The sequence below is a fragment of the Platalea leucorodia genome, assembly GCF_965183815.1.
Source record: "Platalea leucorodia genome assembly, chromosome: 22".
In the NCBI taxonomy this organism is placed as follows: domain Eukaryota; kingdom Metazoa; phylum Chordata; class Aves; order Pelecaniformes; family Threskiornithidae; genus Platalea; species Platalea leucorodia.
The window spans coordinates 4206071-4341075 of NC_138844.1; the positions used below are offsets into that span (position 1 = coordinate 4206071).

The 135005-nt window shown below is 49.0% G+C and overlaps 4 protein-coding genes and 1 long non-coding RNA gene across 26 annotated transcripts in view; 4 read left to right on the top strand and 1 right to left on the bottom strand.

The window, feature by feature from the left end:
- Nucleotides 1–59422: 59422 nt before the first annotated feature.
- Nucleotides 59423–72897, bottom strand: KAT7 (lysine acetyltransferase 7; the record flags this gene model as incomplete). 4 transcript variants are annotated; one of them, XR_014230356.1, is made up of 15 exons in its annotated part: nucleotides 59423–59689; nucleotides 61228–61602; nucleotides 62271–62377; nucleotides 63193–63339; nucleotides 63527–63620; nucleotides 64804–64944; nucleotides 65877–65966; nucleotides 66168–66359; nucleotides 67243–67353; nucleotides 67519–67617; nucleotides 68220–68309; nucleotides 68556–68638; nucleotides 69191–69430; nucleotides 69611–69787; nucleotides 71083–71254. XR_014230356.1 is itself a non-coding variant. In XM_082331683.1 (15 exons), 15 exons carry the CDS (start codon nucleotides 72778–72780, stop codon nucleotides 61501–61503), a joined length of 1836 nt encoding a protein of 611 aa, XP_082187809.1. In that variant the 3' UTR covers nucleotides 59777–61500. The 4 variants fall into 4 exon arrangements, 2 of the variants coding, with proteins under 2 accessions (XP_082187808.1, XP_082187809.1); XR_014230357.1 differs by lacking the exon at nucleotides 59423–59689 and adding an exon at nucleotides 59776–61134; XM_082331683.1 differs by lacking the exon at nucleotides 59423–59689 and adding an exon at nucleotides 72766–72897 and having other exon boundaries at nucleotides 59777–61602; nucleotides 71083–71230.
- A 316-nt stretch (nucleotides 72898–73213) lies between these two features.
- FAM117A (family with sequence similarity 117 member A) lies at nucleotides 73214–106286 on the top strand. 10 transcript variants are annotated; one of them, XM_082331692.1, is made up of 12 exons: nucleotides 73214–73333; nucleotides 74032–74139; nucleotides 76700–76825; nucleotides 80261–80357; nucleotides 90092–90208; nucleotides 98219–98385; nucleotides 101836–101952; nucleotides 102492–102605; nucleotides 102928–103062; nucleotides 103584–103806; nucleotides 104179–104299; nucleotides 104793–106284. In XM_082331692.1, the coding sequence occupies exons 6-12, from the start codon at nucleotides 98365–98367 to the stop codon at nucleotides 105130–105132; spliced, it is 1071 nt and encodes a 356-aa protein (XP_082187818.1). In that variant the 5' UTR covers nucleotides 73214–73333; nucleotides 74032–74139; nucleotides 76700–76825; nucleotides 80261–80357; nucleotides 90092–90208; nucleotides 98219–98364; the 3' UTR covers nucleotides 105133–106284. The 10 variants fall into 10 exon arrangements, with proteins under 10 accessions (XP_082187818.1, XP_082187817.1, XP_082187816.1 ...); XM_082331691.1 differs by lacking the exon at nucleotides 90092–90208; XM_082331693.1 differs by lacking the exons at nucleotides 73214–73333; nucleotides 74032–74139; nucleotides 76700–76825; nucleotides 80261–80357; nucleotides 90092–90208 and adding exons at nucleotides 92123–94276; nucleotides 95273–95401.
- Nucleotides 106287–107202: 916 nt separating this feature from the next.
- Nucleotides 107203–116128, top strand: SLC35B1 (solute carrier family 35 member B1). Of its 3 annotated transcripts, XM_082331600.1 has the most exons (12): nucleotides 107203–107392; nucleotides 107542–107645; nucleotides 108656–108786; nucleotides 109341–109371; nucleotides 109579–109736; nucleotides 110087–110213; nucleotides 111122–111228; nucleotides 111508–111661; nucleotides 112026–114937; nucleotides 115534–115625; nucleotides 115725–115829; nucleotides 116103–116128. In XM_082331600.1, exons 1-9 carry the CDS (start codon nucleotides 107283–107285, stop codon nucleotides 112076–112078), a joined length of 975 nt encoding a protein of 324 aa, XP_082187726.1. In that variant the 5' UTR covers nucleotides 107203–107282; the 3' UTR covers nucleotides 112079–114937; nucleotides 115534–115625; nucleotides 115725–115829; nucleotides 116103–116128. The 3 variants fall into 3 exon arrangements, with proteins under 3 accessions (XP_082187726.1, XP_082187724.1, XP_082187725.1); XM_082331598.1 differs by lacking the exon at nucleotides 116103–116128 and having other exon boundaries at nucleotides 115722–116015; XM_082331599.1 differs by lacking the exon at nucleotides 116103–116128 and having other exon boundaries at nucleotides 115725–116015.
- Nucleotides 116129–116329: 201 nt separating this feature from the next.
- LOC309599791 lies at nucleotides 116330–120215 on the top strand. Its single transcript, XR_014230350.1, has 3 exons — nucleotides 116330–116462; nucleotides 117134–117255; nucleotides 120114–120215. It is a non-coding gene; the product is annotated as an uncharacterized lncRNA (long non-coding RNA).
- Nucleotides 120216–125643: 5428 nt separating this feature from the next.
- SPOP (speckle type BTB/POZ protein) overlaps nucleotides 125644–135005 on the top strand; it is a 35291-nt gene continuing 25929 nt past the window's right edge. For 2 of the 8 annotated variants that reach the window (XR_014230346.1, XM_082331597.1), the window contains exons 1-2: nucleotides 126305–126580; nucleotides 129099–129170. The gene's annotated coding sequence lies outside the window, so the exon portion shown is untranslated. The other 6 variants (XR_014230343.1, XR_014230345.1, XR_014230348.1 and 3 more) reach the window with 6 other exon arrangements.

Below are 135005 nucleotides of genomic sequence, written 5' to 3' on the forward strand. Positions count from 1 at the left end.
TTCTGCACCTGGAGAAAGTCCTGAGCAGATTCAGCAGGGCTGGAGGAGTTGCTGCCAGACGGGAGGCCTGCCAGCCAGCGGCCGCTTCCACCGAGAGATGCGAGCACCGGTCACCGTTAGTCATTGCTCTTGCTCATTCAGGCACCAAAAAGGGCCAAGAAAAGATTGGGCTGAAACGTGACCGGGACAAGAGCAGCCAGCCAGGTTAGGTCGCAAGGGCTGTGAACGGTCCCGGCTCTGCTCAAACGGGAAAGGGTTTGCAGAGCTTCTGCTCGCGGGCTGGTGTCACCAAGCTGGCACCGCTCCTGCCAGGTACCTTCCCAGTCTCCATCATGTTAGATCCTCCACCAGAAGTGCATGGTGCTGGAGTTTCACAGCTCTTGAAGGAGGTCAGAGAAACCCTACGGCAGCTCCTGCTGCTTGTGCGGAGCTTTTCACGTCAAAAATTATTGCAGCCAGCTATGGGCAAGGCTGTATCAAAGGGAAAAGCTCAGAGCAGCAGTGGTCAAGGCAGTCCTGATGGTCTTCCAGGAGCAGACAGGCTGATCAGATCAGCATGGTCCTCCAGCTCACCAAGCTGCGCTGGTGCCCCAGACCAACCCTCCACGGAGGTTGCCACGGGCCATTTCCATACTGTACAGTGCAATTCCTGATAAGACCTTTTTTCCTGCTTACATGCGGACCCTGGCAAAGCAACGAAGCTTAAAGCTGGAGCCGTCACAGGACTGACTCAAGCATCGCGGCTGCAGCAGAGCCGGCAGTGTGGATGAGGAACAGGATCGGTGGTGGGGTGGGTGAAGGGAGGAGTCAGCGAACGTGTTTTACAAGAGAGTTACACAACCCCGCACCTGGTGCAGAGGCTTCTGGCTCCCCGATGGGTCCCCCAAGATTTTAATAGGGAAGGGGAAACGTGCACATTGGTGCCATTGTGAATTTTGCCTTTCCTGGCTAAAATGATCTGTAAATTAGATCCAAGGGGAAAATGTTAAGATAGAGGTGGAGGTAGGTGTCCCATGAGAAGAAGAGCAAACCTGCAGGGTAGGAGGGGAAACCAGCTGCCCGCCAGGCACGTGAGAAGGGACCTCTGGGCCACCACGTGCAGTGTGTAGGTACAGCAGGCACCCTGCTGTGTAATCCTTTTCCCAAGTGCCGTCAGGGGCTTTCGCCCCCTCCTCTGCTGACGTGGATGCTGCTCTAGACCTCAGTGCTTGCAGGGTCAGGAACCTCACCGCCAGCCACCACTGCCCAGCTCATCTCCCTGCCTTTGGGGAAGCTCGGGAAAGGGGAAATGAAGGAGAGCGCCCAATTCACACCCGTGTCCAGGGCACTGCAAGCACATCGGCCCCTCTGTAAGGAAAACCTCCCGGTGCCACACCGGTGTGGAGGGACGGCTCTACTGGCTGCGGCAAGCCAGGCAGTGCCTGGGCAGCTCAAGAAGTCACACCAGCGCCGGTACAACCAGTTTTCCTCACAGCTGAACCTTTCCTGTGCACCTCGTTCTTCTGGTAACTTCAGCATTTTCTGCCAGGCAGTTTTGGTCATATGACCACTCTGCTGCTGTTTTTGTGTTCCCAAAAAATGCGAATCAGCCCCTCGGAGCCTGCTGCCATCTGCCCCCGGCAAGCCCCCGGTGTGTCCGGGAGGCAGGGACCATGCTGCCTGCAAAGGGAGGGCTCAGGGCTTTGATGTCGGTCACCCAGTAGCTGGTGACGAATGTCTTGAGGAGGTGCGGGTCCGTGCCGCACCGAAGGGGCCGGAGCTGGAGCGTAACGTGGCTGCAGTCGGTGCTGCGCGGGTTCCTGCAGGCAGCGCGGGTGCTGCCACGTTACCCCAGGCTCCCCTGGCTGCCTGTCGTCACCCGCTGCCTGTCGTCTTCTGCTTTGATTGGGTGCTCTTCAGGATATCTGCGTCAGATTTGCACGGCGCGGAGAGCAACGTGAGCCCACTCCGTGACTGAGGCTTCTTGGTGCTGCCACAACACAAACAATAAATAATAATTATGCTGGGCTCAGAGCAGCTGACATAGGAGTGGCTTGGCTGGAATCACCGCGCTATCCAGCCCGGCATGGGCCTCACTTATCCCCGTGAACTAGGACGAGAGGGAGGAGGACAGAAGAGGAAATCCACTGCAAACATTCGCCTTCTTCCTCCTGTGTAGGAGGGAGCATACAGAGTGAGAGTCAGCGAACCAGCTAATTTTTCTTCTGATACAACGCCAATTGCTGCACTGGAGCTGCTCCTGGGATGAATTTGGCCCAGTGTTTACATGAATTATTATTATTCATTAAGATTATCTTGTGGTTAAAACACAGGAGCGGGAAGTGAGCGATATGTTCCTGGCTCTGCCACTGACTCTGAGCATGGCCCTGGGCAACTCACTTTCCCCCATTACTTTCCGGAAATATATTTTCAAGTGAACAAACACTTGCATTGAAATGAGGGAAAATGACACAGATTATGAACATCTGCATAAATACCTGATCGACATCCAAATCCTACTGAGAAACAACAAAACAATGATCTCAAAGTTTAGCAAGAGCTGCTTTTGTTTCTTTTATTTGCTAATATATTTGTGAATAGGGCTTGGTTTAAATGTTACAGCGATTGCTGGGGGCCTAAATTTTCACCTCATTCATATTTTGTCAGGGAGAGTGTGGAAAAGGAACGGGCATGGATACTCACAAGCTAGAAATTTTCCCATCCAAAAAGTCAGAGAAATAGGGCTAAAAATACTAAACGGGCGAAGAAGAAAAAGCATTGCAATGAAAAGAGAAGATGCAATGAAAAGAGAAGATGCAATGAAAAGAGAAGATGCAATGAAAAGATCAGATTCCTCGTTGTGGTCTGGCTATTTCACACCGCTCATGTGGCCCAGTCAGCTCTGGCTGGAGAATCCCACATTTTTGGGGTAACCTCTCGCAGCCCCCGGCCCCGTGCACCCCATCCTGCCAGCGCCCTGCTCCGGCCCCTCTGGGCTGGGGTGACGAACGGGAGCGGCGCCGCGCTCCAGCCCGGGCAGGACACAGGGGGTCACAGCTGGCTGCTGGCTGGGGTTCCCTGTGCAAAGCAGAGCTCAGACCCGGCGAGGCTGGGCCGCTCTCTCAGTGGGGGATGAAAGGAGCTTGTTTCTGCCGCTCCAAATCTGACAACTTTTACATCAAATAAAGGGCACGGGTTGCCTTTCAAAGAAGGGGAAAAAAAAAAAAATCAAACCCAACTATTTTAATTGACTCTCCCTTAAGGGAGGGAGGAGAAATGATGCAATTATATGAGGGAGGTGGGGAGAGGGGTAGGATCATGAACTGGATCCAGTTTTGTGAACCAAATGGTTGAGAATGTCCTCAGACCTCCTACTCCATGGGCTTAACGCAGCTCTAGGAGAAGGGTGCACCCTTTGCAACTTTCCCCACCGTGATTTATGGTGATCCCTCCAAAAGCCCTCTACTGCTTTCAGCATATTTTCTTGCTCAGCCAGGGCATCCTTTAATTATCCTGTTTGTAAATTTGCAATTAATTAATTAGCCTGTGTCTGAAAGGGCTTAGAAAATGTAAGTGTGGCTGAGTATTGTTACTGTCAAGTTCAATTATTATCATTAAATATTTATCTAGCGTTGTAACTAGTGGCTGGCATTTTAGAGAGATTAAGGAAGATACTGTTCCTGCCTGGAAGGCCTTGTCATCCAAATTAGACAAAGAGAGAACACGGAGATTGACAAAAGAAAAGGACCGAGATGGAAAGGATTGAGACACCATAAATAAAGATAGTTGTGAGTCATATTGTAAACAAATACCTCTAAGCAGAAGGATAAAGAGAAGCAGGAGTAGAGCAGGGACACCAGTTAGATTAGACCTGTCAAGATGCCGCTTTTCAGTAAATAAGGCAGTGGTGCGAGGACCTGCCCGTGGAAGCTCTGATACCTGACACTGCCTCTTTGCAGGACATTTTTAAATACGGGGCCACACTCAAGGCAGCCCTTAACTCCCTGCAGGTAAATGCAGCACCACAAATCCTCTCCTGCTCCTTTGCTCAGACCCGGCTGGGCGCAGGGCAGCAGCGATGCCCCAGCTCCCTCTGGCCCGTGGGTCATGGAGCAAGGGGGACATCGAGGCTCTGCAGTGGAAGTGCGTGAGATGCAGAAGGGCACAAGGATTTTTGCTGAACGCTGCCCGGCTAGCAGAGACACTGTTTGGCGCTTTCAGGGAAGGGCATGTTTGTCCCTGTAGAGCTAGATTAAAATGCCAGCCCTTCCCTCTCCTCCGCACAACTCACCACTGCCTTCCCTCGGTCCTGGCCTGGCTCCCATCACAGCTGGGATCTCTGGGCAGGAGGAAGGTGGCTCTTCAACCCCAATCAGGCTGGCCAGGCCCTGCAAGCTTGGGGAGGTTTGTCAACGGGAATGCCCACCGAGGGCGGGGTGCATCCCTTCCCCTGCCCACCTGGTTCTTCCACCGGGGAGGATGCTGCGTACCTGCCGTCCCGCCTGGCCCCGGCGAGCCAGGGCTGCTGCTGAGCGTGGGGAACACTCCCTGGGTGACACGCTGCCTCTGGGACGTCCTTGCACAATGATGCTGCGGTGAATGAAAAACAAACAAGAATCCCGTGCTCTTTATTGCATGTTATGAGGTGACATGGTTATAAAAATACAGGAGAGCAAATTTGCCAAGAAGGGAACGGGAGTGAGCAACAGAGGAGCTGGTTTCCTCCACGTGTTCACTCTTTAGCCTTATGCAAATCTCAGTAATATCCATTTCTCTTTCTTCAAAATCTGAAAATAACAGCGCTGCTCCTCTGGGCGCTGACTGCTGCTCTGTCTGGGTCTTGGTCTTGCTTCACTTCTCAGTGATACCGCAGAAATCACACGAGTCTATTCTGCGCTCTGTGTGCATGCACGCAGAGATTCTGTAATCAGCGCTTACGACCTGATCCAAACAGAGCCCTAGCGGCTTATTCCCAAGAGTAAGGGATTTTCCCAGCCTAAGTTTTCCTGTCTTGGGAGCTTCTATCCATTTGGGACAAAGAGACCTGGGTGGATAATCTTCGATTATCTTCTTCTTCGATTATCTTCTGGTCTTTGCTCCAGATGTCAGTATTAAACTACCTGGAGTGCTGAGAAATCATACTAAGTGATAAGCAACATTAAGGTAAATTGGGTTATAATCCTTAATGGTTATCTGGTGCTTTATAGTTCCAAAGAACTAATCAAACGCTAATTAATTCTTATAATGGCCATCTAAATATTATCTTCTCTCTGGAGATGGGGAAGCTGACAGGTGAGCCTTGCCCAAGGCTGCAGAGCCCAGCAGAAGCAGGGTCAGCGCTAGAGCCCACGGACTTCTGCCTTCAAAGCTGGCCTCTGCCCTCACCGCATCCCCGTTTCGGTGCCTGCCCGCGTCCACAATGCCATGACCTGGATTTCTGAGGCACCTCAGGCTGGAGGAACGGGCATGTCGAAATCCAGGGGAAGCACTGTTTACTGGAAGCCGGCCTCCACACGCATGCCACACGGTCACATGTGGCAGCCCGGTCAGACGTGACGCGTGGTCTACGAGGTCATTAAAACCCCAGCCTTTGACCAGCTCAGCCAGCCATCAGATGGAAGGAATGCAGGAGGCATCTGGGGCTGAGCAGTGACCGCCCGCATCCCCAAAGTGGGACAACCCCTCTGGATTTAGGGACAAAAGGGAAAAAACTCTCAAAATGGGCAAAACAGGCTCACAAAATCTGCTGCCAGCGAGTTCTTGCAGGGCTTCTCCTGCCCCACCACTGCCCACATGAGGATCAGAGGACGGCGTTTCCTTAAATACTTTCTGCGTTCTGGGGGAGATCCAAATCCCAGCAAACCAACAGCCTGGCGAGGCTCCGCGTGTCTGCATCTCACTGCACCAGAGCTGGCCCAGGACTCCAGCGGGCCAAAATATGGGCGAGCTGGCTCCTCGTCTCAAGCGAACTCCTTTCAAGCTCGTTCAGGTCTCTCTCTAGCATGCTACAGTCCCAGCAGCGACTTAAAATATAGACATTCCCGCAGATAGTAAACGTGATTACACAGAACCCGGCTGTGTCTCTGCGGTTTTCTCTCACTACCAGGCTTGTCGACATGGAGCCACTCCGGAAAATTAATTCAAATTAATTAAAAGTATGAATTTAAAGTTGATCAGTTAAAGCCCGTTAAACTCATGATTCAGATTTCAGAATTAAAATGGTTTTAATTTAATCTAGTTCAACACACTCTCAAAGTAAATTAAACTAAACCACATTAAAGCTATTTTAATTCTCAATAAGCATGTTTAATGTGGTTTAATTTATCCACTTTCAAAGTGAATGCAGATTAACCTTCCTGAATGTCCCCAGGTAGACAAACCCTGCTATAGGAAGCAAAGATGCAATTTAAGTCCACCAACAAAACCAATCAAGAGTTTTGATCTGGATAGAGACCAAGCCGTAATTTAACGCTCTCTCCCAGATACGGCCACACTGCAATTTCAGGTCCGACAGCAGCGCCATCCAGTAGCCCAGTAACTGTAATCCGGCCAGCGAGGCTAACGAAGGCTGCGGGCTTCGACGGGGATGCACAGGCTGCCGAGGACCCTCGGGCTGTTGGGCTGAGCGCAGCCCATGCTGCCATGTCCTCCCGGTGGGTTTTGTCCTTGGGGCAGTACAGGTATCTGCGGTACTGGTCCGGAGCTGCGGTGGTGGTGGAAGCATCCCTGCAAGGACAGCCGAGATGCTGTGATGCCATCTACAGGGGATAATTCAGCTCAGCACAAGGTCCACGGGGCCAGATGCTCCGGCTCAGCTCCCCAGCAGCCGGGGCCAAGCACTCCAAGGAGCCCAGCGCCCGGCGCTTCGACGCTGAGCTCGCGAGGGAGCTCAGGCCTTAGTGTAGCTGCTTCAGCAAGGAGCTCTTTGAAAATGCAAAGCCTGGGGGTGATGGATGCTGAGCTCTCCTAGAAATCCACACCTCAAACTGGTTCAAAGGTATCAGGCAGGCAGCCCTAAACACTTCCAAGAGCAGAAAAGTCTTCTCCTAGGACGTTTTTCCAGCATGCTCCATTCCTTCTAAAAAAACATCAGTCACTTTATCCCATACGATCCAGGGCCGCTCTGCTGAGCCGGGAGCCACGTGAGCGCCAGCTATATTTCTGATGTGAAACCTCTTCCGTGGTTTGCTCTGACATCTGACTCATAAGGAATCAGCTCCCGATCCCTACGAGGACGGTGAGGGACTGAGAGGGCACCGTTCCCTCCCCAGATCTCGGCTCAGTCAGAGCCACTGATCCCACGGGGTCCTGCAACTGGAAGCAGCGCGGCTGAGGGCTTGGAAAGCAAAGTCTGGGTTTAGTCCCTTTTTATATTCAGGCTGGGCTTAGTGCCAAGGTGCTTTCTATGCACACGAGATTCACAGTGATTTTGTGCCAGTGTATACTTAACCCCACGCATAAATAATAGCTCTGCATTCAGTAGGTAATGCCATTAATTGCCCTCACATTACCTTTCCCTTTCAGGCTGCACAGAAGGAATCCCAGAAGGGGAACGTCAGCCTCGTGTCAGTGCAGAATTGGAGCTGTCCCCTGAGCTGCACCATTTCTGACCCGAACAGGAGCTCTGGTAAAGTTACAACTTCACAGACGTTATCCAGCTACGGGCTCCTCGCCCTGAGCCCGTTTTCACAGCACATGGCTGCGTGCTGGCTTGAGCTTTGCCTCTGATCAGGTCCCATCCCATATAAACCCTCCTTGCAGGGGCACAGTGAGCTCACACAGATCATGTATTTCTTTGCATACGTATATAGTTTCTGCTACATGCATCCCCCTACCCCAGACACGCAGCTTGGGCTTTACATGACTTTAGGCACCCAGCCCTTCTCTCCCCAGCCTCTCCTTATCCCCATCCATCCCACAAGGGAGCAGGGAAATTTCCCTGCTGTGGTCTTTTCCCTTGGCTGCTCACAGATTGCAGCACCGCGTCCCACAGCCACCCTGTACCTACCATGTCTGCGAAATGGGTTACAGCCCCAAAAGCATGGACCTCTCGGCAGCTGCAAGTCTGCCCACCAGAGCAAGGACAAGAAGGATGGAGGACAGGGAGAAGAGGTAGCCCAGGGTATCTACTTCTCAGGGGCTTAACTGAGGCTGGATTTGTGGGCTGCTGAGTAATTAGGAGAGAAGATCTTTATCAGCTAGGATCTGGGGCTGGCTGGTGGTTCCCGCTGTTGATATTGTGGCAAAGCGGTTAAGGGTGGGTAGAGGAGAGAGAAAAACAAGTCTGATTCCTGGAGACACTGCCGCTGCTGAAGGGTCCTGTCACCTTCTTGCCAGTCCCCTCGGCTGACTACAAGCCCATGGGCTCCAGCAGCTGGGCAAGGCCCGCACCCTCCATGTTTTTGGCACCAGGGAAGTGTGTCCTTGCACCCTCCCAGGAACACACAGCCCTGGGTCCCCCTCCTCCAGACTGGGGAAGCAGCATAGCACCGGGATGTGTCACCGACCCGGAGAGATACGCCAACGCATAGGTGTCACGAGAGACATATGGATCAGGACACACACGCAGAGACACACGGCTCCGAGCAGCACCAAAAACGGCGTGCTACAAACCCAGCGAGAGCACGGCAAAGGGAAGAGAGGTGTACACGGCACAGAGAGCGAATCTAGCTTTTGCAGTCGAACGTGCTGTTTCCCCATGCGTTATGTTAAAAATAGTAGTTTGGCTCCCAGCTTCACTCCTTCCCTGCTCCTGTGAATCGCTCTCTCTAGTCCCCACGGGGATAAGAGCAGGGGCTACCAGTTCAGGTGATATCCAGGGTCTAATCCAGCACTTCCCAGGCCTCCTCTGCACTCAGGCTCCCCTGCCCAGACCCTGCAGGGGTGGTTTGTGTCTCCCTTTAGCTCACCTTCACTCCTGGCCTCCCCAGTCCTCCCTGTGCAACATCATCTGCTCCACTGCCCGCTGCCAAGCACAGACCTGCCCGTGTCAGCCTCCATTTGTGGTGCAGCACCTGCTTTGCTCTTAATGCCGCCTTACTCCCATCTTACCGCCGCTCCTCCCCTCCCCCAGACAGGGCCATACAGCCGCGGATGAGGATTTAGGAGAGCTGAGATCTCCCAGCTCCTGTTAGTAGGTGGATGACCATGATGGAAGCGCCATGCTGCTTTGTGTCTCCATTTCCCCATCTGCAGAATGGAAATCGTGCGTACAGGCTGGGCTGTGTTGTTATTCTTCACTCTGGCCCTTTACAGGATGGTGCCCAAACCCCAGCAGTCCTTCAGCCCTCCGCCACACAGGCTTTAATATCATTTGCTAAGCTTTGCCATAGTCATTCCCTGTCCCCTCCCAGCCTCAGCAATGCCACTGGCCACGTTGCTCCATGGACCCCAGCTACCTTCACCCCGCTCGGAGCCCGTCCAGCTGCCCTGCTGCCTGCCGCGAGCTGTGCAAGCACCTTGCGTCCACAAGCACCTCGTGTCCACCCTGGCCCGGGGGAGCTGACACGCTGCTCTTCATTCCAGCAGGATGAAGAGTCTTGCAAGTTTCCATGGCCTGACCTTGCATCACCATCAGGGAATTTCTCTCGGGCACTTTGCTGGGAGCAGTAAATCAATCCCTGGTGGTAACCTGATACACGTTATATTTCATACCTTTCTATCTACAAGGCCAGCCTGCCCGGCAAGGCGTGCTGCCGATGCGGTCACACAGAAACTACCTTTCTTTTGTGCACAAACCAGCCCTGAACGAGCGCAGGAGCAGCCTGGCACGAAAGGGACTGGTTTTGCACAGCGCTGCGCTCCCCCGGGCTCCAGCATGGGCTGGAAGTGCTCTGTCAGCACTTGTGAACCTGGGGCTTGCCGGGAGTTCCAGTAAACTCCACCTCTGAGCCTGGTCTCTCTGGAAATAACGAGGAGAGGATGGCCAGGCTCCCCCCAGACACCAGCTTGGGGCTCAGTGTCTCTTTCTCCTTCTGCACGCTCTCCCACCGCCCTGCCGGAGACGCGGTCTACCTGGGAGGGCTGCGGCAGGGGAGAGGGAGCCCTGGGCTCCCGGCTGGCTCCGCGGAGGAGCCTGCCCCAGCACTCGCAGGGAGGCGAGAGCCAGATCAGCTGCATTCCAGGGCACGCGATGCCCTGTGAAGTGGGAAGGCCCCGGGCCAGACCGCTCCTAAATCCTGAAGGTGCCAGAGTGGTGTGGGTTGGAAGAACAGGTCGGGGCTGCCGCCCGAACGGGAGCGTGGGGATGGCCTGTTTGTGCGAGGTTGCAGAGAACAGCTGGCTCTGCGGTTGAGAAAGAGGAGAGGGTGTGAGGGAGGAGGCCGGGGGAGCAGTGGGACCCTGGGGTACAGGAGCTCCTCCCTCGGATGTCACCTCCGCACCCGGACCGTCCCCGGCAATGCAGGGCTGGGATGAACCGCGGGGATGCGGGAGGGAGAAGGACGCGTGACGCAAAGGGTTTGCGTGTTTGGCAGAGGACACCCATGCTTTGAGCCACGCGGACGGTGGCTGGGAGGCACGCAGTGACGCTAGCACAGGGCTAAGCCCAGGCTAGCTGGCCTGGGTGTATTTATTCCGTCTTGGTACCACACTAACCCACTTATCTGGCTTTGGGATTGAAGTGACTTTGTGTTCGGCAGGCTCGGAGCCTCGGGGAAATGACCGTTTAGGCATGAAGTTGCAGAGAAATGGTTTCAGAAAGGCTTGAAGGGGGCAAGTTCAGTACCAGGACTGATCCCAGCCTTGATCCCATTCCCCAGCCCTAAGAGCTGGGCTGCCACGGGGTATTCTGCAATCACCTCGATCCTGGACAAGGAGAGCCCTTCGGCTGTCTCCGTGTAGGATGCACAGATGGACCAAGAGCTGGGGAGGATAAATGGTCCCTCCTCGAGCCTCGGAAGCAGGGTTTAGCTCTGGCAGCACCTTCCCTGCAGCAGGGTTAGCCTCACCCTCCCCACAGCCGCAGAGCCCCAGCGTGCCCCACCCCAGCACCCTGCACCCCGGCCCCACGCGCTCGCCCGACGTGATTGCGCCACCACACCGTCACACCGCTGCACCATCCCGAGCAGCCAGCACCTCACCACACCATCGCACACGCGCGCACGCAAATATTTATGGAGAAGGCTCACATTTCTTTACCAACAAACTTGAAAGCATTTAGGGGGAGGGAAAAAAAAAAAAAAGCCAATAAAATGATACCTTCCAGCCAACTCACAGTGTCTGGGAGTGATGCTGCTCTTGCTCCCTTCTGGCCTGAGCGGTTAGCCAATTTTTGGGGCCTTGCCAGGGTGTTTCCGTTAGAAGGGGAAACTGATTACATGAGTCAGGTGTTTCTTTGGTACAATTCTGGTTACTTACAGAGCTCCCAGAGAGGCAGCTGCCTCTTTCAGACACTCCTATCTACTTTTCCAGGTGTGCTATTGCCCTCAAAATACATCTTTCCCTTGCTCCTTCCCTTGCCCAAATGGACACAATCGTCTCTGTGTCTGCTGTACGTTCAAGCATAATGTGAGCAGCCGTGCCATGAGGCTTAAGCCCTGGGACATCCTATTATTTCAGCTGTTAGTGTCTGAAGAGGCAGTTAGTCATTTCTTCCATTATCTTTGAGTACAAGATGGCCAGGAGCCCCCTCCACTTTTCTACATACCAGTCCATGTACGAGATTCATCTGTTTGCTGGCTGAACAAAAAGGAAAAAAGTTCTCTGCTGGAGCATAACCTTCACCTGAAGTTATTTTATTGTCTTTTTCACCTTGAAAAAAACCCAGATTAATTTGAAATCAAAACACTGCTTTGAACCCCCAAAATTTAATTTCATTTCTGATCTTTTTGAAACAAAGCAAACATTTGAACTTCCTCCAGATTTTCCCTCCTGCCTTCTCCAAACTAAACTGCCAAATTCAATCCAAATTCATGAGTAGTCTTGGTCTCTCTTTTGATCATCATGCCCTGAAACATCATTCCTGGTGCATTTGCTTTCACCAAAAAGGCTTTGTTCACTTCTTGAAAAAACATCTCTGCCTGTTCCAGAGATCACGATGTTACCAACAGCATCCCCCAGCGTAACAGTACTCGGCACTGTGATCTGCTCTGACATACAGCCCACCGCAGAGAGCTGACGTGGACCATCATGCCCAGTGCTTGCAGCCTTCCCCTATAGCCAGATAACCACAGCACACTCGCCCTACAGGTATATCCAACCATTTTGGCTGGCAAACAACAGGGGTCTTATATCTATACCTTCAGCCCAAGCAGAACCCAGCAAAGCTAGCTGCTCCCACACCGAGTACCAAAATTGATAAAAGAGCCCACAGACTCAGAAAAGCAGCAGATTCCGCACAGCTCGCTAAGGATCCCATGACCCGGGCTGGATTGCCTCGGGAGTACTGAGATCCCAACGCTATCCAGAACACTGGAGTGGCTCTTACAAAGAAGACCATAGAATCATAGATTCATTTAGGTTGGAAAAGACCCTTAAGATCATCGAGTCCAACCGCAAACCTAACACTGCCAAGTCCACCACTAAACTCTGTCTTTTAAATCTCAAAACAGTGGCAGTGTGAATCTTTGAGTAGCTGCCACATCTTCTGGAAGTAGCGTGATGCCCCACGGGTGTAAAAGCTCTGCTCTAGGTATCACAGGGAAAGTCCCCAACTTTTTAAGTCCTCTCCTCAGCGGGATGCTGAAGTCAGTCTTCCAAGGAGCTTCTTTCTTCTTGGAGTATAAAGTCATTGCACTTGCACTGGACACTCTCTGCCCTGGCTCTGGATGTAGTTGCAGGCTAAATTGCAAGCTGAGTTGGGGTGATCTAAACCCATAAGGAAACACATGACACAGGGGGTTTTGGAGAAGCCTGATAACGCGTTTTGATCATGCCTAGCTCTAGACTGAGGTTTCTTCTCTGACAGATTCTCCCCACGCATCCACAGAAGAGACAGAGAAGCACTTAGAGGGAATTTAACAAAGATGGGGAGACAAGGCTTGGGTGATGTTCCCCAGGACAAACATTCAGGCTTTGGTGTGAAGTAGAGATCCTAAGTATTTTGTGAAGCTTAAGAAGCCCACTGCATTTTAAGATGAGTCAGAAATCAGGAAGATCATACTCAACCTCATCTTCTCTGGGGCTCCAGTGCCTCCTAATGAGCCCTGTGCATTGTTTTCATTCTGGTGTTAAACTTTATCTCTAGCCATGCTTCATTATTATTTATATTAGGATAGCGCCCGGGGGGCCTTCACCCAGCTCCAAGCCCCACTGTGCTGAGCACTGCACAGACATGCTCGCAGGGAGCCCAGCCCTGCAAGGCTTCCAGTCTCACTAGACAAAGGAAATATTATTATCCCCATCACCCCCACTTTGAGGGGCAGCCCAGAAAGACTCGGGGAAGTGCCCAGGGTTACAGAGGGTTTCCACCTCCAGCCTATGTTCTATTGCCTCGAGCTAAATTCCCAAGTGGCCAAATCTGCCATGTCTTCATTGAGTTGAATGGGTGCCACCAGCTAAAAGGAGGTCCTTTGCCTCCTGCTCCACAATGCGGGGCAGAAAAGAAGGGAACGGCAGGAGTCCTTTTTGTCCAAGCACCACATCCAAAGCCTGCTAAAGTCGCTCAAAGAGTCTTTCCATGAGCTCAGTTAACACTGGATCAGGTCTCTTTGATATACCCTGGGTAACCCTCATGCCCGTCACTAACCGCTTCGTGACTCAGTTTCCCCACCACCATGAAGCTGCTGGGCCCATGTGCGAAGCGCAAAGCATTGGTTTTGCTGGTGCCAGCACAGGCAGAGGCAGAGCAAGATGAGATCACCCAAGAATGTCCTGGGAAGAAGAGGACTCCTCCGGGATGTCTTCATCCCCAGGAGGAAGGAAGTGGAAGGGGTATAAATCACCACAGCTTCACCATATCAGAAATCAAAATCTCTGCAGCTGATCCAAGCCCAGACTGCCGTGGGCATCCCTATTGCTTTTCCTGTCAGTTCCCTTGTTGTTAGAAAGGCAAGTACAGAACAGCACATGCAAACAACACAATTAGGGTTGTATGTGCTAATAAGGGTTTCGGCACCGTGCGGCTTTAATATGCAGTGATCAGAGAATTTTCCCTGGCTCCTCTCCCCAAGGAGTTATTTGCTTAGGCTGCCTTGCTCAGTTGCCTGGGAGCTCTCAGCACCTCGCGCTCACTCCAGCAACATCCTCCACCCCAGCAAGGCCACCTATTGAGGTTCTCCCTACCACGGTATGCTCTACCAAGCAGGAACGAAAACATTGCTCCAGACGCAGTCTGAACTGCACCCTCTGCCTGGATCCCCTTATCTCGTCTCGGAGTCTGGGAGGTTCGTTTCCCGAAGGGGCTCCCTCCAACACGCCCCCGGCCGTGCCAGCAGCTGGCACTTCATGTCTGTTGGCACCATCTCCGGCAAGATCTGAACTGGCAGTGGCAAACTGGCATAGCAGGATCACGCGCCGGCCATGCTCTTTATAACAACAATCCTTAGCACACGTGGGTCTGTGCTTTTCATACACCTCACCTTCCTTTTCAGGCGGAGGCCAGAATGACTTCCAGGTGGGGAAACTGAGACCCAGAGCAGGGAACAAATATCATGACAGCTTTGCCCAGGGGTTATAGCACAGCACTCAGTGTAGGCTTCAGCTTTGCCACTGCCACTTGTGTTGTCCCTGAGTGTGTCACCTCGCCCTTTGCAATGCTTTGGATTCTCAGAGTCGCTTTGAAGCCTGTTGATGAGTGATGCTGTGTTAGAGCTGAGATGGATGCGAGGGACCTTGTCCTGGTCACATCCCATCCCCCTGCCTCAGCTGCGCTCCAGCCAAATTCCTTGACGTTCAGATCACAAACGGGCACATAATTAAGATGGACTTGGTCCCTCTGGTTGCTGGGAGCAGATCGGCAAAGTCAAAGTAATTCTCCCCATTTCCAGGCATCACTCATTCCCAGCAGTGAGATGGCTCCGGGCCATGGGTGGCAGAGGTGGAGGCTATGTTTTCTCAAGGCTTTTGTTAACATGATCTCTAAGGAAGCAGAAGAGAAGGAGGTGGAGGCCATTGGACTCCAGAATAGTGAACTTCATGGTAATTTCTGACCAGTTTGGGATTTGGAGCAATTGCCACCAGGGGATTGCTGCTACCACTAAGACAGAGTTAGAGACAGGCCACATGGCAACATGTGTGAGCCCCAGGGCTAGCCCCGGGACAGCCGCAAAGGGTCACAGCACCATCTTCTGTCCACCCCAGCAGGAGTGGCTGAGACCCGGTGGTGGTTGCTCTACTACAGCTCAGGGATCTCCGCACCTCGCCGCTCCGCTCAGGAATAAGCAGAAGGATGCTCCACAGAAACCCTTTGGATGCAAAAAGTTACATCAGGCTCCCCACTCACAACAGAGGTGGCACCCGCAGAATCGACCGCCTGCCTTCTGCCAAATAACGTAATGCTCTCCGTTTTCCCCAGGGACCTAATTAGCTGGGTCCAAGCTGGTCTGCAAAGCCCTTGCACCCCGTCAGCTGCGCGCCTCCTCCTTCTGCCACCCACCCACACGCGCAGATGAGGCAGGAGCCAGCTGAATGACACAGCCGCATGGCATCGTGCCCCATGTACTTTTAACCCAGCCAGTCCCTCTCCCTTGGGTGCTTCAAGGTCCGAGCGCACCAAGCAGCGCTGACAAACGGGGACATAACAAGCGCTGCCTTTAGGGCTGCGGAGCAAGGCCAGTTGGGTGCCCCTCCTGAAAGCAAAGTGGGTGACCAAAAACTTCCACCCTCCCAGCTTTTTTTTCCTTGTAATGTTCATGGGAGAGGCTTGTGTCCACGAACAGCCTTCGCTCTCCCCTACTCTGTTTCTTGCTGCTGGGACTGCATAACTGCAGCTGGTAGACTCCCAAGGTCTTCTGCAGCCATTGCACCACACCATCCCATGGGAGAGGACGGGGACTCGGGGACCTCGAAGCTCCTGCAGGATGAGTACCATGTTATTTCTCACTGAGGACCCTGCTGAGGAATCATTTTAGCCCAGGCAGGATCTCTTGAAGTTTCTCAGACGTGTGGGGAGATGCAAAGGCGCCAAGAGCTGTGTGATCCCCCAGCAAAGCCGCTTGCTCGAGGGCTTCAAGAAAGTCTTTCTGAAGGAAACCTCAAGCTCTGGGAGGCTCTGGCCGCGGTGCCAGCGGGATGCACAGCTCTCCGGAGGAGGGTGCGGCCCACCGAAGAGCTTAGCACGGCACATGAAAGGGGACGCCAGCAAGATCAAGTAAGAGATCTTTGGGAAGTTGCTGAGATTTTCTACCCTAATTCCCTCTAAGCCAAACAAGATCTCCCTCATCTGGCTGAAGTTCCCCCCACCCATCCCTCTGCAAAAATGTTGGGCTCTGCCTTGGCGCAGCTGAACAGAGACATCTTGCGGTGATGAGGAACCCAGCACTGGGGAGGGGAAGGAAAGTCATCCCTTGGGCCTGAGAAGTGCCAACAGACCTGTCGGATGGGGAAGACTCTTACCTCTGGTAGGAAAGGCTGCAGCGCTCCACAGGAGACGGCTGCCAGGGATACCCATGGGGTAAATAGTGAAAATCGGGATCAGCTTCTGTGATCTGGCGTTACGGTACCTACAGACCTGCACGCTTTGCCAGCACTAACTGGCTTGCCTGCGAGGCAAGGAAGAACCAGTATCCTAAATTCATAGACAGTGGGAAGGGGGACTGGGAGGTGTTAAGGCACTGAGCAGAGACGTCTCCTACCCAAGCCAGCCAGAACGCCTACAACCAAGCCCAAAGCTGCACTCGTGGTGGTCAGCACGCTCCCCGCAGCACTACCTTTTCCCTGCAGTGACTCATTCCCCAGCAAAATTCCCCTCCTGTGACCCTACACAAACAAACTCTTGCTGCTTTCACAGGCGATGTTCTGCAGCACAGAATTACTGGCTTGTCTGACACGGGTGCGCTGCTGTCCTTTGGGAGCCTGCCTTCACGCAGCTGCCCCGGGACTCGCACCTTTATCTTTGGTGTAATGGGTAATGGCTAATGAACAGGAGGTGAGGCTACGAAATAGGCTTAGCATCCACAATCTATTAGGCTAGCATGAAGGCACCAAGTGCTTCCCCTTTTCCACCCACAGACAAGCTCTCTCTCCCTCCTGCTGGTGTGCCAGCAAGACTCAGTAAAATGTTTGCAATTAATTGTAAGAAATACTGAGATGCTAGAACCTAAAAAAAATCATTCCCCAACAGCTGGCATTAGACCAGCTCTAATTTTTTTTTTGGTAGCACGCTGCTGAAACACTTGGCTTTCTTGGCATCTAGTCTCATTGGCATCTCAGTGGCCTGCACAGCAGCAAACGCAGCTTGCGGCTGGCAGCCTGATCGGGCAGAGCAAAGTGTCTTAGGAAAAGCCAGTTGCAATTTTCTAAACAAAAAACTGAAGATCTCCTAATATTCCAGACTTTGAAATTAATAACAAGAGAAGGCGTTCCAAATATTTTCCTACAGGCTCCCCTTTTTCTTCCCAATCATCTCACATTACTTATAAGTATTATTGCAATGACCAAAACCCCTTATCAGAATATATATCCCATTGTTCTAACTGCTGTGTAAACACAGACGAAAAGATAAATTATGCTCAGGGGCCTGAGGGCATCTTTAAAGCATCACAATTGTTATTATTATTTAAAAACATGGGAGCGGAACTTCAGCTGCTAATAACCAACAACAGTTGAATTCATCTCAGCGCAGTCATGTGCATTTCCATCTGCTGAGAAGATGAAGCAAAAAAACTCAAAATCTGATTTTCAGTTCAAAATGCAGCATTGGAAGTGGGAACATAAATTATGAAATAATACTGACAGATTTTAGTTAAAGCTTGTGTTGTTATGGAAGAACTATTTGCAAAAAGCAACCATTTGATACTTTATAATTAATCAGGAATTACTTCAAAGCCAGATCTACCTTATTTTCCGTGGTTTCCTTTTGCTAAGATCATCCATTATTAAGATTTCCCAAAGCACTTGAAGTGAATACACCTCTGACAGCTGGAACTACTACCCAATGGTAACACCTGCCTGTCGTAATCTCTTTTGTTGCATTTTTCTAGTCACTTTGAAGGTGGAAGTCACACACGCACATGCATGTGCACAGACACCCCCCCACGCCTCCCGCCTGTAACACGGCAATCGGAGCTCCCAGGGCGGCCAGGGAGAGGTGGCCCCCAGCCCCAGCCGGCCAGCCCGGCTCTTTGCCGGCCGCCGCCGTTCTCAGGGGTCGGATACTGCAGCACACGATACGCCACAGGCAGTCACGTAGGTTCGGTGATTTGTTCAATGCCTCGTTCAATACGGAGCTCGCCTTCCCCGCGTGCAGAAGACCCGGTCCCTCTCCTCTGACACCCGTTTTGCCGCTTTCCCTGCACTCCTGCTCAGAATCACACACCTCAACTCATGAGTTCGGCAGTGACCGTGGAAGAAGTTTTTTTTGCACTAGTGGAAGATGAAGGAAAGCTTGCACAGGCTCTGGATTTGTGGGCAAACTTTTAGTATTTTCATTTTGCCCAATATCTGGACATTTGGTGCCTGGGCCATGCATCAGCCTGTGCCCTGGATAAAGACCCCAAAGTCGAGGGAAGATTGTCACTGGAGTGGTAGAGGCAGCATATAATGTCACATTTTTGGTAAACAACCAGACTCATCAGCTGAGAGCATTGCACTGAGTCCCGTGCAGTAAAATCAAGAAATCAAAAGTTCACTTTTGCTTGCTATATAATTGCCTTCAGTCCTGGCTTTTCACAATGATCTCAAAGTGCTTTAGACACACGGGTGTGCGGGGCTGGCAGCTCGCCTGCCTCCAGAGCGTGAAGGAACTCCACGACTCCGTCGTGGTTTCACCCCAGGCGGCAGCTCAGCCCCACGCAGCCGCTCGCTCGCTCCCCCCCGGTGGGGTGGGGGAGACCATCAGGAGGGTAAAAGTGAGAAAACTCACGGGTTGAGATAAAGACAGTTTAATAAGCAAAAGCCGCACACACAAGTAAAGCTAAACAAGGAATTCATTCCCTACTTCTCATCAGCAGGCCATCTCCAGGAAAGCAGGGCTCCGTCACGTGTAACGGTTACTTGGGAAGACAAATGCCATCGCTCCGAACGTCCCCCACTTTCTTCTTCTTCCCCCAGTTTACATGCTGAGCGTGAGGCCATACGGTGCGGGATGTCCCTTCGGGCAGCTGTCCCAACCGTGTCCCCTCCCAGCTCCTTGTGCCCCCCAGCCTCCTCGCTGGTGGGGTGGGTGAGAAGCAGAAAAGGCCTTGACTCTATGTAAGCACTGCTCAGCAACGGCGAAAACATCCCTGTTTTATCAACACTGTTTCCAGCACAAATCCAAAACATAGCCCCGGACTAGCTACTATAAAGAAAATTAACTCTATCCCAGCCAAAAGCAGCGCAGACTCTCAATCTGAACTGACTTATGTGTTCTCCTGGGCTGTGAATCTCACGCAGAGACGCGCGCGTGGCTAGCTTCCAGTCCAAGCAGGAAATACCACGAGATCGGCTTTTCCCGTCAAGCTTCAGGCCTTTCCCTCTCAGCTCTGGCAGGAAGCTGAAAAGCCAGGACTTGGAAGTGCCGGGGAAGCTCACGGAAAGGCTTGTTTAGAAAGGCATGGCAGGCGAAGCAGGCATCCACCCTTACTTCTACTTAGGGGTTCTCCTTCACCACTCTTTCTTTTGAGATTCATTTTCTCCATTAAAAAAATTAGCTTTTTTCAGACCCGTCTTGCTGCATAGGAGTCAGGCTGATCCGTGAGCATCCTTGGGGCAGACTTAGCCAGTTCCTACGGTCCATCCTCTCTGTCCAGCTCCTGAGAGCCTGGGTCCCTGCTTTGAGACTGACAGCAGCTCCAAACGATAGCACGGCCCCTGCTTTCCTCTCTCCTGTGCTTGCTGTGCATCCAACGGAGAAACAGCAGGGATGCAGGCCAGGGGAAACACTGGTTTGGCGGAGAGGGGCACATCACAAGCACAGGAGGGGCTGGGAGGGAGCAAGTGCGAATAACTCTCACTGAGCAGTCAGCAAGCTCTGCTTTGGAGAAGACAGTACCTAATCCTTCTACTGTTCATAAGAAGCAGCCTTCTAACCAGAGAGGAAAGGATTTTTTTATAAACCTCAGACCAAATTACTGCTCCCCAGGCCTAATCAAACACAGTTCCCAAAAGTATTGGCTGGCTGGGGGCTAAGTTTAGGAAGGTGTTTCCTTCCCTGCCTCCACTTTCAAACTAACCAGGATGAGGAGGAGTTCAAAGACCTCAATTGTTTGTGGAACACTTTGAACACAGAAAGGGCCTTGGGCAGGGAGATGGATTGTGGCTAAAGCACAGGCCCAGCAGGCAAGAGACCTTGTCTGCATTCCCTGCTCAGCCACAGAATCAGCATATGACCCCGGAGTGCTGCTCTGTGCCTCAGTTTCCCCACTGAAGAAATCAGGCTGAGGATCTGCCATGTAGGGCTGGGTAGAGCATCTCGAAGGCTCAGCGAGTCCTTAGGATGAAGAATGCAAACCGTTCTAGTTCAAAGGCTTATTCCTGGCTTCAGACGCGGTGGTGCTGTGTGCAAGGGGCTCTGTACATGCCCAGAGCGAGACAGCTCTTCTCTAAAGAGCTCCCCAGCCTAAACAGACAAGAAGAAGAAAGGGGTCCAGGGGAAGAGATGACTTGCCTGATATACTGAAGGCTGTGCACCAGGGGAATGACTTGACTCCAGCAGTCCAAGAAAAACGCCCTAACGATATGCATAAACATTATAAACACATATGATTGCTTCATTGTACACAATTCTCCTCTGGCTGAGGTCTCTGTTAATCAGGGCGTGATAAGGCCAGAGAATTTACCTCCTTCCCATCTACTCATGCTGTTTCCTTTTCATTTATTCAATGAACAATCCCTTTGAGCAAAGTCTTTATCAGAGCAGCTCACAGCACTCCCTGCCAGGAACAGAGGCACAGAAAACCTGCCCGAGGCTCCAGGGTTTTAGGAATCCCATCTTTGCTACCTTACGGATGCCAGCAGTCCCTGCCCAGAATGGTGCTGGGGTTGGGAAAAACTGACGTGTAGAAACCGTGAGTCTGAATCTGCCTCAAAGGAGATATCAGTCGTACGCTAGACACATCTCCTCCAAGGCTCAGCGCTCTTCGCAGCACAAGATATCGGTTCGATGTAACCCTCAAGGTCAAAGTGGGTCATGAACTTTTTCAACAGGTGACTCAGAGTCTTCTGCTACTGTGGGAAACGCTGGAGCAATTTTTCAGCTCAAGTGACGGCAGTTTATGCTTCCAGTGAGTACGATCCCAGTGCAGTTGTCTGCTGATGAAGCCTGCACGCAGGTGCCACCCCGGCAAACCTGCCCATCACCAACCCATCGGCGAGCAGTTCCACAACGTCACGGCAGTCTTGAGGAACAGGGAGACAGGGCTGACGGGAGTTGTGTGATGGGCGAGCGTAAGGAAGGGAGAAAGAAAACGGTTCACAATTAAATAACAGAAGGAGGCCATGTATCACTCTAACTTGAAGCAGAAAAGAAAGACTTAAGCTCTGGAAAGGGTTAATTCCATCCAGGTACGTTCTTTCAAAGCTGAGTATTATGAGGCACATCCCATCTTAACCGCAGACATCTTCAAATCCTTGACGGAAAGCTCTCCGTGCAAAGTCAGACTTGTTGCAAAGGACCTGCCTGCTCAGAGCAGCTCTGTGTCACCTGTCAATCCCGGAGCCGCCTCCAGGGATGGGAGGCTCGAGTTACGGAGAGGAACACTCTGCTAGAGCTGGCGACAGCTCGCAGCGCAGGAGGCATTGTGCATTCCTCCCCGAGCTAAAAAAGGACGGTTGGGCTTTGATCTCCGGGCTCCGTCTGCACCACAGTGAGACGATGCAGAAGGCCCTTGGGGAGGAGGAGGGGGAGGTGGACTTGACAAGACATTCCCTAAACCAGTCTTCTCTTCAGGTCCTAGAATCAAAGGGGATGAGGGGGCGGGCATGGCACCGAGGATGAAAGCGGAGACGGAGCCTGGCAGAAGGGAAGATACCACAAAGAGCCGATTTGGGCCTCCTTCTAAGGCAGGGAAGGCTCCAGCAACATAGGACCAGATGGCTAAAGAGAATGGGAATAAGCCTGAAGATGTTTCTTCTCTTCCCTGGTTTGAATGCAAGCCAGGACGGTAGGAAATCAGTGCTGTCCCTTGCTTGGTAGCCATGTGCTTTATGCTTATGGGAGCTGTAAAAATATCCTCGCCGGCAGGCTCCATGGTTAGACCACGATGGGCATGGAGACTGAACTCAGCTCCTGGCAGCCTTGGGTGAAGCCAAGGAGGGGATGGCCACAGAAAGGAATGCCATTGCAGGGACGTTTTGGCATGCAAAAGTGGTAAACCTGGAGTCACGGCTCTGCCATGGGTGGCTAAGTGATGGAAAAGGTATCATCAAAGCACAGGAAAGCCAGGAGACATCATTTCTTGGGAATGCCTGCCTGTTAAGAAATCTACCTTTAGCATCCAGGGAAGACTCAAAGAGATTGGGACGAAACGGGGGGAGATGGGGATTATCAAAGCTTTTAAGATTTGCTGAAATAATGATTACCTCTATCCAGCTGTCAATGCCCTGTCTCTGCCTGTCCCTTTAATCTGCCTGTCTGGAGGAGGTGGCTGCTTTCCTCTTGGAGCACCTCTCTTTCCACCACCGGGCGCTGCTGAGAAGACCCCACTGAGCCCCAGCCCCGTGTCTCGCTGTACAGTGTGGCTGAACAAGTTAAACGTCACTAAAGCCTCTCTGCCTTCCAGACGTCTAAGACTAGGCTGAACCTCAGCTCCCTGCCTCCTTTGGTGCCCCAGAGTTACTGAAATACAGAATCTAGAACTGGCAGAAAAAAAAAAAATTTTTCTCCATGCAGAAAACTTGCAAAGCAGAACTTAACCAAAACAGAACAAATTTCAGAAAATTTCATTCTTCCCCCACCTCCACCAGAGTTTTCAGCTACAGACACTTTAATTAGGATGGCCACCTCGGAAGCCTGAAGCTTCCACAGTCCATTTCCTCAAGACTTTAACTTTTGTCTCACTATTGTATGGACATTTCCCAGTATATCTCACTACCTGCAGGGTGACAACAGTATCTAGATGAGTTACCTGATTGGAGCCCTACCAGGCGTAGCATTGAGGATACAAAGGAAGATGCAGTCCCTCCCTCCAAGGAATGGGCGATAGAAAGGGATGCAGTGCATAAACAGAAGTTTGGGAAACTGAGGCAGGGAAGAGCTCAACGACTTGTCTAAAGCCGCAGCGAGAACCGTAGAAGGAGAGCAGGTTTTCTGAAATCTAGGCCAACACTTTAACCACAGGGTCATCCCTCCTTCTCTAAAGCACTGAACCTTCATTCAACCTTCAGAACAGTTCCCATATATTTATATAAATATATATGTACACACCTGAGACATTATTGCTTGGGAATCTTCAGGCCCTGGGCCCTATCCCCACCCTTCGCACTCATTAATCCTCCTTTTTTCCTTCCTCACATTCATAAAGAATCTCCCCTCCAGCAGGGAGGATTGGCCTTGGCTCCCTCCACAGCCCAGCGCTGCTCCTTCCCTCTGCCCACGGGGCTGCCGAGAACAAAGCGCGGCGCTCCCCTTCGCCAGGGACACCGCTGCTCCCGCGCTCCCAGCCCTTGCCCCGTCCAAGGCAGAAGCACGGATCCCCTGGGAATTTCTATCCTTGCCACCATCCCCTCGGGCCACGGGTTCCTGCCCTCAGCCACCAGCAGAACAGAGTCTCTCGTGTTGTTGCATAAACAAGGACGGTGTAGGTGCAGGGAACGCCGCATATTTGAGAAGGGAACAGCTGGAGTGATGGAATGGGGCTCCGGGATGTGACTGTGCTTCCTGGCTCCGTCACTGGCTTCCTGCATAGCCTTCAGCAAATTCATTTGCCTTCTTTTTGCTTTGTTTGCTTATCAGTAACACAAGAGAACAGTGTTCCCACATCTCAGGTCCATTCTGGTTTCTCTGTCTAAACTTTCCAGGTTTGGGACCATCCCTCCTCCTCAGTCTCCAGCACTTTGCACAGGAGGGTCCAACTCTGATTTCTAATATCAGACATCTTGATTTTCAGAAAGTTCCTAATTTGGGCAGCAGTACGTAGTGCAGAATCCAATGTCAAAGCCACTACAGCCTTTGGGGATTGAGCTGTGGACTCTCCGTGCTAAAATCTGAGCTTCTCGGCTTGGAGGGGGTAAAGCCCAAGCAGCGCAATACACCATCCCCGGGGTTTATCGTCCCCCTGACTTGCAAAGAGGCCCTGGGCTACGAGGTATTCATTCCAAGACTGCGCTCGCTCTCTTTCTCCCTCTCTCCTGAGCCTGCACCTACCTGCAAATGCAACTCAGCTAAATTGTAATTGGCAAACGAAAGTGAGCCAACCCCCATATTTCTTTTAATGTTTCCACAGGAACCTGGGTGATGTCTTTCACATCATACATCGTGGGTGGCAGAGACCTAAATAACCCCCTTCAGCAGTAGAACATGTTCAAGAGGTGCCAGTGTTCCCTCGCTGACTCAAATTCATCTGCAGGATTTATAGCTTCAGACCTGTCAAGCTGCAACACTAGCAGCCGCTCCATAGGAATCCCTAACCTGGGAAGAGTCTCCCATTGCTTCCCTGTACAGATGCCTCACTGTTTTGCTGTACAGGGTTCATCGTCTCTTCCCTTGTTCGACAAATATCACTTTCTGGAGAGCGTCTTATGCCTCACAAGCAAATGCCTTTAGAGTCTCCAAGTAAATCCTTAAAGGCCTGGCATTCCCATCGTGTCTGCTGGTGCTGATGTGGGATGGGATGCTCAGATTCGAAGGAATCAGGTCCCTGATTATGTATCTAATTTTGGAGACGCGAATTTGAGAATTGGGGCCAGCAAATACAATTTTCTAATCAGGGTACCTAATATTAAACACTGAAATCCAGGACTCCACGGTACAGAAAAAAACCCAAACACATTGCCTCTAGTATGGTCAGGAATACGTAGCATCCTTAAAAAATTAGCCCTACAGTAATGTGTGTTTAGAGATCAGGTTGAGAACCTCAAACCATTTTCTCTCCAAAGAGCTGAGTATTGATTTCTTGGAGTAACGATGTCCTTCAGTGCTGGGCAGTCAGGGAACAGATCAGACCTTGCTCCAGATATGTTTTCTCACACAATTTAAATACATTCTTTCACATCTATCAAATTTCCCACGGAAATTTCCTTCACTTTCTGATGGAAAAACTTGTTGACTTCCAAAAGTTTCTGAATTAAAATTTGCGGATTAGAAAGGAAACAGTTCCACAATAAAAGCACACTTTAAAACAACTTTCCTACCGAAAGCTAATTCAGGTGGGAGTTTTCAGACAAATCTTGTTGTACATGCTGATCTGAAGGTGAAGGTCAGCAGGAGATGCCTGGAATACATTAGGTTGTCCAATTTATCAGCTGTTCCAGCCATTTCCTAGGGCATTTCTCCTCCTGTGCCAGTTCAGCTGTGCAATGACCCACTACCACCACCTCGGTCCACTCCCCAGCCCCGGGAAGGGCAGCTCCGTGCAGGACACCCCGCTGCAGGAAGGCAGCCCACGCTGGGCTCCCCTCTGTCCCAGGAGCAGCCCCGAGGACGCCGCAGTTAAGCCCCATTTTCCAGGACTGCACAGCGTGTCTCGGTGCTCCTGGGGACCTGGTCAGCAAACTCTATATTCACCTTGGGACTGAGCTCCCAGGAGGCTACAGAGACATCTGCAAAGATACTGAACTGAGCAAGTACGTCAGGGCACTAAAACCAGCCTGTATTGTACAGTGGGGAATGGCTGAAATGCCTTGCCATTTCAAATGCTTGGCACTACAACTGTTCAATGCATTTTCTTTCTCGATTTATTATGATCAAATGAGAAACAATGACTGCTAAGTAATTAACAATAACAGAACGCTTGGAGGCAGAGACCAGAGCGCTGGACGGGGACTCAGGACTCCTGTTTCCAGTTCTGTGCATGGGTGTCGATCCTCTTTTACTGATGCTTTGAGATCTACAGCTGAAACTGCCCTGAAAGAGCCGGGTTTTAGCAGTATCACCTTATTACGAGAGGTTGGAGCACGCACCTGGTAAGTAGGAACTCCGAGGAAGTTGGACTTCAAACCCCGCTGCCCCCACAGCCTCCTGTGGCCTGGGCTAAATCCAGGAAACCTCGATCCTACAAGGCTGAGCTCTGATCCAAAGAAAACCCCACTCATGTGTGCCTAGCTTTAAGTATTGATAGTCTTAATTATTGACTTAAATGGGAATTAAGCACCAGCTTAACTTTAAGTACTTGCTTACAACACTTTTAGCGTGTGCTTAAATACTTGGCCAAAAGGAGACCCTAAACACATTGCAAAATGATTGCAAACCCCTCTGCTCGCAAGGGGCTGTAAGAAGGAATTGGGTAGAATACACACGGAGTGCTACGCAGAGGGCATTCCCGTGTGGTGTTGCACACCAAAACGCCCTTATCTGATCCAGCGTTAACCCTCAGCTGCGTTTTGTATGGGAGCTGGCAAGGAATACTTTTGTGCAAGGAGGGACAGAAAGGGAGATGAAGGTTTCTTCAGGAAGCGGAGTGAGGAGTCAGGGAGACAGAATGCAACCACCTCTGGTGCAAAGCAGCCTAGACAGTGGGGCTGAGGTCTCCTATAGCTCCTATAGCTCCTATAGAATGGGCTATAGTGATACCAAGAACTGTCTCACATTTCAGCCAAAGCCAGAGTACACAGGCTGCTGCAATAGAGATACCTGATAACCGGCCTAACGCGGGCGGGCAAAATTGATCACCGTGAAAGTCTTGTTTTCATTTGCGTTACTCCCATTTGCATCCATGCAAGCAGGACCAGGAGATTCCATTTATGTGACCCCCATGTAGTGGCGATTTCAAGCCAAAGGTTTGCAGGATGACTTTGTAAAGAACTATGTTCAAATCCTGGCTGGAGGAATAATAAAACACTCAGAACAGGGAATTAAAATTCTTTATCTCTGAAGCCAAATTTACCAAATAACTTGAATTCATAGAGATTTCCTTCCTGAACTTAAGCAACCTGTGGGTAGCATGGCCAAAGTAGAGAAACTTGTGAAGAAACCCAGGCTGAACAGCATATGAGTTTTTCAAAAACTACCAGCTCTGGCCTCATTCTGCTCCCACTAAAGCCAGAAGCAAAATGAGAAAATTCCTACTGACTCCCATGGCAATAATTATGCCATTGTTCTTCAAACCTTCAGCCCAAAGCTCAGGCCAGGCTTACCTACCAGCCTCTGTAAGCACATTGAGTTCATTCAGGAGAGAATTTGGCCTTGAGCCATCCCCTACATCAAGGGCAAAACTCTCTCCATCCACATGGCATCTTTCCACTAGCTTCTGTGGGCGCACTGCTTGCCGAGCCCTGTTGCACTGGTACTGGCCATGCTGGAAGGACCGATATGCCCGTTGGTGCTACAGCTGAACTGAAGATGCAGGAATGGACCCAGGAGGCTGAATCACAAGTGATGGCTCAATTTTATCTAAAATAATATTTCTTTATTTATATTTTGCGCTAGGCAGAAGACGGGTTTGTTTTAGTGAATAGATCCGTACAAACTCAGACCACTGATCAGCACCTTTTTTGCCTCTAAAACATGAAGCCTCGCCTCTAAGTTCTGGACACACCGGGGTGTATGAATCACGTTTAGCAGGCATAGCAGTAAGTAAAGGCGCTCTTTCCTTTTAGTCAAAACCATTTGCATTTTGGAACCAAGATCAATAGCTGCAGACGCTGGAATAAATTGAAAACTGTCTCTGAGATGTCGGATATCCCGAGATGCTGATCATGCGGTAGGAGTGGAAGTGGGGAATTCTTTGGGAACTGACCTCCCTTAACACACGGGCTCTCGGAGACTCTTCTAATTAGAGTGAGAGACTGCAAGCAAGACCTTAGCCAAAAGAGGACTGTCCAACGCAGTTGTTAAGACATCGTGAGCTGTGCCCCCAAACCATAGATTAGCTTTAAGGGTTTATCAAAATATTACTTTTATTCTCTGTATTTGCTTTGTGGCTTTTGAGCTTGTTGGGTTAATGTTTTTTCAGGTTTACTCCACCGTAATGAGGGTTAGTAACATACTTTTCAGTTTCAAATGAAAGTTGAGCTCCCCAAGTCATCACACCACTCCAGAACGCGGCTCCAGAAGAAAATGGCAAATATCATCAGATGTGAGAGTTGGCAACACAATAAAGAACTAAATAACAGGACAGGATTCTAGACCCAGCAACGTCAAGGGGTGTTTTGTCATTAAATTTAATGGAGGTAGGATTTTGCTACGGGTTTCTTGGTCTCCAAAAATAAAGCAGCCTCCCATTGAACTCTGCAAGCCCCCCCCAGCTCTCCAGAGACACAAGAGTGCTGTGCACCAGCCACTCTGCCACGCTGCAGCACTTCAAAGATGAGTTCATGGAGCGTACGGAGATGAATCAGGCCCAAGCTGAGCACAGAGCATCAGCCACGAGTAACTCTGAGAGCTCTCTCCAGATTAAGTTCCACTTCTTTGGGTCATGCTTGGCTCAGCTCCTGACCAATCCCTGGTCCTACCAGATGCCTTCCCCTGAATCCTAGAAAGCTCCAGTCTCTCTGGGTTTACATATTCCCCAGCCACAGTAGCCTCCTCAGAGTAAGCAGGGTGCTTATTAACTGCAGGGGAATATCGCAACGGGAGGACTAAATTGTAGCCTGCAAGGAGACAGCAATCTATCATTTCGTTTCCCTCGGTCACCAGGGAGAGCACTGCTCAGTTCAGATGTGATTTCATGAACTGGATCAGCCCCCCCGTCAACGCCTTCTTGTGCTCCTGACCCGCCACAGTTCCTGCCTCCCCACCTACTGCCAAGGCTGCGTCTTAAAAGGATTAAAGGGCAAAAACCAGCTCTGCTCTGGGAGTGGGCAGCGCTAAGGAAATGACCAAAAAAACAACTTAAAGTGACTCGCAGACAACCATGATGTTCTCACTGGGACAAGGACTAAACGTGTTCTACAGGGAGTGGAGGAGGCGCTGGTGGCTGGAGCAGGGGCTGTTGGCCAGGGCTTCTCGGCTCCATTTCCAGCTGTGGGTGGGAGTGTGAGATGATAGGAAGGGAACTGGGAGTCGGGATGTCGGACTCTGCTCCTGGCTTGAGGGACTTACAGCAGAGGGACCGGTCACCTGGCCCTTGGATCTTGTTCTCAGCTATCACTGTGACTGTCACTTAGTGCTTAGAGAGGGGGATAAGGAGTGGAGGCTCCTGGGCTGCATTTCTGGCTATCCCACTGCCTCACAACATGACACGGAGCAAATAGCTTCAGCTTCCACTGAAAGGGAATAATAAAAATGATGCTGTTCTGACTCACAGCTGCAGGACCACAGTTTAAATCACCAGTTTTTGCAAAGTGTGTTTGTGCTCGCTGGCAGAAAGGCACTAGATAAACACAAGATGTTGAGTAAGGAAACTTTGGTCACCCAGATCCATCCCAAGTCCGAGCTATCCAAAGCTGAGAAGTGTGTGAAGCCAAGGAAGATGTCAGGGGAGTCATACACAACCACGAAAGACCAAAGAACCTTTTTTTTTTTCCTCATGTCTGGTTCTGTCTTAATCGTGATTTATACCAGAGAGCAGTGGGGTTTAAATGATTGGTCAGGTACCCACAGCAGGTATATATGCAATAAAACCGCATGGCAATTAGGAAACAAAGAGCTATAAAAGAATCGTGTTCTTTCACTACTTTCCAGCACACAAAAATGTTTTCCTGCTTCATCACTGATGGGTTCCCCTGCCTTCCCTGCTCACACCCTTCTTCCCCTTGAAGTATTTGCTTTATGATCTGGCTTCTGACAAATCTCAAAATCTGAATGTCCAGCCAAGACGAACTTTCTCATTTCTGCAAGTCTGTGTACAGAAACAGCAAATTAAATTTCAACTTGTGCAGTTCCTGCCCCCAGGCCCTGCATGAGAACAGCCCCAAACTGGGCCTGGCCCTGTTTGAAAGGCAAACCTGATGAATTCAGTCCTACCCTGAATGAAGACTCAAACTGGGTGGGTACTGGGTGTATCCTGATTCCTCTGCAGACACCGAGTCTGGCTGTCACACAGCCGAAGGATCAATATTGGACAGCGATCGGTGCTATGAGATCAGTCGCTTCCCCACCTCCTTTTTCCCCCAGCACCTCTAACCTTGCTTGCTGGTGGCCGTGCCACCTCCTCTCCCAAACTGCCGCTGCACTACTTGAGTGTCCGACTAAGCTGAACCTTCCCAATATGCACATCTGTTTGTAAAAACAGCAAAGAAGCACCCTGTATGAACACCCGACGAACGAGCCAGGAGGGGCTCCTGTCAGCCCACATGGAGCACGTGGAGCCCCTAAACTCAGCAGGCAGCCACCAGCGGAAAATGGATCGGGTTATTTTACAGTTTTCTTTCCCAGCCCAGTTTTCTCAGCAGGTGCAACCTACCGATTTCACACGAGCGAGGGAGGCAGGATTAGGCCCGCGCAATGGCACTCGTTGCTAATGCGGCTCGCCGAGCGGAGATCCTCCTCATAGCCAGAGGCCCTTTGACTGGTCAGGTGCGATGTTTATTCATTAGTACTACAAATAGAACAGTACAGCCTTGGATCTGCAGTCAGAGATGACAATCCCATGCTGCTGGCATTGCAAAAAAACAAAGTAAAGACAGTGCCCGCTCTAAATAGCTCTTAATGTCAGGAGACGAATGCAGGGCTTGCCCATCTCATGCCTACAGCAGTCAAGCCCTCCAAAGAAAAGATCCGAATCTGGTTCCCAGGAAGAAAAGGCTTTCTCTGCAGGTGGTAGAACTTCCCTTCTAGGTTAACATTAAACCACCAGTAAAGGTTCCACATTTCTGAATGGGTTGTGATCGCTAGCAATCCCTTAGAGGCAACGGAAGATCTTTCCACACTTAGCAGTCGTGAGCGCTCTCAGAAACTTCCTCCGTCCCCATCCTGCCTCCCAGAGCAGGGCGTGCAACACCTGCACAGCCCGCACAGCCCACAGCCTAGGCGCCAGCTGCTTTTGCCCAGACAAGAGGAAAAGGAAGCACCAGGAGCCTGCAAACAGGCAGGTCATCACAGAAAGAACCAGGAGCCATCCCTTCTCCTCTCTGCCAGCTGGCTCAGCAGCGTGGGTCCTGAAACCACGTTTAAGCCCTGCAACTCAGAGCTGACATCACGGTACGGCAGCTTGACGCTGCAGCGGGACTGAGTGACATCAAGCAAATCCAAGCGGTGGCCTTGTTACGAAGCAGCGGGTTCTCTGCCCCCGGTGCTTCCTGCACGCGATCTGAAAATCAGCCCCTGATCTCATGTGTGGGGTTTGCAGCCAAAGCAGCTCAGCAGGCCTGGGCTGGGTCAGTCCCTGGCGGGAGATGCACGGGGAAGAGCGAGGTGCTGCAGGAAGCGCGGAGGGTGATTCAGTAGGTGGGGTTCTCCCCTCTGGGCAGCGTGAAACTCCTGACTCGGTGCGGCTCCCAGGACCTGCTCGCTGATACGGCCCTGTTGGTCTCTGTAGGAAAAGCAGTACCTGATGCGGTGCGTGGGCCAGGTTCCAGCTCAGCAGATGGCATGTAGCAGAGATCTCTCCTCTATTTTCAGTTTTTGGATCAGGTGTTACTAAACTGTTAGGCAGTGCTACCGCGCAAGCCTTCACCCCAGAAGGGTCTGCATATCAGTGGTGCTGCAAGTATGTTTTGCAACAGAGGAAAAGGATGATTTTGTGGCTCAGTTTCTCAAGCAAGAATCAGAAAACCTGCATCACTTCTCAGCTGTGAGACCGATGGGAAACCCGTCCTTCCTGTGTGCTTCAAACCCCACGAGTGGGAACGATCACGCTTTCTTGTCTGTTCTAGGGTGTTCTCAGGTGGGCAACTGTTTCTTGCAGCCCGTGCAATTTTTATCAGAAGTAACCTCTGCTCTCAGCTTGAGCCCCTACGTGTGAGCATCACACAGGTAAGAGGAACAGAAATGCAAAAAGGGGTGAGCTAGTATTGCATCATGCAAATATTCATAACTGGAATTCTTGCCATAATTAACTTTTATGTTTTAAATCCATTTTGTATCTTATGCTAAGCCAAGAATAATATTTGGAGACGGATTTCTTATGAGGACAAGAAAGGGGACAACGATGCAGCCAAAGTGCAGTGCAAACTATAGACGGTGGGAAGCGGAGCAGCGGTATAGCCCGACACTTCCATTGCCCTGAAGTCCAGCCCTGGAGATACCCCGCCCTTCCAACCTCGCACGAGGGATTTTACAATTATTAAGACGGTTAAGAGAGTCCTCTCCTCTTTCTAGCCTTGCAAAAGCTGCTGGCAGGGACAGGGTTAATTATGGGGTGCCTGGGAGCCCTGGCTATCTGCTGCATGGTGAAGTCAAAGAACTTGCAAGGAGATGGAAGCAACCCCATGCAGCTCTGCATGCCTCTGCCGCTGCAGGGTTTGCTCTTGCTTGCCCTTTCTCACACACACGCATGTACACACACACACACACACACACACACACACACACACGGAAACCCGGAGCCCGTGCGGCACCGGCTGGGCCCGCGGAGGAGACGGGAACAGGGCGAGGCCCATCTCGCAGCAGATTCTCCTGCAGACCTGCAGGCACCTTTCAAAAACCACAAAACGGTAACCAAATAAACAAGCGGGGCGTCTCCGGCTCACCACACCCCCACGTACCCCTGCGGGCACTCGGCAGCCCACGGCTGCCAAGTCGCTGACGGAGCTGGTAAATCAGCGAGGAGCCGCGGAGTGCCAGCGCTGGGAGGGGTGGTGGGTAAGGTGCTTTTGACAGTCAGAGGTAGGAGGGTGGGCTGGGAGGAGGAGATGGCAGGCTGTTTGGTACGGCTCCCTGCTCTCCTAATAGGAGCTGAGCCATCTGTCCTCAGGCGTGTGCATCAAAGGCTGACACATCAGACAGGTGAGTGCTCCGGCTCCCCGCTTGCACAGTCTCCCACACACCGCCTCCGCCGTTCCCCCAAAAGGTCCCAGCCCTCTCGTGAGCTGCCACGGCCCCCGTGGCAGGGCAGGAGGAGATGCTGGTGGAAAAGCAGGCACAAGAGGGTATGTCAGTCCCCGCTAAATCTCAGAGTTGCGCTTCGTGATGCCTGCTAGAGAAAATAGCTCCTCTCACCCCAAAGAAAGTTGTGAGGAATAAGGGTCTGGTGTGACTGCGCTGTAGGCAGGCATTGCTTTGACGTAGAGGGTAATCCCTAGGTGTCACACTTGCTGTTTCACTCTGAGCACACATCCTCAGCACTTCCCACTCCTTACCAGGCTGCCACGCTCCTTCTACATCCAGTTTGGCTTCATCTTTTCTCCTAAGCCACCAAGAGCAACTGCAGAGCAGTTTGTCCGTGCAGGAACATCAGCCTGGAGTTTCATTCATTAGTTCAGTCTCTCTTTGTCTCTTGTGACCCTCCTGGAGTCCTCCTAACTTGTTAATGTTTTGATTTTCCTAATTAGGGCTTTACATTTTCCTAATTATTTGTAAAGGCTTATCTTTGCCCTTTATCAGCTTACAAAAGCATGCAAACAAGGGAAGCTAACCTGAGGCCCAGGTTAAAAGGAAAGATGGCAGTTTCCCCGTTGATTTCAGCGAGTTTGGGATTAGGGGTTAGTTCAGACAGGGGAAACGGCACATCTGCCTTTGCACAGAGGTACCGTGGAGCTGGGCACTGAGGGAAAGAACAGAAGAGAATAATTCTGTTTCAATTACAATGATTTGAAGGCTGGTTGTCATGATGTCAAACAAAAGACAGCTTTCTCCAGGGAGGGAGCATGATGCATCTTTCACCTGCTGCATCTAGCTTGCCTGCCACCATTGCGGCTTTCTCTGCCACCAGAGGACTCCTGAAAACTCAGAGCTGCAAAACGCAGACACCACCACTGGCAGTTGTTCTGCTGCCTAAGCTAGTCTCCACCCTCCAGGCTCTGATCACCTCCACCCCTCTGATGTCCCTGCCCTTGTTTTGTCTCCCAACCCCTCTTGCAATCTCTGTGCCCTGCCTTCTCTCCTCCCTTAGCGTTGCTGACTAGACATCACGGTACCTCCAATGCCCGGAACTAAAATCTTCTTTCCATAGCTGTGGAAATGCCCCTTGTTTTCCAGTGTGTCCCAACTCTTGAATAATCAAAACCACAGTTCTCACTTTAGTACTAGCTATTAGAACTAATGGCATGGCGCAATAATGCCTGGGAGACCCAAACACAGACATTGCAGAAGGGCAGGCCTGGAGAGCTTACGACCTCAGATGACACGCTTATCGATTTCACGCACCGATGGCATCCCGGGAGCAGCAACGGGAGCGGGAATCTCAGTCTAAGCTCATGAGGGGCTGCTGCGCCTTCTCTACAGCTCAGGAGTTTTCCTATGGATATCAAGGAGGCAAAAAGGGACTGTAACAGTGGCCATAAATTACAGTGAGCAATGTTATTCTTAAAACTGCCCTACGCTGTCTCTCTGGCCTTTGCAAAATCTTTCCCAGCCCAACTCCCGCCTGTTTTCTTGCTAGACATTAAAACAAAAATAAAAAAAGCCTCCATGCCAACAGAAGAGCTATTGGTGAGGGCTGCGCAGCAACCCGGCTCTGGGGGAAAGAGACGCTCAGCGATGGGAGCTGTAAAAGCGATCGTATCGGCCTGGCCCAAGGGCTCCCGGGGCGCTGGTTACGCTCTGTGTCGGGGATCGGCCCTTGGTGCCAGGAGGGGAGGAATACGGCTGTGCGGAGCAGCCCTTCCCCTGGTACCCCCTCTCAGCTGCTTCTTTATTTTTGTTGTTTTGAATATGTGCCTGATAATTGCGTTAGGTACCCTCTACTTCTTGTGGTTTTGAGACAAATAGGATTTTGTAGACCTTTAACATACCGTCTTTCAAATCCCTTCTCCAAGCAGGAGACTCTTATTTTGTCTCTTCCCATATGGAAGCCACTTCCCAGCTCCAGTCATACCGGTCGCCTTTTAGCCACAGCAACAGCAATTACCCAACTTGTGCCTGTCAGGACAGCGCGCACATGCTGTTTGTGTCCTCCGACTGTTAAGGAGCAAATACACTACCAGCAATTTAAAAAAGAGCTGCATTTCATAGCTGCAGCATCTCTTTTAAGGAAGCAAGCTCATTGCACAAGCAAATATAATACAACTAACATGAGATGGCCCCAAGCTATACAATCCACATCAGGGTATGTCCATGTTCAAGGGAATGAGGACTTTTTGTCTTGAGCCTATCTTTAACAGTAAATATACTGGGATTAAATGAGTAAGTGAATATCGGAGTGTCTTTGGTGGTCTCATGGACAGTGCAGATCAGGCTCACGGGAAGACATTAGTTAATCAATACGTCGATGTTTGGTTTTGCAAAACCAAATTCAAATCAGTTTCAGGCTCATCCAGACCTTCAAAATTCAAATGAGCCCAGAGATTCACCAGCCTTGCCTTGACGTTGGCGGAACAACCTCCAAAATACCGCTGTCCTTGATGGGGGAGGCAGGAAGTTTTGCTTTGGGTAGGGCCCGTCTTTTGCATGGCTGCATTCAGTCTTTCAAATGGAGGCCTACGACAGCCCTTCTCAAGGAAGCAATGCAGGGCTGGAAGATGACAATGAGCTTTCACCCTCAGTTTCAGGAAAATTGGAATATGATGACCTTCCAAACCCAAACCATCACTAGTTGCCCCCAAACCGAAACTATCACTAGTTGCCCCAGCAGTCCCAGGTTAATGGGAAAAGCTGGGATAAACCTAAATTGTTGGAATGCCAGCTGTTAACGAAGATCATTTCTGCATTATGCAGCGGTACTTGTGGTGTTGCTGGAGATGAAAAGCCAGAAGGCTGCAGTTCACACACATATGTCTTTGCTCCCTCCAGCTACCCCTCACCAGCCCTCAAAACAGCAGTGTGTCTGCCAGACAATTGCATGTTTGAGCATTGCTGATGGTAGACTTGGTGATTAAGGTGGTGGTGAGGGGGGAGGAGGGATGTGCAGTTGTCTAGGACTGTGTGGCTCCAGGAGGGTTTGCCAGGGCACAATCAAATTACTTCCAAGCCAAACGAAATTGGTCTGTGTCTGTAATCAGGGAGACACTTGGCTGCAGCCAAAGGAGAGGATAAACATCCAGGTTTGTGATCTCCACCAAACAAAGCAACGGAGGGAGGGAGCGGCCTTTGCAATCCTTGTTTGCCATCATGAGCTCCTGGTCAGGTAGAACATGGACATTCCCAAGCCCCAACAAGAGCCCATTTTGCTCAGCCTCCTGTCTCTAAGAGCAGCTGGCGCCAGGTGCTTCGGAGCAGTTGCTTCCAATCTTATCAGGTCCGTGGGTTACCGTCAGTGTTTTCTCATAGAAATTTCTCATAGATGAACATTTCTCGTAGAGGAACAGGTGCTACCAGTGCTCAACAGTCAGCCTGTCTAAAGGCGCTCACATTGAGCCAAGAGCAGGCGTGGGGCATCCTGGTCTCTCTTTCCTTTGCTCTTTGTATTTACACTGCAGCCTGCAGCTCAGCCTACAAAGAGAAGAGTGTAGTCCAGCACTTTTGCATTAATCTCAGGTTTGGATGGCCCCACTTCATAGCCTGCTGTGCTACAGTCATCTGTGCCGCTTTGGGGGAGTAGTTCTTACAGATGGAAAGGAGAGCCCAGACTGAGCTCAGAGAGGCAGACCGAGGATAACAACACTACCTAACCTCAGGCTCTGTGGTCACAAGGGACATACAAAGATGTAAGGGAGATGATAGTCTACAGGGAGGCTGTACAAATGGAAGTAGTGTTATAGCATGCTAACGACAAGATGGCCTGAGCAGGATCTCTTTCAGAGCATCACAGCCAGTGAAGTCGCCTTGCCCATACCCAGGACAGTTTCAGGGAGCAAGAGGAGCACTCAGGCTGCTGAGAGATGATAGGGAATGTGTCCATCCAAGGGCGGCAGGTGGTGCCAGGCCACTCCGGCCAGAGGATGGAGCTGGTCAGGGCCAGCCAGCATTAGGGAGAGGTCCCCTATTCCTTCCAGCTGATGAGGAACCTCTTTTTGACACAGTCTGGTTTTGCTCAAGGGTGGAAACAGCTGGTTGCACGTGCACAGGCTCCACCAGGGACGTGCTTGGGCACCTGAAGGGTTAATAAAATATTTGGTAGATGGTTTATGGACTTTCTTGGGTTTTTTTAAAGCCTTCATTCATCTTGTTTCCTTGTCGCCCGTCCACTCCCACCTTCCCATAGGGCCCCTAGGGCAGAGCTGCTAGGGAGACTGAACTCTATGGTATGTGTGTGTGCGTGTGGCTCCTGGCGACGAGGCTGGGTGGTAAAATCACTTCAAAGGGGCTGCAGTACCAGCGAGCTGCAAAAGGGTGTAATTACCGCCCTGGCTGAACCACCCTCCCAGGCTGTTTGAAGTAGCTCAGAGCAGAGCAGCATCAAAGGGGAGTGCCTTGCAGGAGCTGGAGAAGGAAGGCAGGAGCCACTGCAGGCACATCCCGTAGTGTCAAGAAGAACAAACCTACGGGCATTTTACACCTGTCACCCCAAGCGCTCGCTGAAGATCAGGACCTCTTGCCTCTGATCCTGGGAACAGCTTCCAGGCAACTCTGCCAGCACAGGAGGAGTGGGGCAGGTATCCTCACCATGCAGAGGCTAAGATCAAGAATTTAGGATTAAGGCACTGGGAGGAGTGCCCTGAAATGAAGATCCCGCTGCACCTAGGAAACGCAAATAGAGCTTGCATTTGGTGAAGCAGACCAAATTTCCATTGCGTGGGAAATGATGTCAAACCCTTCCTCTCCAAACTACATCCCAAACCAGAGAAAAACATGTTCTTGATCTTTGAAAAAATACAGATTTTGGATATCAAAATTACTTTCCTTGGAAGTTTCTCATGTCAAAACATCAGAATGTAATATGAGATGAGGCATTAGGCAATATACACAAATATAAAACATTGCTATAAATAAAATATCTTATTAAAATGGTATTTTTTATAAAAAAGAAAAATGAGGTCAGATAAAATAAAATGAAGATGAAGCATCTTGCAGTAAAAATAGAGTTGAAAACAGGAAAATGTTTCAGTACCAATGAAAATGCTCATCTTATAAATCCTTTAGCTGGATGCAACTAAATTCCACCCGGTTAAGTTGCTTAAAAAATATAAAGCATGTATGGTTATAGACCTCCCATCCACACCTAATCAGTCTAGCCAGGCAAAATGTCAGAGCAATCCTGAGTGTTTCTATAAAATTAATTACTAATAGACTCCTTTTTTCTTCCTCTTCAACTTACAGAATGCACACTAGCTGCTGTTTTGGAGAGTTTTTTCTGCTTTATGATGGCTAAAAACTTGTTTGCTTGATGTTGCTTTACAGAAGCTGCAGATTCAATAGGCTGATTTCCAAACCCAAGAGTTGTAAGACAAATATTAAAACCTGCAAGACTCCACTAACACTGCCAGAGCTGCTGGAAGTCACCCCCCCAAAATTCTCCAGTCCGGGCTCCAGGTACCTGGCTGAAGCCCAAAGCATGGTGTGAAACCTGAAACCAGGAAAGTTCAGCCCAGTTTCATGTTTTGTAACTGATGTTGCACAGCTCTGGCTAATGCTCAGCCACATGAGTTCTGTGCTTGGTGCCTCCTCCTCTCCCCTGCCCCGGAGCAGTGGCTGAGGCTCCCTCCGTGCATCCTTGAAGGCATCCATGAAGGCATCCATGCTTTCCAAACCTAATTCTTCAGCCCATGATGCAAGTGAAGAAGTATAGGAAGTGTTCGGCCCTAAGAAACTGAGCATTAAATGTCAGTATCACTTCATCTCTTCACTGTCATCATCCTATGGGTGAGTCATGCCAGTTGCTAAATAAAACGTGCATTGGCAAACTGAAATGGGAATATGAATGTGGCTGGTAGTGATGAGTCAGTGAAACTCAGCCCAGCAGTCACTGAGGCACTGGTGGGCTAGTCTCCATGTAGGAAGCACGCTTGAGGGTAACCCCAGGGGGATGTTAAAGGAAAAAAACCTCCTCACCGTTGCTGCTTGACTGTGTAAATTTATGGCACGGTAAGTGGATTTTATGAATAAATAACTACTGCAAATTGTTAACAAAGAAGGTAATTAAGTTAGTACATGTTACCAAAGGATGTGGCAAATTGGCCATCTCTTGGAGTCTTCTTTATGGCTGGAGTCAGCAGACGGCGCTGTCCCGTGTTGCCTTACGGGTTTGTTTCAGTGAGCCCTACTCAGGCGTGTAAATGCTACTCAGGCTTGGCAAAATGCTTGGCTGTTGTTTCGCGATGCTAATTCTTTCCAGGAGCTGTTGTAAATAGCAAAAGCTCTTGCTCTCTCTGTTAATCTTTCTTATCTAGAGTCGGTCTGGGGAGAAGTGCCCCCTGAGAAGCGAAGGCGTAGGAGGCTTTCTTTTGGTGCTCTTTCCACACAGCGCTGTCCCGGGATCGAAAGGTCCAAGGACAAGGAAAGGCCAAGAGAACACCCTTCCCAAATGTCACGCTGTGGACATTCCTCCCAGCTGGCAGTCACCTGCAAACATCTCCTACCATTCAGCAGAGGGAAGCGAGCGTCCATCAAGGTGAGACTGCCCCACGTAAAATCTACAGTCTGGTTGATAACCTTACAGTTTTAGGGGTTTAGCTCTTCAGTTCAAGCCACAGCACCCTACTGACAGCCCACTAACTCCATCAAGATGAAGATGAAGGCCTCATTTCTTGTTCTTTAGCAGATGTTTATCTCATTCTTTAGGCAGGCAGTCTTGGCCACAATTGGCAATCAATAAGCCACAATTGGCGGTCGTGAAGTTAATCCGATTTTCAAGCCAGTGCAGCCCTGCTGGTGTGAGACCAAAAAGGCCTTTGCAAGTAAGTGTTCAGTGTGAGCTTGTCTCTGCTGCCGCTGAAGGAGAGGCTACTGGAAAACCTCCCACCGACTTCAGTGAGAGTTAAATTAGGGTACTGCTGTGAACTACCGAAACCACTATCTTTTAGTGATTTTGCTTGTCTACAAGATGATTTTACAATAGCACTGGACTTGGAGAATGGGTATGGCTTAGGACAACCTCTGTATTCAGGTCAAATCCCTGCATTAAACGATACCTTATTCACATGCCAATTTAAAACTAGCTGAGACTGTCTGAGAATGCTAAAATATCAAGGATATTTTCATATCTGGGAGAGAGCATTTTAATCTAAAGGATTTAATGCAAATGAACTCTGTGTGTGTGTCACAAACCTTGTACTCGTACTTCTTGCACACAGGGAACCTCCCCAAGAGTGCAGGGGCAAACCATTGACAGGGTATTGAAAAAGAGACAAAGCAGACAGATTGCCCCACCAGCTGAGAGGAGTCCAGCAGGCAGTGAGAATTTTGTCCCAGTCTACCCTGTAAAGCCTGGTCTTTCAGACAGTCTGGAAATCCTCTGAGTGACAGGAGAGAAGCAATCTGAAGCCAGAGTCCATACCTGCGCCACGCTACTGAACTTGCCCGTAGGAAGGTGTGCACACGCACACGCGTACACACACAGACGCACGCATGCATCTCCTCGGCCTGGCAGCAACACGCTGTCTGGCACTCAGCCCAGCTTGTAAATCAGGGGCTGCAATAAAAGCAGAAGAACAGCATTTCTGACAAGCAGGGCAATATTTATGAGCATCTGCAGCCCTCCTTCACCTCCTAATTTGGACATTGCCCTTATTAAACATTCCTCCCTCCCCCCAGCTTCCAAGTGAATGGGGCAGCTCCCAGGGGACCTGAGCTGAACTCCAGTGAAGAGCAGTGCTTGCTACAACCAGAGCTACAACCAGAGCTACAACCAGGAGAAAAGAGTCAGCAAAGCATCTGAGCTTGCTTGTTGCGGAGCCGGACTCCAGAGGAACCCATCAGCACCGAGCACAGCCAGCCAGGCCTGCAGTTGGTTTCAAAGCTGCTGATTCGGACACGGATACACCGTCAAAAGCTCCTTTGCTAGCACCAGCCTTTCTCCCCTGTGCACCTCACGCAAGCTCTACTGTTTCAGTAGCACCTTTTCCAGCTTTTGGCCTTGCCACCCACCTTCCTCTCGCTAGCTCTTGAGTTTTCTCACCAGCTTTCTGGGTTTGACCCCCAGATTCAGGTTTCTTACACAGATAACTGCCCTCGGAGCCAGGTCTGGTCCTGGTTTGCCCGTGTGCACTATGCTACTGCCACTTACAGCTATTCTGAGGCTTTATGTGGTTTAACATCTTTCATACGGAGCTGAATTTAATTTCCGCTGCCAGAGCTGGAGACCAGCATTTACCAACTGACCTGTACCTGTGTTATTATTTACTGGGGTTATGGTTCTGCCCAGAGCTGCTTATTGAGGGGAAGAGGCCATTGCACAAGACACGGAGCGGGGAGAGTCCCCATCCAAAGAACTTGGGTCCAGACTCTTGGAAGGCACATTTTGACTTCATGGGGCAATGGGAAGTTGGAGCCTGAGCTCACTGGGCCTTAGAAAGGACAGTGAAAAAGCTGAATTATTACCCCATTTCACAGGTAGGAACTGGGCACGGCGATGACCTAAAGAGTCCACAGCAAAGCTGGACTTTGGATCCAGATTTCCTGAATTAGCACAATACCTTAACCACGAGAGACTTTCATGCTGCCCATCTTCACAGGATGAGCTAATGACTCTGCAGCTATCCAGGGCTGCAGCTTGGTGGCAGAAGCAAGAGACAACACCCCACCTCCCTCCTCAGCACATTGATCCGTTCTGCTCTGGGGGGACGGGGAGCGAACAAGCCCCCTGAGCATCTGCTCGGATACTTTCCGACATGAGCTTTTGTCCTGCCTCGTGCCTGCTGCGTTTCAAACTCTCTCCTCACCCACTGCGGAGGTGTCACAACACGCCTGTGTCTGAGCCTTTGGAGAGAGGGGTGGAAGAAGGGGAGACTGTGGTAAGCTAGCGCTTACAGCCGTCTGCCGCTGGCTCCAGCACTCGCACATCAGCGCAGCCCTTTCCTGGGGTGGTTAATCCACGCGCACACAGAGACCACATTAGCTTCGTCTCACAACGGAGATAACGGGTTCGAGGAGAGGAGGGGTGCACAGGGGGCTGGTTGGTGGTAGGGGGGATTGTTTCGTGCTCTCTCTCATCCATTTCCCTGCTCATCTCTAAAGGGCAGGCAGGAGCCTGTAATTTGTGGGGATGAAGAGGCTGGTTCCTTGGGTGGTTAGAGCCTCGGAGACTGGAAGTTCCTTCCCAGCAGCGTCTGCCACCACAGCTCTGGGCTTGGGTTACTTACTGGGAGGTCTTCAAAGCAGCAGAGTGGAGGTGGGGAGCAAAACAGAATTGTCAGCCCCTTCCTCTGCTGCACTGGCTGTCACAGCAAGCTGAGCCTAGAGAGAAGGGAGCCAAGGCAGCATGGCCTCCCCTGGAAAGCACGCACCACAGCCCTGTGTGGTCCTTGAGAGCTGGACCTGCTCACTGGCTGGGTCACTGGTCTTGGGCAAAATTGGACCCTGTTTCTGTGTTTCACAGCCCTTGTGAGAGCGTGAGTGCATTTGATCACCACAGTTCCCTTGGCTTTTCCGAGGACTGTGTATCACTGATGTTGTTTTAATTGCCACAGATGGATTTGGAACCCCAAACTGTCCTGCTTCATTCTAGCGGACACATTCTAGGTCACTAGTCTTGGGCAAAATTGTAGTATAATATTGGAATACTCAGTAACACTACTGTTCTTTGCATTGCAGAGGCACTTACGGGCCCTCAGCTAGGAGATTGCCCTAAGGCAAGACATGAAATGGGAAACCTGGAAAGCAAACCATCTGAGCAAAGCACAGAGAGAATGGGGTGCTATTTCTCCTGAGTCCTAGGCCGTTACCTCCCCCAGTAAGCTGCACCATCCCAGGAAGGCAGAGAACTATAATAGGGTACACGGCTGCAGAGCCTTCGTTTTTCTCCCCTGGAAGGGACTGGAGGCCAAACCTGATGAGCCACCCCCAAGGCTGACCCGGAGGCGATAAGACCACTCCTGAGTCAATGACGCCTCCTCTACAGCATCCACTTGGCTTGGCACTGGGTCCTGCCTGGAAACTGGAATTGAAACACTGCTTGATCCAGCGAGAGTTAAATCAACATATTCCTTCCTGTGCATCTCCCTGTTCCCTCCAGTGGGAAAGTCGTCCCTTTTCTTCTCCCCAAAGCACAGAGGCCTTGCAATCTGAAGGGCTCCAAGTGTGCGGAGCCCTCAGAATTCATGAATGAGTGCACTCTCTAGTCACAAGTGCAGATTTTCTGGCATGTTCACAACCTTGCCCTTTCGCCTTTTTCACCAGCCGGTGGGCTGTGTGGCCAGGCTATGCGTTTCCTATCTGCATTTGCTCCTCACAAAGCAAGGATGACAGTAGTTGTAGTCCGACCCTTGCACCTCTTCCCAGAAAAGAAGAAACTTTCTCACTGGGAAGAAAAATAAATGTTTCATTTTCTGTGTTTTTCTGGGAAAGCATCCAGACACAAGGAAGGAGGGAAAAAAAAAAAAACCAACCAAGTCCCAATATTCTGTGTTTCAGATCAACTGGAAAAATAAAGTTCATTCTTGGAAAGAGAGCAAAGGAAATGGTTTAATCTCAGACTGGTTCCAGTTCCAAACTGGTTTTGCTTGTGCACACACAGAGCCCCTCCCAAGTGCCCTGGTAGTTTCCCAGGGGAGGGAACCTCTTTAGAATCAGCAGTGTAATTCAAGATGGGTCCTGCTGCCCCAGAGCTGTAATTTACCCTATGTACTTCAGACATCAACATCCTCAGAGCCTAAAAAATCACCCTCTGCTACTGCTGGGGTAGAGCACCGTGCTGGTGGTGGTGGGAATTGCAGTCGCTAGAATGAAGCAGGACAGTTTGGGGTTCCAAATCCATCTGTGGCAATTAAAACAACATCAGTGATACACAGTCCTCGGAAAAGCCAAGGGAACTGTGGTGATCAAATGCACTCACGCTCTCACAAGGGCTGTGAAACACAGAAACAGGGTCCAACTCCCCTCTCAGCAATGCCAATATAAACCTGAAGTAAATCCACTAAAATTTATACTGGCGTGAGTAAAAGGAGCTTCCAGCCAAGTAACTTTTCCTGTCCTTGACAGCAGGTTTCTCCTTCACTGCATTTTTCTATCGTGGCTAAAGCATTAGCACTGTGAACTTCTTGCAGCAATGCCGCAGCAACGTCAGGAGGGCCCTGGCAGAGCAAGCCTTCCCAAGAGGAACGCCACGGCGTCTCATTTGACGATCCACAAGGCAATGATGTATCTGTGCTACCTGAAGATCCAGAAATGCAACAAAGCTGTCAAGAGGGCTGCGTTCAGAGCTAAATGCCTAGCGACGAACCCACAGCTAGGACTCCAGGGGCCTTTGCAGCAGAGCTACCTCACATTGCATTATAAAACTGCCCTTGCCATCAGCATCTTCCCTTTTGCTGCCACCTAAATTTGACGCTACAACCAGTAAGATGGCATAAGCCTCACAGCCCTGAGAAACAGCAAAACTACCGTCAGCTGCAGCGGGCACCTCAGAGGACTCCATCGCAGTGGTGCAACTGCTCGTCCCTCCAGTAGACCAGTAGATTTACACCCCAGTAGCTACTAGATTAATGACTAGATCAGCTCCAAGTGTTATTTGTTGGTTAAAACCAGATGAAAATTTCCAACTGCAATTTCCATTCCAGGCAGTAGAAACAAGAACTGTAGGATCAGGGCTACGAGGCAGCTTAAATGCCATGATGCCAAGACAGTACCCGAGCTGGTTATGTCCCTGCCTCTGCTTTGTATCCCTGCCAGCTCCCGTGACCAGCCTGCTCTAACGCTGGCGACCAGAGGCCTAGCCACAGTAAGCGCCTGTCTCTGGAGGGCCCTCCCAGGAGGAAATGTGGTTTCACAGCGGCTGCTTGTCCGTGGGATCTATTTGGAGACCCAACCCCGCCCTCCCAAGGGCTTGATGGATGACCAGCCAGGAGGATAAAAGGCTTTCCTCTTAAAGAAACCCAGCTAAATATAAACCCTTGCTGGCTTTAATGTGTCTTGAGCACTAACTAAAACCATCTGCAATGGTAAATCTGCTATCCCGAGCCCAACCATTGTCTCACATGCAGCTCCGGACCCCGGAAGCTCCAGGAGCCTGCAACAGGCCAGGCTGACAAAGATGGGAGCAGGACGGAGATGCAGCCCAGGTCGTGATGCAGCGGAGACTCTGGGCTGCTCCAGGCTCAGCAGTGTCCCGTGGGAGCCAGCTACAACACAGGGCACTCCCACGGCTGTTTAAATTCGTGGTGAGAGTAGGGGGCTGGTTTAGCCTGAACATTGCTTGGGGGAATGCAAAAGCAGCTCAACACCTCTTCCCTTTCTCCCCTTGTCTTTGCAGAGGCTGTTACCTCGGGAAGCAGAGTCGAGTCTACACTGGGACGGCCAGAGTTGAAGTCCCTTGGCAAAACAAAGTGGAGGGACTCCAGCATTGACTCCCCCCTGCAGCTCAGCTCAGCAGTAAGGGGTTTCCTACAAGTCAGGGCTGACACCGTGAGTCTGTTAGAGGAAATCCGTAGGGGAATCTGGGGCTAATAAGCATTTATTAGCCCTGAGGTGCAGTACGATGAGAAATTTGTTTAGCCAAAAGCAGCTAGGAGAAACTTGCCTCATTCTACCAACAGCTTGTGGCGATACTGTGGTGGAATGAGTATCCTTACTGCAGGGACATGGGAAAGACCTGAGGACGGACAGTTAGGTAAGAGCCCTCCCAGGGCTTGGATGTGACTGGTCTGCAGTGGAAGGAAGCTCTCGTGACCTCTTGCTGCTGTTCGGAAAATGTTCTGTCACTATCATAGTGTTATTCAATCCACGAAGTGTTAAGCAAGCCCAATACCAGGTCATATAAATACAAATGGAAAATGAAGGGACTTGCAAATTGCTTTAAAGAAAGAGAAGCTCCATTTTCAGTGCAGCTCTGTGGAACTACGACGACCACCAGCTTCACTGGTGCTCCAAAGACGGAACTGGGCCCACCCGTAAAGCCACAAGTCTCTGCACGTTTAGGCATCAAATTCGATTCTTTAGTGCAAACCACCTGAGGATTAGACCCAGCTGGGAAAGTAAGAGGTCCACAGCGCACACGTCCACCTGCTCCGCAATAAGACCGGACGGCACCGTTCTTCCACGCCAGCCGCAGCCCAGTCCACCCGCTCCCCCGGCCTCCCTCGCCCCGCTCTCCCCACCCTCAGCCGCCGAAGTGACTGGCACTCTCGCAGCCTCATGCAGGGAGAGCTGTGGTCTGCGCTGTGCCAGGGCTCCCTGCCAGCCTTCGCCAATGGCTCCTACGCCTCTGAGCCCAGTTTAGAAGCCTCGTTTTACTGCTTCCCAAACACAGCGGGTTCGGCTCAGTGCACCTTCTCCGGTTTACTCTGCGGAGGATGCAGGCTTGAAATAGAAAAAGGAAGGGACACCTAAAAATAAAACATAATTACAGAGGGAAAGGGTGTTTGGAGTTCAGAGCTCTTGGCCCTGCTGGTAAGCAGTAACTGAGGCTCCAGCCTCACTGTTCCTACATAGATGGGCAGACTTTAACCTCTCAGGAAAGATCCTAGACACCAGTAGCTGCCTTGAGCCCCAAAAGCCCAAATGTGCCTGCGGGGAAGCCCTGTGGCAGTCAGAGATACCAGCAACCCCTGCTAGAGCTCTGTGAGGTGTCTGTACCAGCCAAACACAGGCTGTCCTGTCCTGAGCGAGCAGAGAGCTCACTTCATCCCTTTGGGACACCTTCTGCAAGTCGTGCAGCGGGCTGCGCTCGGAGTGCCCCAAGGTCACACCCCGGAGCTGAGGTAGGGTGAAAGGATGGGCGACAGCCTTAGTGAGGTTTATCGATGCTGCCCTTGGGCTGGAGGTACCTGCCTCGCTCCCTCGGCTGACAGTATGCGGGCTATGAAGAGCTTCTGCCAGTTTCTGGGGAACACGAGAGTAAGCCATGGGCTGAATCTGAGGCAGCTGGAGTCCTCTGCTCAGTGCCTGTCCTGACCCGAGCCTGACAGAACCAACGGTGATGAAAGACATTTCTCTACTGGTGTGTGACCACAGCTGGTGAAGGAAAAGCTCAATGCCCAACTGGCTGCTCCATGCAGGGAAGGGGTTTGCTGAGCCCCTGACCCCTCCGATAACCTGCAGGATCGAGGAGTTCAGGCTTTTCAGGGCAGAGGGCTAGAGCAAGGAGGACAGCAGCAGCAACCTGTGCCTGCCACCACAACAACACACTACAGGGATTTCCCAGTGGAGGCCCAGATCCAGCCCTGCTGGTGTAAGCAAATGTGATTCCATTGAGCTGAAGAGGAACTGGGAATTTGCTGTCCTCTGTGAATGTTGCCTATAGAGCTCATGTACGGTTACACCAGGAACGTGTTTGGCCCTGAAACCTTGGATATGAAGGTGGAAAGGCAGCACAGAGGCTCCTGCTTCTAAGGATCACAGGCAGGTGCAGAGCAAGAAGAAATTTTCATCATTTAAGTGCTGTTTGCTACTACTCTGTTATAATTCAGATATTCTCCTGCTACCTAATTGTCCCTCCGAGGTGGTCCAACCACCAAAACTTAAGGAATGGCCTTCTCAGCATCTAGCCCCATCTCCTCTTTGCAGGTGATGAACTCCAGGAGGAAACAAGTGTCTTTTTCAGTGGATGGCCAAGAAAAAGTAGTCCTGAGGCCCTTTGTCTGCACTGAATACAAATTCACACTCTTTCCTTCTCCCACCAAAACAAATCCACCTTTGGGATGGAGCACAGGAGCCACGCAGCAATTCCTCTTATCAGTTTCAGATAAGTAGTATCCTAAGCTATCACAGCGCAATTAATGACCTAAGCCATCAGGTTTGAATCTGGTCTGGCTGAGAGCATCTCCACTAGCATCATCTCCCCCCTCCTAGCCCGCCTGGGAGTGACTCAGAGGGAACAGCATCACCTGCTGAATCATCAGCAAAACTTCCTGCACCAGCCAGCTCCGCGGGGAGAACTCCCATGCAGAAATCAACTGACCAAGCCAAACACCGCTTTGCTTGTGGGAGCTGCAGGGCTGCTGGCCAAGAAATGGTGGGGCCTGCCCTGGGTGTCTCTGCTCAGTAACACTCCTGATGGAGGGATTTCTTGTTCATCGGGCTTTCCTGACTTAATACGGGCCCGACTGTGATTAGCAAGCATGTAAAGACCCCAGGGTATTCAGGGAATTAGCTTCATGCTAGCTGTTGTACAAAGCTGCCACAGAGACAGCCCCTTCCCAACAGATGGAGGGAACCGAAGCACAGGGAGAAGTGACTTGCCTGAGGTCACACAGCCAGCTGCAGGCTGAGCTCGGAAGAGCACCCACCTCCCTACGTTGCCCGTCTCCAGGCCTGTGTTCAATCCCGCAGACATTACAGCCTCCAGCTGAATTCTGTCACGCTGGGCAGTCACGGTGCGCTCCTGCTCCCACTGCAACCCATTGGTGGTTTCACAGTAGGAACAAGATAGGACAGGCAGTGCTTCCCCCATGCCACATCCTTTCCCTTTGCCTGAGGAGGCTTGGTTATCTCGTCTCCTCAGCCTGATAGTCTCTGTCTGTCCGTCTGGGCAGGACAGAAGCTCTGCCTGTTGACTGCACATTGTCTGCGTCTGTCTGGCAGCCTTGGCTCTCCCTTGTTCCATTGACTGCTCCCAGCACTGTCTCTGTCTGCCTGTCTCCCCGCTCAGGAGAGCAAGCCTGGCTCCCTGTTGCCGTGCCTCTGGCGTTCTGGCAGCATCTCTCGGTGTGTGGGAGGAGGTGGTGGAATAAGGGAAGAGCTCAGAGTTTAACACGACACAAATCGGATGCTGCAGCACCCAGCCATGGGAGGTGGAGAACCTGCCTGGCCCAGAAGCAGGGGCAGGCACAACCCCTGGCTGGAGACCTGGGCACTCGTGTAGCTGTGACCACATCACGCGACGTGAATGCAGATCTGCAAAACCAGGCAGGGATAATATCTCCAGTGCCACCCTCCCTCTCCCTCAGACCGAGGTAAATCTGCACAGGCCAGAAGTGGGGCCAGTCAGAAATAGCAGCAATATGGATTGTGGGCCTGGATATAATGGTGCAAAGTGGGTGAAAGCTTATAACATCTGGCAAACTTGTTTTGCAGCGATATTACGGCTTTACGAGATGCAGGCAACACTAAAGGGGGCCCCTTGTCAGTAAGAAAGGTATGTGCCCCAATGATGACTTTCAGAATAAGATCTCCCCCTTTTATCCAGCCCTTTTCTCCAACAAGTGCTTTAGGGCAGGCATTTTCCACCAGGCTTTCCAATGTTGGGTTCCTGCTGGGAGCTGAGGTGGGATCGTGGGAAGAAGTCATTCCCAGGACAGGAAAAGTAGAAAAATAAAAACCATTGCGCTAGAAAAGAAGTCTGATTTGACGGTTACCGATGAAGGAGATCTCACACAGTCCTCACTACCATACAGAACACCTCCATAGGGAAACTGAAACAGAGAGAATGACATGGCCAAGGTGGGGTGCAGGTAACCTGTGGAGGGAGAAATGCAAGTCAATGAAATCTCAGCTCCTCCTGGAGCTGGCCAAAGTCATGGCTGAACTCTTCATGGCTCACCTCGCACCTTTCTCATGTGTAAACTGAAACTTGTGGACTGAAAACGCTGGGCTCACCCCTGATCTGCAGACCACGGTTGAGGAGTTATTGCTCTTAGGCTTCAACGGCTGCAGCCCATCTGCCTCAACCCCAGGGGTCTCGGCCACCGCAGGCAGAGCCCACTGACTCCAGCAGGTTGTTGCTGATGCAAGTGATGAGACCAAAGCCTGACTTCATGTAGTTCCCACTCTCACCAGTGCAGCCTCAACACTTGTTTTACAAAAGCAGCAGGTTTGCGTTGTTACTCTAAAGCAGACCTCACTCTGTCCCCCAGATGACAGAAATAACCACAGGAAAGGCGGTGAAAGAGAAGACTCTTGGAGTCCTCTCCAGCTCATCTCTCTAGGGTCAACAGAAGACAGTCTCCTCGGGTCTTTTGCTAGTGACCCTGGTGATGGGATTTCTCCCAGGGCTACAGGAACATACCAAAGGCTCACAGCGCTTGTGCTTTTTTGTGACAGGCATCCTATATTTCCCCTCTCTTTCATCCCTTTAGTTCCACTTATTTACCTCTCTATGTCCCCTAAAAAATCTTTCTCCCTCCTTGGGCATCTTCCAAGAATGTGTATCAGCCCCTCCCCACCATCTGATTCAGCCTTTTGTCACAAACCAGTCCCTCAAGCTCCGGACCAGTTTACTACTGTCCTCCGAGCTCTGTCAGTGGTCATCTTCCGGCCGGAAGGCTAAAATTTTCCACAGGGTTTACTGCCCACAGTCAGAACCAGATTTTCAACAACATGCAGCACATCAGCTTGGAGCTGGTCACAGCGAAAAAGCCATCTCTTCCTTCGGGGAGCAGATAAGACGTAGATCCTTTGGAAAAGACGTCAACTGTCTCCCACCTCCCGACACCAATGCACAGACGCTTTCACATCCCACAGCACGTTTCACTGCTTGTTCGTATAGCGGTACAATGAAGTCTGTATCTTAATTAGGGCACTGAGGTGCTAACATAATGGAAATAAAAAAAGAAAACCATGACTTCTTGAGCTCTAACAGATCTTACATTCAGACTGAGAGTCCTTCTCCAAAAGGGGAAAATCCTGAGCCTTGCTTTCATACACTTGCAGAGCTCTGGGGGCAGGTCTAGTCGATTTTAGTGAAAACTGCAAAAACAGGGGAGCTTGACTTGAACTGATCAACCTCCAAGTCCCTTTTGGGGTAGGAGACAGAGCCTCCTGTTGCTGGCTGCATATATTGCAGACAGCAGATTATTAAAGCGCTCGCTCATTAAACGCACGGCACAATATGAAAATAAATAAATAAAAAATTGCAGCCTACCGGTGACATCTTTAGCCACCCACTTCCACTGCCAAACGGTGACATGAGAACTGCGGGGCCGTAGGTGTTGCTGGCAGCCCAGGGGTTAAGCGGGGTTACTCGTGTCCGGGCAGGGCCGGGGCAGATGCGCTGCCCGGGGACACTGACGGTGGAAGGCCAGTGCCATCTACGGGCCGTGTCCTGCCTTGGCTGCTCTCCGTGCTGATCCGGGACAAGGGACAGGCTCCGGCTCCCGGGACGGCTTCTCTGAGCTGCCATCGTTCAGCTGAGAGGAGGGAAAAGTGTTGCATGCAAAGGAGGGTGCCCGGCCAGATGGGTTCACACCGTGCTGGCGGAGAAGCTGCCACTTGCGGTGATGGGAACAGAGAGGGGTCGCGTCCCCTTGCAGCAGAGGCACCCGCCTGGGTTCCCATCTGGCCGACTGGCTTCCAGTTGAAGCGTCTAGGGTGATATGGAAACCTCCTCGCTGGCGGAAAAATAGATGTCCCGTCCCTGAGAGCCATGGGGGCAGCAAGCACCCCCAAACTCACAGCAGAGGACAAGGAGAGCGGTATCCGTCGTGAAAACGGAGCAGCTAAGGCACACAGTGGGAAGCCATCTGCCACACTCAGCCATCAGCCTGTGCCAAACCTGGGAAGGAAACCCAAGGTTTCTCCCCGTCAATGCTCTAAGAGTGAGTTTGCACCTTGCCTAAAGCATGAGCTTTGGTGTCCTCTGAAGCCGGGGAGAGTTAAAAACACGCCCTGGACAGTGCAGAAGCGGTTACTCTCACCATGCCCTTCCTGCAAACCAAATAGCCCTGAACGTGAACCATTATTTTTGCCCAGAAAATATAGATAGATGGATGGATAAAAGAGAAGTAAAACGGAGCTCCCAGGAGAAGCGTAGATGGGCTTGCGTGCTGGTTTGGCAGTGCCTTTGCACAGCGACCTTCCCTGCCCTGGGAAGGCAGCACCCTCTGCTGCCCTCTCGGAGCAAACCAAAACCTCCTGGACTTCGCTGACATTTTGCTGGGGATTTCCAGGGAGTTTTGCGGCTGCTTGGATTCAGTCATGGATGCAATGCCTCCTCCACTAGCTAAGCATGATGAATTATCAAATATATCTGAGAAAAAAAAAACCAACAAACAACAGTAACTTTTAAAACCCTTCTAATCAACTGCTTGTGAGTCTACAAAACAAGGCAGTGCGTGGTGAGAGTGGAACTCAGACGGGCAATGTAATACTTCAATAAATCTCTCATCTGGTGGGTGGGAAACAGATTTTAGGATTCTTAAATGTGATCTGAATCAAACTCCTCTGGGAAATGGATTTCTCACAGCCTCACCAAGCAAGTGTCTGCTTTTTAATGGAAGACTTGAGAAGAATTAACTGTCATGGTGAGCTTAAACAGGGGATGTGAAATTGCAAAATTTCCACAAAACAGCAAAACCTTTCTGCTTCCACCTCTATAGACTTTCTTGGAATTCTAGAATTCCTTATCTATATGTAGTTGGAATAGCCACATTAACAAAATACAAAAAATGAAGAAAAGGAGAAAGAAGTATTTAGGACCTGTGCATACATCTTCTTAATGTTAGACAACAGCATTATCCGATCAAAGAAGAGCTTGCTAAAGGTTAACAAACATACACAAAGCAAACCCAGCTTCGCCTGCATCTTATTTTCTAACAGACACATCTGTTCTGATTTCCAGTGATTCGAATACGTGGTGTCTTCATGCAACAGGGCAGTGTGAATACCACGCTCCTCCTAAACAAGCGGGTAGCCTGCTCCCTCCCCCTGGCATTGGTGTAAGTGACTGGATGTGGTGCAGGACGATGTTGAAAGCGTCCTTGTGTGTCTAAGGTTGGTCCTTGGAAAGTGGACACAGGATCAGAGAAGGCAACCTCAACTTGGCCTTTTTCCTACACTAGAAAAGACACAAAAACTTGTTTGCAAAAGGACCACTGAAATCCTAACTGCAAGAAAGTAGTAAGCTAGATGATACAAATTTATTGCCTGCTGGCTACAAGCCATATCACTGTGTGCTTCGGCAAGCAAAGTATAGCAAAATATAGCAAAGCCATTCTCTAAAACAGCAACTCCCAAAATGTTAAAATCAGTCAGAAGAGGAGCAATCTTGGCCACTATTAAACTTAGTCACTGAATTTTGTTGTTGTTCCCCATCTGATTTCTGTTTTTCTCACACAAGGACTACTCTGTCAAAGAAAGATTGCTTATGGACTTCTGATTGCCGGTTTCCACTGCCAGCATTAAGTAATAAACGGAAGGTTCGAGGAGAAAGTGATTTATCTCACTGGAAGGAGAGCATTGGTCTGCACGGAAAACTCCCTAGTGGGATGTAAAGCAAACAGCTATCTCGATCCAGTGTATTGGCTCATCAGGAACACACTGAAGTTGCCAACAAACACGGTTTACTGACATCCTGTTTCTCTCCTGCGGCTCCAAGGGGTCAATCTGCATCTCCAGAAGTGGGAGAAACACAACTGAGGCTTCCTGTTTCCACTTCTCTGCCCAAGACACCGTCCTCGGGCCAGAGCGGTGAAAGGATGCACAGCCAGATGATGTCCCAGGTGTGCATTAACGGGGAAACCCTGGGAAGAGCAGACAGTACCTCTACGTCTTCTTTAGCCCTGGCTAGTGTGACGTGTACTACGCTGCACTACGTAGCTGCAGTTGCATGGCTGTGCAATTAAGCCCTGGTCAAAGCAAGGCTGTGATCGAAGTCGTTATCTCAAACGCCTCTGATGAGATACAGCCCTCCACAGATGCGTCCATATGACATTGATTCCTCTGCAGAAGACTCGACAGTTGCCAGAATTAGATAATCAATCAATGGCTGGGTCAGAAGAACCCAATTCGGGAGTGAAAGGGAAGTGGTTTGAATTTTTGGTTTTCCAGTGGAAAGCAGCTGGTGCCCCACTCTAAAAACCGTGCCAGGAGGAGGCGGGATTTGTAATTGCTAACCCGGAGCTCGCAGCAAGGGTGCTACAGCACACTGAGATGAGCGAGACACCCCGAGTGGCTCACATCAGAGCGCGTTGTTTCTCTGTTTTAACTTGAGATCTGGGGGGAGGTTCCCTTTCTTCTCTGAGTCATCACAAGACCAAATGACTAGTAATTAGTTTCTAAATGTTAGACTGACACAGCCCACTATACTGGGTAGCAAGGAGTTCCCAGTGCGGTATTAATCTCTAACCTGACGTTATGAGGACAACAGAAACAGGAGGGACACGCAGCTGAGGTTAATTCACTGAGAAGGGATCAAAGACTCAGCATTGACAAAATAGGAGAGCTCTGTAAACAAAATCAACGCCGGTGCTATTGATACAAAGAAAGAATCAGACCGTTCTTTTACTGCGGAGGAGAGTCGAGAAGTTACAGGAGGTTGGATTGTGCCAGCAATTTGCTCAGTAGCCTGCAGAAAACTATATTAAGTTAGAACTGTTTTGCCCATCTCATACAAAAATGGGATCTAAAGCCACCTTTGCCACTTGTTTTTCCCTGAGCTGCCGTTCTGGTACTCTTTGTCTCAGGAGAAGCAGTGAAGAGCTCCTCAGAGGGTTTTTTTCCTATGAGTAGAAATGGTCTCACAATCTCTCAACAGAATTTGCAGTGGTGAGTTTCTGTTATTTTAATTAAATAACGCCCAGCAGAGCAGAAACCCACTGATCTCTTTTTTTGTGCTAGATGTGCAAACCAAGGGCTGCGCAGGTCACGTCCTTTCAGACAACGCTTCGGCTGACATGTAAAACCGCTGAGCTTCTTGTTCAGAGCAGCTGATGGGTAAAAGCGGGTGACAGCGGCTGCCGAGCGTACAGATCCCTTGGCCTCCCACACGATCTCTTCCTACACTTGTCAGCGTACCTGTTACTATGCGAAAGATGATTGATCTCAGTTATAAGCCCGGACTCAGACTCCTCATTAATCTCCACCTAAAAACAACTAGCTATGGAAGAGCCTGATGTACGATCGCCTACCCAAGCACCAGGGGAACTGAATACAAAGAAAATGAAAGTCATCGTCATTTCCCTCTGTTCAGACAGCTCCCTTTTAACCACCCCCGCTGAACTGAGGAGCGCTACAGCATATTTGCTTCTGAAGATTGTCGGTTGTCTACTGCCTTATATAGCTCAGCGCGTTCATTTACCGAGTAATTTCTACAAATAACAGAATATGTAATCTAGCTTCAGAAGCCTATCTTTTTTTTACTCCCTACTACTAATACATGATGTAGGATTATTGTAATTTGTGGATTTTGTGGATATGTGTACAAAGTAGGCACAAATTAAGAAGCGTTTTACCAGTGTCAGCACATGGGTTACCTATGACACTGGAGAAGGCTGTCAAGTCCAGTTTAACAGCTCTCCTTGAATTCGAAATCTTTTACTGTAGAAAACTCGCAGGAGCCTTTGAGATCCATTTGCTTCCTGGGGATGTTTTCTTTTCCTTTTGTTTTCTCCCTTTTTGCTACACCTCTGCTGTCATCCCAGACTCTGGTCTGGGTGTTTTCTTGTGGTGTGTGGGCAGGAGCCCAGGGGAGGGGGGGAAAAGCAAACCTAATTACAGGGGATGCTCTCAAAAATAGAGTTGCTTTTCCCCTTGTCTGAGCTGGTGTGAGAGGTAGGTGTTCTAGTTCTTTCCATAGTTTTGGAACAACAGGAGGGCGGAGTTACTGGCAGATGGACTGTCTTACATGGGTTTAAACTAAGCTCAGAGTTACAAAGCCATCACAATAGAAACAACTGAAGTAATTTTACATATTTAGCTTCCTTTCCTTCCTGCTTCCCTGCTGTCTCTTTTCCTCTAGCGTTCTTTATAGGAATATCAACCACCTATTCCTTCCCTGCAGATCCTCGGTGTGGCCACAACACGACCACATCCTGCCCCAAACAATTACATCAAAAAGGAAAAGCCAGCAGAACTACCGGTGCTCAGCTGGGGGGAAAGGAACAGCAGCGATGGACCCATGCCTGGAGATGCACGCAGATCTTCTCAGTGAAGAAAAAGACGCACCAGTTTGCCTCATCGCGGTGAAAACTCTTACTGTACCAACACTGCAGGAGTCTGGGAAAGAAACTGGGAGAAGGAGGGGCCTTGTGGTCTGCCAAATGAAATGGTCCAGGGACAGAACGAGTGAAAGATGCAGAGGTTTGGATCACGTCAGAGATCTGGTTCAGCGCGGTCCCTATAAACACTGCGCTGGTACGGCTGAGGGCAGCACGATGAAGCGGGGGATTAAGACTAAGCAGCTGGCGGATCCCTGTGCCTGCTGCTTTCGTCTCAGTTTTCCACCCTGCAAAATGAAAGCGCATGCAACAGCAGGCCCCAAAGGACTCGGAGACCTCACCTGCTCGTTAACAAAAACCGGATCTCCAAAGCACAGAGGGCGCGATGAGCAAATGAGACCATTCCCCATAGAAGGCAGTAGTTCACGGTCTGTCATCTTCCCCAGTCTAAATTCTCATTTTGGGGATTTTAACTATAAAAACTTGCCTTGCCTTGGGCAGAAGTTCAATTTGGAAAGCTTCCATGCTGGAACAGCTTTACTTTCCTTGTCTTCTGAGGAAATTCAGAGGAAAAAATAATTTAGCTATGTCCGAGGTCAAAAGAGCGTTTTCCAGTGGCAGATTCTGAGAAAGCCCTGGCCTCGCTCGCGCTGGAGGAGCAGTTAATGTCTGTGGCTGCTCCTGAGAGAGCCCTTTGCAGGGCTTGTTCTTTGTCAGGCTCAGCACATCTGAGATCTTCATATCCACTGTGCTTCCAGAGTCTGGATTCAAGGACAAGGCTGGGGAGAGGCTGAAGTATCGTGTGTTTTAACTATTCTCCGTTTCCCGAGGCTGATGGAAGTTTCGGGATGACATACTGTTAAAGCAGCCCTGAGGCTGCTCTGATATACACTGGGATGGGCAGAGGATAAAGCAGGGCCCTGGATGGCTTCAGAATGCACTGGTAAACCATAATTGAACACTTGAGGAAGATACATAATTTATAGAGAGATATTTCTTTAAAGAGGTATGTAGATGTCATAATGAATGATGACATACATTGCTGAGGCAGTCATTAACTTTGAACATTAACCTCTGACTCGTCAGACACATTATTGGGTTCAACTGATCTTCGATTTGATCCAGACAAGCAGTTCCTACACCAGTTGGCACAAGAGCTAAGAATCCCTCTTGCTATGAAATCTTAAACTACATGGAGAAACCTGGAGTGGTTTGGGGGGATTCTTAAATACCCGGGTTGTGCACTAACTAGATCAATTAACTTCTCTTCAGTTCAGCTTCCTAAAGCTGAAACAGTTGTGAGTCCAGCTCAAGAGCAGAGGATATGTCCATGCTGTTTGTCTACGTCCAGCCTGAAATACAGTAACCGTGTGTAGTGAAGCTTGAACCCTGGAATAGCAGTGTGTGATCCAAAGCAGGGAAGTGCGGGTGAAATCCTCTGGAAACCACATGCCCGTGTTATGCTCGTCTGCAGTTTGTGCTATCACACCTGTACTTTAATACAGAGACTAAAATAGAAAGTGCAGTCGTTTTAACTATGGCATCTGGAAAGCTAGAAACAGCAGAATAAACTGGGAAAAAGTTGCAGACTAGAGGGACAGTCAGTAAAACGGCTACAGGGTAGCTGGAGTTTAGGCAAAGGGGCAGAAGTCATGGAAAGTTCTCTGGGAAACAAACTCAACAGGAAACAATACTGTTCCAGGAGTAGGGACGCTGGCTACCACCGCGCCCGTAAAGCTTTCAAAGGGCTACTTCTCATTTACTGACAGCAGAGAGGCATAAAGGTTTTTTAACCTTGGCTCTGCTGAATTACAGTCTTTTTGGAAAATACGTATGAGAAGTGCATTAGATGACATCCAAACCAAACGAACTTCCTTGTTGGCCCATGGAAAAAAAGGATGAGTTTGATGTTAAAGCATCAGGACCGAGCATCGGAAGACCTGGCGTTCTGTCGCGTTCTTTGGTACCTCTCTGGTTTTGGGCCCATGCCCTGAGGCCTTCAAAACCAGCAGATTCCTTATGAGGTTGTATCTGTTCCAGCTGTTCACCTTTACTGGCATTCAAAATCTGATTTGATTTATATGACTTCCAGTTCCCCAGTCAGTTCTTGCTTCTGGAACGCAGAGGTGAGGTGGTCTCATGCAGTCTGCACTGAATTTGTGTTTGTGCTAGGGTTTCTTCGGGTCTGTCACAGCGAAGAACTCTGTCAGGTTACCAGCGTGCTTAAAATTACATACAATATCTATTCTAATGTTAGGGCAAGGCTAAATGCAAGCGTTTGTTTTTTAAAAATGAGAAAAGAAGAGGGCAAGAAAGCATCAATCTAGGAAAATTTGCTGAAAGCACCGGCTGCTTTTTGGTAGCATCCTAATTTTCAGGTGGGCTTCAAACTGCCCATACGGAATGTAACATCTGCAAGTTTGCAGTTGCTATGAATAAACTGTGGGTGAAACTGAGCGTGTCTCATCCTTTGGTTACCCAGAGATGTTTATGGCTATCTGTATGACTCACTACTTAATTAGTGTTTGCATTACCAAAGCACCCAGAGGTCTCAGTCAAGCGTGGGACCCCATCGTGTTAAGAACTGTACGTATACAGAGACAGGCGCTGCCTCAGAGAAGTCGCAACATAAACAGACTTGACAGAATAAGGACTGGAGGGAAACAAAAGCTTCGAGAGGGGGTGGCTGTCACACAGCAGAGCAGTGTGGGGAATAAAACCCTTATCCTCTTGTCTCTCTGTTTAGTTATCTGCAAACTAAATCACACTGCATCTCTCTGTACTTGCAAGGAAAACAAAAAACAAACAAACAAAAAAAGAAGGCAAAAAAAGGCAACTGGTATTGTACAAAACTGCGCTCAAACAAGTAAAAGCAATGCTCCCAAATCAAACGCTTAAAAATTGTCTTATTAAGGGAAACAAGACAGAATTAGGAAGAGCCTTGATGTGACTTGAGTAAACAAACATCATTGTTCAGGGAAGCGTCCTTGATTTTGATCTTCATCAGAAGGCGGCTGCCAGGGTATTCCATCTCAATTAGCTTGCTCTCCTCCTTCGTAAGCTGAGCATTAAGTCCCAGGCCACGAACACTGACGTGACTTGATGATCTTAAAGGTCTTTTCCAACCTAAACGATTCTACGATTCTGCGTCAGCCTTACTTTTAACAGCACCCTTGCCTCTCCGCAGCTTAGAGCCCAGAGTCCAAAAACATTCCCTACTCTTTTTTATCTCCCAGTGAGTTATGTAGAAAAGCAGAATCTCTGGAGGGAGCTGGAGCAGATATGTGTAATTAACCATTTTATATCAGAGATTATATCAAAGACTCAAAACGTTTGAGAGATGTGCTGAACTTCCAACACTTTTTTGAAGATCAGAGACTTTACTGCCCCAAGTCCTCCCACAGTACAAGAAGCAAGAAGGTCTGGTCACGGAGGCACAGAAGGAAAGGCTAAAAATCTAGGGCCATCACTTTTAGGATAACTCCTTCCTTCTGCAATGAACTTCAGGTTGAGAGGTGCTATCCCGGTTTTACAGGACATACTTCAGTTGCCAGGATCTGGCAACATCCATGTATTCCTCGTGGCAGCCTCCTGTGCGCAATCAGCTCTAGCGTGAATACACAAGGCAGGCTGTTTCCGAAAGGTTCAACGTAAAGGCCGCTCTAGTCACAATCCTTAATACACCAGGCACAAAGACGGGTTCAAAATTAGTCCCCTGCAACAGAAAGCAGCAGCTTCACTGAACTGGAGATGCAGAATAGCATCTGACTGAAAAAAAAACAAAAAGAAGGCATAAACTTGAGCAGAGAACATGCTTTATTGAGAAGTAGGTACAAGAATAGCACATTCTACCACATCATGGGAACAGGGTTTAGCTTCTGCACGAGAATGGCCTTCTTCCCTACTCCACAAGAGATCTACTTTGTTGGATAGTTTCATGAGTATCGGTAGTTAGTTACAATACAGGAGCAAAGGGCATGAGACAGCAAAATTCAGTAATGCCCACAAGGTATACACCATGTACTGATGATTTTTTCTTTTTCTTTTTTTTTTAAGGAGGCAGAGAGAGGCAGACAACCATCAGAAGAGCAACAGAGAACTTCTCCACGGTAGGATGGGTCAGTGGTTAACAGGAAACGGCTCCTACCCACCGGTACATTGCAAGTGCTTCATTTCAGACACCATTCAATATGGAAGCATTGGAAGGTTTAAACGCAATCGGCACTATGTGATGCTGCCATCGCCTACCCCAAGATTGTCCCCCCTTTTAATCACACTGGAGCCATATAGGAAACTTGTGGCACAAGGACAGTGGTTATACTTGAAAGCCATTGTACGGTAGTTTCTTCCGGTGGTGCTGATGGGAGAGAGGAAGTAAAAGCTTTTTTGTTTTACAAAGACAAACAAGAATGCACTGTCAGAGAAGCAAACCATCCACACAGCTAACTGGAGCTGCCACTGATGCACAGGACGTACACTGTAGGCAATCCAACAACTGACGATATTTGCATTGTAGAGTTTCTGTGGCTGTTTGGACAAGGCGAGCAAAAAATCTGTCTGAAGTTTTAATTTCTTCAGTCTAGAGGAAAAAAAAAAAAATCCTCTCCGATACAAAGAGACCTACAATTCAAGGAAGACTGCTCTGGGAAAAATATCTCCAGTGAAATATACTGAACAGGCTGTTTCTGTGTAAAGGAACCCGCTAACTCCAAGAGATAAACAGGAAAAACCAGTAACTTATAATCAAAGAGGTCTCTCCAACAGACGTGGTACTGTAGTAGCTCCAGGAGCATATACCAAGAGCAACTCTATGAAACATCTCAGACCGTGATGTTCTCACACACTTAGCCTCGACTGCTCCAGGGTAACACGAACAATCACACCACTCGGTTACAGGATACGCAAGCTTCTGACTGTACAATATTAACTATGTGAAGACCTGCTACATTATATGGAAAACACTGCTGAGAGAGGTGGCATGTTATCTTACTAAAACTATTTGATACGTGGAATGAACAGTCCATCAGGCAGGACTAGTTAAAAATGCTGAAGTCAGTGTAACTGCAGCTTGTTGGAAAACCAGACTTTCCCCAAACAAGCGTTATTAGACCTTGTTCAAAAGCCACAGAAGTTATCTCCATTACTTAGAACGCAAGGAACCTGAAGGAAGAAACAACCAGATTATAGGACACAACACAACCTCATCGGAATAAGAACATGAGGGTAAGACCAGTGACTGGACAGGTACAGTACCAGATATCAGAACTCCTTGGGCCAGTGCTGCTAGGAGCTTCGTTTGGGTCCTATACAGATCCAATCCTTGCAACCTCATTGAGGCCGAAACATAAAGTTCCTCAGAACTAGCGTCTGCGGTGTGCACAAAAGATCTGGGCCAGAACAGTACCAAGGGGAGCTGATCTTTCGGGAGGGTACTGTACCAGCCAATCACAACAGCAACAGATACGACAGAGATCCCTAGGGTACTTCCTACTGCTGGGGTTCACTGGCTTCAGGAGTGAGAGACAGTTAAGTTCCCTTAGGAGGGGTCCATTTCAAACAGCTGGGATCCATTATCTTATTGCTGTTGGATCTTTTTGCCTCTTTGGCTATCCATTCATCAATCAGATCCTAAGGAAAAGAGCATGAAAGGGCAGGTTAAAACAAATGATCCACGATGGAGAATTATCCATGGTACACCACCACACATCCAAGTCCACAGATCTGAAGACTAGCCTACTAACTGCTTAGCGTGACAAAAATAACATTTCCTCCACAGTGCTTTCTAGAAGCCTTTCTAATCACACTGATAAGGCTAATTTTAGCTACAAAGCGAAGTCTCAGGGAAGGGAAAACAAAAGAGAGAAGCTGTCACATTTGGGGATTTATACACCACATATCTAATGAGGGTACAAACAGGACTCATTCAGGATTCCATTAATTCCATTCACTTCTATGTCATCCATTTGCCCAGTGAAGGGCAGGCATGATGAGGAGCATGATGGGAATGTCGATCCATTGCTCCCCTAAAAAGCCGCTTGCAATGAGCGACGTTATTCCACACATCAGGAAAGAAAGGTCAATATCGTGTATTTCTACACTACTGACGAATCAGGTTGGATGCCCACGCCGTATTTTATCGGTTACGGCATCTGAAAATTACAGTGCCCCCTCCTAGAACGAAAAGGCTGAAAACCACAGCACAACGCACAGGAAATACCGATTTGAGCAAGTTCATATGAATCTAACAGCTAAATAGAGGGAAACAAAAACGCAGAAATAGCCATCACAAATCTTACCTGTCTTTTCAGGACCAGGTGTTTTCCCTTCCAGTACTTGAGCATCTGAAGCGCCTGCAATGTGCTAACAATGTCGACAGGGTTTACTGCGGTCTCCTGGCTGATTTCTGCAAATCAGTATCAGTTTATGTTAGAACGGAAACAAGTTCCTCCGCAATAGCTTCTAATTGTTACTTTTCAACTACAACTTTTATGCAACTCCTTTTGAAGTGATACAAACAAAATGCCTTGCAGATATTAAAGAAGGCAGATGCAGTACTACTGTCGCTGCGTGACTTGCACCCTCTCCCCACCCTGGTTATCCGTAGCGCCACCGTACAACTTGCTTTTGCTCATTTCGCTCTTGAGGGCTGACTGATTGCAAAGAGCTTGAAGACCCCGCAGGCTATGATGCAAGCCATGCAGAGCTGTGCAGAAACAGCCCAGCTCATCCCCAAACCGAAAGCCAGCCTAGACATCACGATTTAGTGCTACTAATTTTAGGATCCAAGTTAATAAGGTGTAATCCTCTGAAAGAAGACGTAGGCGCTTCTTCAGAACTAGCTTGATATCTCTATGAAATGCTGCATGCTCCTAGGTGCCATAAACATAAAAATGCTATTAAAAGAAGTCCAAATAGTCTTAGTATTTTTCCAGAGCATTTGAAAGCCTGTCGGTGGAGCCATTTTTCTTTTCAAAATTAACATTCTAGTCTATAACTGGATAAAGTTCTTTGCTGAATCTTTTTAAAAAATGTCTTTTTTAAAAGCAGCAGCCAGTACATACTTTCAAAACTCTGCGAGCTGGCTTATCTTGATGTTGGCAGGACTGGAAAGGAGCCATACCCAACTACAGGAATATTCCACTAACTGTGCTGCTACACAAACACATGCGTATGTTCCTGAACCAATTCACTACAAGCTTATTTAGCTTGAAAACATACCTTTTATGGAGATCTCTTTTCCTTGGAAATTATGCAGGTAACGAAGGAGAACTTCCTTCCAGTAACTACGGTAGCTGATGAGACCTAAATCAGACAGAGGGCGTTCCGGAGAGCCAACTTTTTCTTCTACTTTAGAAAGCAAATAGCCTGTAAAGGAAAGAAAACTTACTTATCCTTCCTAAACTACTCTCTCCTGACTGCTACCCTCTTCAGCACATGCAGAAATCAGCTATAATGAAAACTGCTCAACCACCACCGCAGGTATGTTAGATTTCTTGGTGAAATTGTCACGTTGGACAGAATATGTGTCCAGAATTTCTCTCTCTGTACTTACTGAAGTCAATGAGCATTTTGCCGTAGCCTTGCCTCATATACTGAGGCATTGTCAGGATACAAGAAACATTGTAGTTGAGAAAAGAATTCTTCTCCTAAAAACAAGAACAGAGAGGGTAGAGTAACAGGTCTAGATCTGTACAAACAATGGGTATATCATAATCCCAACAGACTCAACAAGCCTGTGCAACTGATACTACACAAGGTGAAAGGAGCAACAGTAGAAAAACCTGCCTAACGACAAGTAACACGATCATCCTTCAGCTACCAACCTGGCTTAGTGTCTTACTTTATTTGCCATTCAGTTGGGTGTTTGGTGCACAGTTTTAAGCCTAGGATGGCTGGCCATGGAGTTGTACCTGAGAAGGAGCCAGTAACACTCTCACTACCACCTCTGTCATCTACCAGGTTTACGTGCAACCAACAAAGCGACATAACAGCAGCGTTATAAGCACACGGTGTATATTGAAATGTTCAGACAAAGAGACTCAGACACACTTATCCTCGGATCAATGCAGATTTTTCTTTAGAGCATTTTTTTTTAGATATTTATTCAGTTTTGTCTCGGGTGATTTAAGGAATACAGTTTCCTGCACTTTATTTGGGAGAATATTCTTCCTACCTATAGAATTTCACTGACTGAAATATCTAAACTGATAACTGCAGTGCCTGATATCACCACGGCTGGAAGGGTAATCACTTTTTCTGTATTGAAGTAAGAACAACCAGGAAATGTATTTCACTGATGTGCAGCAGAGAGAAAACAAACAGATTGGCTAATTTTTAGGTAGGCAACATGTCTGAGCAAACAGCTGAGAAAACTGGCTCCTACTCTAAGCTTGGCCAGCGACTTACTTGTGCGATCTGCTTCAGTTACTTATGTCTCAGCTGTTCCACCTCAGAATTTTTATTCCTTCAAGTACTTTATTAAAAAAAAAATCATGGTGACTAATACTTATTTTAATGTATTTTTCTCTACATTTCTTTACATTTTCTTTATCATTACTTTTGCCTACATTTAAGACACCACCGTGCTTCCTAGCAACAATAGTTCATTTGAGCTGATTTGGGTTTTGCTAGTAACGAGGAAAGATGCTACAGCAAAGCACCTGCAACCCCTGCAGCAAACAGCAGATCAGGTTTGAAACTTTATCTGTTCCTAAAAGCAACAAATCCTGGGACTGCAAAAACTCAGAGGGGAGATTCAGTACTGATAATTGGCGTCCTAAATCTCATTCTAGTGAGGCAGTAACGCGTACGTATGTATTTTCAACTAACCTTGGAGAAATATCCTATCAGGTGACAGCCAGTGTTGTCAGCTTCTGTCATGACATAGAAGAGGAAGGGTTCAACATCATAATACAGTGTTTTATGGTCCAAGAAAAGTTTTGCCAGCAGACACAGGTTTTGACAGTAGATCTAGAAGCAAAAGGAGAATAGGATACATCTGGTTTTTACAGTGGAACATCCCAAGAGTGGACAAAAGCAGGCATACATGGGAACCGACAAGAAAATTCTGAATCATCTGAGAAATGACGTACAGTCTTTCAAACAGAGCAGCTGGGCCAGGAAACAACTCCATTTGTGATGAAACTTGATAAGCCTAGCTTCCTAAGAGTGGGACTTGACGTTTGCGATATCCGTCTCTGAATGCCCAAAACACCACATCCTCAGCGAAAGGGAGCAGAAGGTTGGAGCTCTGCTTGCTTGCGCTGTATTGTATTAATCCCATGCTTCGAGGTTATCTCTGGTAACTAGAAAAGACTCCTCCCAACTTCCAGCAGCGCAAAATGTAGCTTTTGTATTTGTTTCTTTGTTCTTTCCTCTGAAGCCTTCAAGGCTGGACACAACCAGAGACAGGGTGCAGGCATGGTGCTACTACCTAGCACTGAGCCTGTGGTTGCAGGTTCATGTTCTACCCTTCAACTCAGGCTTAAGGAGGTCAGCCTCAATAAATTAGGCTGCTTCCCACTCTAACCCCAATTTGACTGAGTATTCACAGGGAAGGAGGGATGGGCAGCAGCAATCTGCCGAGGCCAAGCACAGAATCTCCCCACTAACTTTCAGAAAGGGATCTTGACACACATCTCCAAAAGCTACAGATCCAGCACAGTATGAGACAACAGATGGAACTGCTGGAGCACAACAGGGCTGAGGAATAACCATAGAAAATGCAGACAAAACTACTGCCAGAATTGCGAGAACAGACAGATCAGACTCTAGTAGCCTTTCTGCAATGAGAGGGAGAAAGGACCACTTGCATCTTGTTTCTCTACAGGAAAAGCAGTGCCCGGCACATCTGAAAGACAGACTCCACACTCAAGCCTGGCCTCATGATCGCAGTTAGTTACCTTGTTCTTTTTGCCATCCACTTCAAACACCGAAATGGAGCCTTTGCGGTAGATTTCATCACCGGGTGGGTGTTTCCAAACACATTTTGCCTACGACAGGAAAAAAAAGTTAGGGTGACACTACTGTTTTATGGGAGGAAAAGGTTACAACAGCTACTGGATATACCAGGAAACACACAGTCTTCTCACCTCCTAAAGCGAGCAACTGAGCTACCAACAGTAACGTTTTAAAATGTTTGCATGCTGACATCAGATTGAAAGCTCAGGAATCAGCTCTGCCCTAGCCCTTACCATGTGTCTGCGCAGTATTGTCTGGCTCTTCATATATTTGAGACAGAACTCGCACATGTAGAGACGTCCCAGGCGAGCATACTCCTCTGGGTAGGGCGAATGATACCAGGTATCCAGCTCATAGCGGCCGAAAGCGATTGTTTTAATCATATTGCTGCCTTCTGTGATCTGGCCCTGGAGTCGCAACTTTTCCTATGAATTAAAAAAATGGATGATTATTTAAAAAAAAAAAAAAAAGAAAAAGTAGGTAGAGAGGAAGGAGGCCCTACTTATTTCCCTCAAGGAAATTGTTTCCTTCAAGTCTTCTAAATTCATCTTTCAGTGTGACCATGTCTAATGACCCCTCCCACGGACCTCTCCTCAACCAAACTCAGTCTGAGCCCTGTCCGCAAGCAGGACAGTTACTGACTGTTCCTTTCATCAGGAAATGTCTTGTGAATCAGCACTCAGCAGCACGCTAACACTAGGATCCTACTCTTTCTGTTCTGGCGACCTCCTTGCCACTTCATGCTGCTTTCCTGATCTGCAGGGAGAGGATAGAGCCTAACGCTCTGCCTCAGATATCCCAGATGCAGTTGTCACTGGTAAGCATCGAAGTATCTTTTGGTTCATCTCTGGAGATGGAAAGTAGCTTTGGAAAACACCTAGAGAAGCCTCAGCAGTACAAGGTTTTGAACTCCATTCCACAGCCACCAGCTACTGTCAAGATGACTTTTGTCTTTTGCTATCACCATTAGCATAGCCATGCTTAGCCATTCTTTCAGCAGGTGAAGCTGTCCATTCTTTCCCTGAAAATAAGCACCTCTTAAATGGGACTGTTACTAATTATTCCTCTTGCAGGCACTGCAGCGTTCATGACTGCAAATGCTTAGCTCCATCTGTACTTTCAGCAAACCCTCCGAATGACTGGCACTTAAGCGTTATCCCTAGCCTAACGTTGCTGACTTGGCTGGGCTGTAGCTGCTCTTCCTGCAAACTCTGATTTTATCTGCACAAGTACAACAAAACCCAGAAAGCATTCACGTTTCTAACACAGACATTTGCTATGAGATATACTACGAGTCAGAAGTCTCACCAGGTCCTCAGATGCCCGTGCTTGCGCTCTTCGGAAAAGCTCAAGGTCATACTCGCTCGTCAGGTTTTCAAGTAGAGGTTCCCTAGTATTGCCATAGGTTTGTCTGTGCTCCTAGACCAATAAAACAATAGATTTTGCTGCCTTGCTGCTACTAAGCTGTTGGATCTTGCAGCTTTTTTAGCTGAGAATGTTGCAGGGTGACTGGGAAAGCCAAACTCCCGCTTAATGGTCTCATTCCAGATAGGAGGGAATAAAGAATAAAATTACTGCTTTTACCATATATTTTTCTTTTTGCTCCTTGCTTAGTCCTGAGTTCCGCTTCTTCCTGAGCTCAGCTACTTTCTCTTTGTATCGCAGCTGTCTCTCTGTTGGTGCCTGAAAGAAACCAGAGGTGGAAACCTTCACGAGGCTTCATCCACTTCAAACATTTTTCTTCGCCTTCCCACTCTAAAGGGCCTCTGTCCTGCCTTTCATTTTATGACGTTTGTTGCCTCTGAACCAAATCCTGTGCTAATAAGAGGGCACTGCAGGTACAACACAGGGATGTAAAATAGGAAATATTTCTTCCTACCGCAGCTTGCCTTTGCCAACGTACCTCAGTCCCACAAGACAGGGTGCACTCCTTAGGCACCGCTTAATCATGTGGACAAGCTCAGAGCCGACTCATTAAGTCATCTTGACTCAAGTCCAAGACTTGTGAACCGAAAAATGTAATTCCCCTGGTTTTATTCTTTCCTATTTAGTCAGAGTAAAATTGTAGTTTACAGTTCTGCAGGAATTCTCTTAAAGGATACAATGAATTGCCCTTGCTGGAACAAATGGGAGATGACAAATGGGGAGTGTTGGGACTCAGCACAACAGCTTATCCGAGAAGTGAAGAAGCGAGATCAAGTTAAAATCATTGTTGCTGGAAACCACAAGCTGAGGTTTTTCCACTTTGAACTGAGCAGCCACCCCATTATGCGCAGATTGCCTACCTGGTGTCTGGTGGCGTGCCTGTTATTGTCATCCTGCCGATGGGCCAGCATTCTCTCCTCAATCTGCTTATCCCGGCTCTGTGCTCGCACCTGGAAGCCAAAACTCATCTGTCAATGCTACAGGAAACTACTACCAAAGCCTTAATCTTTTCCATTTCTCAGTGAGGTGAATTTTCTGAACTGTAATTCACAGATGATTTGACACACAAATGCTGCTGTCTTGCAGCTAAAGACAACAGCTGAAACATGTTAACTCTATTTGCTGTTCACAAATGACAGGTCTTGGCATTTTGTTCCAAAAAAACATAAGGAAGATAAAACAGAAGACTCATTTACCTTGCACTCATCTGCTGAGAGATTATGATATAGTGGGCATCCTGATATGGAGAAGTGTCGCTCGTGTTTTCCAGTTAGGTGCCCTGCAAAGGATCAGAAAAAAAACCCCACTTTTAATGTATGATCATAAAGAGGTTTAAAAAGTATCCTAGATGGGCAGGTACCTCATACGAGCTTCTCAAGGAGCATGCTCGGTAGTGTGACAGAAGGAGCACGCTTCATGGCACAAGCTTTAAGAACACAGAAGGAAAATCTTTTTCACGCTAACTCAAAAGCTGCACTCCATGCAAGCAGCCAGGTATATTAGGGGTCTGCAATAATTTGTTGCTGAAAACCTGCTTCTGGCAGAGACCAGTCCCCTACCTGCAAGCTCTGCATTTTCCACCCGCGCCTGTGCTCACACTCGTAACTTGTTCTTTACCCTATCATCCCCCAAACACTCCTAGCCAGAAAACACCTCCAGGAAAAATATACCTGCCGATACGCTTCATATCCCTTCTCTATACCCACTTCTCAATAAGACTTCTGACCCTAATTAAGTGCATATTGTTAGGATGTATAACTCAACTGACTGGGACTTTGAATATCAAGCAGGAAGGCAAAACCCAACAGATTAATCCTGGAGCTGAAATTACCTAAAGAGTTACAACCAGGAGTGGGACATTTCATGTTGAAATTGTAGCTTTCATGGAAGCGGCGGCGCTTAGGGCGGTGAGACAGGTCACTTCCAGAATCCTTCATGGACATGTCCTTGGCAATGCTCTCATCATGGGATACATTTGGACTGGAGATATCAATATCAGACTCTGAGGAAGGGGCATTCCCGGTGGGGGTACGAGGTGGAGACTCATCGTGATCCGCTGCATTTTTAGTGTCTGAATAAGGATCAAGATGTTACAAATTTGCCTGAAAGAAAGCTTTCAAAAAAATATGTAAAGCAACTCCAGACAGCTGTCTCAAACCCTCTATCCTCAGGATATTATACTGTGCCCTCAGAGAATGGAGTCACGTACTCTTTCCAACAGCATGTTGCAAACTTTCAACACCTCACGTACCTCTATCAGAAAAGTCAACCACTTGCTCAGTCTCTGACCCAGATGAGCGAGTCTGCCGGAGCGGGTATTTCTTTGGAGTCACAGGAGTAGGCTGCTGTTGGCTGCGGGTTACCCTCCTCGTAGAATAGACAGGCTCTTCTGCTCCAAACGATGGCGGATTACGAACTGGGCTGGAATCTAATTCCATGGAAACACCATAATTACACCCACAATAACCACTCTAAGTCAGAGACTTGCCTGACACGTGCTCTGAAGGCTGTAATACCAACATCTGATAGCTGGGTATCGACAGAGTTCTGTCCTACCACTCACCGCTGCATGTCATCACAAAGATAGGCTCTGTTCTTCTAAGCTTAAATCTTTTGACACTTTTACCAACACTGAGGAATCTGGAATTAGATCAGCTTTCTCTGGACTTAATTCACTAACTAGCAATTACAAACCAGCTCTCATTTGGAAACCTAAAAACCCGTTAGTTTAGATAAGAACTATCAGTGTTTAGACAGCCCTTGGGAACAGCAAGACTGCTTCTGGTGTGGAGCTATATTTGGGACCCTGTGTGTGGTTTTGTGATCCTATATTGCCCATAAGAGTATAAAACAATTATTTTGCAAGAAAATAATGCTTTCATAACCTAGGATATCACAGGCATCCCATGCACATCCAAACCACCTTTCCTCTTGTTTTTAAGGCCTAATTACCAGATGATCTTGCATGTATATTTCGTACCTGCAATAAAATTTGTCACAGAACAGATTCTTTATCAAAGTGTATACATGGAGCAATGGAAAGAAGTTATTATCTACTGTCATTTCCTCCCCTTGATGCCAGATGGCAGCTTATTAACTAACAGCCAAGAAATGACTACACCAACACTAAAAACGAGGAGGTGGACACATTCAGTGTTTCCTCTTACAATCTGGATGCCAAAGCAGAAGCATACAAAATAACTGGCAATACGTCGATTACATTTATTGCAGAGTAGGGTCAGCCTCAGCAAGTCATGAAAATACATCTTCCCTTGCAGTACAGAAAACCCCAAACAAAGAAAACAAAAACAACTTTCACCTCTAAACACCCTCTCTCTACCTTGGCTCCAGTGCCAATATAACTGTCTAAATGGAAAGCAAATTTTTAGAGTTCCCAGAAAAATTAGAGAAAGCTGGCAGCAGAATCACGGTGTTTGATTCCTACTTCCTTTAACAAGTAGACAGCTTTACTTTTTGAGCAGAGGATACTCGAGTTTTCACATCCACCACCAGTGTACTCTTTAGATTATATTACCTCCTTTGTGCAATATGCAAGACTGCTTTTTGCTGTGGTACATTAATAGCGAATGAAAAAGTGAAATATTTTTATTTAGGTATAAACTCCACACCTTTAAGTTCTAAAGGTCAGGAATATGGAGTACATTGAGCCGCTTGTTGCTTAAGAGGCTACTTTTCTTTTCCTTAAGAAAATAAAGCATTTACCTTGAGAGCTTTGACTGAGTCTGGCTGAGGACCGGGTCACACGGGCGGATCGTCGTGATGTGCCATCGCTTTCAGAGCTGTCTGTATGCTCAGGATCAGTAGAGAAATCAGAGTCTTCTGTTCCATCTGAGCTACTGCCCGCATTCCTCTGCAACACCACAGACCCAGACATTAACACAGGAGCACTTAAATTTGCATATTGTATTTATACTATTGAAAAAAAAAAAAGATAAAATATTTGATGCTAGATAGATAAATTCAAGCTGACACAATGACATATGCAAACAAATAAATGTCAAGTGTATTACTCTGGAGAAAATAGTTTAATAAATACGCAGCGTCAGTGCCTTCAATAATAAGTTTCTGCAAACTGATCTGCTAAGAAAGATCACAGTAGCACCCAATTTTATTTAAACCAAAAGGTAAATGTAGTTTTAAGGCTGGACAGGATATGCTCTGAGCTGACCACTCGCGGTTCACCTTGCCAAGCCAACAGCACTCCTGCACCACCCGCCTGTTCAAAACAGCAGAGGCAGCCCAGCAGAGCACAAGGCACCACGGGAGCAGGTGGTGGAGAAAACAGATGGGCTCCAGCAACGGCCAAACTGACTCCTGACTGCTCAGCAATTCAGGGCAGCGTCAGGGCTCCCGGGTGGAAGCAAGGCAGAGAAAACGAAGGCACTCAGCAAAGAGGCTGGGCCAAAAGAGGCTGCGAATGCAGCAGCTGTATTCACCTCGTCTTGGACCACCAGAGCGGCCCCCTGCACCACGCAGCGGACCGGGCGGCTCTCTGAGGGAAACAGGCCTCAGGAGTTGGCGGGCAGCCGCCAAGCCTCCGAAGATCCCTCCCCTGCCCGGCAGCCCTGACTGGACACCAGGGTGTGGGGGCGTCCGTAGGTCTGGTCAGGGCGGCCGGACCCTCGGAGGGCGGGCGGAGGGAGCCCCGAGCGGCCGCCGGCCCTGAGGGGACGGAGACGGGGCCGGCGCCCGCCTGAGGAGAAGGGCGGGAGCGGCTGCCGAGGCCCCGCGCGCACCGTGGCGCGAGCGCGGCCCCCGCGCCGCTTTGTTTTGCGCCCAGCGGAGACTCGCCGGTCCCGGCCAATCACAACGCGCGTGGGAGTGGCCGAAAGAGGGAGCCCGCCAATGCCGGCTTGCGGAGCAAAAGGGGGTGGCCGCCGGGCATGACTGACGGCGGCCGCCAGCCTATCAGTGCAAGCCTCGCTCCCACAGAAACATCAACCCGGGGGGGCGGAGTGGGATGGGGGAAGGGAGAAACAAGGCACGCGCGGGGAGGTGACCGTTGGGGGCGTAGATGGGCAGCCGCGCAAGCCAATCAGCGGCCAGCCCGGCAAGGCAGCCCGACCAATACGTGGCCAGCTCTCCAACCGCCTGCCCAATCGGAAAAGCCAAGAGGCGGACCGCGCTGCAGGCGCGGGGGAGGGGGAATGGTAACCGTTGGGGGCGATGAGTGACGAGCAAGAGGGCCAATCAGCGCCCAGCGTGCCCGTGCGGGAGCCACTCAGGGAGCGAGCGGGGCGGGCGCTGGGGGCTGAAGGCCGCTATTTTTCCCTCGGTTTTGTGCCCGTGAGAGGTAGCGGAGGGGGTGGGGAAGGGGGGAAAGCCGTGGCCTGAGCTCGCCGGTTCCCCCGCCGGGCGCCTCCCCAGTTCCCCGGCCGCGCTCACCTTCCTGCGCGGCATCCTCGGCGGGGGCGGGGGCAGCGAGGTCGGCTGGTCCCCGGCGCCCCCGGCCCGCGAAGCGGCCGTCGCCGCCGTGTTAGCGCTGGCGGGCTCCGTGGTGACAGCCGTGTCTCCCGTCCTGCGGCACGTCTGCTCCGGCGGCGCCAGCCCGCTCCCGCCGCCGCCAGTCCCTGTTCCCTGCTCGGTCCCTCACGCTTCCGCCGGGACACGGTCCACACCCCCCCGTCACGTGACCCCCAGCCAGCCTCACGCCAGCGGGGGCTGCCATCTTGGATTCGGACAGGTATCCCGGCGGCGCCGCTGACAGTGAAGCCACCGGCGGCCATCTTGGGTTCGGGCTGAGGGCTCTTGGCGGAGGCTGGCGCGGTGGCGGCCATCTTGGGTCCGGGTGTGAAGTCAGCGGGCTCCCGGCGACGCCCGGGGACCGGAGCGGGGGGTTTTCCCCAGGGAGCCATGTTGGGTTCGGGCAGCCCGAGCCCTCCCGCTGGGGCCATCTTGGGGCCGGGCAGAGGCGCGCCGGCGGGTCCACGGAGTGATTGGGCGGAGGAAGGCGGTGAGTCCCCGTTGCTCTTGAGGCGGAGGCGGGGAGCGCCGCGCCTCCGGCTCCCGGCCCCCCTCCTGCTGCGGGGGGTGCCGCCGCCTGCCCTGCCTGCGGCCTGCTGGAGGGAGAGGCCTTCCCCGGGCCCTGGCTCCGCGCTGGGGCGGGCCGTCGCCGCGGCCTAGTGGGCCTCGCTGCTTTGGGCCCTCATTGGGAAAGGCTGCTCTTGTTAATTAATCTTTCTGCTCTCAAAATATCGTCTGGGGAGGGGATATTTTTTTTTTTTGTGAAGCCTCGCCTGTGTATTTTTTGCAGGGGAGTTGGCTGTGTTTCTGCCCCGAGCTGCTCAGGCACCTTACGGTGCCCCCCAGGCCAGCCAGAGGCCCGACCTCCCCCCGTGTGGTCCCAGCACAGGCCGAGCGCTCTGCGGGAGCTGCCTCCCTGCTTGTGACTAGGCTGGTAGCTCGTTAAATGTAATATATCAATAACGTTAGTGTGATAACACTGTCTACGAGCAACAGGATATTGCTTTATGTAAAGACCCGGGGAAAAATAAAGGTATTTAGTCAAACACATGATTTCTCTCCACCTATGGTTATCTTTAGGGATTATGAAATTCTCAGGGCCTAATCCTATAATCCTTGTGAGTGCATGTCATCCGTAGTCATGCAAGTAATACCATTTCTCTCATTCCAGGTTGTTATTGCTCCTAGGTGTATCCAATTTCCTGCGAAATGTTGAAAGGCAAACCCTCTGAAGAAGTGAAGATGAAATACCCCTGCTTTTGCCCAAGCAGAGAGGAATGGGAAGCAATACGTGTGGTATGTGAAGTGAGAGTGTACGTATTGGTTGCAAATAAGCATACGTTTGATCTGAAAATTGTACATGTTAAGGCCAGGAAAACTATGGGTACATGAACAACTCGTTAGTAAGTGTGGTTATTTCAGTGAACCGATCTGCAAACGTACTGAAAGGTGACTGCAGGAGAAGACACTGCTGCACAAATGCATGAATTCTTCCTACTTTATAAGAAAAAGAAAAGACTGCCTAGAATTTAATAGAATTTTAAATTGCAGTTGAGCCAAAATCTAGTGCGTAATGAATATTATGCCCTCAGGTTATTAGACTGACTTGAAATGTTTAATTTAAGATAAATTTGGGATGAATTAAAGCATCGCCTCCAAGGGCAAGAGGAATGGGAACAAAGAAAAGTAGTGCCCTATTCCTTAATTGAAGGAAAAGGGAGGAGTTAGTCTGGACACTTTGTAGTTGCTCGTCTCCTGTGTATTTTCTATGAGACAAAGCTCACGCCTCACAAGAGTGAATGTGTCTAATGTTGCAAACAGATGAAGGGCTCTAATGGAAATGCGGGGCAGTCAGGAGCAATAAAAAAGATTTCAAAGAGCTTGTAGATTGCAACTTCTTCATCTGTTATTTCTTCTTCCATTAAATGGCATCTGCCTGTGGTAGAAAAATGACAATTAGCTTAAAGACGGGTTCTAACATCACGCATTTGGACCTTGCAAATATCCAAATTCAATTGCAGATTTGCTTGAATGAAAAAGGCTAAAGAATACGATGACCCTGTGAAAAGTTGCACGTTGCCACATCCCATTCAGATAGTTGCCTGTTGATGAGAGCTAAAGGATTCCTCTTTCAGAAACTGCATTATATGAGAGCTGTAGTGCTTAAATGTATCAGATAAACAAAATATTAATCGGAGCTTCTAGGTGTTACTGAAATAAGTTGTTGATGTTAATGCATATTAGCAGGACTTATCACCACCAACAGGATGTTACTGGAAAAACAAAGCAAACAAAAGTGGGTGGTGTTTAATAACTTTCCTAGAGGTGGCAGTACTTGAATAAAAGCCAGGAATCCAGTTCCCCATGCCATCTTATCGTCTCCTGATAATTAAAATGGTAATGCAAAATGTAAGTCCTCCGTGCAGTGTGAAGACCGAATTGACACAACTCTGGAGTATCCGCTCTGTGTAGAGGAAGGGAGCAGTGAGAAGGGAAGGTGGCCTTACAGGTGCCGAGCTGTCTCACGCTCTCAGAAGAGCCACAATCAGATCATGTTATGACCACAGCAGAGCTTGCAAGAACTTTTCTGTATGTGTGTATCTACCAGACTGCAAGGATTTAACTTACTGCTACTACGCTTCAGTTCAAAATCCAGCCCAAACTTAGGAGACTTATGGCAGAAATACAAATTAATGAAAAAAAAAAATAAGATTTTTGCGTGAAGGATGTGTACAGCCCTTGGCCATGTGCCAGTGGTCCGTACTGAAGAAGCTCCAGCCCTGGCATTTGTTGGAGCTGAAACTGCAGGTCTGTGCTGGGGAAAGCCACAACGGGAGGTGAAACTTGAGAGGCTGCGTATGCTGACAGGTGCCTCCCGCGTTGGCATCGCCACTAGATGTCAGTGCCTGAAACCTCTTCTTCACCCTGAGTGGGCTAGCGAAACTGGGAATCGGCTTGGGAAGAGAGGGAGCTATTTCTTCAGGGTGCAAAACTGGTGTAGCTTCTGCTTACCAGAACTTCCACTGGGGTTAGGCTCCCTTTAACAAGGTCCTTAAGACAAACTTGCAGTCTCTTAACTCTGTGAGACTCTTCCAAGTAGGAAATTCAGAATTTCCTGACGCTACACCAGAAGAAAGTTTAGCAAGTGCTTGATGACTTGAGATTTCATTTTCAATCACACAAAAGTGATTTTCGGTTTTTAAATCCTCAGTTATTGAGTATATGTAGGTGCCACATTGCCACTGATGTCAGCAGAGTTAGCTACCTGAAATCTCTTGGCTGTGAGGATCTCACTGAATCTGTTGAAATCTCTCTAGGCCTTTAGCCTCACTAAAACTCTTTGGAACTTAGGCTTAGGTACATTCACTGTCGTATTTAAAAAAAAAAAAAAAAATCTCTTGCTGAATCTTAGAAAATATAGGCAATGAAGGGAATTTTCACCAAAACCAATCTCCATAAACAGGTACAGCCATCAACAGGTTGAAATTAGGTTTAGAACTCTGATCTCCTGCCTTCGTTCCCACTTGTTCTGGAGACATGGCATTGAGTGAGCTGCCTACGGGATTTTAACATAGCCATCGCTTATATTAGTGATAATATAAAGTAAGCTAGCTTATGGAGGAATTGTTATGAAGCAGAAGTAATGCTTGTAAAGTACTTCAGGTTTTTCAGTTGCTAAGTGCTTTATAAATGTTAAAGCGTTCGCTTTCATTGCTTTGTGTGTTGTTTGCTATGATGCATGCCTGCAGGGCTACTTAACTGTGTTTTAAGGCAAGTGAGAGAAATGCTATATAATGAAAATACACTATAAAAATATCTGAAGTGCTGTACTTGAATAAATCTTACTTGCTTTTAGGTATCATCTCAATCCAGCTCTGGGGCCTAGGGTTACAGAACGACTAGGATAATGATGAAGTGCTGCAAAAATCCGGAGCGCTGTTATCCAGGACGGCTGCTTCTTTTGCTTTTGTGTCTTCAGAAGGTGAGTAGAGGTGGCTTCCCTCTGGTTTGGGTTCCAGCTTAATGTTTTTAAATCGTTGGTTTTTAGGTGTGATAGGTCTGGGCAATAAGAGCAGCATCAGAGAACCTCTTGACCCAAGCTTGAAGAATTCCTGATTCAATTTGAGGTGTCTTACAGACCCATATGGGAGTGGGTCGCTGTCCCTCACAAGGGCACTTCTGCTATAGAGTAGCTGAGGGCTAGCTGCTGTTTGCTAGCTGTATTTTTGGACAGGGCCTGAGCAACCTGATCTACGTTGGCCTGGCTCTGAGCGGAGGTTGGAGCCTAAATTATTCTGACTGTCACCAGCTGAGAAGCTTGAACTTGGTTCTTGACAAAGTATAGTCAGCGGTGTGCAAACAGGTTAAATGCAGATATGTGTGTACAAATGGTAGAAAGTGCAAGGCACGGAATTTAATGTGGTAGAAGATCTGCTGTGGAACCTGGGCTAGCAATGAGCTTGGCCCTGTGTATTTTTGAGTCTTGACTTCTGTTTGCAGCTGAAGAGGGCAGCTCTCCAGTGGGCCTTGGTACACTTCAGAAGTAAACCCAACAGCAATAAACGTATTTAATTCAGACAATCGTAGTGCTGAAGCTAGTCTAGCCTGTGGGATTTATTTGCAGATTGGCATAGTAGTTTTTACTTTAACATTAAAAAAAAAAAAATCCATCAGCTGTTGCATGTCAGGAGGACTTCAGTTTTGAGAGGATGTGTTTGCAGACAGTTCAGCAAACAGCTGGGGGGGGGTGTTTATTTTTTTTTGTTTTTAAGTCTGAAGCTGGTTTAGATTTGAATGGATACTGACTTGTAGTTAAATAGTCACAGAAACCCCTGTATGGAGAATCGTGGCCGTGTACCATGCATTGAGCTGAAGATCTTGCAGAACACAACTAGCTGTAGATGGATAGGGGTGTTTCAGTAAGCTTGAACAGAATCCATGCACTCGCTCTTTCCCTGGGGCTCTGGCATGCAGACATCTGTGTTTTCTGGCATCAGGAGCAAGGTCAATCCAGTTTGGCCTATATCTTTTTTTTGTGTGTGTGTAATGGAAAAAAGATCCAGTCCGAGTTTTGCTGAAAGCAGAAGTTTTTTTAGTTACAGCTGAATATAGCCACGCTTCCTGGTTCCCTCCCTCCCCTGGGTCTCATAGTATAATCTAATTATTAAATAGTTGCAATAAAAGTATGTTTTGCCCTGGCGGGACTAAACTCTGTTGATAGGCCAGATATTTTTATGCCATCCTCCTCCTGTTCCTGCCAAAATGGGTTATTTTTTGGATTCTCTTGTCTGCTTTTGGATTTGCGATCTGCTCCTTTAATACATTCCTTCCAGTCTAGGCAGTGCTCTCCAGCTGCCTGGCACTGATGTTAATGCCTTGCTTCTAATCAATCAACTCCGCTGCATGCTTCCTTAAAGGAAAACTCTGCTCATGTTGTTCAGCCCAATGACACAAACTTTCACAGGTGTAAGAAACATTTGTCACCAAAAATGACACTGATGTGGGAAGTAAAGACGAAACTTTATCCTGTTTGGCATTTCTGAGCCCATCCCGTGGGCAGTTCTTTTTCATAAAACCGACTGTGGTACTGTGGGCAACTAGCCACAGACCTTGTAGCTCAGTTTCCTGCTGACATGAATATCTTGATTGTCGTAAGAGCTTTGGGGATATTAAGGACAGGTTATATATGAGTATAGTAGGGACAGAATTTGTCTTTGCTTGCTCCACTAATTAAGAGCGGTCCCTAATCACATATTCTGTGCCTCGGGTAGTGGAGGTAGAGGGATAATTTAGGATGTGCCTACTGTTTAGATCCAGAGGGAAAATAGGAGGCAGGTAACGGAGAAACCAAATGTCACCCCAAATTAAAGGGTGGAGTATACTTGGAGGCTCAGCCAAAGGTCAAAAAAATAAGCAACCTTAAGACAAGGAGTAAGAAAGGATTGTAGTAAGACAAGGTGGAAGTAAGAACCAGAGCTAGGCAAAATGATTTGAGAACAACAAACTCCTACCAGTTTGGTACATTGAGCAACACCATTGCTGGGATGGTCTGATTTACTCTGATATTAAATATGTGTCAATTTGGCTTCTCCTCTGTTTAGGCAGGTTTAACTTTCCCTTAGTTTCCTAGGAGATGGATTAGCTCTGTGCCTTAAAACTGAAGGAGCCAAAGAAACACCAAATTGAATGCAAATTGCCAATAGAGAATGGATGGATGTATCTGGAGGAAGCGTATCACAAGATGGGAGCAGTAGCTTTTACACCAGTTTGTATTATGCAATATGATCACTGTCCTTTAGACCTCTAATTGGAAAAAAACATATATTGTCTTACTTGGAGAAATTTGTCAGATAAGTAAAGATTGGGGTGAGCGATGTTATTGCTTTCTGGGGGCTTGCGTCCCATTAGAAGTGTGCTGCTGCAAAATGGCTGTTCCTAGGATAAGGTTTATGTGCCAGCTGGAACCGCTGATTTCCTTTGAAACTCCTGTTTTTGTAATTAATCATGGCAAAAAAAAAAAAAGTTTCTTCCCCTATGAACTTCTGGCTTGCTGAGCTCTGAGGTGAGCCAAGTAGGTTATTTTCTTCAGCGTCTGCATTTTTTCCTAATTACATTGTGCCAGTTGTTGCCACGCAGTTTTATGTACCTGCGCTTCCAAATTCTGAAGTTCCATGTTCTGGAAAAGTTCAGCAGCGCTTCTTGGGGAGCTTCTCTTGGGACTGCCTTGTGTCTATGAGGGAATAATATTCTTGTGCCAAATACAGCCCTTTATGTAAACTTTGTTTTTTCTATACCACGTTTCAAGCGCTTTCTAGTCTAATTTGGTTTCAGGAAATAAAGGGTAGTGCTGTGTGACTGAGCTGCCATGCTTTGCCAGACAGTAGCTGGTGGGTGAACTAGAGCTCTCTTTGCTGACACTCTTCTGTGCAAACTGAGAAACCATGGGTTTGCCTATCCTGAAAACATAAAGCTTCCTTTAACGCACACTCTCCTAAGCAAGCTGTCGCTCCTTAATGGTGAACGTTTTACATTTAATGCAGCCCATATTATTCTGGGAAGTCTTAGTAAGTCTCTGGTTGGCTAATTCCTGAATCCATGTGGTTGGGCATGGGAGGAGAAGCAAGATCCTCTCTTAGGATGAGATAAGTGGGATCTACCAGCATAGATCACAAGTCCTGGTGTCCCCTAGAAGTGCGGTGTCCCACTGCAGACAACCGTTGTGTCACTTTGAACTTCCAGACGCCAGCTCCTGCATAGATGCACGGCCTGGCACAAGGCAGGGGATTGCTCTGAATGCCATCAGCACTAATGGTGATATAAAAAAATTAGAAATCATGCACCCAAACTTCTGCAAGTGTATGATGAAAGGATCCCAAAGAATACAATAAACTTTGTCCCTGCTGTGTCTGTTTTCCAGCAGGAGAAGCTGCAGGGTCACCGCAGCGGGATGATCAGATGGCTCTCGTAGTGGGTGGAAGGAACCCAGGCAGCAGCGGAGGATGTTGCAGCAGCAGGTATGAGACGTGCTGTATTACGGCTGCAGTTTCGAGTCCCTCGCCTGTTTTGAATTGATTTGTCGGTACTTGACTGACTTGCTCTCCTTGGGCTCCTTGTATTCATTTACATGCTCTGTTAGGACGTTGGCAGTGCTGGATGTCGGTGATTACTTTCAAGTGCTCTCTTTCTTTCTGGTATATTGATGATTCATACTATTAGGAGAGGCTTCCTGCCTTTCCATGACTTAGTGAAAATGATCTATTTCATAATGTCTCCTTACTCTTAGCAGGGCTTGTGCTCTGTTCCCAAAACTCCCACTGTTTTCACTGCAAGCATGACCAGACTGTGAAATAGCTTGGCTGGTCTGGTGAATAATCTGTTGGTCTCTTTTAATAAACTGCAGTTTTATTTATCTTGCTGCTCTTTAGAGCTTTTCATCTCAAAACATTTGAGTGCAGAAACTGTCCAGTAGTGAAATGCAGCCATCTCTCTTGGGGATAGAGTGGGAGGCAGACAGGCAGGCATTTTACTCCACAGTTTAGAGTGAGAGGAATTTTGTTCAAGGACAATGAGGGAAAGCTTAGCTTGTGTGCTGAATGACCCTTTGATCTTCCACGTTCACGCTCAGCTGATCAGGACTTTAAATCTAAGCTCTGTCTCCCTCCTACCCATAGCAAACAGCCAGAAATACAATCTCATTTAGGACTTGAGCGCTGGACCAGAATGACAGGACTGCGGTGGCAACTGTTCAGCCTTACATGTTTCCTATTTGCCTGTCACTTCCTCAAGCGGCACTGACATAAAGCTAAAGAACGGAGGGTAGCAGTTCTGGGATGCGTAGTAGGGTGTGCTCAGAGGGGTCCGGGGGGGAGGGAAGGCCAGGCCTGTACACAAAAATATTCTCCTGCATGCCTGTAAATACCGAGGAGCTGGACGGTGCTGTAGTCTTAAAAGGCGACTTTCTGGAACACGCTGAATAGGTTGGTCCATAGCCACGAGATGCATCTGATAATTCTGAAGCTTTGTGGTGTTGCTAATTGTGATGAAGTGACTGGCTTCTGAGGCTCTGAAAACTGGGAATAGTTCACTGGTGGTGTGGTGGGTCAGCTCTCCTCCTGCGCAGGGAGACAAGGCTACAGAAACTGCTCTGGCAGAAGGAATGGAAACGAGCAGGCAGAGCACGATGAGAAGTTGGATCCTTGAGCTGCAGCCCTTGAGCAATTGTAAAAGATTGTGTTACTTCTGCTACTATGCGGCACGTCATTAGGAACCTTAATTACGGGGAGATGACTGCATTGCGTAGGCTAGAGTGCAGCCTGCAGGAATGTAGGAACTTTAATTTTATAACGTTTACTCTGTGCTGTGTGTCTTTGCTGGGGAAGGATAAAGAAAGGCCTCTTCTTGTTGCAAATGCAACAAACTTGGCTGGTGGATAATGTGCAACTCATCTGAGCTAGAATGGCTGTAGCCCATTTGACAGGTAACAGCTGGTGCTTTCTTGCCTCTTCCTACATAGTAAAGCAAAATGTGGGTTTTAAGCCTCGAGGGAAGCATTGGGTGAAAGCAAAACTTGGACTTGAGACGGAGTGGTGCTTGGCTTGGTTGTGCTGAACCACTTCATTTTTTGGGTGTTTTTTTTTTTTTCAGTATTCCTTGTTGTATTTATAGCATGAGATATGGTGAGAACAATCGGAGGCACAGCTGTGCGACCTCCTTTATGCTAAAACAAACAGCACAGAGGAGTGAATATTTTTAGTTTGTTCCAGCTGTGGGTATTGGGTTCAAATCGCAGTGCCTTAATAAGACGGTGTGGCAGAGAAACTGAAAGGTGAATTTGAATTTCTAGGTTGGAAGGACTGACTCTGAAGGGTTCCTAAGAAAAGCTGAGCTACCAGTCCGTCAGTGAAAGAAGAATATGGTCAAAACTCCTCTATTTGGCCTGTATAACTATTTTTCATTGCAGTTTTTTGTTCTTTTGAACACCTGTACTTCGGTAGTTTCCTCTCCATTTTTTTCTTACATTTAATTTCCTGTTTCTTTGCTAATAGCTACTATGGACCTTGGGAAGGAAATTTTTTAGGAAGAGTGTCTTTGACTTGAAGAAATGTCTGTTTACAGAGTAGCAGCAAGGTTTCAAAGATCAGCTGGGTATGGTTTTACCTTGTTTCTGCAGCAGGAGCTGGGACAGGAGGAACTGTTAGGAGAACAGACACTTGAGGACCTTTGTTTAGTTTAAAACTTAATTTTAGGTCGAAAGATGAAGTGAACAGACTTGCTGTCTTCTGGTGAGTGCTGTAAACTTGCAGAAATACCCCCTAACACTGCTGCTGTTCCGGAATGTTCCCCTACCCTCGGGACAGTCCTGAGCAGAGATCATTGTGCCTCCTTGTGTGACGGGCCGCCCTGGGTTTCCACCTTATCAGAGATCTCGCAGCACTCCTTGCTAGAAGAGATAGGGATGATTAGTTTGATGGGTGGCATTTTGTTTGTTTACCAAGATCTAATAACCAAAGCTGTGGCTTGTCTCATCTTTGCTTCCATCGGGAGGTATGTTCTGTCTTTTCCTTCAGTAACTGCGGTGTGGCAATATGTGCCACCTCTTCCCCCCCACTGCGGGGTTTTTCTAGAAGCGAGAAGATGGCACGGGCTAGTTGCCTGATTACCTGCAAATAGAAACAGCCGGCCTTGTGAGCAGAGAGATACGGGAAGACGATGGGGAGCGCTGCTCTGCTGCGATAGCCGCTGGGGAAGACCAACTGTCTGCTGCTGTCACAGCCTCTCCTCTCCAGAGAGGCTGGCACGAAGCCCGGGCTGCTTTGCCACCTCACGCCTTTCCCCCTCTCCTTATCTGGCCATGCCACAGCTTCCCGGGCTCCTGGGTTGGATAGATCAGCCCCACCCTCTTCGCTTGGGCAGATGCTTCCTCTCCCGAAACTCGCGTAACTGCGTCCGTCTGGAGGCAGAACGTAGCCCTGGACCCGCAGTGGGCAGAGTCTGCGTGTAGGTTTAGTAGAGCTATGGCGAGCGAACAGCGTGAAACATAATAACCTTTATTTGAGGACCGTTAGACTAAAAATATATTTTAGGGAGCTAGAAAAAGGAATAAAAGCCCGCATGTCGTGACGGCTTTTCAGGAAATCAAACAATGTGGTATAAGCACAAGGTTTAAGTGGAAGCCATGATCAGAAGTGACACTTGAGGAGCAGAAGGTCGGAGGATGGTGGATGAGCGGCTGCTGAGAGCCCTGGGCGGGTGGAAGGAGCTTTTCCTCTGCACCCGCTGGGTGTGAGACCACAGGGACAAACGGAGGTGAGGCACCTTGGAGGGGCCTAATCTTGAAAAAGGCTGTGGGGGCCCAAATGGTCAGCATGGGAAAAACTTTCTCTCTAGTACTTACGGCTTCAGCTTTGCCACCCCAAAATCCTTGGCACCCCAAATCCTGAGCATTCCATTTTCCTATGGCCCTATCCAGAGCTTTGACTTTGTCATTCCTGAGCCCAGCCTCCGTTCTGGGCCTGTGTTCTCAGGTCTTTATCCCTCTTACTGAAGTAGCAGTTGATTCCCGCAGGTGATGCGAGATGGCAGACGGTGGAAGGAACAGAAGTTGTCTGGAAAGAAGAGCTCGGCAGAGCCCACTTGAGTCAGGGGCACGCGGTGGTGGGAGAGGCAGGGAAGCGAAGGAGAAGGGTGCTGGTCCCGCTCCCGTGGCAGCTGGTGTTCCCCAGGGTCAGGCCCTGCGAGGGGGCTGGGGAGCGACTCGCGTCCTCGGTACAAAATAGAGAACGGGAGCAGCGCGGCAGCGCGCCCCGATCCTGCCCGGCCTCCGCGATCCTGCCAGCCCGTACCTGCGCCCGACAGAACTGCTCATGCTCTGACCGGCACAAAAAAACCCCCCAACTTCAACATTTTGATTTCTGTTCTCCTTTTTCCAGGTATATATATATTTTTTTTAAAGTCTTAATTCAGCCTGGGAGGGGTTGCGGTGAGGTGTCTTGAGCTTCGGGTGTCTGAGGGGTACACAAAATTGGAAGTTCGCTCAGCAGTAAAACTTGGATTAGACTTTCCCACAGGAGGTTTTTCTTGCTTAAAGGCAAAGGACGAGGGCGATGTTTGCTGCGCTTGGAGCAGGGCTCCGGTAAAGGGGGAAAAAACCCCGAAAAGCTTGTAAAAGCCTCAGCTTCCTTCAAACGGGGGGAGGGGGTGTGGGTCGGGGACCGGAGAGCGCGGGGCCTGCGGTTTAACCGTGACCGGTTCTGGGCTTTCGGCTGCTTTCTGCTGCTCTCTGCCTTTCCCCGTCGTCTCCGCGTCCAGCGCAGCCCCGGCTCGCCGGCTTGCGAGGGCCCGGGAGGGCTGGGCCTTGTGCTTCCCGCCGCGGCCGTGCCCCGGGGCGAGGCGGGCCGGGCCGGGAGGGGAGGCGGTCGGCGGCGAGGCCGGGCCGGGCCCGTTCCGTTCCCCCCCGAGGTGAAAGAGAAACCGCCCGCCCGCGTGACCCGCCGCCGTCACCGCCGGAGGCAGAACACAAACACTATCGGCCTCCTCTGATTGGTCTTCGCGGGGAAGGGGCGGGGCGTTACGGGAGACCAGCGATTGGTCTCCGTAGTAGGGTGGGCTTTACGCGGCGTTTTCGTGTTGCGATTGGTTGTGCCGCCGCTGCGGGGAGGGAGAGAGGGCGGGGCTTGAGCGTCTCTTCCCTCTTTGATTGGGTCTGGCGCGAGGGATGATGCCTGTTAAGGGTGACGGCGTTTCCGATTGGACCCCGCTACAGCGCGTGCGGGGGAGGAGCTCGCAGGGAGCTGTCATTGGCTTCCGTTAGCGCGGGCGGGTCGGTTGGCTGCGGGCACCCAATGGCCGCCGGGCTCCTCCCGCCGGCCCCGCCCCCGGAGCGCTGATAAGCGGCGGCGGCGGCGCGGGGGGTCAGTGCGGCGGCGGGCGCGGGCGGGGAGGGCCGGGCATGGCGGGGGCGGGCGGCGCCTCCTGCTGCCGCGGCGGGGCCGGGGGGCTCCAGCCGCTCCGCGCCACCGTCCCCTTCCAGCTCCAGCAGCGCCGCGGAGACGGGGGCTGGGCAGGTAACGGCGGGAGGAGGCGGGCACCGCCGCTGCGCAGCCGGGTCGGCGGGCAGCCCGCGTGTCCCTGCACCCGGCGGGGCGCCGGGGGCGGCGGACGGGCCCCGGGTGGGTTCCGAAACGGCAGCGAGAGCCGCTGCGCCCGTTCCCGGCGGCACCTCCCCGGGGCGGCCGGTCCCGGTACGAACAGCCCCGCGGGCTGTTCCCCTTCGCCCCGGGCCCGGCAGCCGAGGCGGGGCCGGGCTCGGCCCCTGCAGCGGGGGGTCCCGGTGCTGGGCGCGCCGACACCTCCCGTTCCAGCCGGGGCCGCGGAGGCAGCGCCGGGACTGGCGAAAGCTGCCGTGCGCTCGGGAGGCTTCTCCTAATTGATGCTGCGTGGGTGGGAGTGAAAGAGAAGCGAGAGAACCGAGGGCAGGGGAGCGGGGAAAGCAAACCGGGGGCGGGGGGGAAAGACCGTGAGCGAAGGAAAGCTTCAAACCGCGGGAGGCGGCCCCGAAACCGCCGGGGCCCTTCACGGTGCCGCCCGGGGGCTGGGATGGCCCCGGCGTTGATGCCCGGCCGGGGGTCAGCAGCTCTCCCTTGGCCGCCGGCCTCCAGCTCATGCTCTTCCATGACAACGATTTGTGTCTTCGGAGGTGGCTGCACAAAAAAACCGAGCCCTGTGCTTCATGCAGCTGATCTGGCTTGATAAAGAAGCAATAATTTGATTTGCGCTAATGGCAATTTGTCCCTAATTGCATTACTGAGATTTTTCCAAGTGCTTCAGGAATGCTTATTTAAATATAACTTTTTGGTGACCTAATAATAATCTTTGGCTTTTTTTGATGTACATATTACTTTTGGCTGTTTGTGGGACTGCTTTTGGATGTTGGGCTCGTGCTTGGCTGTTCATTATCTCAGGAAGTATTAAAATAGCAATGAAACACTTTTTGGGTTAAACGTAAGTTTAACCAGACTTCTGGAACAGAGAGGAATATTTGTCAAGCTTTGGGCCAGCTGATGTTCGTGGCATCTGTTCCGAGTGCTGGTCTCTTGTTTAATGCAGCAGCTACTTAATCCACTTTGCAGAGCAGCGAGCTGCAGCCCATCCTACAATGAGAATTAATGGCCCTTCGTGAAGCGTTGTGTTTCCCTACTTGAGACTTAGAGTCGTTCCTGCCACTGGCAGGGTTGGTATTGATCAGAGAAGCTATTAAAAAGCTTTTTGCTCAATTTACACTTGAAACAAGTTAATGAAATAAATTCTTTGGAGTGCTAGTCTCGGCTTCCCTCTCAGCAGTGTGCTGAAATCGAGGTGAAGTTGCTGTTAATAGGGCAATTACTCGGTAGCTTCAGATGTTACAGAGAAAATAAAGGAAATCTGAAAGAAGGGTTGTGTTAGAGCTCTGTTCTGTACCTACTCCAGAGCGTGGGGAATACCACGCAGCTTTCTGAGGGCAAAACTGCTGGAGCTCCGCTGACATGAACCAGAATTGCTGGTCTTCATTTCTTCCTGGCTCTCTGCCTCACTGTTCGGGCTCTAGGAGCCTGAGTTTTTCCTCTTGATCATAGTCATTTCATCTACAGTTTTAGAAGTGTTTAAATTTCCATTGCTCTCTGCTTCATCGCTCTTTGTACGCTTCAGTTTGCTCCCTGCATGCGTGGGAGCTGTAGCAGTAAACTGGCAGGGTTTAACCAAAAACCGGTATCCTGGTGATTTAGAATCTAATACTTTTGTTCCTACCTTTTAGGAGCTCAGCACGGAAATCCATTGCTTTATCGTATCTTTCCTCATTTGACTGCTGCCTTTCCGCATTGCTCTCGCGCTGCGTGGCGGCTGGCTGCCGGGCATCCGTGTGGTGCTGGCTTGGGGTTTTAGAAGAAGAGGTGCGGGGTGCTCTGGGGTCTGATCCTGCAGCTGCTCTGATAATAGAGGATCCCATTGAGATGAGGAGCAGCTGCTGAGTCTCTCAAAGGGCTTCTGTTAAGAGGAAGAGCTAGAGCTGGGGGATGCCAGGAAGGAGGTCTAAGAATATTTTAAAAGGACTTGACTTGCTGTTTAGAAATCCAAGATGTCAGGACTTCCAGTGATGAATCTGATGTGTGTCATTGGGGTCAATGTTGTGTTTTTTTGTTTTTTTTAAATCCTTATCCCTTCAGTGATGTGGCTTTTGGTGGTGAAGCAGGTAATGTGTTAGTGTTTGATCCTCTTCAGGTGCAGGCCAGGCCCATCCCTGTCGCATCCGTTCGTGCCGGGTTGGGTGGCTCGGAGGCGGCTGCTGGGGTAGACGGAGCTCTGCAGGTGCTGTAACACTGGCAAGGTTACACGTTCTCTGGGGTGGGATGAGCTTTGTGGAGACTTTGAAGTTTCAATCAGTTAACGGCAATGCTCGTGCTGTTTGTGGCCTCAGTTGTTTCCTCCAAAGCCCACGCGGAAGCACGTGCTGGTCGGAGAGTTTCCACGCTTGCATCCAGACTTCAGCCTGCCTGAGACCTGTGCCTCCGCGGTCGTGAATCCGCTGGCTGGGTGTAGCCCCAGTCCAGGCATTGCAGGTCTGAACCCTGACTTCCTCAAGCAAGACACCCAGAAGTCTTTATGCCTCTTTTTTTCAGTATGACACTAGGAAAAAATAGGATTATTTAAATAGCGGCTCAAATGTTAATTTGCAGACCCATTGGCGAACATAGCATTTTGTGAACGTGAGCGGGGAAGTAGTCTTAGTCATCTCAACTGGTTCGTGCACAGAGAGGGAGAAGATGAAAAATGGTGGAAAAGCGAAGTCATGTCACGTGTTACTAGTTGAGCAGACTCCTTCAGTGCACTCGTTATTAAATGTGTAGGGGGTAAGATGAGATGAATAGCTGAACCGGGAGTAACCCACCAGCTGCTTTTCTGGGTAGTGTTGGAGTAGGTTTCTTGGGAGGAGAAAGGGTGACTGCCTGCCTTCCGCGCGCTCCCTGTTTGTCAGCGACAGCGTGGCGTAGGAGAGGAGCAACGGCGAGGTGCAAGTCTTCACCTGTAAACCTGTACGGGTGATTTGGGGGTTTCATGAATGGCTTTGACAAGACCTGTGTCTTGCCCCTCATGTATTTCACGTTAACCCCCCCTGAAACTAGAGCTTTATTGATAACCTCTCTTCACCAGAATTCAGATAAGTTCACCAGTTTTCCCACCGCCACCCCTACAACCCCAGAATTATGCGGTGCCTTTTGGCTTTTCAGGAAGTTACTGTTGGCTGAGCTGACTCATCTAGATGGGATTTTGTTGCTTGCCTGCTGAACTTGCCTGTTTTTGAGATGCCCAGTTGTTTTTGCTGTGTGGATCCTGCTAGAGAGGCTAAGTGAGCAGACTGCCAAATATCTTTATTTGGTATCTGAATTAAACCCGTGCCTGGTGTATATTATAGAGGCAGACGAGTGGGACACTATTCGTAGGCAATGCTGTCTGAGTGTATGTTTAGCAAAGTGAAAATGCTTCTTTAGGAATAAAAATGCCTGTTTACCACTTGAAAGTGCTGTGGGATTGCTGCCTACATGGTAGCGATACAGCAGAGCTGTTCACAACATCTTTCTCTGCTGCTTTGCTGCAGGCGTCACGTAATGAGTGTGGGGGTCTCCTTCCCCCCTCAATCTTATTAATAGAATATCTTAAGTGCCTCAGGCCTCGCTGTGTTTGCTTTAGCGCTTGGTATCTGATGGGGTTTTGTGTCCTGAGGGATGGGTATGAAGGCTTTTGTTACTGAAATAGTGGTCCAGATGTTTGTGGTGTCTGCTCTTGAGTTTTCTTTTATGCTGTTTAACACCTGTAGTTTTTCAGGGGGTGCTTAAGCAAATGAACAAGGGACGCAGAGGTTCATAATGTTTATATCCTGTACCCAACTTGAAAGTGAAAAATTCCATCTTGGAGAAGGGGTATCTCAGTCGAAGTAGCAGCTCGGTTGTATTAACTCTCCAGAAGGGAAACAAAAACCCTCGAGTGAGGCTGTCATGGGAAAACTGTGCTGCTGCACTGTGCAAACAGCTGCTTCGGCAAGCTTTGCATTTCCAAATTTTGGGATTCACTATTAAGTAATTCTGCCTTTGCCTTTAGGGTTTTGCTGTGGGTAAGCAGGCTGATAGAATTAAAGGGTTAAGCACGGGTAGGGAGCTGTAATGGGGGAAAATAGTCATGTAGGGACTGGTGGAGGGATGGGAAAATCTTGAAGATGTCCTGCTGTTGCGCTAGCCAGGAGGAATCCTGCCTCTGTCCTATGGAATCAAATCAGGCTTTGTGCAAAACACAGCTGAGTACAGTATGTGGCTCAGGTTTGGAGGCAAAGTATTGCAGGTGGCTTTGTTTAATGTAGAACGAGTTTCTTGCACAGTAATTGGAGCCCATTCATGGTATTGCAGCCCTCTGCTGATAGGGATCATACCTTCAATCTAAACTTGCTGCTCCCAGTTTGTTAGCCTCTGGATACGGGTGTGGGAAAGGGGAAACAAAGGCCACATCTATAACTAATCTTGACTTGTGTTGACATTCCGTGGGTGAAACAAGTCTTTCCCTGCTTTAAAATGCTGGAGAAGATATTTAAAAACAAATTTGCAGGGGGAGGGGACTGTGCAGTCAGTGTGATCTCTCCCTTCTATAGCAGAATGCTCCAGAGGAGGTAAGACGCTCTCGGGTCATTTACCCTGGATGGGTTTTTATTTGTGAATCTTTCTTTCAGCTGGGGCTTATCTAACAGAATTGCATGGACCATAGCAAAGTTTTCAACATTTGTTGGGTGAGTAGAGAACTGAAGGAACCTGGGCATCTGTGCAGAGAAGGAGCAGTTCTGTTCCAGGTGTGGTAAACGTTTTACTTTTGCAAAAGAAAAAACAAGTACTTGGCCTAACCCTGTGAGAGAAATAATGCCGAGCACCAAAGTGCAATGAGTTCTCTTTATGCAAAGCTTGGATGTTGAAATGCTGCGTAAATGGCAGCGTTGACTACACCGAGCTGATCTTGGCACTCCCCTCGTGGCTCCTGCAGCTTAAGATGACGATACTGATTTAGCAGGATTCACAGTTGTACAAGAAAGATCTCCAAGAAAGACCAATAGTGTTGAGCCTGTAAAAATATTCCCTCTTGGAATTTATACTAAACAGGACTTTTTGCATTAAAAATTAAGCCTGTGGTGCTGCCATTCAAACCACCTGATAATGCAGGGTTGACTGCACAGGAAATGAGGAAAATATCAAAGCAGGTTGTGTGGTTAGCCCATTCTTTGAAAATAACGGGAGATAATTGTTTCCATGCTTGCCTGGAACCTGCCGCATGACTCTGGGCAAGCTGCTTCTCCTCCCCGTGCCTCAGTTTCTCATAGTTTGTGTGCCATCCTTTCAGGCTGGAAGCTTTCAGGAACAGGAATTACAGAGTTTGTACGGTTCCTGGCATGCTTGAGCCTGAGGCTGCTGTGTGCAACCGTTGTATGCATAAAGCTGCTGCGCTTACACTGTTCAGGCTAGCTTAACACTGAGCCAGTGCTGGCTTTGCTATCCTGCTTCCCAGTGAGAAAAGGAAGGTAATGAGAAGGGATATCTGATGTGATTTCCCCCCCCCCCGGCTGAAAAGCTGTTTCAGTAGCTTCATGTTGGCCTCCCCAGGCAGATGGCTTAACTGCAACTAGCCATAAAGATGACTGTGAGTATGGGAGGAGGGCTTGTCATAAAGTGTTTGTCATTTATGTAGTTAGATGTACACAAAGGACAGGAAACCTTCTCCTTCCTTGTTTTCCATATTGTTTGTAACTGTAGAAATATCAAGGATGTCCTACTCTGTTTTTGTTTTACTTTATCTGTACTGGAAGACTTCCAAGGGCTTGAGAATCAAAAGTTTCTCATCTCGAGAGTGAGAGCCCTGCCTTTTGCAGTAATCTTGATTCCTAGATGCTTATCAGGAGTTGATTTATGTAGGGTTAACAAAAAAGGAAAAAAAAAAACCCAAACCCACAGCTCCGTCTTCATTGCTTGGGTTTCACTCTTCTGATAGGGGTGACATGGATGATCCTGGTAGCTCCTTAGTCATCTGTATTCTCCAGGATCAGAATGAACAAGTCCTAAAGATCTAATGTTTGAACAAGTTTTTGCTTGTTTCTAAACTACTCTTATTGTTTGTGAGAGGCTGCCTGCCCATCTGTTTCTTTCCTCGTCCTTACTTAAATTTCGGAGATTAAAGCCAGTGTAGAGGCACTCCCAACCCATACCAGTGGGTAAGAAGATTGAAGATCCCACCAAAACGGTGCCTGGCATCAGGCTGCATTTAGGAAATGTGCACTTCAACCAAAGACTTTGAGAACGTTGAAATTTTTCAGATTGTTTTATCATTTGAAAAACAAACTTTGCAAGAATTAAGTTAAAGGTGAAGAGTTCAGTTCTTTTCCTCCGTCAACTGGGTGTTCAGATTCAGTTTCAGGCCTTGAGCCGTGTTGGAGGGAGTTGCTGTATAACAATGTCTGTGTCCAAAAAAAAAAAAGACAGCTTGAACTGTTAGTGTCCGCTATTAATTTCCTTCAATGATATCTGCAGATGCTGTGTCCTTTGGGCAGCTCTCTCCAGCTGTACTCTTCTCTTCTCGCAGCTTGTAACCAGGGGAGTGATTACAAAGCCTGGAATTTCTTCCCTTGTGCTCCCCGGGCCAGTTGTGAAGCCCTCGAGGCCGGTTCAGCGAAGCCTGCGGGGCAAGTGATTGCTGGCTTGGATCAGGTGGGAATCCAGCTCCCCAGCCTGGTGCAGGATCCTCTGTGCCCGTGGGTTTTCTGCTTTCCCGATGCCCCCCCGTCAGTGGGTTGCTCCTTTCTGTGTCGGTCGAGCGCCGAAGCAGAGAAAGGTTTCTGAGGGGTTTCTTGGAGGGCTGTGCTTTGGGAACAGCAGGTACTTTTTTGGGTGTCTTGGGCTGTGTGCGTACAGTTTGAGCAAGAGTCATGAGGGGCAGCGTGGTTTAACCACAGCTTCTGCCTCTTCACCGGAAGGTGCGATGGATTTCAGTGCTCTGAGGGTTTTGCATTTCTGTATTAATGTTTACTGAAATGAGCAAAGAGCTATGAAATCCCATCCTGGCATGGGTGTGAATTTCCCTTCAGTTGTAAATCGTCTTTAAAGGCAAAGGGATTATAATTTTTAAATATTGAGAGAGAGATGCAGAATACTTCCTTTGCAGAGACTTGAGGTGAAAAGACTTGGTGCCAGAAGTTACTGCTGTGGAGGTGTTAACTCTCTTTGCAGGAGCGGCTGAGGGTTGTGTATATCATTACCTTTTAATCTGCCTATAAATTCCAGGTTCATGCTCCTCTTTGAAGCCCCTGAACATTCAAATTGTTCTTTTTCTCTACCCATACATATCAATTGCAACTGGTTGTCTTGCTGCATTCTTCTTCCCGGTTGCATTACTACTGAACGCGACTTTCCTTTCTTGCTTTTGGGATACAGTGAGATTTTTCTTTTCCTAGAAAATGCAGACTGTGTCCAGCCTTCAGAGGTTGCTTGGAGTCATCCCGCTGCCTGTCTTGTACTGGAGATCTTCTCTGCATCCCTGCTTGGCTTTGTTTTCTGGTGGGGGTTTTTGTGGAGACCCCTCAGACGGTGTGGATTTATAGCCTCGCTGGTCTTTCGGTACCTTGAGTGAGCACGTTCTGGCAGGCTTCTCTGGATCTCCTACTCCATTTCTGGTTAAAGCTTGAGATCTTCCCCTTGTCTCCTCCACTTAAAAAGACCTGTCTCTAGCTGGTTTTGTGGAGAGGATGTATTTTTTTTTCTCTCCAGCTTCTGTGAACTTTCATCCCAGCACCTTTAACTCTTGATCTTGCCTTCGTTCCTGTGTTGGTAGCAAGCTCTGACCGTGCCGACAATCGTAGTGAAATGCTTCGGTTTTCTAGCACGTTTGCAGATTTCTGTAGTGTACTAAGTATGGGATTTTAAAGTTCATTAAGAACAAGTAAAACTGCCTGTTCATCTCCTTTTAGGCTTTCTGGGATTCCCAGAGCAAAAGCATTTATTCCTTGCACAATCCTGCGTTGCTTTCAGATTGTGCGATAGATTTAAGGTCCTCTCCGGGAGGGCTTTTGCAGAAGCAGCACGCAATAGCAGCGCTTCGGTGTGCCACGAGGACTGCGATGGGTGCCAGCGTGGTTTCTTAAATCTTCACGTTTCTTCTGAATGTGGAGAGAGCGCAGTGAAGGCACAATGCTGGGAAAAGGCAGTTCTTTCCCTGTAAAGATTTTTAGTCTTTGCTATGTTAAAGATTGAGACTTCAAAAAGAACTGATGCCATTGCGTTTCCTCAGTGCAGCAGTCAGGACACACAATTTTCTTTACCTGCTCCATCTGGGGGGGGAATTAAATAAAACCTGAGGATTTATTTCTGAAGCTTGCTTGCTGCTGGGAATTTTTGTCCTATTTGGCAACAACCTGTCAGGTAACTTGATTCACCATGATGAAACTGCAGGGAAATTGAAATGAGATTTAAACAGGTTGTAATGTGGAAGCTTCAGTTTCGGTCTTTATTTCACTAACACGTCCCCTGCTTGTCACTGCACTGGAAATGCCCGGTTAAAGTGGTTTTGGCCCTCAGAGGAGATACGTTTTCTGATCAAGTACCATCTTGCAGAGTGAGGTTAGATGAAGTGCGGTTCCCTGACGTGGTTTGTGGATCGCTGTTCGTAACACCCTCTGGAAGTCCTGCGCGCGTCTCTTGTCCAGTTACATTTTAAAACACGAAAAGAAGGGAAGACGCTGGATTTCTTGCTGTCTACCAGCCTCGCCTCCTGCTCGGTCGGACTGGAGCCAGCGAGCTCGGCGTGATGCTATGGCCCAGACCTCCTCTACACCAAAACTGTTGGTTAGAGCTGCAGCTCATTAAGCAGTGCGGCCCTTAAGGTGAACATAAGGTGCTTTCTTGGTGCTCTGGCATGGTAGCATAGCTTGTGTCTGCTGTCGGAGCTCCTGCCCTGGCAACCACCCCAGCAATGTCAGCGTTGGGTCCCTTCTGCTTGTGCCACCTGAACTGCCTTCAAGTAGCTGTTGTGCAAAAAAGTGTTTCATCTAGAGATCTCCCAGCTAGATTGTCTAGGAAGATGTTAAAGATCAAGGAAGTGGTGGTGGGGTGCAGTAGGGGACACTGATACACATCCAGCAGCCTGGTTGGTGTGAATATTTTGTCTCAAAGAGATGTTTCTGTGTCACAGGGTCCTGCTGTGGTTTGGCAAGCCCATGAGAAATTCAACTTAGGCATTTATGTTATCTCCCTGCCCCCATCCCCCAAATCAGGAGCATCTGAATAAGACACGTTGTAAAGAGCATTAAAAGGTGTAGATGAGGGAAGAACATACAGAACTTAAGTAATTAGCAGTAATTTCTGTTACATTGGGGTGGAAGATAGTTGCGTAAGTTAGTTATTATTGACAGAGTTGCTTAGGTTCCACCTCAGCTAAACTCTGCCTGAGAAATTCTCTCTTGAAAGCTTACAACTCTTGCTTGAGCCGGTAAACGGAAAACTGCATCCAAAACCATGAGGCAGGGAAAGCTTCCCTGCGTAGTGAAACCTCAGACAGCCTGTCATTCCATGGTTAACCTGAAAGCTGATTATATTTAAACATGAACTGTTATTTTATGCTTCATCGCTTGAAGATAGACCTTTGCAGGGGCTTATTCCAAAAATGTCAGGGTCCGAACAGCACGTCCCTAAATTTCTAAACATTCTTCTGATATTCAAGGGTTGGTTTCCCCAGGGTGAAATCTGGAGAGGGAAGGAAGAAGATTTGACTTTATTTTTGCTTGCCATTGTTTTTCGATTCAGCTGTAGGTACTCTTTATTAAGAAGTGACCCTGGAAGTTTTTAAAAGTTTACTGAAGACTTTCATTTTACCTTTCTAGATGCAGAGATTGGCTGGCCTAGAGAGACTGTTGAGGAAACTCTGAGCTCACTGATGTTGATGTGGTTGGGAAGGACCAGGGACACTGCAAATCTAGGACTCCAGTACTGAAAACTTTCTACTTTTAAATGTATGCATTGCACCAGTCTCTAACTTGTGGCTGCGTGAGAGCCTCGTGCAGCAATTGGAGGCAGCCAAGCGGCTCCTGGAGATACGGCGACGGTTCTGTTATCTGCAGCAGCTTTACTGTCGCATGAAAAGTAAAAGCGCCACAACCTGACGCTTCTCAGCTGTGGAGCTGGCTTGGACCAACTCCAGCGCTTGTGGCCAGGTGGCAGCTGTGCAGGCTCGGTGCGGAGGGATGATAATAGCACCGAGCTGTAAACAGGACACTCCACCCTGCCTCGGCGCCTCTCGCGCCCTCCTCCTCGTGCCCAAAACGCTGCGCCGTGCACGCAGCCTTTGCACCGTAAGGAGGGCAACCTGCCTCTGGCGGCAACCTGCCTCTGGCGGCAACCTGCCTCTGGCGGCAACCTGCCTCTGGCGGCAACCTGCCTCTGGCGGCAACCTGCCCTGCGTCTCCCAGCTGCCCCTTGCCCTTCGGGCTTCTCGGTGCTGCTTGAAAACAAACTGAGCTGTTCGGTAGCAGAGTTGTACTTCATGAAAAGCAATGACGGTTTGTGCTGCTCATACGTTAATAGCTTTAGATGTTTGTCAGCCCTCAAACACAATTGGTGCCGTTGTCACCGTAGGAGGCCGCGTCTCCTCTGCTCTCGGTCGTGTCTGTTCTCGAGGTCCTTTCGGGCTGGTTTCAGCTGTGTTGCCCTGTTGAAGGTAGGAAGGTGACCCCCCGTCGCCCTGGATGTGATGGTGGTATCAAAGGGGGCCTCTTGGAGAGCTTCGTGGGGGACGTGCGCTGTCACCGCAGCGCGGGAGAGGGGCTGCCCCGCTGCAGCAGCGTGCAGTTCTGCCAGCGGCCTGGCTGGGGAGAGCAGCGCGAGAGGAAGACAGCTGAGGTCACACGTCATGGAGATGCAAGTAACATAGCCTGCGGGGGCAATGAGGCACTGAAGAGGAAGCTGCAAATACTAACGAGTTTCTAAATTAGAGTTAGTGGTAGGTGTCTCACTGTTAACTGTTTTAGAGCAGGGAGTGTGCCTTGAAATGCCAGCTGGACCCAACACAATAAGGCTTTAATCCGGTGTGGACCTTACGAGGTGTGGCTGTCATGCGAGGACTAATGCTTCTCTTGCCCTCCCACGGGGCTTTTTGTTCCTACCCTTTTCCCACCTAGAACTGAAGAATTCCACTGCTCAAATGGTATTTTAGCTGATAAAAAGATGTATTTAACAGGCCATGTTCCTGGAACAGTCTCACCCCTGAGCCTGCCTGCGTGCCGCAGCACCTTTGTATACCGAGGTATTTGTCAAACACAAGGTACTGCGTAACAGCTTTAATGCTGGTTTTAGTGTGGTTAACTCGCTACCCGCCTGCCGTGCCCTCGTTTTGGGGAGGAAGGAGAGAACGTCTGTACGCAAAGCACCTGGAACAGAGCGCTGTGCATGGCCTTAATATCTTGCCAGGAGGCCACAGGGCTGGTTCTAATGTGCGTGGTAATTTGCATGTCTAATCAAAAGGAAATGCAAACAAACTTTCCTGCTGGCTTGAACTTGCCCCTTTCTTGCTATGTTTTTGGTTTTGGTGATAACAGCTTTTTTTCAGCTGCAGGGATGACAGCGGGGCTGCAGAAGAGGGCAGCTGTGCTCTGCCTGTGGGCTGCGTGTGGATCCCATCTAGTTCAGAGCTGGTTGGGGATGCGATGGAGGAGACGGGGAAGGCGAAAAGCCTGTGCTCTCGCCTGCCGAGAGAGGCGCTTGGCTCTCCATCCTTGCGATGGGACTGCACCGGTGTGCATCATTGCTGACACACAAACTGAAACTAGGCTGATTTACAAAGCTTTTCTGTTAATCGTGTTTCTAGCTACCGTTATGAGAGTGATGTCTGAACAGGCAGCACGGCTATCCCATGGAAGCTGGGCAGACCCGGAGCTCCTGGATTTGAGCTGAGGCCCTGCCAGCAATGGGCTGTGACAGTGAACAGGTTGCGCATCTCCCTTTCTGGTCTTTGCTGAATGAATGCACGCACCTACTAGTGACACCAAGCGCTCGCGTGGTCCCACTGGAGGATCCAAACCTTTGCAGACTTTCTCTTGGCCTCCTTGAAACTGGAAGCAAGCAGTAGCACGCTTCCTTGGGGGAAACTGAGGCACATGGGCTCCCTTTTGCTGTTGGGTTTTACCATGGTAAGAGCCTGGGTTCTCTGACGAAGCATCGTGCTCCAGCTAGTAAGAAATATGGCCTTATAGACAGCGTAGTGGGTTTTTCTCTACAGCGCTCATGCAAAAGCAATGTGGATGTGCTGAGTATTTCACTTGGTTGTGTAGCAGCTGCCTCGACTTTGGCTGGAATGTCTAATCAGTGGCTTCAAGCAGCCACTTAAGGACTGCAGTAGAATCTCTGCTCCTAGAGAAGCAATCTCTTGGTGATAAGCGTGAATACGGCTCTGCAGCGGAGCGGAGGAGTGAGCAGCAGGGCAGATTGGGCGGTCAATCCACCGGCCCTTGCTGGCCCACTCCACTGAAGTGGTGTTTCTCTTGCTGCTTGTTTTCGATAGCTGACTTTGAGCAGCAAAACTGCCTGCGCCAAGGCTGGGCAGCGGCGTGGCCTTGGCAGGGAAGAGCTGCTGCTGTTGTGAGAGTGGGAATTCACTGGGCACGTTGGAAGCTATAGGACTCTGGTTTCCGACAAATACATGGACTTCTCCAGGCTGTATGTGCTAGTTCCCTTCTTGTGATCTTTGCAGTGGACGTGGGCTTGTTAATTGTGATAGCTGTTGCTGAATCTTGGCTTTGGAAGTCTAATTTTCTTTTCTTTTCCCCCTTGTCTAGCTAGCGTTCCCTGTGCTGCTGCTGCGGAGAAGACCTGCCGTCCCCGGCAGCCCCGTGTGCGGCGCACCTCTTCGCTGGACACCATCGTGGGCTCGTACCTGCTGGGACAGTGGCCGCGGGACGCTGAAGGAGCTTCCACTTCGTGCATGAATGACAAAGCTACCCAGGTACGAACGCCTGCGCTCAAGGCTGCCCTTGAAGTCTCTGGGCCAGGAGAGGGTTGCAGAACTGAAACGAGCTGTGTAAACTAGGGGTGAATAGGGAAGGCATTAAATTTCCATCCGTCCAGCTGCAACTTTCTAGGAAGGCTTTTTTTCCCCTTTTTGCTTCTCAGCTTCAATTGATTCCACTTTGGTGCAGAGTTAGAATTTCCTTGGCCTTGTTTGGAGGCAGATGGCCTCTGGCTTTCTGCTCCAGTACTGGCTCAGCACCGCTTTTTTTTTTTTCTGGCTTGCGGTTCTGGGCCAAGTCCTTATACAACACTCGCGGGCTGTGTGCCACACGCTGCGAGAAGTCAAGGGTGCTCCCGCAGAAGGGCTCACTAGCACGAACGGCGCAGCTCTCCACTGTAGAATGGAAAAGCTCCAGACCTCGAGGAACTCTTAGCAACCTGTAAATATTACTGTATGGCAGCAAATAGTGCTCGCCTATCTGCAGAGGTGAAAGAATTTAGAAGGATAAGAGCATCCGTTTGCTTAACAAGTTGTTTATTTAGCACATTCAATCTCTGTTAGCTTGCTGTTTGATCTTCGCTATTCAACAATTTATTACTGGGCTGTTTGCAGGAAATTCTCAATTGGATTCCAGCTTCCATTGTCCTTTTCCAAAGTGTTCTTGCCCGCTTTTGTTTCAGTTCTAGTGCCCAGGAGCGCTGCTGAGGGCAGAGGGCGTGCTGGAAAGGAAGGGAAAGAATTTGTCTAGCTTTATTTCTGAGTCAGGGAAGCACACTCTTCCTCTTTGTCTTCATCAGCAGCGGTGAGAACTCTTAACCCCGGTGTTTTGGGGCTAATTAGTTTTTCTTGCATGTGGCCCTTTTGGGGAAAGGGTTGGAGAAAAGGGGCACCTCCTCCTTCCCAGAATGGAAGATACCACTGTGCTAATTCAGACTCTGCTGAGCGTGGAGCTGATCACTCCTCTTGGCAGTGAATAGGCCAGGTGTGCCGCAGTCTTTCATCAGTTATCTGCAAGTGTCTTGCAAATGCTAATTTTACCTTGCAGCCTGCCTGTGAAAGGAGCAGTGATCTCCACCGTTCCACACACAAACCCCTGTGTGTCAAATGACTTGTCTGTTGAAAGCTGGGAATAAAGTCCTTGGTTCTCGACTGCCCTGTGCGTTCACAAAACGTTCCTCATCGTAACCTCCAGGACTTTGCCACTCCTTCCATGTTTTCAGGCTTAATAGTTATCAAACTTGGGTCTTCTCTGCTAGCCAGTACATGTTTACTTCCCTCCTTATTCAGCTACTGATCAGCTGTTTTGCAGAGCTCTGTAGATTTGCTGTCATGAGGTGGTTAAGTGAGAGATACAACTGCAGGTGCTCAGTGTGGGGGTGAGGATGGCAGCACTGTACATGATTGGAGCTTGTGGCTTTATCTTGCTGTGCAAAGCATTTTTTTCTCTCCTTTTTCTGAGGAAGCGGTTTTGCCACAGTTAGTACAAAAGGTTCTGTAATTTCCTTCTGCCTTGACAGTCTGCCTGCGAGAGGTGGGACGCATACGCGCTCTTCGCTTTCAGGCCTTCCTATTGCAAACAGCGTCTTTTCTTCCTTTTTAGGCCCTAGTTTTTTGTCAGCACCGGTGCAGTGCTCAGTGCTCTGGGTATCGCTGCAATAAGTGACTTCTCAAGCAGGGCTCAGGAGGCTTCTAGCAGCTTGAGGAGAGTTTCTGTCACGTCCTGCAAAGCAGGACCGTTCTTAGCAGCTGGAGTTCAGCTTCCCACCGATTTGCCTCTTGCAGTAACGTGGGATCGGGCTGCGGTCTTGTCTCTTAGACCTTTGCCTCTTCTCCTTGGCTTTCTTACGTGCGTGGTCTCCTGGGATATAAAATGACACAATGTTTTGGGATAACAGCCAAGTAATGAGTTGTTTAGGAGAGAATATTTGAGGTAGGAAATGAGATCAGATGTGCCATGTGCTGAAACTGCAAGGTTGGTCTTTGCCGTAGGATTTCCCATCGCGTTGGTCTGTTCCTCGGCTCTGTCTGGCACGGTTCAGGGGGAGCACGGGGATGGCTGCGACCGTTGAAGGGATTTCTTCTCTCAAACCAGACTGAACGCTGTAAATCGATCAACTTCTGTGCTGCGATGCCTGCTGCTTACAGGCATTGCAAAATGGAGACCTCGACAACAAATGGGTTTAGCTGTAGGGAACGCAGTGTGCTCTGCTTACAGAGCTGTGTGTAAGGAGGGGGTTCATTCAGAGCCTGTTAAGGCAGGAGAGGGTTGGATTGCTGCCTAGAAATCACATGTATCCCTTTACAGAAGGAAAAGCTGGTACCTGTCTAGGTAACTTGCCTTGTTCCTTTGATTTAAATAGATTTTAAAACCTGTTTTGAGAGAAGAGGCTTCTGTCATCCTCATGACTCAACAGGGTTGTTTAAAACAGCTGCTGTTCTTGCAGTAGCCTCTGGGGAGATCAGTTAAGCTGCTTGGAGAGGAACTGTTCTCAGGCCCTTGCACCTTCTGGCAGCCTGTCGCTGAGGATGGAGGAGGGAAGCGTCATCCAAAGCCTCCCACAGAAATGGCAGGCAGCAGTGACACGGGGTGAGCGTTCTGAGAGGCACCGAAACGCGATGTGGGGGGAAAAAATGATGGCTGGTCTTGAAAATGATGTGCCTTGGGACTGTTCCGATCCCGGAGTCTCTGCCGAGAGGGCTGAGTGCAGTGGAAGGAAGTTCACACCCTTTGCTGATCAGATTAACAGCCCTTTCTGATTTCCATTGATATTCAAAATGTAGCCGTTGCTTGGAAAACAGCTGCGTAAAGTGGTGCTGAGGCTGTTTTTCTGCATGAAGAGAGTCAGCCGAGAGCTGCCAGCCCCGCGGCCGCAGGGACGCGAGCTGGAGAGTCAGCTGGGTGCTTCCAGCGCTCCGGCAGCAGCAGCAGTCAGTCTGCAGGCCAGGCTCTGGTTTTGGTAACGCCTTTGAGCTCTGATACGGGAGCCTGAGGTCTCAGCAGCAAGTTGTGTGTTCTCACAGTTGGGTGAGGCTTTTCCTCTCGGTAATGCTTCTTCGTACAATGAGTGCCTGAAACCCTACGTCACCGATCATCAGCCGGGAGCCCGTGCGAGCAGCGCGGGGGGCGGTTGCGGTTGTTTCTCCGGGGTAATGGTTTGGCGCCCTTTATCTCACCTGGTGCTTGTGGTGATTAAGCCACTGACTTTGGGGCAGGTCTCTTGCCACGTAGGTCTGTGAGGTCCAGTTGCCCGATAACCACGAATCTGGCCGAAGTGACTTTGTTTTGGCAAACAGAAATAGATGGCTATCTCTTAATGCACGCTACTGAGTATTGCACTGAGGGGGGGAGACTGGAATAGGACTGCGAGCGGGCAGTAGTTGAGCACTTATTCTTAGGACTCTACCACCAGTCTCTAAACCAGCAAACGTTGTGATTATTCTCAGCCGTGTTTCTCATCACTTCAGACTCCAGTGTCCTGGCATGACGTGGAAGTGGGGAAAGCCAGCTCCAGTGCCCACAAGCGTTCTGCTTCTTGGGGTAGCACAGATCACCGCAGAGAGGTAAAATAGACCCACTCCCGATGCTTGAGCAAGATCTGTGTTAGTTGCTGGAGGCTCCTGCTTGCGTGGGAGGGGAGTGGGAGGACAGGATACTAGTGAGGATGAGACCTTAGCCCTTGTTCTCATCCCTAACGCTCTGTGCTTCAACCAAAGACTGATCTTGTTGGCTTCCTCGAGCAGGCAGCTGTTGTAAAGTAGCTCCGCTGAAACTCAGTGCATTGCTTGTTGGCGTCGTGGCGTGCGTGGGTCCCAGCGGGGCCTGGTTCCTAACGATCTGTAGGTGGAAGATAACCCAGACCCACTAGAGGAAGGGCACTGGCCACATCGCAGCGGGGGAGTTTGTGACGAGGCCTTGCGGGTACTTTCTGGGCCATCCTTTGAGAGGTGGCCAGAGCTGCTGCTTGTGTGATTGAAACCGTCTCTATTTTGGCACTTCCTTGTGGGCTGGAAGAGAGGGGGAGGAGAGAGACGAGGCATGATCCGTTTTGGTGGAGGTGTGTTGGCTTGTCTGGTTCTGTAGCTGAAACTTTGTTTGCTAGATTGCCAAACTGAAGCAGCAGCTCCAGCGAACAAAGCTAAATGGCAGAAGTGGCAAAGAAAAGGAGAAGAGCTCCCCGCTCCAGGGGGACCATGCTGTCCTTGGATCGCTCAGGGTACGTTCACATCTCCCCCTGCTCCGCTGTCACCGTGTGTCCTAGCGAGGTGGAGAGCAAGCGCCTCTGGGCAGGTGTCCAAGCTGTTCTCAGCCTTCTGCTCTCGTGCCCGAGAAGGGAGAATTTTTTGCTCTTCTTCCCCCCCACCTCTTCAGCCCTGTGCTTTGATCTGCAGTTAGTGAGTTTACGAGACTCTGCTGTCAGCCTTCTGCCGTCAGCCTCCTGGAAGGCTGTGGCTGAGCCCTGGAGAGCTGTGGGGACGGGATGGAGCGGCTGAGTTTGTGCAGATATGACCACCTTCTCTGGTTCTGGATTGTTACAGGACTCTCCCTCAGGCTTCCTTTCTGCATCGCCCATTTTGAGGCTCAGCCCCTGTTTGCATAGGAGCCTGGAAGGGCTAAACCAGGAACTGGAGGAAGTGTTTGTGAAGGAACAGGGAGATGAAGAGCTTCTGCGGGTAAGTGAAGGTCACAAGGTTGCCCTGAATCTTCTGGGTGGTCTTGGACATCCTTCCCTCTAAAGACACCGCCTGTATCTGTTTCTTGGCCACAGGGAGGGTCTCGGTGTCTAGTTTTAGTTTGTTCTGGGCACGTAACTGTCTAAATTGGGTCAAGTGGCTGCTGCCTTCCCTCCTTAAAACTTGCTGGTGCTATGAGAGGTGAGCCAGTAGTGATCTCGGGAGAGATGACACCTCACCGACAGCTTTAAGACTCTCTTAAACTGGCATCCACGGCTACTTTGTGCTGTGCAGATGTGGGAGCAGTGATCCCAGAGAGCTCACGAACCAAAGCGCGTTACAGGATACGGAAGGGCCGGTGTCCTGGTTGCAGGAGGCTGCCTCGCTCCCCGAGGTGGAGGCTCTGCCCGGACCCGGATCCAGCACCCCAAGCAGCTGCTGTCTGTAGGTGCAGCTGCTGTTAAATCTCTTCACTGGTGGCAGGGGTTTCTTGCTCCTCTAAGACTTTGCTTCCTCCCTAGATACTGGATGTCCCAGACGGCCACAGGGCGCCAGCGCCTGCCCAGAGAGGCTCTGGAGATGCGTCCCTGACTCTGGAGCCCGGCAGTGGCAGCTGCAGCAGCCTCTCTCTTTCTCCTTCCCCTTCCGTGCCTCTCCGCCTTTCTCCGCACACCCCGGTGAGACTGGCAGCAGAAGAGCCCTCCTCTGCGGCAGACGAGGTGCAGCCAGATCCAAAGGAGAAAGGTAAAGGCTGAAAGCAGAGGGGCGGGAGGTCAGGGGAGACCACGGGGGCCAGTGCCACGAAAACCTCGGTGCAGCGGCTCCTCCCTGTCTGCGTGCTGGTTGGAAGCTGCAGCTGCGATGGGAGAGAGGCTCTCGGCCAGTTTGGCTAAACTGTAGTGGACTTTTAAAGCTCCAGTAGTTACCCTCTGGGTGGGTGGTTTCCAGTATTAGATGGAGGATGTGAGCTGGGAGCTGCCCAGATAAAATGCTGCAGCTTTGGGGTTTTGTAGCCTGCAGCCCCAGGGTCTAGAAGAGCACGGCTGGCGCCGAGTCGGAACGCGCTGTTGGATTCTTCTAAAAATTTCTCAAAACCTCTCTTTTCTTCCCTGCCAGAGGAGGGCAGCCCTTCACCAGTCCTGGCCTTTGCTGCTTCTCCTCGGCCCAACCACAGCTACATGTTTAAACGGGAGCCTCCCGAGGGATGCGAGAAGGTCCGAGCCTTCGAAGAAGCTTCGTAAGTATGAGGAGCTGTTGGCAGGAGAGAACTCGCCTGGGGTTGGTCCTATGGGAGGCCGCTGGGGTGGGGGCAGCCGAGGCTTCCGTCGCTGCAGTTGCCTCCCCTGCCCCGTTCCAAAAGTAGGGAGCAGCCTCTGGGAAAACACTTGCAGCAAAACCGTGGGTGCTCGGGTCTGAATTGCGAGCCCTCAGGCGCGCTCGGAAGGATCTTGTGATGCCTTGCCCTTCCCAGGCAGTAGGTGTTTCTCAGCCAGCAGAGCCTCTTGAGAAGAGGTGGCGCTCCTATAAATAAGCGTGCTCTCAAAACAAAACAGGCTCTTCGTGCCGCTCCGTTCCCGAGGAGCGCTCCGGCTCACGGAGGCAGCTCAGCTTTGAGTCGGGCTCTCTGCAGAGCGCGCAGCTCCGGGTGTTTTCCCCGTGGCTGCAGGCGCCGGCTGCTCGGCGCCCTTGGGAGCGCCTGTTCCTAACGCCCTCCGCTCTCTCTCCTTCAGCTCCCCCAGCCCTGATCAGCCTTTCCAGCCTTCCTGCCCGGATAAGAACAAAGTGCACTTCAACCCCACCGGTTCTGCCTTCTGCCCCGTCAGCCTGGTGAAGCCTCTCTTCCCAAACGTGGGTTTCCTCTTCAGGGGCTTTCCAGCTTCTCCCAGCCCCGGCACGGGCGCGTTTACATCCTGCCAGCCCGCAGCTCCCGCCCCGTTCCTTGGGGTGCGGAAGGACGCTGCGGTAGATAGCTTCAGCGAGGTGTCCAAGTCTCCTTCACTGAATTACGAACACTGGAAGCGCGGCCAGCCAGAGGAGAGCGTCGTCTTCCACAGCTCTCTCGTGGTGTGAAGCCTTTGGGAAGGCTCGCCAGCAACGGCAGCTCTGGCTCCTCCGCGCGGCTCTGCCAGCCCGTGGAGGCTGGCGCCTTGAAGGTGGGATGTGACAGGCGGCCCCGGGATCGAGAACCACAGCAGGCTTCCTCCGGGGATGACAGAAACTGTGAAGTACAGCGTGCCGCGGGACTCCTCGCTGCCGGGGAGGCTCCTTTCTCCGAGCCTCCCCTGTTCAAAGCACTTTCCTCTGTTGAATCGTCTTTGTTTCCCGTGTGATTGTTTTGCCGGTGAAGAGCAGCCGGGCGCTGCTGCGGGGGGCAGAGGCAAACTCGTGCTCCACGGCTCCGTGAACGAGGTTGAGCTGGGAGGGTTCAGGGGGGGCTTCCACCCCTCGCCCCTGCGGCCGTCCGGGGTCGCTGAACCCCGGGGAGGGGGGAGGAGGGGCGCGTTGGGTGTCTGCGCTATTAAGGCAGCTCCTCTCGGAGCACAGAGGGCTGGGGAGCAGCGGGTCCCTGGCCGTGCCTCCCCTGGGCACCTCCACCCCTCCAAACAAGCCTGGAGCTCTGGGAATGCCGTGCTCAGCACAGCTTCCCCCATCCGTGCTCCGGAGGGCTTGCGTGGCCGAGGGGGGTGAGGCTGCCCGCTGCCCGCCTGGGCGCCCTGTGGGCGGGCGAGGGTCTTCCAGGCGCCTTGGCCCTGCTGCGGGACGAGGGGGTGGAAGTGAAAACGGGCAGCGCAGAGGTCCCTGCTCCTTGCTGCTGCAGAGAAGCGAGCGGCTGCTTCCCGCCGTCAGCTCCCGGGGGGGCGGGCGGAGGCTGGGGGTCCCGCGGGAGCCCTGACCGCGGCGGGGCTGGAGGCCGAAGCGCTGCGGCGCCTTCGAAGGCGAAGCGATGACGCGGGAGCGCCGATTGTAAAGCCTCTGGACAACAAAAGTGTTTGATTTTGTGTTCTGTTGCAAAGGCCCTGGCTGTATTCAAGCAGCCCGTTTTCTTGTATCTGATGTAGAAACTCTATTTTCTTCCAAAGACACTATTTTTGCAGCTGTTTGAAGTCTGTATTTTATGTATGTGTTGCAAAGCTTAAAGGAGGAACGTTCGCTTTGGAGCTCTTGTGTTCAGAGGGTTCTCTGGCAGAGGCTGGGAGTGCCAGTTGAAAGGAAATAAAATAAATATTTCAGGCATCCAAAGTCCTTCTTGGAGGCTTTAACCGGCGGCCCGGGGGCCTTCAGCAGCGCTGGGAGCCGCGGCCAGGCTGACGGCGGGGTCCCAGCGGGGGGGGCTCCGGGCTGGGGCTCCCCGGGAGGCCGCGGCCGGGGCCGGGACGGCGCCTCTGGACCGCGGTGAGCAGCGTGAGCGAGGCCGCGGAAAGGGGACGCGGTCGGCGGAGGGAAAACGGCTCCGGGCGTGGGCGGCCGCGTCCTCCGGGGGTGCGGGGCCGGGGGGAGGCAGCCCCCCGCCACCGGCCGGGCCCGGTTCGTTTTCCGCGCTTCCAGCCGGGGGGAGAGCGCCCAGCCACGGCCGCCCGAGCTACGGCCAACGGCTCCCGGTTCCCCCGAAGGCGGAGCCGCGGGGCTCCGGCCGCCCCGGGCCCGCCCGCGCTCAAGGCCGCAGCCGCGGGGGCTGACGGCGGGCGGGCGGGCGGCGGGACCTGCGCGGCGCTGCCGGAGGCGCTGTGCGCACGCGTGCGCCCCGCCCGAGTCGCTCGGGCGACGGCGGGAAGGCCAACCAGGCACCGCCCGCTAGCTCCGCCCCCCCGCCGCGCAGCCAATCCCCGCGCTCCACATCGGATTGCGTCACCGCGAGGGCCGCGCTCGGCGAAGGCCCCCGGCCCGGGGCTGCCCCGGGCGCTGCCTGTCCCGAGGGGGCGCCCCGCCGCCCCGAGCAGCCGCCGCCCCGCGGCGGGAGCGGCCCCGGGGCGGCCCCGGGGGGGTCTCGGCGCGCCCCTCCCGGCCGGCCCCGCCCGGGCCCCCGCGCTGCCCGCCCGCCTCCGCCCCGCGGCGGGCCCGGCAGCGCGGCGGGCGGGCGCGGCCGGGCCGGGCGGGCCCTGGCCGTCGGGCGGGCGCAGGCCGGGCGTATGAGGCTGCCCGCTCCCCCGCCGCCGCCGCCGGCCGCGCTGCGGGATGCGGTGCTGGAGGTGGCCCCGGCGCTGAGCGGCCGCGCCGCCGCCATGGGAGCGAGCGCGAACGGCGCCGCGCTGCCCGAGCGCCTCCGCCTGCCCGTCTGCTTCCTGGGCGTCTTCGCCTGCTACTTCTACTACGGGATCCTGCAGGAGAGCATGTGAGCGGCGGGGGGAGCGGGAGGCCGCCCGCGCCGCCGGCCCCGGCGCGGTCGCGGCCGGGGGGAGCCGCTCCCGGGGCGGGGCCCGGGGAGGCCGCTCCGCTGCGGGCCGGGCCCCGCCGCTCTCTGACCGCGTCCCGCTCTTGCAGCACGCGGGGACGGTACGGCGAAGGCGCGAAGCAGGAGAAGTTCAAGTACGCCCTGACCCTGGTGTTCATCCAGTGCGTGATCAACGCCGCCTTCGCCAAGCTCCGTAAGTCGGGGCCCGGCCGGGGGCTCCGCGGCTCGGGCAGCTCGGCCGCCAGTCGGGGCTCGCCGCCCCTCGGAGGGGGCGGCCGCTGCCGCCGCTGTGGCGGAGCTGGCGGCGTTCTCGGGATCGCGGAGCCGTTTGGGTGGGAAAAGCTTTGCCTTTGAGGTCATCGAGTCCAGCCGTAACCCAGCACGGCCAAGGCCAGCGCTAACCCACGTCCCTCAGCACCGCGTCTCCCCGGCTTTTAAATCCCCCCAGGGATGGGGACTCAGCCCCTGCCCTGGGCAGCCTGGGCCAGGCCCTGACAGCCCTTTGGGGGAAGAAATTTTTCCTAATATCCAACCCAACCCTGCCCTGGCGCAGCTTGAGGCCGTTCCCTCTCGTCCCATCGCTTGTTCCTGGGGAGCAGAGACCGACCCCCTCGGCTCCAGCCTCCTTTCAGGCCGTTGCAGAGAGCGAGGAGGGCTCCCCTCAGCCTCCTCTTCTCCAGGCTGAGCCCCCCCAGCTCCCCCAGCCGCTCCTCCCCAGCCTTGTGCTCCAGCCCCTGCCCCAGCCTCGCTGCCCTGCTCTGGCCACGCTCCAGCCCCTCCATGGCCGCCTTGGGGTGCGGGGCCCAGCGCTGAGCACAGCATTCGAGGGGCGGCCTCACCAGTGCCCAGCACGGGGGGACGATCCCTGCCCCGCTCCTGCTGGCCACACCGTTCCTGACACAAGCCAGGATGCCCTGGGCCCTCTTGGCCACCTGGGCACACTGCTGGCTCGTGTCCAGCGGCTGTCGACCAGCACCCCCAGGCCCTTTCCCGCCGGGCAGCTCCCAGCCGCTCCTCCCCACGCCTGCAGCGGTGCCTGGGGTTGCTGTGCCCCCAGGGCAGGACCCGGCCCTGAGCCGTGCTGACCCTCACCCCGGGGCCTGGGCCCATCGACCCGGCCTGGCCCGGGCCCTTAAGGCGCTTCGCGATGGCGGTGCCTGTTGGCAGCTCTCCTGACTTTCCTCTTCCCTGCCTTCCTTCCAGTGATCCATTTTTTCGACGCCGTCAAAGCGGATCGCACTCGGAGCTGGCTGTACGCCGCCTGCTCGCTCTCCTATCTGGGCGCTATGGTTTCCAGCAACTCGGCCCTGCAGTTCGTCAGCTACCCCACCCAGGTGGAGCAGGGCGGCCCTGCGGGGGCGCGCGCCGCGGGGGGAGATGGCGTCGCGGTTCAGCTTAGCGCCCCGGTACCCCCCAAGGCTCGGGGTCCCCCAGAAACGGGCGCCGCACTGAGGAAGCCAGTGCTGTGGAAGAACCAGCTGGTGAAACGACGTGGAGGGAAACTGTGATTTTGGCACTTACTTTTCTGTGACCGCTTCTGTGGGGCTGTGTCAGTGGGTTTCAGGCAGCGCTGGGTGTGTGAGGGGTTAAGAGAGCTCAGGCTGTTCCAGAAAGGGAATAGAAATCCCCAGAAACGATGGGAATTTGCTAACTGGGAGTTGGTGCTCATGTTGGAGGGCTTGAGATGACTTCTGAAACCGTCACCGCTAATTTAGCAGTTGCCCTGTGGTGGGAGTTTTTGTCTTCTTTTTGTTGAAGTGTGGGGTGTGTTTTACTGGAGGGGCGTTCGGGGGGCTCGGACCCCGGCCCGTCACCCGCACGCTGCCACCAGCTCTCGTCGCAGGCAGGTGACGGTAGGCGGGCAGTTAATACAGTCTTTCTTTTGTAGGTCCTAGGCAAATCTTGTAAGCCCATTCCAGGTAAGCAAATTTCACATTTCCTCTGTGTCTGTGCGGATTTCTCATGCCCTCAGGGAGGACCTCGGGGGTCAAACAGCGCCTCTGCCCTTCAGCCCGCTCTGCCGCGGCAAGCGCAGGCGGGGTTTTAGCTGTGTGTCGCTCTGTTGGGCCAAGTTACGATCCCACGAGCGGGTTTTGGGAGCGGTTTGTGATGTTGCTTCTTTACAGTCATGCTTTTAGGAGTGACTCTGCTGCGGAAGAAGTATCCCCCGGCCAAGTATCTTTGCGTCCTCTTGATAGTCGCCGGCGTGGCCCTGTTTCTGTACAAGCCTAAAAAGGGGGCTGGCAGCGATGACCACGTCTTTGGCTATGGAGAGCTCCTCCTGGTGAGTGCCGCCAACGCACACGTAGCCCCGGCAGGGCGAGGAGGAACAAGCCGTTACAGCACAGATAAGGCCGTGTCCTTTGTACCCCAAGCGTAGCCTGAAGCTGGTGTGGAAACGCCTCCGCAGGAGGACACCCGGGTTTGAGGGGCGCGCTCTTAAGCTGCGGTGCGAGATCAGCGCGTGAGTACGCGCGCATCCCTCCCAGCCTGTGTTTTGAGGCCGCGTGGTTGCTATTGAGCAGGTGATTGGGATGTAAAGAAAGGGGGAGAACGCTCAAGATTTTCGCCGTAGAGAAGAAATAAAGAAGGAAGGTTTTCTTTGCCTTCTCTGACCTCTGTCTCTTTTCCTAGCTGCTGTCGCTGACCCTGGATGGGCTGACTGGTGTATCGCAGGACCACATGAGGGCTCACTACCAGACGGGTTCCAATCACATGATGCTGAACGTTAATCTATGGTCCACCCTGTTCCTGGGGGCCGGTAAGGAACACCGCACGAAACCCACAGCGCCCGGAGCCTGCCCCGCCACGCCCCGTGGGAAGAGGCGTTGTGTCCTGCTCCGAAAAAGGGCCTAGAACATTTTTTGCAAATAACTTTATGTTTTGGTTTGGGGGTTTATTTTTTGTTTGTAAGAAGTCGGGGCTGTTCAGTGTCGCTCTTCTCCTGCCCGCTAGAGGACACGGCTTCACGCAGAGCGTGCTGCCCGGCCTCGCTGGCTGCTAAGTCCTCCCTGCAGGCAGCTCTGCGCTCCGGCCCGCGCCGCCTGGCTCTACCCGAGGGCTCTCTTGCGCCGGCAGAGAAGCAAACCCCATCAGTGTAGCGTTCTGCTCCAAGGAGGGAGTAGCGCTTCTCGTGAATCGCTAGGGTCTGTTTGGTCAGAATTGGAGCTGCAGTTAATGATTGCTTCTTTCATTGATTGATTAGGAGGGTGATCGCTTTTTCTCCTGTTCTCTTTGTTTTCCACTGCGTGGAATTTAGTCGTAATCATAGAATCATAGGATGGCTTGGGCTGGAAGGAACCTTAAAGATCATCTTGCTCCAGCCCCCTGCCACGGGCAGGGATGCCACCCACCAGACCAGGGTGCTCAGGGCCCCGTCCAGCCTGGCCTTGAACACTGCCAGGAACGGGGCGTCCACAACCTCTCTGGGCAACCTGTCCCAGTGCCTCAACGCCCTCTGAGTAAAGAATTTTTTCCTAACGTCTAATCTAAATTTCCCCTCTTCCTCGGTTGGAAACCATTGTCCTATCGCTATCTGCCCTTAGCCGTTGCTTTCAGTAGCTCCTGTTGGGTTATGAGTGTAAACTGAAATTATATTATGTAGGCAGCGGCTGCTCGGGCTGCCTCTGGCCTCGTAATTCCTGCTTTTCACCTTGGTCTTTCTTCCAGGGATACTGTTCACCGGAGAGCTCTGGGAGTTCCTGAGTTTTACGGAACGCTACCCCAGCATCATTTACAACATCCTACTGTTTGGCCTGACAAGTGCGCTGGGTCAGGTAAATGCACCTCCCGTGTTCCGCGGTCTTCGCGGGGACGCGTTTGCCCAGTTGGCAGACGGCAAAGTAAGGCTGCTTCGCTTTCCGTTGCTTTGGTTGCTGCTTGCTTTCTGTACAGGCTACCTTCGGAGTAAAACCGATACAAGTTTGTGTGCAAATAATCAGGATTTGAAATAAGATTCTCTTGGCTCTGGCTTGATGGTTTTTCATCCGAAAATAGGAGCCGTGTTGTACTTTTTCCAGTCAGAGTGACGAAAGGCATCTATGTGTTTTTTACAGAGTTTTATTTTCATGACTGTGGTATACTTCGGACCTCTGACTTGTTCCATCATCACCACAACCCGCAAGTTCTTCACCATTTTAGCGTCCGTCATTCTATTTGCCAATCCCATCAGTACGATGCAGTGGGTGGGAACGGTCCTGGTGTTCTTGGGTAAGTCTGGGAAGGAAACACCTGAGGTCTTTTCCCCTCTTAACTTAAATAGAGCTGGTGTAGAGCGAGGGGAGAGCTACCAAAAGATGCTGGTCAAAAAAAATCTAATTGTATTAGAACGCTCTCGATGGAAGAGCGTGTTAGTAGCCTCACCAGTGCAGGAAAAGAGGAACGTGACTTCTAGCAGATCTGTTTGGTCTCTTTTTTCCCCCACGCCGGGTGAGTCGCTGCCTCTGAGTGACCATTCGTAAGTTGGTGCTGTTAAGCTGATTTTTTTTTTTTCCCCACAAAGTTCCTTGTGTTATGCTTGTTTGAAGAATGTGAAGCAATTTTCTGTGCACATGGATTCTTTCTCTTTTTGCAGGCCTTGGACTTGATGCCAAATTTGGAAAGGGAGTAAAGAAGACATCGCATTGAGGAAATGGTTGATCTCTGCAGTCGGAATGAACTTTTAATTTATTGTCTTGTACCTCAAAATTTGTTATGAAACTGGACTCAGGATAGGTAATCAGAAGGGGAGTGTTTGGATTTTTTTGTTATAGTTTTTTAATTCTAAATTGTCTTAAAAGTGTAATACTTTAGTTTTAACTGTAATTAAGCTTTCTTTTTTTCTTCTGTAATCAAAGCTGCATTATTAGATCCTAGCAGCAGGATGAAATTCTTGCCTTAACAGGAAAAAAACTTCATATCTTTATTAAAGAAAAAGAGACAATGGCCACTTTTCCAGAACTTTAATTTCAGTATTGTTGGCTGGTCTTGGGGAGAAACAGCACACCTCTCTCCAAGGAGAGGGCTAGTCTTAGAATTATGTTAGTTCTTTGGTGTGGCCTGGAAAGATCCCTGGATTAAAGGCCTGTGTTGAAGACAACCCCCTCTTCTGACTGATTGTATGATTTTTTTCATAACTGAGTTGGTGGAGCAGCCAGTTGGACACTCTTCGCTTAAGTTAATATGTGCACACATTGAGACGCGTTATATCCTTCATCCGAGCCCTTCTAAACCAGAAGCAACTCTTGGCATATGTAAAAATTTACAGGAAACCTGGTTAAGCAGCGGGCCCCAAATTAATTCTTTTCATACCCCCTGCTGATGAAGGAACAGGACCCTCTGCTGCTAAAACCATGCCAAGGTTCTGTGACAATGGCTTCTAAATGTTGAAAGGACCCGTGTTAATTAACCACCATCACGGTGAGCTTTGGAACACCCGCTCCTGAGCGCAGGCTAGCTCCCCAGTGTGGTACGGGGAGGAGTTATTACTGTAATGATGCCTTCAGAGTTGGAGAGCAAAATTCTCCAAAGAGCAAACTTTACACATGAAAGCATGTTTCTACCAGCTGTCACTTGGTCTCCATCTGTTCCGTGGCTTTGGCCTTTTGCCCCTCCAGATGGGATCTTGATCTCTTTCCTGAGCGGCTGTTGTAAGTCTCTCTCTCTCTGTCCCCTGCTTCCCCCACCCCTCCAGTATTTCTTACCACTTTTTTGGCCTCAAATTTGGTTTTCATTTAATCTTACTATCCTATAGTCCTACTCAAACAACACATTTCTTGCAAAATTAAACCCTAGGCTATTAAAGGGTTTTTCTCTGTCCCCTTCACCTCTTTGCTAACTTACATTGTCTTAAAGGTCAAGTGATAAGTAGCAAACAAACATGTTCTCAGTAGTAGAGAATCCTCAAGTAAAAGCTGCTTGACTTAACTCCATGCCTGATGAACACCATGTGCTGGCATCTGCTACTGTACAGGGATTCTGGCTTCTCTGAAGAGTTGTGCTTCCCAGTATCTCTAAGGTCATGAATACTATATCCATTTTATAAAAGGGAGCAGAGAAATTGGATGACTTGTTCATGAACACTGTGGCAGAGAGAAGAATTAATTACCTGTGGTGTTTCTTAATCATAAAACTACCTTTTTCTCGGGTTTATAGAACTTGTGCTCCTCTGTCTCTCAGCACTATCACCAATTCTCAAACTCGGCAACCAAAAGCAGCAAAAAGATTCTAGGTGAGCTCTCAATTCTATTAGTTTTGCAGACTTGTTTTCCCTTCTATTAAAGTAGTAATCTAATGTAGGAATAAACCCAGCTCGCCCGTCACTGTGCAAATACAAACACCTGCAAAATGCATTATAAATCACTTAACTCCCTCAGCCATCCACTTCCTCGTGATAATCTTGGAATTTCTGTTCAAGCATGTCTCCTGTTAAGGATAGTTGAGTCATTGCTGTTACAAACCACTGCTCTATTCTAGAGCGTGTGCTACAAATCAAAGGGAAATTGCTCTTATTTTGATTCCACAGAAGCAGATTCGCTTATTAGCGATAATTCTGTACTGACTAAAGCTCTTGAGAAAGTACATGGTCAGAAATGGAGGGACTGAGATAGCAGCAGCCTTTCTCCCCTGTGCTGTCAGTCTGTTATCGGCGATCTCCTTTTTATTTACAGCATCTCAAGCCAAATTGCTGCTTCTGTGTACGTGCTAGGAAGACTGCTCTTCCTGAACTCTTCTCCCCCTTTCGCCCCGAGCCTAGAGCAGCTCGAGGAGACACAGTGTCTTAAAAATGAAACAAAGGCTTCATTGTTAATTTTTTCCTTAACCATCAAAAAGAAGCCACAATAGTTTCAAGGGGACTTTTGCCCAAGCCCACAGGTCTGTCCCCTTCCCCACACTGCAGCAGCCTAGGCGACCAGCAGAAAGAACGAGGCTGGGAGCTTCCTAGGGTCTATTTTCTCAGCCAAGATCTGTCTTTACCAATATCTTCAACTTGTCTGTATTCAGGGCACAGATTTAAAGATCAGTCTGCCAAGAAGAAAGAAAAGAAAGGAGATTTTCTCTCTCCTGATTGCTGCAGGCTCCCTTGACCCACTTTAGCTCTAAAGCCTATTCCTGGTATTGCTCCAGCTTGGTTCTTGCTGCACCTCCGACTCTTAGTCAATAAGAATTTCTTAAAACAAAGGCAGCTCTTGTACCTACCTTGAGTCTGAATCCTTCGGATTTCCTTGGACAGCTTGCTGTCTTCTCTCCAGACCTCACGTACTGCAAGATCCCAGAGGAGGCTACAAAAGCAATTGAAGAAGCTATTTTCAAATCAGCACTGGCTTTTCTTCTTGGACAGTTTTAACAACGCTGCCACAAAACAGGTCCCCAGCTTTGAGCTGCCAGGAGGACTGCTGTAACACCTCTCCCCAGTGACAGACTGGTTACCACGTTTTGAGAAGCCTGCCTGGTGGCTTTTGGTGTGTGTTCCTGCTTGAGTTCAGCTGTCTCCTTAAATAAAGACAGGTAAACTCCAAAGGAACTGGGTTAGGATCCAATAAAGTTTTCATCCTCCATGTTACTTTTTCCTATTAGAAATAGTAGCCCCTCTTCGAGGCACCTTTTGCAGAGGGGTAATTACGTTTAATGGGTTTTTTTTGGCTTTGTTCTTTTTTTATAAACAGCGCAAGCGTCTTCAGAGGCAATGCTTGAATTTCTGGTGAAGTGTCAGGAAAGGCTCTCTGTCTTCAAGTAAGAGAGTAGTAACGTACAAAGTGTTGACAGGACTTACTCCAGTTTATCTAGATACTGCATAACATCTAGGGCATTGCTGTGCAAAGGAATCTTTAACTACTGCCGGCAAGTTATATTTTGCTTAATCAAAGAAGGAAGGGTTCCGTGGTGGCATGTGCACCTAGAAGCAGTTTAGAGGATTCAAGGAATTAAAGCGCGGTGCCCAGGTTCTCTACCGACACTCTGGGCTTCGCCAGTTCTGCTATGACTCCGTTTGTCTCTGATTTTTTCAGACATTCTCCAGTTTATTAGAAGGGTGCAAACCTAGTTAAATACAAAAGACTACCTTGTTCTTTTTAGTCCTGTGTGATCTGTCTGTCTTTCCGCAGCTGTAAGCAAGCAATAGTTTTGCGTAATGACGTATTTTCCCAAATGAAAAATTTCTGTGACGTGGAAAACATCGCCCTTTGCAGCCACGATGGTAGGTGCTCTGAACACCCACTGTGTAATGTTCTGAGTTTGGGCTGACTTGCCGAGGAGTTACTAAAGGGATGCTTGTGGTTTGCTCCTTCCTTAGCAGATGTGACTGGTCTTTCTCTGAGGAGAAGAGGAAGGGAAATCGGTTGAGTAGGAGATTCATTTATGAAGTGCCTTAGACAAAGCCCTGCAAGTGCAAAACATGAAGGTCAGACCGAGAAGTTAATCCTCCTCTCCTACTTTCTGTGGGCTCCAGAGTCCCAACCCTGAGTCCATTCATCGCTCGGCCAGTTACCAGCAGGGGGAACTCTTACTTCAATCATGTTCAGGAAACGCAAGGAGAAAAACAACAAAAAAGCAGTTTCTCTTTAATTAGCGATATAACTGTACTTCCAGAGTCTTTGTGCTTACAGTAAAAACATAATGTGGAAATCCAGGTCTTCCTCCATTTTTATTCTGCTTAATTCTTTTTGACCATCAGCAGAGACTACGTTGAAGCTAAGTCGTTAGAAGCTTTACGACAATCACCATCTCTTCGGCAGAATGGCCATCATTACAAATAGCAAGAGTATAAAGAAGTATGCGTGCACCTGCATGTCCTCTTGTCCTCACGTAACACAAACAGCTGCCTTCCTGCACAGCAGCAGCCGCTGGCATCACAGTCGATGTTTTTGAAAACATTTCTGCCAGAATTCTCCTAGGAACCTTGTCAGTTCTTGGTGGTTCCAGGGAGATGAGAAGAGTCACGCACGCACTGAGAATAAACAGCAGATTACATTGCTGCAGTGTTTGTGCCTGTTGTCCCTCCAGGAGGAACTCGTTGATGTATCAGCTACGAAAGGTGAAGTTTTATTTCACGGCTAACTGAGACATGGCATCCGCAGGGGGGAGAACTTAGCAGCTGCGTTCCTTTTCCTTTCATCTTCCTTGTTTTTATGAGCTCTTTCTGCAACTCCATCAGCAGATGTTTAAAAAACCCCAAATGTGTAGAGAGCACATAGGATAGGGTAGATGATACTGTACGTGCATAGATTTTGTAGAGGTGGATATAATTGTATAACTGATAATTTTCTGGTCACAGGATGGTAAAGACTCGTGCTCAAACGAGAACAGTTTAAGGGATAACGAAGTTATCGTTACTGTTTTGAAATCAATGAATTGCCAGTCTTGAAGATGCCACTTAAAAAAAAAAACCAACCCTAATGGTCATTCTTCAGTAACAGCTAGGATTTATGCTGTGCCACTCAGGAGTCGGGGATCGTGTGAGCTTATCCTGCAGGATTCCACACACTCTTGCAAAGAAAATGGGAATTCCCGTCAGATTTCACGGACTAAAAAACACATGAGAATCAAAATAGCACCCATGGGGGAAAATACATGCTAGCTTTAGAGTCCCACTTTAGCCTGTTGTAAGTTTATGCTGACTAGTAGTAGGAAGAAGTGTGTAAGGCCGATAGGGATGGGATATGCGTTTGAAATATATACTCTTATAATAAACAGTTTCATACTTAGATTTACAGGTGATAACTAATAGAATTTCAGCAACAGTGAGCCAGGGGTGCGTCTGGAGAACAGGAACAACAATAACTGCCTCAGACCGAAAGCGAGACAGCTGGATGTCACCCTGGAATTAGGTATTTAAGGTTTAAAATATTTTAAGGAAAAAAAATTAAGATGAAAAGTGCATTTAAGGCTTCAGAACTAAATTAGCAAAAATGGTCATGTGGCTTTTTTTCCTTTCTCTTGCTATGCTTTTCTGCAGTGCTTGCGATGTCATTTTCCTTCTTTTTGTATATTTATGCACATGTAGGATCCTGAATGCTTTTAATACCTTCTTCATCATCACAGTTCAGTTACTTTGGTAAGCTCACAGCCTGTTTCCAAAGTTTTTATGAGCAATTAGCCTGTTTTAAAGAAAACAAAGTGTTCCGAAGACAGCATGGTTTTCATACACAGTACGTGTCGAAATACTGACTCATTCAGTAGAGGTGTTTTGCTAGGAGAATGCAAAAAACGACAGCCAGAGTCAGGAATGTGGTGCGTTTTTTCCTGGAAGTAGATTCAGGCCCTTTACTGGGTCTTCAGTTACTCCCAGAGCAGCACAAACGTGCAGCGTTAGGCATTCCCCACAGCAGTTAGCACAGACCGGCTGCTGACAAATCCATGAAAGTTAAAATCCAGCCAGGTCAGTCATGGAAACCTTCCATCACTTGGAATGAGGACTTCGTCTTTTGCTTGACTGAAACTTGAAAATGGGAATGAAGTGAAATATTTTGATAGGCATACGTAATTTTGAGGACAGCAAGGGAAGGTTTCCATAATGGTCCTTGTACATAGTGATTTGCTCTTCTGCAGGTGGGACTAGCACCCCACACTTTTTAATCAAATGTTGTTGTAATTTCCCCTTTAGAATAGGCACTGTTTAAAACCAACACTAAGAAACCTTGCCGTGGCCCTGGAACATGAATAGAGAGCCCGCTAGGCCCAGCTGTAACGGCCTCTTCCCATTGCCAGCAGCAAACTGTCCTCCAAAGGACTATTTCCCACCTAAAATTAAACATTGCGAGGCAATAAAAAATCTCAGCCCTCTCAAGTATGCTCAAACAGTAGGGATCATCGTCTCTAGTGTCTGTGGTAGCGGAAAAAGTCGACAGTTGAGTTTGTGTCCTCTGGCAGCATGATTGCTTGACGTCCATTAGCTAAACTTCTAAAAATCACTTCTCAGAACAATGCAAACTGCTTTCCAGGCAAAGGCCGCCTCTCCGATTCCTTATCAGCTTTGAGGAGCTGAGTCTGCTTTCCAGACAAATTTGCAGCCTGCTCTGATTTAGTTTATTCTCAGAATTGTAGTGTCACTTTCTCCCAAGGTCTTGAGAGATCTCATTCAGTCAATGTGATAGGCTATAACTTGTTAATTAGTTTTAGAGTGAATGTGGCAAGAAAAACGAAATCCTGGTCGCAGGATTAAGAAACACCACCAATTTGGATTAGCAGATTCTGCCCCTGCCTTAGGACCTGTGTGGCAATCCCGTAACCTGAAATGTTTAAAGTTTTTTATTTCTGTGTGAGCAGCTGGGCTAGGTCTGCAAAGAGGGAGCGTTCACAGCCAAACCCGGGGAGATGTAAAACTGATCCAAACACACAAAGCACAACTGAATTACCAACTTCTCTGAATAACGAGGCCTGAGCTGTATCAAGCTGGGCACTTTAAATTAGTGCGTAGTTTTGACATAAGCTTTATTTTCTCTGATTTGATAAATTCTAAGAAGTCTTTTTTTCCCCCTCTGTCTATGTTGCAAGAAGCATATTATCACTTAAAATCACAGAGGTACTGGTTAAGATAGCTTCATTAATATTTCTAAGCAGCAAGACACCATTACCTGATAATTGAGGAAATGCCAAGGAAGAAATTAATTATTTTTGCAGTCAGTAAATATTTTAGGAAGCGTGAGTTACATAAATCTTGGGAAACCATACAGGATGCAACACTTCATTGCATGATCTATAAACTTACCCAGTCACAGAACGGGATAGCATAGTCCAGTGAAAAAAAGTAGTTCTGTAAATGCTGGAATTAGCAACCCCTGCTTCGATGGAATGTGGTAGAATGCAGTGATCTTTGAGGCCCCTACTTCTTTTTTTTTTAACTTGGTTGGAAAACACTGCTGAATTAGAAGTTATTGAGGGATGGGGTAAGAAGATAGGAACATCAAACAGCATAAGCTTTGTCTCCTTAGGAAATCAGGTTAAAGATAATGGGATCATACAATTAAAAGACCACAGCATACAGTTCTCTACGATAGGACCAAAACACTGCATGGACAACCTTACTTTCGGCTGGTCTTCATGGCTTCTGAACGCTTGGTTTTGAAATGGCTGTTTTAGAAAACAATTTTCTAAGCAATAGCTGAGTGCATCTTCAAATGAAATTAAACGTCTGAACACTCATTACTGCCATTTTGGTTGCAGCAACTTAATGCCATAATAGTCATTGCAGGGCATTGCTCATGAGAAGGCAAAAAGAAAGAGCTGATTAGCTCCGCATTAAGCTGTTCAGTTCTGTAAGAATGTTCTAGAGCAGCAATATTTAAGCCACAATACTTGCTAGAATTGGTGCAATAAAGTACGTATTGACAGCTAATATTAATCTTTACCACTGTGTCGAAAGCACAGATTTAGAGAGCTCTCCTCTCTTCCACCAGCATTAAAAAATAGAACAAGACTAAACTGTCATCTAGTTATGAATCCTGATGCTACGCAACTGAAAAATTCTTAGTTTGTGGGGACCTTACAAATCCTGCCTTTTCCTTAACTAACTGTTGTTATTCCCCACAGGGTCCAGGCTGCAAACGCTGTTTTACGTTTTCCCTTTACTACATCACTTTGCTTCATTGTTCCCTACATTTTTCTTACTGGATTTACTTCCTTTTTTTTTTTTTGCAGCTGTTTGAGCCCTTTTTGCTCATTCATACTTTCATGCTCTATTTTACAGAGTGAATCTTATCCTCGAGTTTCAAGTCTTTTGTCCAATTATCTCTCTATACCTGTAGAAGGGGAAAACAGCAGTGATAAAAAACTTTAAACTCTGTTGCAGTCCGTTCCCACTTCTCCGCTAAGGAAGATTGCTGTGATAACACTGAAGGTTAATTCTTATTTGTGGAGAAAAGCTGGTTTGAATAAATCGGAGGACTTTTGACAATGTTCTGAGCTCCTCTACCCTGCAGGTGCTAGCAGAGTTAACAGCGTCTTGGAGAAAGGAAAATAATTTCACAGACCATTAGGGCTGGTGGGAAGCAGCAGGATCAGGTTTTAATGAATACAGGATCAAAAGCATCTTAAAGCAAACCAGCACCAAAAACAAGAGCAGGCTCATCAGGGAAGACAGGAGATGCTTCTAACGAGAAACAAAGCACCAACTCAAAGACATTAGGGAGTCACTTTCTCACAATAGTGCATTTTAAAGTATAATTTCCTCTTCTAAAAATTAGCTTTGATACTTTTCCAATACATGTAAAAATAGCACTATGAACAGATTCCCTGCAATTAAAATCTCCGAGTCAAGAGTTTTTCCGAAGGAGGTCAAGATTTTTTAAACCATGTTTGTTTCCTCACAAGTAAAAGTAGTTTTTAAGCACAGCAACAATGACTAAGTTAAGTTATCTTGCAGTATTTTGAAGTCAGGAAAGCAAATTCTGACAAGAAATATGCATAGCGGTAAACTCAGACCTGAGAATGGCTTGTGTGTGAAAAAGGAGACTATCCCACCACTACCAGGAGGCACTTTCTCACAGAAGTGCTGGTCGTTATTGTGTTTTGTACTGAATTTAACGCTGTATGTAGGTGGTGGCTGCGCGAGAGCAAACTTATCCTCTCGTGCTCCGAGGGACGTAGGTGTTACTGGATCCAAATGTAATGAAAGTGGGAGCTCGTTGCTGAAGCGCTCAGGCAATGCCGGTTTTGAGCACGGGCATAACCAGGAACTGGCAACACTTACATGAACTTTCAGGTCAGAAAGGGCAGTACCTGAAAAATTTAAGTACCTGTAATTTTATACCTCTGTTGAAAAAGAATTGGTTTCAGTCATAGTTTTGAACCTGGATGCCTAAAATGTACCTAGTTCCTATACTCTTCTGGATTTCTGCTTTGAAACCAGAAGCAACCAGTTTCCCAATTTTGTCTCTCTTTTTTTTTTTTTTTTTTAATATGAATAAGCTATTTAACTTCTCTACACTTTAAAAAGTTTTAAAAGATGGGTAATATTCAACTTACCCTCCTACTCCACGCAACACCGAAGATTAGTTAATTTATAGCGAAGGAAAAGTGGGGATACTGGACTCTATCTAGCTCAGTACTTGCTATTCTGTTGCAAATTAAGTTTTGAGGTTGCAAAAGAAAAAGCTCACCAGTTTCCCTTCCCTGGAGGATCCTCAGACTTACATAGTTCAAAGAAGCCAGTATCTCAGAAGCTTTTCCTTTCATCACAAACCATATCAGCACTTACTGTCCTCTAGTGTGCTCTGCTAGTGCCAAAGCTTAGACTCCTTTGACAAGATAAATAATAACGTAGGCTTTGTACTGGGCTAGGTGAGAGCATGACATTTTCGAGAGGATGGAGATACCCGAGCAGAAGTCAGACTGGAAGGACAACCTATTAGATCCTGGATTTTTAATTGGCTATGACACAAATATTACTATTTCACAATGAAACTATAAAAGCCTATAATATCAAGATTCTTTTTATGTCTTAAATGTAAAACAAGCAAACAGTAACCATATCCTAAACCAAGCCATGATTCCCTTACTGTTTGTGAATATACCACAGCATTCCTTACGCACTGCGTATGGGAAATGAGTCGTATCGATGTCTCAGTGGTATAAGCAGAGGTGAATCAAGTAACTTGCAGGTTGTGTGACTGTTGCATATATAAAAGCCTCATTAAGTCTCCCCAGTGATTGGAGATGGGTTTTGTTTAGCATGGTTTTGTTTGTTTTTGTAACAAAGATAGCAAATACAGGAAATAATTAAATAACTCTGTTTTCATACTCTCCCGATCATCAGGAGCCTATATGAGATTTTAATTAGTGCTGCATTTTCAATAACTCTGTATCCGTACGTGTTGCAGATTCTTTCCTGGATAACAGGGAGATAATTATGAGAATTCTGTTTTTCAGTCTCTCACTAAAGGGATGGCTGATATATTTAATCATGATGTAGAAATGCTGGCAGCTTTCTCCGAGTTCAGCCTCTCTCTAATTACATTTCTAGATTTTTAGTAAATTGAAAGGGAAAACGTAGGAACAAAATAATTAAAACCAAAGAGGAAGAAGTGAATATTAAAAAGCAGGGGCTATTTAAAATTCTTGCACACAACCGTTTCACGGACATCAGTTTAATCAGCTTCATGTAAAAATCAAACTTAAATATACACACAAGTAACACCTCCAAACCTTTACGTACAGTAGCATTTACCGGTTCTTTTCATGCAGAAAAAACAACCTGTCTGGTATCATCCAGATGATACCGCGAATTACACCCAAAGCGAATGTGTTTGATAATCCGGTACTCTCACATGCACACTAGTGTCAAAACACACAGACAGCGACATATCCCCATGCAAATTGTCAAGGTTCGAGCAGTACCTGCACCTGGGAATTGTCCAGTCATTTATTTACAGAGTTGTATTAAAGACAGAAGGTAGGTTTGTGAAGAGCGACAGTATTTCACTACTATCTGCCACCAAGGAGGACAGAATTCACCCTAAGTAACTTCTTCATATGGAGCAGAGGTGAAATTCAATCTTTGTTTTCACAGATACCCAATTTGATTTTCCACTTCCTGGGAACAAGAGAATTTTGATCAGGAGAACATCATAAACTGCAAAAGAGGTTGACCTCCCTACCGCCAAGTGACACATGGCCAGTGTTGAATTAAAGGAGACATTTCTCCTTGTTCTAGCTAGAAACCCTTGTACCAAGACTCCGCAGCCGAAGTGCTCTAATGCAGGAGGGGAGGGGGGAATGTCTTTGTTTACTCTAAAACTGGAGCTGTAATTTCCTTTTGTACTTCAACTATAAGAGAATGAATACATCAGTAAAAATCCACAGTTCATAGTGGGAATTTAAAATCCAGGATAATGGATAGGGTACGAAAGTAAGTTTTCTAGGAGAAATGTGTAGCCAGATTAGGAATGCTAACACCAATTCTGTACTTCCCAAGAGGCGGTTTTATGGCATTTCTTCATTACAATGCAGCATTACCTGCTGTTTTGTCACCATGGGCAGCAGTTTGTGAAATGAAGGAATGAAGCAGGGTCCAAGAATTGGTCATGACTTGGATGAGATACTTGCCAAGACAACCCAGGACACTGCAGAAAATGTTAGCAATAAAACAGGCAATATTCTCTGAGTCAGTAGTGGACGAATGTGGCAGCCTAGTGTACAGGACCAACTGTGCTAGGAGAAGCAGCATTTTTCATCTGAGAGAATGAGGTACGAGAGAAAAAGACTTTGGATCTTTCATTTAAATAGGTGTAGCTGTGATATGTATTATGTAACCTGGCTAATTCGGTTATTGAGGTGCTTTGTGTGTAATTTTATTAATTCACTATAACGTGAGACTGAAACCGGCAGGAAAGAAAGGCTAGCTCTGGATAAACTTCTCTACAAACATTTCTGTAATTAAGGACTACTAACAATGAAAATTTTCCTTCCTCTGGTCGCAAACCACTGCAAATTAGAACAAGAGAAGACCCATATATAAAAGAGATCTTAGGATCACAGGATGATTTGGGTGGAAGGGACTTCAGGACATCATCTGGTCCAACCTGCTCAAAGCAGGATCACTTATGAGATCTGACAAGGTTGCTCAGGGCTCAGGCTTTGAAAACTTCCAACAGAGACTGCACAGTCTCTCTGGGCAACCTGTCCAAATGCTCATCTATGGTCATGATGAAAACATTTCTTCTATCCAGTCTAAATCTCTCTCGGTTTTACTTTTGTTTCTCATCCTCCTGCCATCTACCACTATGAAGTGCCTGCCTCCATTCGCTTGATAACCCCCTTGTAGGCACTGGAAGGTCTATAAGGTCTCCCTTAAGCTCTTGATCTAGACCCCTGAATGACAGACATAACGCATGTTTGCTTTATGATCCTTTTCTCAAAACGTTAAAAGAAATGCTGCGCCTTGAAAAAAACTCACCAATCAACCTCAAACTTGGCAAGAAATTCTCATCGTGCACAGCGTGGGGAGCCATTCTTCACAAGCACTGGTGACCCACGCACTGAAATGGCCCACGATCCAGCCTGAAGTGAGAGAAGGGGGAAGAACTGTTTGCATTTTCACTACACAACTCTAAGCCCAGCGCTCAAAGGAACGGGGAGAAAGGGTCAAACCAGGCCACACCACAACAGCAAGAGAGAGGTACACCCTCCCATCTCCCCTAACACCTCCTCCTTGGGTGAAGAGATTTAAAATAAAACCCTACACCAGCTCCAAGCAGAGCCCTCAACCCTCACACACCACCAGAAGTCTGCAAGGCAGAAGTGTTGTCCCAAAAACTTGGGTCCATTACCCGGTGTGCGTCACCCAATTCACACACAGAGTCGAGGTATTTTCCTTTATTACGTAAATGCGCAAATACGGGTGCCTGGTACGAACCAGCACACCATTAATGTAAACTAACAGGTTTTTTTATGATCATCTAATATATATTCATTGTCACTCTGTTGAATGATTGGTTGAAGTTCTTCGCCTACCACGTAAATTACTACACGCGCTCACTATGATTCTCGAGACCTTTCCTTCCTCGATCTTTTGGGTCGGCAGGTTTCTTGAGCGGGTGTTCCTTGAGTCGGTGGTCGTGATCTCCCCCTGCCAGAATTACCTTTCCCCTAAGGGGGGGGACAGACTTTTTAGCAGGGCCAATAGCGATAGGACAAGGGGTAATGGTTTTAAACTAAAAGAGCGTAGATTCAGACTGGATATAAGGAAGAAATTTTTTACAATGAGGGCGGTGAAACACGGGAACGGGTTGCCCGGAGAAGTGGTAGCTGCTCCATCCTTGGAAACATTCAAGGCCAGGCTGGACGGGGCTCTGAGCAGCCTGATCTGGTTGTAGATGTCCCTGCCCATTGCAGGGGGGTTGGACCAGATGGCCTTTAACGGTCCCTTCCATCCCAAAGGATTCTATGATTCTAAGTGAACTTAACTTTGGCAACACTAAGCAGTCCTTTACGGATTGTTAACGAAGCAAACTATCATTCACTTCAGGGTTCGTTGTTCTGAGACATATATTCTGTTTCACAGTGCCGTAGCATGGTCAGGGTAAAACGAGCAAGGTTAATCTTTACCGACATCGGAGGGGGGAAGAGCTGCGCCGGCCCCTCAGGCGCCCGATTCCTCACAGAGCCGTGAGGGAAGGGCAGCCGGCGCGCGCCGCCCCGCTCGACGCCTTTCCCGCCTTTTCCCGCCCGCCTCCCTTGCGCCCCGCCCCTGCCCGCGCATGCGCAGTGCGGCGGCGCCCCCGCCCCGCTGCGGGGCGGGCGTTGCGGGGAGCCCGGATGTGTCAGTGTAGGGCGGTATGAGGAGACCGCAAGGGGACAGCAGGCAGCGGTATCCTTCTCAGGTGAGGTGGGAGGGGCCGTGCGGGGGAAAGAAGCAAAAGAAATCGGGCGAGGACTGGAAACCTCCACAGGGACGGGGGGAAGGTAGTGTCGTCGTCCCCCCCACCGCTTGCCTCTGCGAGGTGTCTGCGGGGCAGCGCTCCTCTGTGCCTGCGGCGGCCCTGCCGCACGACTGGGAAGTGAGAGAGACCCGCAGGGGCCTGCTTCCCCCCCCACCCCGGCTGTTTAAATGGCGCTGCGACAGGAGTAGCCCCTTGCCAAATAGTGAGCTCTGACACACCGGGGCCCGACGCGGACACGGCGCATGCGCCACCGCGCTGCCAGAATGTGAGCCGCCGGCGGGGCGAAGCGGGAGGGGCGGGGCCGAGCGCGCATGCGCAGCGGAGAGGTGAGGGCGTGGTCGGAGCCGCCGGCGCATGCGTCGGGAGGGGTGCCGTGCGGGGCGATCTGCGCATGCGCGGTGGCGATGAGCGGGGGGGCCGGGGAGGCGGTGTGCGCCGCGCGGTGCGCATGCGCGGTCGGGAGGGGAGCGCTGGGAACGGCCATATCCTGCGCGTTCGTCAGCCCCGCGCCTGCGCAGACGGCTGCTGCGGGGACTTGCGGAATAATGAGCCGCGGCGTCTGCCTGGGGGGAGCCGGGGGAGGAAGACATGCTGCCAAATAGTGAGCTCCAGCTGCTGGTGTTCGCCTAGGGGGGCTGGCTGCGGAGTGGGGGGCAGAGTCCGGGGGCGCGATCCCCACCCGCCGCACCTGCTTGGGACAGGGCTGCTCGGGCTTCCCAGCCCGCCTCGGAGCAGGGCTTCCTCCGGCGGTAGGAGTCACTCGTAGGGCCCGGAGGTAAGAGGTGTGGGGAAGGGGGCAGGAGTTGAGAGGAGAGAGGGATCGGTAGCCGGGCTGGGGCGAGCGAGGGAGCAGGGCCTGGGGGGGGAGAGGTGCGGCGGGGAGAAGTTGGGGGGAGGCCTGGTGAGGGGATTCCTCGAGATTCCCCAGGCAGGGATAGAGGTTCAGTGGCAGGAACTGAGTAAGGAAACACGAGTGGGAGAAAGGAAATAAGGGCTAGAGTGGAAAGACTGAGATGACTAACAGCATAACCCAGCAAGGGATGACAGGTCGTAGCTTTGCCACTGAGGACTGTGAGGCACGTTTCTAAATGAGGAGGGAACTTGGTCTTCCTCTGAATTAGACCCCAGGGTGTCTGGGATCAGTACTGGTATTTCTTAGCTGTGTCTCGGGCCTGTAGTGGTGTTTAAAGGAAATGGTGCATCATCATGCAGCACGGAAAGGCAGAAGAATTCCTTTTCACAGTTAAATGTGTCACTAACACGACTTGATAGCAGAGTGCTAATGCTCGTCTTGATTACTGATAGATGGTGTTATAAAGGTAAAATACACTTCTCGGAGTATTTGCAAAGCTGCCTGTGAAATGAAATTGTCTTTTTCCGACAGGAGTTTTTCTGGGGGGAGGATAAAAATATGGAATGTAATGTTATTTGTTGTCACTTTTCTGTAACTCAGCATTATTAGATGTGTTTGCATTTGTGATTGTAGAGCATCGTGACATAATGAAAAGGAGTCCTTTTTTGTGATTTCCTTTTTTTTTATCTTTGCCTTAGAGTTCCAGATGGTTATGTCTGGGGTGGCTTGGTGTGAAGCCCTGTAAAAGTCTGAAGAATTTCACTATTATTTAGGCTTTGTAAAATAGAACTCTTTGGTTATAAAAAAACCCCAAACTAAATTAGTTAAGTAAAACATATAACCGGTTTGCTTCTTTTTCAGTGACATTTTCTAACCAGATGCCCAGAATGATCTGGTTTCATGATGTCACTTGTTTCATTGTGACCCAAAGAAAAAACAGATTTTTTTTTTTTTCTTAATGATACTTTGTCATGGATGTGTATCGAGATCAAGACAACATGATAGCAGAAGTACGTCGCAAGCTGTCATCCTGTCACTGTATCAGTAGAGGACAGTAATACAAAACTGTATCTGCCATAAGATCGTAGAAACTACTGTCAAATCTGATCTCCTGATTTACTTGAGTATACTTACCACTATTACACCACTAATTGTGTTTCCTCCCCAAAAACTCCAGGATTTGCTCATAGATACAGATCAGGGAGGGAGTTAAAATGGAAGGGGCTTTGGTTTGACACACGGTCTCAGTGAGCAGTACCATCACTGATTGCACAGATCACAGTGGAGTGCTTCAAAAATACTATTTCTTGTGTAATTGATCTTACAATTTGCTGATGTTTTAACATGCAGAAGGTACTAGCACTGGCAATAGTATTAGGTTGATTAGACCTGATAAATGTTAAAAACAATTCCATTCACCAGAGTCTTCTCTCAGTTTTCACTGAGCCAGCTTGACCAGTGTGGGGGGAGGTTTAGGGTTAATCTCTGAACTGCAGCTCAGCCTCTAGACCGACCTAGTGTTAGGTATGTACAGTGAACGGAGTTTGTTGCCGTCTGTGATTTTTCTAGATACCAATCCAGTTTACAATAAGAGGGACTTACCAGCTTTATTCTTGGCACACCCTTCTGTTCAGCGTTTTACTCACGGGGCTTGCCATTCTGCTGCCTTGGCTCACTGTGGACCTGTAAACGTGAAATCATCTGCTTCATTTCTTCCTGGGCATTATTTCTGCAAAATTGGGCACAAAGCTGGGAAAGATATCTATTTCTTGTACAATCAGGTGCTATTGCTGTGTTATTGATTGCATTCGTAGTTCCACACTTGGAAATATCCACTGTAATTTTGTAAAATTCCTTCTCTCCTCCCAGCTTTGGCTCGATTTTCTGCACGATTGGAGTATTATGTAAGATCTTGCTATATTCCTCCAACCTCTGACTGCTGGTGTAACTCAGCACAGAGAGGAAATACAACAAAAATGTGTTTTTAAAACAAACAAACAAACAAAAAAACCTCCCAACCAAAAAACCTTTATTGAGAGTGTTGCTTCTTGATTTTCAGTCGATAAGCTGCTACTGCATTCTGTCTTGCACTTTGTACTTGAGAGACCTCGTAAATAAAGCATGTGCCCCAAGTTCTAGAAACACATGATGGTACAGGAAACTAGCATGAGATAAAGTCCTGGTACCCTTGAGGAAGCAAAGAAGCTGTTGTTTTTCAGAAACTGTATCTGTAAATACATTAGAACTTCTTTCCTTGGTTTCACGTTGTTAAGTGTCCCTTTACTGAACTCTGTAGCAGTGTTTTGGAAGGAAGGAGTTGAGTGATTCTGGAAGTCTCTTCCTCTTTGCTGATGTGCGTAGCTGAGAATTCAAGACAATATGTAGCACACATGAAATGTAATTTGTGGTTTTTTGTTGTTTTTTTCCTCCACATTTTTAGGACCGAAAAGATGCAGAACCACTGACTGTATAGCAAATGCCCGGAAAAGACTTGGGAGTTCATTTTTATACTGTGAGTAAATTCTTTGGCTACAGGCAGGAGTTGCACTGTTGCATTCTGTGAGGTGTAGCTCGCCTTAAAACTCCATGGATTTTTAGACATCCGTAGGGTTTATAAGGTCAGGACCATGGGAGGGATTAAACACTCCAACACTGAATTCATAACTGGAAGATACTGGTTTGGCCATTGATATAGTAGAAGCCAATAGGATACTGGTGACTTTAGATGCACCGACTAGAGAAAATAGTACTAAAATTTTCATACTGAGATCTCGGTTCCATTTTCTTAGCCTGTGTTGTAGGTCTTATTCAATAGGTTCTATTGTACGACTGTGGACTTTAAAAATGGTTTTCGCTAGAAATATAGCATCTGTGTTGTGCGTTTTAAATTGGGTCTGATGTAATACTTGGGCTGTGAATCATATACAGTAATGTTAATGCTTTTAAAAAATTGATCCAACTTCTGATAACAAATAATTTTCCAGCGAAAAAGGATGTCCTTGTGCACACCTTTAAGAGACTCGCGTACAAAGAAGTCAGAATATTCATTTGAAAAAATGCTAATTTTTAAGCATTTTAAATATTGAGGAATCTCCTAAGTTCAGTTATATTGTTTCTGAAAATATACTGGAAGGTTTAGAACTCTGAACACTTAAGTTTATTACATACTCAGAAACATTTCATGTCGCATGGTATGTAAACTTATGTAGGGTGTAGTTGGACACTAGGATACTTGAACTGCTGACTGATAGGTTAAGTTACGCTGAATCACTACTTTTTCTCTGGAGTTAACATGCCACCCTTTGAGTTACTAGAGGTACAGTTGGAACACTTTGATGTGTGTGACATCAGGCATGCCAGTGACATCTATGCGGCATCAATCTGAAAAGACGGATGTGATGTTCTAAAAATGGAAACTGTATCTTCTGATGTCAAACAGAACTTAAAAAATTACACTTTTTTAACTGTGAATATGCAGGAATGGTACTTACAGAGGTTCACAAAATGATTTGTGGGGCTGAAACGGTGATGTGTAGTTGTTGAGGTTTTTTCCTCCTTGCCATGATGTCTAAGTCTTCATATTGACCGATAAAATAATTGTCTCCAAAATGAGTATAACGTGAATATCTCTGTTAGGGCTGTGACAAGAACTGATACTTAAGCAAAGTTGCATGGGCAGAGATGATGGTCTGGAAAAACTCACTGATCTTGGAGCCAAACAAGAAGCAGAAGTTTGCTTACAGAACTTGATCGGATGAAGAAGTAATTTGATTTAACAATATGCATATTTTTTCTAAGTGTGGCTTTAGTTACTGTTCTGCCCACATTCTTTGCTCATCGCTGCAGAATTTGTTCAAGAAATCGTAAATCAGATCATAATTGTATATAGCAACTTTTCTCGAATAGCAGCAGTTTACTAGTGGGAGACTTCCCAAGTTTTATTTCTTCAGCTTAGATTTTAAAGCTAGTGAGGCCTCACTTGTCTTCTCTTAAAAAGAAATGCTTTTTAATTTTTATTTATTTAAAATAGTGGATTTGCCTTTGTGTCTGAAAGAAAAGCTCAGATGGCAGCCCTGGTTTTAGAGACATGCTTATAGCCGTGAGACTGGAGAGCAGGTGGAGACAAGCACGCTAAGTCGTCTGGAGCTGCTGTATAGCAATGCAGAGAAGCTGCCTGGCTGCCTCCCAAGTGTTGCTGCATAAAGAGGCTAGAACAGACACTGACTGCATCGATGGAAAAGTTTTCAGTTAACATAGCTAGAATCATGCCTACAGATTAACTATATTGACTGCTAAAGAATGTTGTCATATATCCCCCCCAAGAATCCATTATCTTATAGTGAAAACATCATACAGTACCTTCCTCGGATGAATTGAAGGCGGGCTGTTGTAGGCTGGGTATCCTGACCTTACAGATCTGCCTTGGTAATTGCAAAATCACATTAAATGACACCACTGTATTGGTGCCTCCGTTTCCTCAGCTGCTTTTTTGTAGAAGTGTGCAACCTCAATAAGTTGTGCTTAAAAACCACGTGTATCAGTTTGATTAATTTCTTAGAAGTGCTTGTGGGCAGTAAATGAAATTCGGAGAACAGAGAGAGAGACACAGACGATTTTCTTAAGCTTTCCTGTTAGCTTGTGATTTTGTTCATACTTGTTCCCGGAGAGAAGAACAGTGTTTTGGTGTAGGTGTTTGTTTGGTGCCAACCTTACCGAACCCGCAAGTGTGATAAAAATCCTAGTGCTACTCGGTAGTAAAGGTTCATAATTTGTGTGAATTAAAGTTGGTTCTTGGCTAGCAGATAATTGATATTTCCCTTTAGATAATATTGCCCGGTAGCTTATTGAGTTTTACTATTGATGGGGAAAATAGTAGGAAGACTTTTGGAAGTGTTTTTATAAGAACAGAAGAGGTAACAGGAAGAAAACAAAAGCAACAAGAACTGGTTTCTTCTTGAAGGCTGGCCACGGTTTATGGAGGTAGCTTGTTGGTGTAGAAAGGGAAATAAATGTGGGTATCTCCTGGGAATTTATTTTCATGTGCTTTTACATTTCCCTCTCTTTTTTAAAGATGCAATAAATGGCTTATGCCAACGACAGCTTAGAAAGTATAATTAAAATAAAAAGTCAGCCAATCAGCTCCCTGTGTCCAAGATACTTCCTTTGGGATTTTTATTCACTTTTAACACAAATTACAACATTCATGCCAAAAGCGGTGAAAAGAATGCACCTTGCTGCCCTGCTTCCAAAGTGTCCCTAATATAAACAGGCATATCATAATGCCTCTGGCCTAGGCTTTTTTCCTATTGACTGAAAACATATGAAATATAGAATATCTAAGCTACCAAAATTTTTCTTTGCTCTTTGTCTTATTAATTCGATAATCTTGGTCTTGAATGGTTAGGATATTCAAATATGGGCGTAGGCGAATGCCATAATTGTGTTATTTTCGGAGTGGGATTTATGGTAAGATGTGATTTTTTTGACGTTAATGTGAGTAAGATTATTAAAATTATGCTAGCAAAACCATGACGCCTTATTGAAGTCGATGTGATATGTTTTATAGAAAACACGGCTGCTGATTTTTGAGGAAAATATAGATGGTTTGGAAGTGGAAGTTGGTTGGAATTTGATTCCCGTCTCCTTCCTCTCCTTATTCCTTCTCACGTTGATGTCTGATAAAGTCAGAGAAAAGTCTAAACAAAGTAACTTTGAAAACGAAGGACTCTTCCTGCCTATAAAACCGCAAGTGTTGGAGAAGCATTACCTGGTAGGATAGGCTGCAAACAGGACTCTCTTTGAGTGCTTGTAATTGCTATTTATTATCTGTTAGAAAATCCTGGAGTGAGTTTTCTGTTGGAATGAAGCAAGCGGTTGATTTCTTTTCATGCTTTTCCAAAAACCCGGGTTTGCATACTGATTCCAAGAGTGCTTCTATTTGGCAACCATATGATCTTTACATTTAGCAGGTTAAAATAATTCTCATAGCCATTTTGAAGTCACGCTGCCTTTGCAAGTAGGTGAAAGAATCCAGTAGTTTGAGATCTAGTTTTGGCCATGCATTCTAATCTCTAAATTGATTATTTGAAGGCTTAATTTCCAGAATAATAATGGTAGAAACTGTATTTCAGCTCCAGTTGGTTTTGATAAGCTCTTAGAAATATTAATGCAAGATGGCAACTGGAAAATGTTATATGAGGACTACCAGATGTTTGTATTACTGGAAAGTTGATATAAATAAAAGGCTCCAGAGGGGATTATAGTCTTGGTGGCTTGCTAGAGGTCAGATCTGCAATCTCATTTGAGTGCCTTAGTGGTGTTTGGTACCAGGTCTCAGCACAGCAGATTGAAAAATGCAGTCCTGCTTAATTTTAAGTTTTTGCTTGTTCTCTGATTAGACATTATACCACTTAGGCATTTTCTTCCAGTTATTTTCAACTCCCTGGGAATCTGTTGGGATTTTAGAGGTGTGAGGTATTTCTAGCAGCGTGTCGCTCTTACAAGAGAAGAACAATCTACAGAGGGGAGAAAAACCCCTGCTGCTGCCAGCCTGCTTTCAGAGTGAGAGGCTTCCCTGGCATGTTAGGAAGTTTTCTGGGAAAGAGTAGTTTTCATGGCTTTATCTTTTCATTTGGAAGATGACTTACATGCTACGAAAGTGCAAATGTTTTACTTAAAAAAAAAAAAAAAAATCGCTGAAATGGCAGCGGAGTTACCTGACAAGTGACAGGTAACAATTTACCCTACCGGTAGAGAATGAAGCTGTAAAATACATTTTACGATTTGCCTATGAGGGAGAATCTAAAATAAAGGAGTTCACGGTCAATAACAAAACCCTACTTTTCAAAAATAAGATCAGGTTTCTTATTGAAGACAGAAGTCTGCTCAGGCTGATTGTTTCTGTAAGACCTAAGCTGCTGTGTTCGAATAACATTTTTCCGTGTGTGAGGAGAGAAATGAGCAGGAATAGATTGGAAGGAGGGAAGAGAAAAAAGGTGAAAAGGAACATTTGGAGAAAAGAAGTAAGAGATTTATTTCTTTTTAACATGCTTATGATCTGAATTAAAAAATTATGAGGAGGATTAATTTCTGAGGAGAAACAGTTTTGAACATTTAAGCTTTGAGCATCTCAGGGCGTACCTCAAGAGGATGAAAGATGGAAGTAGAAGGAGTTAAAGAAGAGGCAAACATTGGTGAAAATAGGAGCGGTGACTTAAATGCAACAGTAACTCTAAAATAAAAAAAAAAACTTTTGTTTGCTTTTAAGAATTTGATTACTTTTTATATTTACTGGTGTGGATGTAATTCTAATATACTTGGGGTAATTTATAGTTAGGGTTGGATGTGATTAAAGGGGATACAGTTTTCTGCATCTGTTCAAACACCGGCATGAAGCAGTCTTAGAAAAATGTCAAAAATACGACTTGACTTAATGACTCAAGAGCAGAAACTCTCAGCGGAGGGTTTGTTTATAAAAGCAGAAGGTGATTTAGAGAACTCTCGTCTGCTTCTTACCACCAGCTTCCTGTCTCTTTCCTTGGTTTAGTTTTAGCTGTTTGCTATTTTATCTGGTGATATTTGGGGAGGAGGAGGAAGGGATGCTAGATGATCTACGGCTAAAGAATGATGGTGTTTCTTTTCTTACGAAATATATGTGAAACTTGTAGTTCTCCTTACAGTGCTGATGTTCCACTGACATTTGTCCCATCCCTTTCAAATAAGAGATAAATCAGGTTTGAAATTAGGAGACAAACTCATTTTGCAGATTTTGTGAAACTTTTATGTCTGAGAACGTACACTTCAGTTAGAATTTGTGAGGTTAAAAAAAAATAGCTAGCTAACTCTTTATAGACCTATTAAAAAGAAATTCTTTGATAGATTGTGCTGGTATACTTTTTGTTTTCTTAAATATGAAATGATTGGAAGAGAAAATGAGCTTTTAAATAGCTTTTCTGGGTTTAATCTCCCAATTACTTTTGCCAAATGCACATTGTGATCAAGTGGGTTAATCTGCACCATTTTATAGAATATATTTGTATTAATCAAAATCATGCATTTCTTATTTATTGGGAATTCTTGCTGTTGTCCTCGTACTCCTGGACCATTTGGAAAAGAGATGATAGAGTCTGAGTGACACCTTTCAGAAATGTAGGCAATATACAGATTTACAGAGGTGACCAGAGAGCAACTTCTGGGAATGAGGAAGAAGGAAATGGCTGAAAGGAAGAAAATAAGAAACCTGAAACACGTCATCAGGTTTGCAACAGAGCAAACCCATACATTTGATGGAAAAGGGACTCTACAAGAGACCAATGGCGATTTTGATGAAGGCAGCAACAATGCCTCC

Bases quoted from the DNA above. Each gene is read 5' to 3' on its own strand.
- FAM117A (XM_082331684.1), top strand. From the start codon at position 85,292: ATGGCGGGGGCGGGCGGCGCCTCCTGCTGCCGCGGCGGGGCCGGGGGG. The intron at 103,063-103,583 runs GTAAGTGAAGGT...CTTCCTCCCTAG, and splicing joins GAGATGAAGAGCTTCTGCGG to ATACTGGATGTCCCAGACGG. The intron at 103,807-104,178 runs GTAAAGGCTGAA...CTTCCCTGCCAG, and splicing joins GCCAGATCCAAAGGAGAAAG to AGGAGGGCAGCCCTTCACCA.
- SLC35B1 (XM_082331600.1), top strand. From the start codon at position 107,283: ATGGGAGCGAGCGCGAACGGCGCCGCGCTGCCCGAGCGCCTCCGCCTG. The intron at 107,646-108,655 runs GTAAGTCGGGGC...CCTTCCTTCCAG, and splicing joins CGCCGCCTTCGCCAAGCTCC to TGATCCATTTTTTCGACGCC. The intron at 111,662-112,025 runs GTAAGTCTGGGA...CTCTTTTTGCAG, and splicing joins AACGGTCCTGGTGTTCTTGG to GCCTTGGACTTGATGCCAAA.